This window comes from Pseudophryne corroboree (assembly GCF_028390025.1).
Source record: "Pseudophryne corroboree isolate aPseCor3 chromosome 3 unlocalized genomic scaffold, aPseCor3.hap2 SUPER_3_unloc_24, whole genome shotgun sequence".
Lineage (NCBI taxonomy): Eukaryota > Metazoa > Chordata > Amphibia > Anura > Myobatrachidae > Pseudophryne > Pseudophryne corroboree.
This window is the reverse complement of record NW_026967513.1, coordinates 798777-912594: the sequence shown is the minus strand read 5'-3', so window position 1 is coordinate 912594 and position 113818 is coordinate 798777. Positions and strand designations below refer to the sequence as shown.

The 113818-nt window shown below is 47.8% G+C and overlaps 2 protein-coding genes across 2 annotated transcripts; one reads left to right on the top strand and one right to left on the bottom strand.

The window, feature by feature from the left end:
- Positions 1–3378: 3378 nt before the first annotated feature.
- LOC134983775 (zinc finger protein 3-like) lies at positions 3379–27566 on the bottom strand. Its single transcript, XM_063949412.1, has 4 exons — positions 27469–27566; positions 27291–27388; positions 26380–27148; positions 3379–5891 (listed from the first exon to the last, which is right to left on the bottom strand). Exons 1-4 carry the CDS (start codon positions 27521–27523, stop codon positions 4873–4875), a joined length of 1941 nt encoding a protein of 646 aa, XP_063805482.1. The 5' UTR covers positions 27524–27566; the 3' UTR covers positions 3379–4872.
- An 18001-nt stretch (positions 27567–45567) lies between these two features.
- LOC134983776 (zinc finger protein OZF-like) lies at positions 45568–89418 on the top strand. Its single transcript, XM_063949413.1, has 6 exons — positions 45568–45709; positions 49406–49597; positions 51667–51745; positions 51864–51961; positions 58495–58831; positions 86507–89418. Exons 3-6 carry the CDS (start codon positions 51712–51714, stop codon positions 87655–87657), a joined length of 1620 nt encoding a protein of 539 aa, XP_063805483.1. The 5' UTR covers positions 45568–45709; positions 49406–49597; positions 51667–51711; the 3' UTR covers positions 87658–89418.
- The last annotated feature ends 24400 nt before the right edge of the window (positions 89419–113818 follow it).

Sequence of the window (113818 nt, the reverse complement as noted above, 5' to 3'; positions counted from 1 at the left end):
TCGATCCCTCTGGAGCTAATGGTGTCCAGTAGCCTAAGAAGCCCAAGCTAGCTGCAAGCAGGTAGGTTCGCTTTTTCTCCCCTTAGTCCCTCGTTGCAGTGAGCCTGTTGCCAGCAGGTCTCACTGTAAAATAAAAAACCTAAAATATACTTTCTTTCTAGGAGCTCAGGAGAGCCCCTAGTGTGCATCCAGCTCGGCCGGGCACAAAAATCTAACTGAGGTCTGGAGGAGGGTCATAGTGGGAGGAGCCAGTGCACACCAGGTAGTCTAAAAGCTTTCTTTTAGTTGTGCGTAGTCTCCTGCGGAGCCGCTATTCCCCATGGTCCTTACGGAGTTCCCAGCATCCACTAGGACGTCAGAGAAATGGAGGTTGGATGTGCAGCACTCCCTTCACGAAGGTCTGAACTTCTGGAAGGGATGACAATTCTTTCTGAAAGAAGATTGATAAGGCCGAAATTTGTACTTTAATGGAGCCTAACTTTAGGCCCGCATCCACACCTGCTTGCAAAAAATGGAGCAAATGCCTCAGCTGAAATTCTTCTGTAGGAGCCTTCTTGGATTCACACCAAGACACATATTTCTTCCAAATACGGTGGTAATGCTTTGCCGTTACTTATTTTCTAGCCTGAAGAAGTGTGGGAATGACTTCACTGGGAATACCCTTTCAAGCTAGGATTTGGCGTTCAACCGCCATGCCGTCAAACGCAGCCGTGGTAAGTCTTGATACACGCATGGTCCTTGTTGTATCAGGTCCTCCCATAGAGGAAGGGGCCAGGGATCTTCTATGAGCAACTTCTGAAGATCTGGATACCAGGCCCTTTTTGGCCAATCCGGAACAATGAGTATCACCTGAACCCTTGTTCTTCTTATAATCTTTATCCCCTTTGGAATGAGTGGAAGTGGAGGGAACACATAGACTGACGGAAACACCCACAGTGTCACTAGGGTGTCCACTGCTATTGCTTGAGGGTCCTTCGACCTGGAACAATATCTCTGAAGTTTCTTGTTGAGGCGGGACGCCATCATGTCTATTTGAGGAATTCCCCAACGACTTGTCATTTCTGCAAAGACCTCTTGATGAAGACCCCACTCTCCTGGATGGAGATCGTGTCTGCTGAGGAAGTCTGCTTCCCAGTTGTCCACTCCTGGAATGAAAACTGCTGACAGAGCGCTTGCAAGTCTTTCCGCCCAGCGAAGAACTTTTAGTGGCCTCTGCCATCACCGCTCTGCTCTTTGTTCTGCCCTGGCGGTTTATGTACGCCACTGCTGTTATGTTGTCTGACTGAATCAAGATGGGCAGGCCGCGTAGAAGATGTTCTGCTTGCAGAATGCTGTTGTATATGGCCCTTAATTCCAGAATGTTTATGTGCAGACAAGCTTTCTGGCTTGACCATTTTCTTTGAAAGTTTCTCCCCTGTGTGACTGCTCCCCAGCCTCGGAGGCTTGCATCTGTGGTCACCAGGATCCAATCCTGATTCCCGAACCTGCGTCCTTCCAGAAGGTGAGAACTGTGCAGCCACCACAGAAGAGAGATCCTAGAAGATAGGATTATTTTCCGGTGCATGTCCAGGTGAAACCCGGACCACTTGTCCAACAGGTCCCACTGAAACACCCTGGCATGGAACCTGCCAAAACGGAATGGCCTCATAGACCACCATCTTCCCCAGCAACCGAGTGCATTGAAGAATTGACACTCTTGCCGGTTTCAGAATCTAGACAATTCACAAAATGCAAATATGCGCACCCCGGGGTAGTACGGGATAAGTGTTTGAGTATTCGTTTTGTATGCAAAGCGTTAGATATTCAAATATTCAGATCCTTCCCTTTAGATCAGAACAGAGTTCCTCTTCGTTCCCTCAAAGAAACAAAAATGAGGGAATATATAGTGAAGTACAGTTTTATTATAGGTGTAAACAACATAAACAGGTAATATACAATTCCACCAACTTGTAGTGGGGCAAATATGCGTAGCAGAATATGTGGGGTCCCCAGCGATGGTTACCCTATAGCACTTGTGAGGTGGTAAACAGATACCTCCCGGGATCTCAGCACTGTTCCTCCTCTAGCCGTGGTAATCCTGGGTACTTCCACTCTTACTGGATCTGTCGCAGTCTGTCCCACAGCACCAACGCGTTTCTGCTCACAGGGAGCCTTTCCAAATATTACCCAGTCAGATATTGGTGGTGTTGACAGGGCCACCCACACACATTCGTTCTCTTGTGAGAAAAAACATTCAGTTACCGACATGTCGACACACATGTACTAAGCACCCACAGACATTCTAGCTCATGGGAGTAACGTACAGACGGACCCAGGATTGTTCAGCACATAAAACAAACAGCGTTAACAACTTACAGTCTGGACAATAATACTTTAATATATGACAGACCTGTAGCATTTTCATATGTACATATATATACATATATATATATATATATATGTAGACACAAGCACCTATATTCACTGTGCCCCACCCCCCTGTTTTCCCTGAACACCTCAGTAGGAAAGGAAGGAGCAGCATCTCCCTGAGGAGAAAAAATGGCGCTGAGCTGTGTGCTGGAGAAGTGAGGAAGAAGCCCCGCCCCCTCTTCCCGCATTTTTATAATATATTTAATTATATTTATTTATACTGGCGGGTGCATGTGTTTGGACATAAATGTCCTATATTGCCAGTTCTCTAGAGGTTAATGATGCCCAGGGCGCTCCCCCCCAGCGCCCTGCACCCGTAGTGCCTGTGTGTGGGAGCATGGCGCACTGCGCCGCGCGGTACCTCATGTAATGCTGTCTGAAGAGAAGTCTTCTTTTCTTCTGAATACTCACCTGTCTTCGGACTTCTGGCTCTGAAAGGTGGTAACGGCAGGCTGTGGGAGAGAGCATCCGAGCGTACCCGGCGTTCATCTCCCCTCAGGTGTGGAGGCATCCTGTCAGCAGCAGCAGAGCCCGGAAACTCAACTGAAGTGGGTCATACTTCTCTCCCCTCAGTCCCACGAAGCAGGGAGGTTGTTGCCAGCAGATCTCCCCAAAATAAAAGACCTAACATAAGTCTTTTACCAGAGAGCTCTGTAGAGCTCCCCCTTGTGTGACCAGTCTCCTCTGGGCACATTTCTAAACGGAGGTCTAGAGGAGGAGGGATATAGAGGGAGGAGCCAGGCCACGCCCCTTAAAAGTCTTAACGTGCCCATGTCTCCTGCGGATCCCGTCTATACCCCATGGTTCTTTTGGTGTCCCCAACATCCTCTAGGACGAAATAGAAACTTACAAGGTTTCTTTAAATCTCCTGGTGTCCACTCCGAGACTAGACATTATGGCGTAATTACTCAGACGGGAATATAAAACAGAATTAAAAAAATAAAAGCTTTAATGCAATTAGCTGCAAACAAAAGCTTTTATTATGAAATCATACAGGGGAGTATCCGCACCATATAGATGTAACATACAACAAACCACCGCAGATGGAACCCGGGTGACTCTAATGCACATGGTAATGTACAGGGTATATATGGATAGGATCTTGTATCCCAAAACACGTTCCAATGGCCGCCATATTGTCGTGCAGCAATACAGATTGTGCAAACTGGTATTAGACATTCACATTTATACAAAGCACAAGATACAAAATAAACAGCAGAAAAAAGACCTAAGCATTTGGGATGTATTATTTAGGAAGTAAATAGAGGTACATTAATGAAAAGCGTGAGTAACAGTCATCAGTCTGCTTGTGAAGGTCTCTAGAGTGGAGGCCTCTTGGACTGTGCAAGGCAGTGAGTTCCATGGTCAAAGCTAAACGTTCAACCCATAAATGAATGACAGGAGATTCTTGGTACTGCTGGTAACAGTCCATCTGTAGAAACAAGCAAGCAGGGCAGTAGGAGGCAGAAGCTGCTTCTAGTACCTTGGACCATGTAATGTTGGGCTGGGAAGGTCAGTTAGCCAATTATGAAATAGATTTGTCATCTTACAGGCAGCCGGTGAAGGGAGTAGAGAATGGGTGTTATGTGGCAGGAACGGGCTGGTTAGGTAACAGCTTGGCTGCTGCATTCTGTACTAGCTGCAAGCTCTGTCATTCTTTTGCTGGGTGACCCAGGTAGATGGCATTGCAGTAGTCTATGAACTTCTGAGGGAATCAAGTGCTTGATTCTGGCTATGGTCCACAGATGGAAGAATGAGGATTTGTATGTGGCGGATACCTGATGTCTATGTCAGCCACATACCAGGGCAACACAAAGATTCATCACATATTCAGTATTTTGCAATTCTGAACACCAAAGCATAAATCCAGATGGTTGGTAAAGCTGTAGTCTTGTCCTTTGTTGGTGAGCTTCTATTATGTTTCACAAAGACTGAGTCACAGCCAACTGGCATCATCCACCCCTGGCGCTCAGCTAGACAACCATTTAGGATTGGTATTAGGTTCTCATTACATGGAGCAAAAAGCAGGTCATCTGCATAGCAGTGGTAGACCAGGCCATGACGTCTGATTATATCACCCAGTGGTAGCATGTACTGTATATTGCATAAAGCATAGGACATAGGATTGACCCTTGAGGAACATTGCATGACAGTGATAATTATACTCCAGAAGATTTAAATGGTTCCGTACTTGGGTTATGTCTAATATGTTCAACAAGAGCGGATATATTTCTCTCACAGCATGAAAATGGCTTCTCACCTGTGAATTCGCTGATGTTTAACAAGAACTGATTTCTGTGCAAAACATTTCCCACACACAGAACAGGAATACGGCTTCTCACCTGTGTGACTTCTCTGATGTAGAACAAGAGCTGATTTCTGTGCAAAACATTTCCCACACTCAGAACAGGAATACAGCTTCTCACCTGTGTGACTTCTCTGATGTAGAACAAGGTGTGATTTCTATGTAAAACATTTCCTACACTCAGAACAGGAATACGGCTTCTCACCTGTGTGAGTTCTCTCATGTCTAACAAGAACTGATTTCTGTGTAAAACATTTCCCACACACAGAACAGTAATACGGCTTCTCACCTGTGTGACTTCTCTGATGTTTAACAAGATAAGATTTCTGTGCAAAACATTTCCTACACTCAGAACAGGAATACGGCTTCTCACCTGTGTGACTTCTCTGATGTGTAACAAGAGCTGATTTCTGTGCGAAACATTTCCCACACTCAGAACAGGAAAATGGAATCTCACCTGTGTGACTTCTCTGATGTCTAACAAGAATTGATTTCAATGAAAAACATTTCCTACACTCAGAACAGGAATATGGCTTCTCACCTGTGTGAGCATGCTGATGAAAAACAAAATGTGATTTGTATGCAAAACATTTCCCACACTTCCCACACTCAGAACAGGAATACGGCTTCTCACCTGTGTGACCTCTCTGATGTGTAACAAGATCTGATTTCCATGCAAAACATTTCCCACACTCAGAACAGGAATATGGCTTCTCACCTGTGTGAGTTCTCTCATGTCTAACAAGAGCTGATTTCTGTGTAAAACATTTCCCACACTCAGAACAGGAATATGGCTTCTCACCTGTGTGACATCTCTGATGTGTAACAAGATTTGATTTAGATGTAAAACATTTCCCACACTCAGAACATGGAAATGGCTTCTCACCTGCCTTAGCTGGCTGATGAGTAATAAGGTTTGTGTTCTGTGTAAAACATTTGGCATCTATAGAACAGGGAAACTCTGTATCTACTCTCAGAGCTGTAACAGATGCACCAATATCAGAGTGATCAGGAGAACATTTCCCAGGATCAGAGGTATCAGCTGATAGAGCTGGATGAATAATTGGTGTAATGGGGTTATCTCCTGGAGAATCCGGTATACTGTCATTATCTGTTATTTCAGAATCCAGGGATAACATTAGATGTCCTTCTGAGATATTCCTGCTTGTGTGTCCATCTGCTGGAAATAAAATACATTCTGGAAATATAAAATGAGTAGACAAGACCCAGGGTGTTACAGGATACAATATATAATTCTATAATTGATTTTTTTTACCTGTAATCATCGCTTTTATGTTTATTAAAAAACAAAAAAAGATAGGATGCTTAGACTGGAGCTTGATCAACACTGAACACTCATGTGAGATTACTAGAGGTGACACGGACGCTCATGTGGTATTATTAGAGGTGACATGGACGCTCATGTCGGATTACTAGAGGTGACACGGACGCTCATGTGGGATTACTAGAGGTGACACGGACGATCATGTGGGATTAATAGAATTGACATGGATGCTCATGTGGGATTACTAGAGGTGACACGGACGCTCATGTGGGATTACTAGAGGTGACATGGACGCCCATGTGGAATTACTAGAGGTGACATGGACGCTCATGTGGGATTACTAGAGGTGACATGGACGCTCATGTGGGATTACTAGAGGTGACATGGACGCTCATGTGGGATTAATAGAATTGACATGGATGCTCATGTGGGATTACTAGAGGTGACATGGACGCTCATGTGGGATTACTAGAGGTGACATGGACGCTCATGTGGGATTACTAGAGGTGACATGGACGCTCATGTGGGATTACTAGAGGTGACATGGACGCTCATGTGGGATTAATAGAATTGACATGGATGCTCATGTGGGATTACTAGAGGTGACACGGACGCTCATGTGGGATTACTAGAGGTGACATGGACGCTCATGTGGGATTACTAGAGGTGACATGGACGCTCATGTGGGATTACTAGAGGTGACATGAACGCTCATGTGGGATTAATAGAATTGACATGGATGCTCATGTGGGATTACTAGAGGTGACACGGACGCTCATGTGGGATTACTAGAGGTGACATGGACGCTCATGTGGGATTAATAGAAGTGACATGGATGATCATGTGGGATTACTAAAGGTGACATGGACGCTCATGTGGGATTACTAGAGGTGACATGGGCTTTGCAATAATGAAACATTAAAACACCAAAGAAGAGAAAGTGCTGTCCTGTTTGCGCACTAATAAATAATATATAACCTTTATTAAGTACAGTAAAGTATGTAAACTAAATCGTTGAAATATTAAACACAAAGTTAAGTGTATAAAGAGGTGAATAAAGTAGTAAAAAACCATTGGGTTTTAATTGGGTGTTAATTGATACAATGCTGGTAATCTGGGGGGGGGGGCTGCAGGCTTAAATTCATTGGTCAGTACGTGAACTAAATCTCCGCTGTTTATTATTGTTAGTTAATATAGTGAGTGCAGAGCCCCAGTGATTTTATTTAAACAATGTGGTCACATACTGTGTTGCACCCCAAATCTAGGAACGGTGAGTGCTGCGGATTAGTATATTATGTCTATCTCACTGGGGCTCTGCACTCACTATAATAACTAACAATAATAAACAGTGGAGGTGACATGGACGCTCATGTGGGATTACTAGAGGTGACATGGACGCTCATGTGGGATTACTAGAGGTGACACGGACGCTCATGTGGGATTACTAAAGGTGACATGGGCGCTTATGTGGGATTACTAGAGGTGACATGGACGCTCATGTGGGATTACTAGAGGTGACACGGACGCTCATGTGGGATTACTAGAGGTGACACGGACGCTCATGTGGGATTACTAAAGGTGACATGGACGCTCATGTGGGATTACTAGAGTTGCAATGGACGCTCATGTGGGATTACTAGAGGTGACATGGACGCTCATGTGGGATTACTAGAGGTGACACGGACGCTCATGTGGGATTACTAGAGGTGACACAGACGCTCATGTGGGATTACTAGAGGTGACATGGCCGCTCATGTGGGATTACTAGAGGTGACATGGCCGCTCATGTGGGATTACTAGAGGTGACACGGACGCTCATGTGGGATTACTAGAGGTGACACGGACGCTCATGTGGGATTACTAGAGGTGACAGGGACGCTCATGTGGGATTACTAGAGTTGCAATGGACGCTCATGTGGGATTACTAGAGGTGACATGGACGCTCATGTGGGATTACTAGAGGTGACACGGACGCTCATGTGGGATTACTAGAGGTGACACAGATGCTCATGTGGGATTACTAGAGGTGACATGGACGTTTATGTGGGATTACTAGAGGTGACATGGGCTTTGCAATAATGAAACATTAAAACACGAAAGAAGAGAAAGTGCTGTCCTGTTTGCGCACTAATAAATAATATATAACCTTTATTAAGTACAGTAAAGTATGTAAACTAAATCGTTGAAATATTAAACAGAAAGTTAAGTGTATAAAGAGGTGAATAAAGTAGTAAAAAACCATTGGGTTTTAATTGGGTGTTAATTGATACAATGCTGGTAATCTGGGGGGTCTGCAGGCTTAAATTCATTGGTCAGTACGTGAACTAAATCTCCGCTGTTTATTATTGTTAGTTAATATAGTGAGTGCAGAGCCCCAGTGATTTTATTTAAACAATGTGGTCACATACTGTGTTGCACCCCAAATCTAGGAACGGTGAGTGCTGCGGATTAGTATATTATGTCTATCTCACTGGGGCTCTGCACTCACTATAATAACTAACAATAATAAACAGTGGAGGTGACATGGACGCTCATGTGGGATTACTAGAGGTGACATGGACGCTCATGTGGGATTACTAGAGGTGACACGGATGCTCATGTGGGATTACTAGAGGTGACACGGACGCTCATATGGGATTACTAAAGGTGACATGGACGCTTATGTGGGATTACTAGAGGTGACATGGACGCTCATGTGGGATTACTAGAGGTGACATGGACGCTCATGTGGGATTACTAGAGGTGACACGGACGCTTATGTGGGATTACTAAAGGTGACATGGACGCTCATGTGGGATTACTAGAGTTGCAATGGACGCTCATGTGGGATTACTAGAGGTGACATGGACGCTCATGTGGGATTACTAGAGGTGACACGGACGCTCATGTGGGATTACTAGAGGTGACATGGACGTTTATGTGGGATTACTAGAGGTGACATGGCCGCTCATGTGGGATTACTAGAGGTGACACGGACGCTCATGTGGGATTACTAGAGGTGACACGGACGCTCATGTGGGATTACTAAAGGTGACATGGACGCTCATGTGGGATTACTAGAGTTGCAATGGACGCTCATGTGGGATTACTAGAGGTGACATGGACGCTCATGTGGTATTACTAGAGGTGACACGGACGCTCATGTGGGATTACTAGAGGTGACACAGACGCTCATGTGGGATTACTAGAGGTGACATGGACGTTTATGTGGGATTACTAGAGGTGACATGGGCTTTGCAATAATGAAACATTAAAACACCAAAGAAGAGAAAGTGCTGTCCTGTTTGCGCACTAATAATATATAACCTTTATTAAGTACAGTAAAGTATGTAAACTAAATCGTTGAAATATTAAACAGAAAGTTAAGTGTATAAAGAGGTGAATAAAGTAGTAAAAAACCATTAGGTTTTATTTGGGTGTTAATTGATACAATGCTGGTAATCTGGGGGGGCTGCAGTCTTAAATTCATTGGTCAGTACGTGAACTAAATCTCCGCTGTTTATTATTGTTAGTTAATATAGTGAGTGCAGAGCCCCAGTGATTTTATTTAAACAATGTGGTCACATACTGTGTTGCACCCCAAATCTAGGAACGGTGAGTGCTGTGGATTAGTATATTATATCCATCTCACTGGGGCTCTGAACTAACCATAATAACTAACAATAATAAACAGTGGAGGTGACATGGACGCTCATGTGGGATTACTAGTGACACGGATGCTCATGTGGGATTACTAGAGTTGACATGGACGCTCATGTGGGATTACTAGAGGTGACACGGACGCTCGTGTGGGATTACTAGAGTTGACAAGGACGCTCTTGTGGGATTACTAGACGTGACACGGACGCTCATGTGGGATTACTAGAGGTGACACGGACGCTCATGTGGGATTACTAGAGGTGACACGGACGCTCATGTGGGATTACTAGAGGTGACACGGACGCTCATGTGGGATTACTAGAGGTGACATGGACGCTCATGTGGGATTACTAGAGGTGACACGGACGCTCAAGTGGGATTACTAGAGGTGACACGGACACTCATGTGGGATTACTAGAGGTGACATGGACGCTCATGTGGGATTACTAGAGGTGACATGGACGCTCATGTGGGATTACTAGAGGTGACACGGACGCTCATGTGGGATTACTAGAGGTGACACGGACGCTCATGTGGGATTACTAAAGGTGACATGGACGCTCATGTGGGATTACTAGAGGTGACGCGGACACTCATGTGGGATTACTAGAGGTGACATGGACGCTCATGTGGGATTACTAGAGGTGACACGGACACTCATGTGGGATTACTAGAGGTGACACGGATGCTCATGTGGGATTACTAGAGGTGACACAGACGCTCATGTGGGATTACTAGAGGACACGGACGCTCATGTGGGATTACTAGAGGTGACATGGACGCTCATGTGGGATTACTAGAGGTGACACGGACGCTCATGTGGGATTACTAAAGGTGACATGGACGCTCATGTGGGATTACTAGAGGTGACACGGACGCTCATGTGGGATTACTAGAGGTGACACGGACGCTCATGTGGGATTACTAAAGGTGACATGGACGCTCATGTGGGATTACTAGAGGTGACACGGACGCTCATGTGGGATTACTAGAGGTGACACGGACGCTCATGTGGGATTACTAAAGGTGACATGGACGCTCATGTGGGATTACTAGAGGTGACATGGACGCTCATGTGGGATTACTAGAGGTGACACGGACGCTCATGTGGGATTACTAGAGGGACTTTCTTGTTTCTATGTGATAGAAAGGACTGCATTTGATAATGTGGTGCTCTCTTAGGCTGTGAGGGAATATAAGGCAAAAATTTTTGACTTTCCAGCTGTAGCTGTGGAGACTAGGTCCGAGAGACCTTCCCCGAACAATTCCTCACCCCTGTAAGGTAAAACCTCCATATGCCTTTTTGAGTCGGCATCACCTGCACATTGCCGAGTCCACAGGGCCCTTCTGGCAGAAATCGACATAGCGCTTATTCTAGAACCCAGTAGACTAATGTCTCTTTTAGCATCTCTCATATAAAGGACAGCGTCTTTAATATGCCCCAGGGTCAATAATACAGTATCCTTATCTAGGGTATCAATCTCCACAGATAAGGTATCCGTCCATGCTGCTACCGCACTACACACCCAGGCCGACGCGATTGCCGGTCTGAGTAAGGTACCTGAATGTGTATAAATGGACTTCAGGATACCCTCCTGCTTGCGATCCGCAGCATCTTTGAGGGTAGCCGTATCCTGGGACGGCAGGGCTACCCTCTTGGATAAGCGTGTTAAAGCTTTGTCCACCCTAGGGGAGGATTCCCAGCGTAACCTGTCCGTTGGCGGGAAAGGATACGCCATAAGAATCCGTTTGGAAATCTGCAGTTTTTTATCTGGAGATTCCCAAGCTTTTTCACATAACTCATTCAGTTCGTGTGAGGGGGGAAAGTTACCTCAGGCTTCTTTCCCTTATACATATACACCCTCGTGTCAGGGACAGGGGTTTCCTCTGTGATGTGCCAAACATCCTTTATTGCTATAATCATATATCAAAGGGATTTAGCCAATTTTGGCTGTAACTTTGCATCATCGTAATCGACACTGGAGTCAGAATCCGTGTCGGTATCTGTGTCAACAGTTTGGGATAGTGGGCGCTTATGAGACCCTGACGGTCCCTGCGACATAGGTTCAGCCACGGGTTGAGACCCTGACTGTCCCGAGGCTTCAGCCTTGTCAAACCTTTTATGCAAGGAACATTATCATTTAAAACCTTCCACATATCCATCCAATCAGGTGTCTGCGCCGTCTGCGGAGACACCACATTCATTTGCTCCCGCTCCTCTCCCACATAGCCTTCCTCATCAGACATGTCGACACAAGCGTACCGACACACCACACACACAGGGAATGTCCTTTCTGAAGACAGTTTCCCCACAAGGCCCTTTGGAGAGACAGAGAGAGAGTATGCCAGCACTCACCCCAGCGCTATATAACCCAGGAATAACACAGTAACTTAATGTCAACCCAGTAGCTGCTGTATGTATAGTTTTTGCGCCTAAATATGTGCCCCCCCTCTCTTTCCAACTCTCTTCTACCGTGTATCAGCAGGGGAGAGCCCGGGGAGCTTCCTCTCAGCGGTGCTGTGGAGAAAAAATGGCGCTGGTGAGTGCTGAGGGAGAAGCCCCGCCCCCTCGGCGGCGGGCTTCTGTCCCGCTTAAACTGTAATTTTGGCGGGGGCTCATACATATATACAGTGCCCAGCTGTATGTATGTGTACTTTTGCCAATATGAGGTCCCAAATGCTGCCCAGGGCGCCGCCCCTGCTCCCTGCACCCTTACAGTGACCGGAGTATGTGAGGAGTGTGGAGCAATGGCGCACAGCTGCAGTGCTGTGCGTTACCTCTAGTGAAGATCATGAAGTCTTCTGCCGCCTGTGAAGTCTTCTTGCTTCTCATACTCACCCGGCCTCTGTCTCCGGCTCTGCGAGGGGGACAGCAGCGCGGCTCTGGGACGGACGGCAAGGGTGAGATCCTGCGTACCGATCCCTCTGGAGCTAATGGTGTCCAGTAGCCTAAAAAGCAGGACCTAGCTTCAGAGAGTAGGGCTGCTTCTCTCCACGATGCAGGGAGTCTGTTGCCAGCAGAGCTCCTTGAAAATAAAAAACCTAACAAAATACTTTCTCTCAGCAAACTCAGGAGAGCTCACTGAAAAGCACCCAGCTCCTCTGGGCACAGTATCAAACTGAGGTCTGGAGGAGGGGCATAGAGGGAGGAGCCAGTGCACACCAGAACCTAAATTCTTTCTTAAAGTGCCCATGTCTCCTGCGGAGCCAGTCTATCCCCATGGTCCTTACGGAGTCCCCAGCATCCTCTAGGACGTTAGAGAAATTAGAAATCATCCCTTTAATGGAAGCCAACCACGGAGGTTCAGCCCCACTAGCTTGAGAGGGAGCACTATCTTGGGTGGAGGGTAGTGAGTCCTCAGGGGATGAGAGACATTCTGCAGTACAAGAGACACAGTCCCTGGACATGATTGTGAAAGGGACACCTACACACCTACTCACACACACACACATACACACGTGAAACACAGTATATGTAGGCAGGGTCCTCAGAAAGACACAGAAATCAGAGCCAGCCACACATCGCCCCTTTAGCAAAGTTAAACTGAGCTGGGTCACAATAACAAGCACTTTAGTAGAGTTTTATAAATTTACACCCCACCCTTTCACTAAGACCCTCTGGTACCGCTGAGGGGACCTGGAGTCATTGTGGAGGAGCAGCGCTTCTCTGTGAATGCTTCCTGTATGAGCTGCAGAGGGAAAATGGTGCTGGAGAGCTGTAGGATCCGCTCTGAGTGAAGCCCCGCCCCCTGTAATGGCGACAGCTTCCCAAATTTTTTATACTGGCCTGAGGAATTAAATGTCTAACCAAGTGATTAAAATCCCTGTTAGCACAGTGTGACCAGTGTGGACATTATAGGAGTCTCAGTGCGGCCCTTAAAGGGGGACCCGCCGCAGCGCGTGTCCTTCTGAGCCTCCCTGGAGCACAGCCTGCATGCAGAGCTGCGCTCCTACCCTTGTGCCGCCATTCCCACCGGTGACCCACTAACCCGGGACGCCGGCACTGTACTCACCACTCTTCTGTCTTCAGGCTGTTAGGGGGTGGCGGCGTGCTGCGAGAGGGTACGCTGCGCCGTGGTGTGGCTTGCGAATGGCTCCCTCAGGAGCTCAGTGTCCAGTTAGCTGAGAAACGGGACCATTAACTCTCTAGGAATTTGGGCCGTTCTCCCCCCTAAGTTCCACGAAGGGGTCAGTCTGCTGCCTAAACAGACCTGACTGAAAATAACAAACATTAAATAAAAAAATAGAAAACTCTTCAGGAGCTCTCCAAAGCGTGACCGGCTCCTCGGGCTCATTTTCTAAACTGAGTCTGGTAGGAGGGGCACAGAGGGAGGAGCCAGCCCACACTTAATTTCTTAAAGTACCCATGGCTCCTAGTGGACCTGTCTATACCCCATGGTACTAATGTGGACCAAAGTATACTCTAAGACGTAAGAGAAAAATTATTTCCCCAAGTCAGGTGTGTCAGGGTGGGTGCACTGTGGATCCTATGGACCTCGAAGAAAAAGAGTTCACCATGGTAAGTCTAACATAACTTGTTTTCTTCATCAGGGTCCGTAGTGATCCACAGTCATTACATTGGGGATGTCCTAAAGCAGTTTCCCCTAAGGGTGGGGAAGCTCCTGAGTAGACAGGAGAATCCGATGCCTTAAGGAAGCTTCCTGAGAGGTAAAGGTATCAAAAGGCATAAAACCCTCAGGAACGTGTTAATAGAAGACAACATAGCTGCCTTGCAGAGTTGTTCAGCAGTAGCACCTCAGAGTGCCACCCATGAGGGACCTGCTGAACGTATCTAATGAGCAGAGACCGGAACAGGAAGATCAGCTTGAATGTAAGCCTCTGCAATAGTCATGCAAAGCCAACTGGACTAGCTGGCCAACCTTGCTTATAGAATCCATACAGGACAAATATAGAATTCGTTTTCCTGATCACTCTGGTACTTTCCACATAAATCCTTAGTGCATGAACCACATCCAAGGCCTCACCAGCCAATAGCACTAAAAGGCTGGAACCACTATCTCTGTATTTAGATGAAACTTGGACACCAACTCAGGAAGGTGACCCACCTTGGTCCGGAGAACTGCCCTATCTTTATGGAAGATCAGAAACGAAGGACAGGAAAGCACTCCTAAATCAGACACCCTTCTCGTAGAGGCAATAGCCAGGAGATATAACACCTTTACAGACAACCACTTAAGGTCCACTGACTCTAAAGGCTCAAATGGGGAAGTCTTAAGAGGTTGCAGGACAAGGGATAAATCCCAGGGGCCACTGGATGTACAAAGGGAGGTGTCAGGTCCGGGTGTTTTTGTGAATCCGTTAACCTGGAACCAACCACAGGTGTAGGTGCTGGGGTATGAAGAAAACAGGGAGGACGAAGGAAGTTCCGTTTCATATATTTATTAAAGTAACAATTCAGTAAGGAGTTAAATGACTAGTTGTCAATCATAATTATACTGAAGTATTGCAGGAATGACGGAAATAATATGCAAGAGAAAACTCAGAAATAAATAAAAGAAATGTTCATGGAAACATATGCAAAAACAAGCTGAAGAATAAATGTTGAATTGTCCAAATATAAACAGGCTTTGATGCTGAACTGCAGATTGTGTTTAACTGGTTAATGCAGACATGGAGAATTAACTGTAAGAATTTGCAATGGAGTTTTAAGAGTTAACTGAGAGACTGTGAAGAATTATCCTTGTAATGACAACAAATAAAAAGTACTGAATTGGGTTACTTGCGGGTTCCGGAGATCACTGTGAAACTGTAGTAGATGGCAAGGTGATGAATGGGTTAAATGCAGAGTTGAACAAACGAACAGCTGAGGGAATTGGAATCCTCCAGACTTTGTATGATAGGTAGACAGACAAGGTAACCTCATGCAGGACACTGGGAATCCAAGTATTTCCAATAGGTGTGCAATTGACTGATAGCACAATGGAGAGCCGGTAGATCTTTGGCAGTGAAGGCTGCAAAACGGACCTCTGGGAACGGAGGCGATATCTGGACCACGGGAATCACACAGGAATGCACGGAGAGAGTTCAGAGCTAGAGCACAGCTTTGATACAACAAAGCACTGGCCCAGAGTGACATAATCCCAGCCTACTTAAAGGCAGCACAAGCACGGGATTGGCTTACACCTGCCCACAGGTGTTTTCACAAGTGCTCAGTATTAGCTATTTGGTCTCCAACATGGCCACCTCCTATACAGCAGACACACCGCAGTGCCTTAGGCCATTTGGTCCCCGCACTCACAGTTCCCAGACTCTGCATTACCTGTGCCATTGATCACGCCGTGTCCCCACACGGGCGCACAGCACCGCGAGCAACCGCACTGGCAACGGATGAACCCCAGAACCCGCAAAGGTGAGAGACCGATTCGTGACAGTACCCCCTCTTCTACGGGTGGTCTCCGAACACCTTTGAACCTTGTCAGGATTTTTGGAGAAGTATTTCTGTACCAGTCTTGGAGCATGAACATCTTCAGAGAAAACCCAGGATCTCTCCTCCGGGCCGTAACCCTTCCAGTCGACCAGAAACTGTAAACGTCCATATCGGGAACGTGAGTCCACAATCTCTTTAACTTCAAATTCCTCATTCTGCAAAGAGTGAACTTTAGGAGATTTGGACTGGGTAGTACGGAACTTATTGAGAATCAAAGGCTTCAGTAAAGATGTATGAAAGGCGTTAGGAATTCTCAAAGACGGTGGCAGCTTGACTTTGTATGACACAGGGTTGAGTACCTTTACAATGGGAAATGGACCAATAAACCTGGGAGCAAATTTCTTAGAAGGAACTTTGAACTTGAGATTGCGCGTAGAAATCCAAACTTGGTCTCCCACTTTGTAATTGGGTACAGCTTTACGTTTTCTATCTGCAAAAGATTTATAACGAGCGGAAGTTTTGACCAAGGACTTACGTACACAACTCCAGATGCTAGATAGACGCTGAAGCTCTTGATCTGCCGCTGGGACCTCTAGGGCTGGCAATGGATGAAACTCTGGCACACGAGGATGAAAGCCGAAGTTAATATAAAAGGGCGTAGATTCTGAAGATGAATGGAAGAGATTATTATGAGCAAATTCTGCCAATGGAAGGTAGTCAACCCAGTCATCCTGTGAGGACGATATATATAGCCGGAGAAATGTTTCAAGGTCTTGGTTGACTCTCTCAGTTTGTCCATCTGTCTGAGGATGATATGCAGAAGAAAAGTTCAACTTGACATTTAAAGATGAACAAAGCGACCTCCAAAACTTGGCCACAAACTGTGTTCCCCGATCAGAAACAATTTCTCGAGGAAGGCCATGCAACTTGAAGATTTCAGAGATGAACAATCTGGCTAGTAAAGGGGCTGATGGTAACCCAGTTAATGGAATGAAATGTGCCATTTTCGAAAATCGATCCACTATCACCCAAATGGTATTTCGCCCTTTTGATGGAGGTAGATCGGTCACGAAATCCATTGAGATATGAGTCCATGGTTGTTTGGGTATGGATAGTGGATGTAACAAACCTGGTGGAGAACTTCTTGGACTCTTATGTTGGGCACATTTAGGACATGCTGCTATAAACTCTTGGACATCGGCTTTGAGACGTGGCCACCAATAAGACTGTTGAATAAACTTGAGAGTCTTTAGAACCCCAGGATGACCCATGAAGGAAGAGGAGTGAGCCCAGGTAAGCAGCCGTTTTCGAAGACTTGTGGCGACAAAGGTCTTGCCAGGCGGAGGAACTGGAGAGGTTCGAGTCATTAAAAAGGACCTAGGATTCACAATGGCTTGATTCGTGGTAGCATCATTTAATTCAGAAGAAGCAAAGGACCGGGAAAGGGCATCTGCCTTTTTGTTCTGAGACCCTGGACGATAGGTGAGTTTGAAATCAAATCGTGAGAAGAAAAGCGCCCATCGAGCTTGTCGTGGATTCAAACACTGAGCTGACTGCAGATACAGAAGATTCTTATGATCAGTATAAACTGTAATGCGATGTTGAGCTCCTTCTAGAAGGTATCTCCACTCCTCAAATGCCAACTTGATGGCAAGTAACTCTTGCTCACCGATTGCATAATTACGTTCTGCCGGGAGGAACTTACGGGAGAAATATCCGCAGGGATGGACCTTTTTATCTTCAAAGACTTGTGACAACACAGCTCCTACTGCTTCTGTAGATGCATCCACCTCTAGTAGAAAGGGACGATTCAGATCAGGCTGTCGAAGAATGGGGGCTGACACAAAGGCTTGCTTTAAATCAGAGAAGGCTTTGATTGCTTCTGAAGACCAGTTCGTAGGATTTGCTCCCTTACGAGTTAGGGCTGTGATGGGAGCAGCTAACGTAGAATAATTCTTAATGAATCTCCTATAGAAATTAGCAAAGCCGAGAAATCGCTGAATCCCCTTGAGAGTTGTAGGAGTGGACCAATCTCGGATAGCTTGTACCTTACCGGGATCCATACATAGCTCTGATCCAGAAATGATGTAACCAAGGAACGGTATGGAAGATACTTCAAAAGTGCACTTCTCTAACTTACAATAAAGTTGATTTTTCCTCAGACGTGTCAGTACCTCTTTAACTTGGTGACGGTGAGACTTTATATCCCTAGAGAATATTAGGATATCATCCAGGTACACTACTAGACACTTGTAGAGAAGATCACGAAAAAGTTCATTCACATAGCTTTGAAAAACTGCAGGTGCATTACAAAGACCGAAAGGCATTACAAGGTATTCGTAATGCCCATCCCGGGTATTAAAAGCAGTCTTCCACTCGTCCCCTTCTCGGATGCGGATTAAATTGTAGGCCCCTCGGAGATCCAGTTTTGTAAACACAGTAGCTCCTTTTACCCGGTCAAATAATTCTGGAATTAAGGGTAATGGATACTTGTTTTTCACAGTGATCTCATTGAGTCCACGGTAATCTATGCATGGTCGTAACCCACCATCCTTCTTCTTAACGAAAAAGAATCCGGCTCCTGCAGGTGAAGAAGATGGTCTGATAAATCCTTTGGTTAGATTTTCTTGTATATAATCAGACATAGCTTGCGTCTCTGGGATGGATAGCGGATAAATTCGTCCCCTAGGAGGTGTTTTACCCGGAACCAGGACAATTGGGCAGTCCCATTCGTGATGAGGAGGTAGAGAGTCTGCTGCTTGTTTACTGAAAACATCCGCAAAGGATTGATACACCGGAGGTAGGTCGGGAAGGCTGATTGACCGGAGAGGTACAATTGAGGCTAAACAGTCCTTGGTACAAGATTTAACCCATGAAAGGACTTCCATGGTTTGCCAATTAAGTTGAGGGTTATGTTTCTGCAGCCAAGGTAAACCAAGTATCACATCTTGAGAGGCTTTGGGAATCACGTATAAGGAGAGGTATTCGGAATGGAGCACACCAACTTTCATCTTGAGACATACGGTTCGATGAGTAATTATACCATCTGGAATTCGACTTCCATCCACTGCTGTAACGGCAACTGCTACTTCCAGAGGCATGGTTTGAACTTTAGACCGCATGACAAAGGCTGAGGAGATGAAGTTCTCGGCTGCCCCAGAATCTAGGAGAGCTGAAACTTTCACTGTAGAACTTGGAACTTCTAATTGAATAGACAAGGTCGGCTCTTTCCCAGAACGTGATTCTAGAGTAACTCCTAGCTTAACCTCTCTTGAATAAGCTAGGAGCGAGAGTTTCCCGGTCGGAGTTTGCAGAATTTAACTAAGTGTTCAGAGGACCCACAGTACATGCAGAGGTTACCCTGTCGACGACGAAGTCGTTCCTCTTCTGTGAGGCGAGAGCGCCCAATCTGCATAGGTTCGTCTGTCGTTACCGGAGACTGTGATGAAGAATCTTGTCGAGGCCTAGGATGATAACGTGGACTGGATCGCTCTGCCCTGGATTTCTCTAAACATCGCTCCCTGTAGCGTAGGTCAAGTTTGTTACAGAGAGAAATCAATTCATCCAGTTTAGTTGGCACATCCCGGATAGTTAAATCGTCCTTGATTCTCTCAGAAAGTCCATTCCAAAACGCGGCGATCAGGGCCTCCTCATTCCAGTTTAACTCTGAAGACAACGTGCGAAACTGAACAATATATTGATTGACAGGACGTAAACCTTGACGTAGACGGAGAATCTCCAAAGATGCTGAGGTGGTCCTGCCGGGTTCGTCAAAGATTCTCCGGAAAGAAGATACAAACTCTTTGTAATTAGAGAGGATAGGATCACCTCTCTCCCATAATGGTGATGCCCACTCCAGAGCCTGACCGGAGAGGAGGGCAATAATATATGCGACCTTAGAACGAGCTGATGGGAAACTGGCGGACATCAGTTCGAACTGGATCTCGCATTGATTCAGGAATCCCCTGCAAAGTTTTGGAGTTCCGTCAAACTTACTCGGAGAGGGTAACTGCAAGCGGGACGTAGGCAGCATCACAGAGAAGCTGTAGTGGTAACTGGGACAACCGGAGTTGGAATCTGGACTTGAGACGTTTTAATTGCTGTATGAAGAGTCTCTAAACGGTCTGCCATAGTTTGCATAAACTGCACTATTTGTGTCTGTATAGACTCCTGGTTTTCCAGACGGGAAAGGATATTTGACGTAGCACCGCCTCCTGCGAATTGGTCACTTGACGGATCCATGTAGCCAGTGCTTACTGTCAGGTCCGGGTGTTTTTGTGAATCCGTTAACCTGGAACCAACCACAGGTGTAGGTGCTGGGGTATGAAGAAAACAGGGAGGACGAAGGAAGTTCCGTTTCATATATTTATTAAAGTAACAATTCAGTAAGGAGTTAAATGACTAGTTGTCAATCATAATTATACTGAAGTATTGCAGGAATGACGGAAATAATATGCAAGAGAAAACTCAGAAATAAATAAAAGAAATGTTCATGGAAACATATGCAAAAACAAGCTGAAGAATAAATGTTGAATTGTCCAAATATAAACAGGCTTTGATGCTGAACTGCAGATTGTGTTTAACTGGTTAATGCAGACATGGAGAATTAACTGTAAGAATTTGCAATGGAGTTTTAAGAGTTAACTGAGAGACTGTGAAGAATTATCCTTGTAATGACAACAAATAAAAAGTACTGAATTGGGTTACTTGCGGGTTCCGGAGATCACTGTGAAACTGTAGTAGATGGCAAGGTGATGAATGGGTTAAATGCAGAGTTGAACAAACGAACAGCTGAGGGAATTGGAATCCTCCAGACTTTGTATGATAGGTAGACAGACAAGGTAACCTCATGCAGGACACTGGGAATCCAAGTATTTCCAATAGGTGTGCAATTGACTGATAGCACAATGGAGAGCCGGTAGATCTTTGGCAGTGAAGGCTGCAAAACGGACCTCTGGGAACGGAGGCGATATCTGGACCACGGGAATCACACAGGAATGCACGGAGAGAGTTCAGAGCTAGAGCACAGCTTTGATACAACAAAGCACTGGCCCAGAGTGACATAATCCCAGCCTACTTAAAGGCAGCACAAGCACGGGATTGGCTTACACCTGCCCACAGGTGTTTTCACAAGTGCTCAGTATTAGCTATTTGGTCTCCAACATGGCCACCTCCTATACAGCAGACACACCGCAGTGCCTTAGGCCATTTGGTCCCCGCACTCACAGTTCCCAGACTCTGCATTACCTGTGCCATTGATCACGCCGTGTCCCCACACGGGCGCACAGCACCGTGAGCAACCGCACTGGCAACGGATGAACCCCAGAACCCGCAAAGGTGAGAGACCGATTCGTGACAGGAGGCTGGATATGGAGTATTCCTTAAAAAAAGGTACGCCCATCTTGTAGTGGAGCAATCTTTCATTGAAACCACACTGATAGTGCAGAAACTTGTACTTTCAGGAATGCTAGGCAAAGACCAAGGTCTAACCCTGCTTGTAGAAAGGCCAGAACCCTGGAGACCCTAAAAATGTAGGAGGGTCATAGTGCCTAGGCGCACACCACTGAAAATAAGCATGCCAAATCTGGTAATAGATGCGGGTTAAAGATGCAGATTGTCTATATCACTGCATCCGAGAGCCCCTTCGCTCTAAAAACTGATGACTCAAGAGCAAAGCCGTCAAAGACAGTGGAGCCAGGTTCCGATGCAGACAGGGACCCAGAGACAACACGTCTGCTCGCTGTGGCAGTAGGAATGGCATGTCTATGGATAGATTTTGCAGATCGGCGGACCAATGGTGCCTGGGCCATATGGGAGTAATCAGTATAATGGGGCCTCCTTCCCGTTTAAACTTGCGAAGAAATCTGGGTAACAGCAATACTGGAGAAACCAGGTATCCCTAAAGGAAGGTCCACCGTACTGTTAAAATGTCCACGAATGCTGCCTGCGGATCTTTGGCCCTGGATCTATAGATTGGGACCTTGTGATTGTGATGCGAGTCCATCAGGTCTACATCCGGCAGACCCAATCTGTTTACCAGGTTCTGGAACACTTCAGGGTGCAGAGCCCATTCGCCGCTGTGGACATCCTGCCGACTGAGGAAGTCTGCTCCCCAGTTGAGGATTCCTGGTAGAAACACAGCTGAGATGGCCGGAAGGTGAGTCTCAGGCCACTGGAGTGTGCATTCCACCTTTGCCATAGCCAGATGGCTGAGAGTGCCCCCTTGGTGGTTTAGATAGGCAACTGCAGTGACATTGTCGGACTGAATCTGAATAGGCCTGCCTTGGAGGAGATCCTGAGCCTGAAAGAAAGCACCTGTAGACTGCCCGAAGTTCCAGGACGTTGATTGGCAAGCAACTTTCGTCTGGAGCCCACCGACCTTGAAGATGTGAGGACCACCCAATCCAGAATCCAAAAAAGGATGTCCTTTGTCCAAGTGTGACATCTGTAGCCACCAGGTGAGAGACAGCTGTACCTCCAGAGATAGTACCATCTTCTCAGCCCTGATCCAATGATACTGCCTGTTCCACCTGGAAAGGATCATATGTTGTAAGGGCCTGGAGTGAAACAGGGCATACTCCACCATATTGAAGGTGGAGACCAAGGACCCCAGAACCTGCATGGCGGAATGTATGGACACCCGGAGATTGTGCAGTAAGTTGTGGACCATTGTCTGCAGTTTGGCAACTTTGTCCACTGGCAGGAAGAGCCTCTGTTCCCACAAATCCAGGAGAGCCTCTAGATGCAACATCTGTTGTGAAGGGACAAGGAAGGGCTTTTCCCAACTGATCAGCCACCCAAAGGTCTGTAGAAAGGAAATGGTTATTTGAACTTCCTGAGATTGTGCCAGGAGCAACAAGTCATCCAAATATGGGAGCACACTAATCCCTTGACGACGCAGCTGAGCACCAATCACCGCCATCACCTTGGTAAATACCCGTGGAGCCGTAGCCAGCCCAAAGGGTAGTGCCTGAAACTGGTAATACTGTTGCAGAACAGCAAAGCGGAGGAATCTCTGATGAGTAGGTGCTATATGAACATGTAGGTAGGCATCCTGAGTATCCAGGGATACCATAAAGTCCCCTGGCTCTGACGCCAGAGCAATAGGCTGTCTTGTTTAAATACAGAATCTGGGCACCCGCAAAAACTTGTTAAGAGATTTCAGATTGAGGTTAGGCCAATAGGTCCCATTGGGTCACTGAATCAGGAAAAGGGGGTAGTGAAAACCCTTCCTCTGTTGTTCTTGAGGAACAGGGATAATAACCCCTACGTTCAGTAAAAAATGAACAGCTCCTTGGAGCGCCATGGCTGCGCCTTGATCCAATGGAGGAGTCGTGCAAAAAAATTGCTGGGGTGGCGGTCTCACAAATGAGAGGGGATACCCGTGAGGCCACTTCTCGCATCCAGGCATCTATAGTTGACTGGAGCTATGAGACTGCAAATTGCAGAAGTCTGCCTGCCACCCTGGGGTCCAACAGGAGTAGGCCCGCCTCGTCAGGTGGAGGGCTTATCCCTCTGCTTGGGGGTCGGGCATCTGACCGTCCAGGTTTGCTTAGTCGACTTAACCGACTTGCTGGAGAAAACCTGTATGGAAAAGCCTGCCCTTTCACTTTGCCTTGAAAGACGTCCCAGCCTTCTGGTCAGATGCTGATGGCAAAAAAGCATATTTAGAAGCTGCCAGTGTAGCCACAATATTATCCAATTCTGCACACAGTGAGCTACCACTGAAGTAGTCGAGGCCCTGGAAGCCAACAGACTCGTATCTCAGGATGCCTCTTCTAAATATCGGGCTGATTGCTTGATGTTAGCAATAAGAGACAGCTGGTCTATGGAACCATCTAACTTCAGACTGTCCTCTAGTGCATCAGCCCAATTAATGTGGAGGAGTGCACCAGGCGTGCCACGTGAACATCCACACGAGGGGGAATTTCCCATTTAGCACACTCTCCTTGTGGTAAAGGGTAACGAGATGCTCTTAGGCACCAGGACCTTCTTACTAGGAGCATTCCAAGCTTCCTGAAGGATTTCAGCATGATACTCAGTGAGGGAACTCAGCCTTAACCACCTTCTGACGCTTAAAGATGATCCTCCTCACCCGACAGAGAGCCAGAGAGAAAGAGGTGTCCAACTCTTCCTCTGAGGACTCCAGAGTCTGGCCACTGTGTAGACTGTAAGGATAACAGAGAGCGCTATGTGCCAAACTTATCTGAGGACGGTCTGCCTGCAACAACTGCTGAGAGGTGGCTGACGTGTGGTCCGAGTAGGTCAATAAGTTCATCCATGGAGGATACCCCGGGGAATGCAATGCATGGGGCAATTGCTGCAGAAACCCCACACTAGGCAGCAAAGCAGGAGGCACCAATCGCTGCCCCCAGGGTGGTTCCTGCGCAGGACCTGGTTGGAGCAGCCGTTGTAGGTTTGGCACATAGCATTTATCACAAATGGTCCTGCACAAGGTCCTGTGGAGATAGTGCTGCCATACAGGCCTTACATGGAACCAGCACAGGTGCATTATCCTCTCTCTTATACTTTGGAAGACCAGAAGCAAAGCACACACAATGTCCAGCTCTAGCAACTGCAGATGTGACAGCCTCCACAAATCACACAGTCATTGTGAGGTACCACAGCCCGGAACACTTGCACTCACATGTAAGGGATAGATACAATGCAGTCACACAGCCCGGAACACCTGTACTCACATGTAAGGGATAGATACAATGCAGTCACACAGCCCGGAACACCTGCACTCACATGTAAGGGATAGATACAATGCAGTCACACAGCCCGGAACACCTGCACTCACATGTAAGGGACAGATACAATGCAGTCACACAGCCCGGGACACCTGCACTCACATGTAAGGGACAGATACAATGCAGTCACACAGCCCGGAACACCTGTACTCACATGTAAGGGACAGATACAATGCAGTCACACAGACCGGAACACCTGCACTCACATGTAAGGGATAGATACAATGCAGTCACACAGCCCGGAACACCTGTACTCACATGTAAGGGACAGATACAATGCAGTCACACAGACCGGAACACCTGCACTCACATGTAAGGGATAGATACAATGCAGTCACACAGCAGAGCTAGCACCAGTCACACACAATACAAGTACATAACAATTGCAGTGAGCACTGAAATTATCTCCTCACACCACATTGGTAGGTAGGACGTACCTGTATAACATGGCCACTTCTGGAGACAGAACCCAGCATTCCCAGAGCCTGGCATCACACTCATTCCCATTGGAATGTCACTCAGAGACTCTTATAAGGGAAGCATGTGGTGGAGGGGCAGCCGAGAGGGAAACCCAGCTGTGGAATCTGGCTCTGGGAGAGGACCTACCTCCCCTGGCTGACATCACCCACCAGGTACCCTGGCCTCCATTATCCTATATATATATTATATGCATGCCCTGGTGGTCTAGTGTAACCCGTAGCAGCAGCCAGGGATCACATCAGAGCCTGCAGAAGCATGGACGGCATGTATTGTGGGTCCCACGAGCCGGAGAATGCCTTACCTGTCCTCCGGCTGAAGTCCGGGGCCCTGGACGCTGTACTAGCGTGTCTATCAGGAAGTAACCACGCCGGAATCATCAGTCTCTTAGCCTCACTGATGTTGCGGCACCAGCGGGGGATTGTTGGAGCAGCAGCAGCGGCGCTCAAAGAGACTCCCAGCGCTGCTCATTCATTTCTCTCCGCTGTATGACCGGTGCTCCGGCTTCTGCCAGCACCAACACTAAAACTGTCCACAGCCCAGGGGCGGGGTACATGGGGGGGAGGTCAGGAGCATCCTGGGAAATAAAAGCTCAACTGTGTGATGCCCGGTCGACTCCTACCACCTACACCCCGATGTAAGGACTGTGGATCACTATGGACTCTAATGAAGAAAAAGCCTTTAACAGAAAACACTGATTCAAATGTTGCTGCCGACGGACGCAATATTAGCATTTCAGATCACCACCCCCGGGGGAGGCGAGCTGAAATGCGGAAAACTTTTCGTGGTCGCGCCCATGACCTTAGTTGGGTTAGATAGCTTTACAAAGCTAATCCAGACTGCTATGGGCACGATATGCCCAAAAATGGGGGACAATTGAATATTGCCCCGCAAACTCCTGTCACTGTAGACGTGAGATCGGGCATGATATTACAATTGAATATCACCCCTTGTGTTATAAACACCCAACTGAGAACAGGGCTGATGGTCCTAGACTACATCACTGGGCAGATACATTTCTATCATTAGTCTGTACTGACAGAGGAGGGTGAAGAATAAGAGATTGCTGTAGTGACTGAGCAATGAGAATATGTGACTTCTGTAATAAGTGTTTATTACTCACCTGTGCTGATATCTGTAGGGATCTCCTCCTCCTGACACTGCTGATCACCCCTCACATACGTCTCTTCTTCTCCCTCTATATCTTCTGCCTTTATATCAGTCACATACGTCTCTTCTTCTCCCTCTATATCTTCTGCCTTTATATCAGTCACATACGTCTCTTCTTCTCCCTCTATATCTTCTGCCTTTATATCAGTCACATACGTCTCTTCTTCTCCCTCTATATCTTCTGCCTTCATATCAGTCACATACGTCTCTTCTTCTCCCTCTATATCAGTCACATACGTCTCTTCTTCTCCCTCTATATCTTCTGCCTTCATATCAGTCACATACGTCTCTTCTTCTCCCTCTATATCTTCTGCCTTTAGATCAGTCACATACGTCTCTTCTTCTCCCTCTATATCTTCTGCCTTTATATCAGTCACATACGTCTCTTCTTCTCCCTCTATATCTTCTGCCTTTATATCAGTCACATACGTCTCTTCTTCTCCCTCTATATCTTCTGCCTTTATATCAATCACATACGTCTCTTCTTCTCCCTCTATATCTTCTGCCTTTATATCAGTCACATACGTTTCTTCTTCTCCCTCTATATCTTCTGCCTTTATATCAGTCACATACGTCTCTTCTTCCCCCTCTATATCTTCTGCCTTTATATCAGTCACATACGTCTCTTCTCCTCCCTCTATATCTTCTGCCTTTATATCAGTCACATACGTCTCTTCTTCTTCCTCTATATCTTCTGCCTTTATATCAGTCAGACAGTCATCCTAAATAGCCCACAAAACAATATACATTAATAATGTCTGATTTCAGATAGTGTAATATCAGTGTATAAAAAACACAGCTTCTCTACACATTATATAGTGACAGTCACTTTGGTATATGGGCGACACCCTAAATTCCACCTACCTGATCCTCCTGTGGGATCCTGTAATTCTCCTCTGTACAATCCTGGGAATACAGAGGACGGGGACATCTCTCTGGGGTATCTCTGTTACTGGGCCCATCTGTAGGAGACACACAGTGACTGAGTACAGTGTATATATGTGATTATCAGGTGATGTGTGTATATAGGGGGCCCCCATACCTGCTCTACCCTGTACAATATCCAGTGATGTGAGGGGCCAGTGATTCTCCATCATCACGTCCTTGTACAGACCCCTGTGTTCCTCTATATACTCCACCTCCTGCATGGAGATATAGACAGTGACATCATGACACCTTATAGGAACCTGACACACACAGTGATACAGTCATCACCCAGACACGTCCCCCTGTGTTACTGTATAATGTCCCATTCCCAGCAGTCACCTCTCCAGTCATCACCCAGACACGTCCCCTGGTGTTACTGTATAATGTCCCATTCCCAGCAGTCAGCTCTCCGGTCATCACCCAGACACATCCCCCGGTGTTACTGTATAATGCCCCATTCCCAGAAGTCAGCTCTCCAGTAATCACTCAGACACATCCCCAGTGTTACTGTATAATGACCCATTCCCAGCAGTCACCCAGACATGTCCCCTGGTGTTACTGTATAATGCCCCATTCCCAGCAGTCACCTCTCCAGTCATCACCAGACACGTCTCCCGGTGTTACTGTATAATGTCCCATTCCCAGCAGTCATCTCTCCGGTCATCACCCAGACACATCCCCTGGTGTTACTGTATAATGTCCCCTTCCCAGCAGTCACCTCGCCAGTGATCACCCAGACACATCCCCCGGTGTTATTGTATAATGTCCCATTCCCAGCAGTCACCTCGCCAGTATTCACCCAGACACATCCCCTGGTGTTACTGTATAATGTCCCAATCCCGGCATTTACTTCTATCACCCGGACACATCCCCCGCTGTTACTGTATAAAGCCCCATTCCCAGAAGTCAGCTCTCCAGTAATCACCCAGACACATCCCCGGTGTTACTGTATAATGTCCCATTCCCAGCAGTCACCTCTCCAGTCATCACCCAGACACATCCCCTGGTGTTACTGTATAATGTCAAGGGGTCAGCTTGCTGGGGGGAGCTTGCATGGAATTTAACAAGTGTGGAATTAAGAAGTGTGTTATCCGAACAGTTAAAAAAACAGTTGAACAAACATTGAGCACCATCAAGGAAATGTAACTTACTTAAATAACTTATTCCTACACCACTTAACCCAAAATTATCTCACAAACGACCACAGCATGTTCATCAAACTACTGTTTCTTATTTCAATTCATGGAATTCTCACCAAATGTAACACATTCTACACTCACCCTAAAACTCACCCTTCTGTGCACATTATAGCTTTTATTCTCCACCCCCCTCTTCTAACCACTCATGAGCTTTATATTTACTTCTCTGCAAGTACTTTGACAACCACAATTGGCCACCAGAATAAACACTCGCAAACATCCACCAATATTTATCTCACTCTTCTGCTTTTATTATCTGGTGCCATATCACCAAATCCAGGCCCCAGCCACCTGTCCCTCTCACACTCAGCTATCTCAAAACAACATAGAACTCCATCTAACCTCATAAATATCACGTGTCTCCCATCCCCCTCCAAGTCACTAAAATGGGGCTTATGGAATGCACGCTCTGTTTGTAACAAATTATCATCCATCCATGACCTCTTTATCTCTCACAACTTTAATGTGCTGACTATAACAGAAACATGGCTCACACAATCAGACACGGCCTCCCCTGCAGCACTGTCACACGGTAGCTTCCACTTCACACACACCCCAAGGCCTGGTAATAGTAAAGGTGGTGGGGTTGGAATCTTACTGTCCCAATTTTTCACATACACTGTTCTACCTCAGGTTCCTTCACTCGCATTCACATCATTTGAAGTTCACTCTATCAGGATTTTCACCCCCTTCTCTCTACGTGTTGCAGCTATCGTCATCCTGGGCAACCCAAACAACAATTTCTACAAGATTTTTCTGCCTGGCTCCCACACATCTTATCCTCTGACATCTCCACCATCATTATGGGTCGATATCAATATAGCTCTTGACAGTCCACAATCTGTTCATGCCTCCAAACTCCTCTCTCTAACCTCCTCTCTTGGCCTCACCCAATGGTCTGACTCCTCTACTCATTAGGAGGGCCACTGCCTTGATCTTGTGTTCACCAGGCTCTGCTCAGTTTCTGAATTCATTAAGACTCCTTTCCCTCTCTCTGATCACAACCTGATCACCTTCACAATCTCTTCTATTACTCTAAATTCTATGACACTAAAACCTAGCAAGCCTCCTCTAACCCACAGAAATACTAACAATATACATTTTCAACAACTTTCCACTTCACTGCAACAACTGGTCTCACCAATCTCTACATTTACCACACCTGACACTGCTGTATCCCACCTGCACAAGACCCTAGAGAGTGCCCTTGATGAAGTGGCTCCAGCTACCCATCACACTCCACGTAGGCTTAGATGCCAACCATGGCACTCTAAATCAACAAGACACCTACAAAAACTGTCACGTAAAGTAGAACGTCAGTGGCGTAAATCTCAGAATCCTCAGATATAAGACCACCTACCACTCCTATCATCAGGCCCTGGACACTGCCAAACAAACATATTTCCAATCTCTCATCTCTTCTCATGTCACCAACCCCAAGAGACTTTTTAATACAATTAAATCACTTATTTACCCTCCCTCACCTCCCCACTAGCTATCAGTGCACAAGAACTTGCCTCCTACTTCAAGGATAACATTGATAAAATCCGAGATGAAATGGTACGCTCTTCCTCAGCCAGTGACCTGCTCAATTCCCTACCTGAACCCTCTGGCACTTTCTCTTCATTTGAGCCCACAAGTGAAGATGAAGTATCAACATTCTTCTCTTGATCCTATACCCTCACAGGTCAGTAAAACTTTGTCTCCTGTGCTTATCCCAACCTTAACTAAAATATGTAATCTCTCTCTCTCTCTACTGGTATCTTTCCTTCTCTGTTTAAGCACGCAGTAATTACTCCCAGTCTAAAAAAACACAACTCTGACCCAAACACACTCTCTAACTACTGTCCATTTATCAGCTACCATGTCCCTCCAAGCTACTTGAGAGACTTGCCTACACTCGCCTTACACACTTTCTTAACTCCCACAATTTATTGGACCCACTTCAGTCAGGCTTTCATGCCCAACACTCCACAGAGATGGCACTGACCAAAGTAGTGAATGATCTGGTCACTGCTAGATCTAAAGACCATTACTCACTACTCATTCTTCTAGATCTCTCTGCTGCTTATGACACTGTTGACCACTCTCTTCTCAAATACTACAATCTCTAGGTCTTCAGGACACAGCCCTCTCCTGGTTCACATCCTACCTATCTAATCGCTCTTTCAGTATTCACTTCTCTGATTCTACCTCTTCTTCTCTACCTCTATCAGTTGGAGTACCGCAAGGCTCAGTCTTAAGTCCTCTGCTGTTCTCAATCTATACCTCATCTCATCGCTGGGTGATCATATCATACAACCCATTAAGAACCTAGCAATCTGGTGGACCATTATGCAACAGGTAGCATCTATCCTTGTGTATCAATGCCTATTTTCTCATAGATTGTAAGTTTGCGAGCAGGGCCTTCCTACCTCTATGTCTGTCTATTTTCACCCAGTTTTTGTTCTATTACTGCTGTTCCTTTTGTAAAGCGCAACAGATAATGCTGCGCTATATAAGAAACTGCTAATAAATAATAAATACAACACAGGCCGCTCCCCCTGTATACTATGACAGCACAGAAAGCTACCCCTGAATATTATGACAACACATGCCGCTCCACCTGTATACTATGACAGCACAGGAAGATACCCCTATATATTATTATGACAACACAGGCCGCTGCCCCTGTATATTATGACAACACAGGCCACGCCTTCTGTATAGAAAGAAAATACATTCTGCTCACCCTATATAATAATAGTCACAAGACACCACAGGTTCCTCCACTTGTATATTATGACAACACGGGCCGCTCCCCCTGTATACTATGACAGTACAGGATGCTACCCCTGTAATATGACAACACAGGCCACTCCTCCTGTATAGAAAGACTATACATGTCGCTCACCATATATAATAATAGTAACAAGACACCACAGGCCACTTCCCCTGTATAAAAGGGCAACACAGGCTGCTCCCCCTGTATAGTAGGATGTCATAGTCCACTACCCCTGTATAGGAAGATGCCCCAGGTCGCTCCCCCTGTACAGTAGGACAACACATGCCACTCCCCTGTATTTTATTACAGCTCCCATGAATATTAATACAACATATGCCGCTCCACCTGTATAGTACAATGACACAGGACACAACACCTGTAATGTCCCGTTTATAGAATTACAGTAACGGAGGGGTTTGCGCCACCTGTATCACAGTAACGGCGGGGTGTGCGCCCTCTGTATTACGGTAACGGTGGGGACTGTGCCACCTGTATTACGGTAAAGGCACCACCTGTATTACGGTAATGGTAGGGTCTGCGCTACCTCTACTACGGTGACGGCGGAGTCTGCGCCAGGGCCGTAACTACGTGTGTGCCAAGTGGCAACGGCCAGCGGCATGTAATGAGTCAAATTGACTCATTACATGCCGCCTCTGTGTGCGCCGTGCGCCGCGCTGGAGGGAGAAGAGACCAGCGCCGGGCAGCGTTCAAGGAGGAGGAGGGAGGGGGAGCAGGGAGCCGCAGCAGCGCTATATGATTGGTAGTAAGCGCCGCTGCAGCATCCCCCTCTCCTTCTGTATTGGCTGCCCGGCGCTGCTATGGATGCTGGGATGCGGTTCCCAGCATCCTCCTCCTTCTCATCTCACTGCCTGCACCGAAAGGGAGATGCCAGCACGAGGAGCCTGTCAGCGGGGAGAAGGTAAGTATATCCCTCTCTCTCTTTCTTTCTCTCTCTCTCTCTCAGGGGGACACCGTCTGCCGCAATGTGTAAAAAGGGGTCCTGGCTGCCGCAATGTGTAAAATGAGGTCCTGGCTGCCGTAATGTGTAAAAAGGGGGCCTGGCTGCTGCAATTTGTAAAAAGGGGGCCTGGCTGCCGCAATGTGTAAAAAGGGGGCCTGGCTGCTGCAATGTGTAAAATGGGGTCCTGGCTGCCGCAATGTGTAAAATGGGGTCCTGGCTGCCGCAATGTGTAAAAAGGGGGATTGGCTGCCGCAGTGTGTAAAAAGGGGGACTGGCTGCCGCAATGGTTAAAAAGGGGGACTGGCTGCCGCAATGTGTAAAATGAGGTCCTGGCTGCCGTAATGTGTAAAAAGGGGGCCTGGCTGCTGCAATTTGTAAAAAGGGGGCCTGGCTGCCGCAATGTGTAAAAAGGGGGCCTGGCTGCTGCAATGTGTAAAATGGGGTCCTGGCTGCCGCAATGTGTAAAATGGGGTCCTGGCTGCCGCAATGTGTAAAAAGGGGGATTGGCTGCCGCAGTGTGTAAAAAGGGGGACTGGCTGCCGCAATGGTTAAAAAGGGGGACTGGCTGCCGCAATGTATAAAAAGGGGGACTGGCTGCCGCAATGTATAAAAAGGGGGACTGGCTGCCGCAATGTATAAAAAGGGGTCCTGGCTGCTGCAATTTGTAAAAAGGGTGCCTGGCTGCCGCAATGTATGAAAAGGGGTCCTGGCTGCCGCAATGTATGAAAAGGGGTCCTGGCTGCCGCAATGTGTAAAATGGGGTCCTGGCTGCCGCAATGTGTAAAAAGAAGTCCTGGCTGCCGCAATGTGTAAAATGGAGTCCTGGCTGCCGCAATGTATAAAATGGGGTCCTGGCTGCCGCAATGTATAAAAAGGGGTCCTGGCTGCCGCAATGTGTAAAAATTGGGTCCTGGCTGCCGCAATGTGTAAAATGGGGTCCTGGCTGCCGCAATGTGTAAAAAGGGGGACTGTCTGCTGTAATGTGTAAAAAGGGGGACTGGCTGCCGCAATGGTTAAAAAGGGGTCCTGGCTGCCGCAATGTATAAAAAGGGGGCCTGGCTGCCGCAATGTATAAAAAGGGGGCCTGGCTGCCGCAATGTATAAAAAGAGGGCCTGGCTGCCGCAATGTGTAAAATGGGGTCCTGGCTGCCGCAATGTGTAAAATGGGGTCCTGGCTGCCGCAATGTGTAAAAAGGGGGACTGGCTGCCGCAATGTGTAAAATGGGGTCCTGGCTGCCGCAATGTGTAAAAAGGGGTCCTGGCTGCCGCAATGTGTAAAATGGAGTCCTGGCTGCCGCAATGTATAAAATGGGGGCCTGGCTGCCGCAATGTATAAAAAGGGGTCCTGGCTGCCGCAATGTGTAAAAAGGAATCCTGGCTGCCGCAATGTATAAAAAGGGGTCCTGGCTGCCGCAATGTGTAAAAATTGGGTCCTGGCTGCCGCAATGTGTAAAATGGGGTCCTGGCTGCCGCAATGTGTAAAAAGGGGGACTGTCTGCTGTAATGTGTAAAAAGGGGGACTGGCTGCCGCAATGGTTAAAAAGGGGTCCTGGCTGCCGCAATGTATAAAAAGGTGTCCTGGCTGCCGCAATGTGTAAAAAGGGGTCCTGGATGCTGCAATGTGTAAAAAGGGGGCATGGCTGCCGCAATGTGTAAAAAGGGGTCCTGGCTGCCGCAATGTGTAAAATGGGGTCCTGGCTGCCGCAATGTGTAAAATGAGGTCCTGGCTGCCGTAATGTGTAAAAAGGGGGCCTGGCTGCTGCAATTTGTAAAAAGGGGGCCTGGCTGCCGCAATGTGTAAAAAGGGGGCCTGGCTGCTGCAATGTGTAAAATGGGGTCCTGGCTGCCGCAATGTGTAAAATGGGGTCCTGGCTGCCGCAATGTGTAAAAAGGGGGATTGGCTGCCGCAGTGTGTAAAAAGGGGGACTGGCTGCCGCAATGGTTAAAAAGGGGGACTGGCTGCTGCAATGTATAAAAAGGGGGACTGGCTGCCGCAATGTATAAAAAGGGGGACTGGCTGCCGCAATGTATAAAAAGGGGTCCTGGCTGCTGCAATTTGTAAAAAGGGTGCCTGGCTGCCGCAATGTATGAAAAGGGGTCCTGGCTGCCGCAATGTATGAAAAGGGGTCCTGGCTGCCGCAATGTGTAAAATGGGGTCCTGGCTGCCGCAATGTGTAAAAAGAGGTCCTGGCTGCCGCAATGTGTAAAATGGAGTCCTGGCTGCCGCAATGTATAAAATGGGGTCCTGGCTGCCGCAATGTATAAAAAGGGGTCCTGGCTGCCGCAATGTGTAAAAATTGGGTCCTGGCTGCCGCAATGTGTAAAATGGGGTCCTGGCTGCCGCAATGTGTAAAAAGGGGGACTGTCTGCTGTAATGTGTAAAAAGGGGGACTGGCTGCCGCAATGGTTAAAAAGGGGTCCTGGCTGCCGCAATGTATAAAAAGGGGGCCTGGCTGCCGCAATGTATAAAAAGGGGGCCTGGCTGCCGCAATGTATAAAAAGAGGGCCTGGCTGCCGCAATGTGTAAAATGGGGTCCTGGCTGCCGCAATGTGTAAAATGGGGTCCTGGCTGCCGCAATGTGTAAAAAGGGGGACTGGCTGCCGCAATGTGTAAAATGGGGTCCTGGCTGCCGCAATGTGTAAAAAGGGGTCCTGGCTGCCGCAATGTGTAAAATGGAGTCCTGGCTGCCGCAATGTATAAAATGGGGGCCTGGCTGCCGCAATGTATAAAAAGGGGTCCTGGCTGCCGCAATGTGTAAAAAGGAGTCCTGGCTGCCGCAATGTATAAAAAGGGGTCCTGGCTGCCGCAATGTGTAAAAATTGGGTCCTGGCTGCCGCAATGTGTAAAATGGGGTCCTGGCTGCCGCAATGTGTAAAAAGGGGGACTGTCTGCTGTAATGTGTAAAAAGGGGGACTGGCTGCCGCAATGGTTAAAAAGGGGTCCTGGCTGCCGCAATGTATAAAAAGGTGTCCTGGCTGCCGCAATGTGTAAAAAGGGGTCCTGGATGCTGCAATGTGTAAAAAGGGGGCCTGGCTGCCGCAATGTGTAAAAAGGGGTCCTGGCTGCCGCAATGTGTAAAATGGGGTCCTGGCTGCCGCAATGTGTAAAATGAGGTCCTGACTGCCGTAATGTGTAAAAAGGGGGCCTGGCTGCTGCAATTTGTAAAAAGGGGGCCTGGCTGCCGCAATGTGTAAAAAGGGGGCCTGGCTGCTGCAATGTGTAAAATGGGGTCCTGGCTGCCGCAATGTGTAAAATGGGGTCCTGGCTGCCGCAATGTGTAAAAAGGGGGATTGGCTGCCGCAGTGTGTAAAAAGGGGGACTGGCTGCCGCAATGGTTAAAAAGGGGGACTGGCTGCCGCAATGTATAAAAAGGGGGACTGGCTGCCGCAATGTATAAAAAGGGGGACTGGCTGCCGCAATGTATAAAAAGGGGTCCTGGCTGCTGCAATTTGTAAAAAGGGTGCCTGGCTGCCGCAATGTATGAAAAGGGGTCCTGGCTGCCGCAATGTATGAAAAGGGGTCCTGGCTGCCGCAATGTGTAAAATGGGGGCCTGGCTGCCGCAATGTATAAAAAGGGGTCCTGGCTGCCGCAATGTGTAAAAAGGAGTCCTGGCTGCCGCAATGTATAAAAAGGGGTCCTGGCTGCCGCAATGTGTAAAAATTGGGTCCTGGCTGCCGCAATGTGTAAAATGGGGTCCTGGCTGCCGCAATGTGTAAAAAGGGGGACTGTCTGCTGTAATGTGTAAAAAGGGGGACTGGCTGCCGCAATGGTTAAAAAGGGGTCCTGGCTTCCGCAATGTATAAAAAGGGGGCCTGGCTGCCGCAATGTATAAAAAGGGGGCCTGGCTGCCGCAATGTATAAAAAGAGGGCCTGGCTGCCGCAATGTGTAAAATGGGGTCCTGGCTGCCGCAATGTGTAAAATGGGGTCCTGGCTGCCGCAATGTGTAAAAAGGGGGACTGGCTGCCGCAATGTGTAAAATGGGGTCCTGGCTGCCGCAATGTGTAAAAAGGGGTCCTGGCTGCCGCAATGTGTAAAATGGAGTCCTGGCTGCCGCAATGTATAAAATGGGGGCCTGGCTGCCGCAATGTATAAAAAGGGGTCCTGGCTGCCGCAATGTGTAAAAAGGAGTCCTGGCTGCCGCAATGTATAAAAAGGGGTCCTGGCTGCCGCAATGTGTAAAAATTGGGTCCTGGCTGCCGCAATGTGTAAAATGGGGTCCTGGCTGCCGCAATGTGTAAAAAGGGGGACTGTCTGCTGTAATGTGTAAAAAGGGGGACTGGCTGCCGCAATGGTTAAAAAGGGGTCCTGGCTGCCGCAATGTATAAAAAGGGGGCCTGGCTGCCGCAATGTATAAAAAGGGGGCCTGGCTGCCGCAATGTATAAAAAGAGGGCCTGGCTGCCGCAATGTGTAAAATGGAGTCCTGGCTGCCGCAATGTGTAAAATGGGGTCCTGGCTGCCGCAATGTGTAAAAAGGGGGACTGGCTGCCGCAATGTGTAAAATGGGGTCCTGGCTGCCGCAATGTGTAAAATGGGGTCCTGGCTGCCGCAATGTGTAAAATGGGGTCCTGGCTGCCGCAATGTGTAAAAAGGGGGATTGGCTGCCGCAGTGTGTAAAAAGGGGTACTGGCTGCCGCAATGTATAAAATGGGGTCCTGGCTGCCGCAATGTGTAAAAAGGGGTCCTGGCTGCCGCAATGTGTAAAAAGGGGGACTGGCTGCCGCAGTGTGTAAAAAGGGGGATTGGCTGCCGCAGTGTGTAAAAAGGGGGATTGGCTGCCGCAATGTGTAAAATGGGGTCCTGGCTGCCGCAATGTGTAAAATGGGGTCCTGGCTGCCGCAATGTGTAAAAAGGGGGCCTGGCTGCCGCAATGTATAAAAAGAGGTCCTGGCTGCGCAATGTGTAAAATGGAGTCCTGGCTGCCGCAATGTGTAAAAAGGGGTCCTGGCTGCCGCAATGTGTAAAAAGGGGTCCTGGCTGCCGCAATGTGTAAAAAGGGGGACTGGCTGCCGCAATGTGTAAAATGGAGTCCTGGCTGCCGCAATGTGTAAAAAGGGGGACTGGCTGCCGCAATGTATAAAATGGGGTCCTGGCTGCCGCAATGTGTAAAAAGGGGTCCTGGCTGCCGCAATGTGTAAAAAGGGGGCCTGGCTGCCGCAATGTATAAAAAGAGGGCCTGGCTGCCGCAATGTATAAAAAGGGGTCCTGGCTGCCGAAATGTGTAAAAAGGGGTCCTGGCTGCCGCAATGTGTAAAATGGGGTCCTGGCTGCCGCAATGTATAAAAAGGGGTCCTGGCTGCCGCAATGTGTAAAAAGGGGGCATGGCTGCCGCAATGTGTAAAAAGGGGGACTGTCTGCTGTAATGTATAAAAAGAGGTCCTGGCTGCCGCAATGTGTAAAATGGAGTCCTGGCTGCCGCGATGTGTAAAAGGGGGACTGGCTGCCGCAATGTGTAAAATGGGGTCCTGGCTGCCGCAATGTGTAAAAAGGGGTCCTGGCTGCCGCAATGTGTAAAAAGGGGGCATGGCTGCCGCAATGTGTAAAAAGGGGGACTGTCTGCTGTAATGTATAAAAAGAGGTCCTGGCTGCCGCAATGTGTAAAATGGAGTCCTGGCTGCCGCAATGTGTAAAAAGGGGGACTGGCTGCCGCAATGTGTAAAATGGAGTCCTGGCTGCCGCAATGTGTAAAAAGGGGGACTGGCTGCCGCAATGTATAAAATGGGGTCCTGGCTGCCGCAATGTGTAAAAAGGGGTCCTGGCTGCCGCAATGTATAAAATGGGGTCCTGGCTGCCGCAATGTGTAAAATGGGGTCCTGGCTGCCGCAATGTGCAAAAAGGGGTCCTGGCTGCCGCAATGTGTAAAAAGGGGGACTGGCTGCCGCAGTGTGTAAAAAGGGGGATTGGCTGCCGCAGTGTGTAAAAAGGGGGATTGGCTGCCGCAATGTGTAAAATGGGGTCCTGGCTGCCGCAATGTGTAAAATGGGGTCCTGGCTGCCGCAATGTGTAAAAAGGGGGCCTGGCTGCCGCAATGTGTAAAAAGAGGTCCTGGCTGCCGCAATGTGTAAAATGGAGTCCTGGCTGCCGCAATGTGTAAAAAGGGGTCCTGGCTGCCGCAATGTGTAAAATGGGGTCCTGGCTGCCGCAATGTGTAAAAAGGGGGACTGGCTGCCGCAATGTGTAAAATGGAGTCCTGGCTGCCGCAATGTGTAAAAAGGGGGACTGGCTGCCGCAATGTATAAAATGGGGTCCTGGCTGCCGCAATGTGTAAAAAGGGGGCCTGGCTGTCGCAATGTATAAAAAGGGGGCCTGGCTGCCGCAATGTATAAAAAGGGGTCCTGGCTGCCGCAATGTGTAAAAAGGAGTCCTGGCTGCCGCAATGTGTAAAAAGGGGTCCTGGCTGCCGCAATGTGTAAAATGGGGTCCTGGCTGCCGCAATGTGTAAAAAGGGGGACTGGCTGCCGCAATGTGTAAAATGGGGTCCTGGCTGCCGCAATGTATAAAAAGGGGTCCTGGCTGCCGCAATGTGTAAAATGGGGTCCTGGCTGCCGCAATGTGTAAAATGGGGTCCTGGCTGCCGCAATGTGTAAAAAGGGGTCCTGGCTGCCGCAATGGTTAAAAAGGGGTCCTGGCTGCCGCAATGTATAAAAAGGGGGCCTGGCTGCCGCAATGTATAAAAAGGGGGCCTGGCTGCCGCAATGTATAAAAAGAGGGCCTGGCTGCCGCAATGTGTAAAATGGGGTCCTGGCTGCCGCAATGTGTAAAATGGGGTCCTGGCTGCCACAATGTGTAAAAAGGGGGACTGGCTGCCGCAATGTGTAAAATGGGGTCCTGGCTGCCGCAATGTGTAAAAAGGGGTCCTGGCTGCAGCAATGTGTAAAATGGGGTCCTGGCTGCCGCAATGTGTAAAATGGGGTCCTGGCTGCCGCAATGTGTAAAATGGGGTCCTGGCTGCCGCAATGTGTAAAAAGGGGGACTGGCTGCCGCAATGTGTAAAATGGGGTCCTGGCTGCCGCAATGTGTAAAAAGGGGGACTGGCTGCCGCAATGTGTTAAAAGGGAGACTGGCTGCCGCAATGTGTAAAATGGGGTCCTGGCTGCCGCAATGTATAAAAAAAGGGGTCCTGGCTGCCGCAATGTGTAAAAAGGGGGACTGGCTGCCGCAATGTGTAAAATGGGGTCCTGGCTGCCGCAATGTGTAAAATGGGGTCCTGGCTGCCGCAATGTGTAAAAAGGGGGACTGGCTGCCGCAATGTGTAAAATGGGGTCCTGGCTGCCGCAATGTGTAAAAAGGGGGACTGGCTGCCGCAATGTGTTAAAAGGGAGACTGGCTGCCGCAATGTGTAAAATGGGGTCCTGGCTGCCGCAATGTGTAAAAAGGGGGACTGGCTGCCGCAATGTGTTAAAAGGGAGACTGGCTGCCGCAATGTGTAAAATGGGGTCCTGGCTGCCGCAATGTGTAAAAAGGGGGACTGGCTGCCGCAATGTGTTAAAAGGGAGACTGGCTGCCGCAATGTGTAAAATGGGGTCCTGGCTGCCGCAATGTGTAAAAAGGGGGACTGGCTGCCGCAATGTGTAAAAAGGGGGACTGGCTGCCGCAATGTGTAAAATGGGGTCCTGGCTGCCGCAATGTATAAAAAGGGGTCCTGGCTGCCGCAATGTGTAAAAATTGGGTCCTGGCTGCCGCAATGTGTAAAATGGGTTCCTGGCTGCCGCAATGTGTAAAAAGGGGTCCTGGCTGCCGCAATGTGTAAAAAGGGGGCATGGCTGCCGCAATGTGTAAAAAGGGGGACTGTCTGCTGTTATGTGTAAAAAGGGGGACTGGCTGCCGCAATGGTTAAAAAGGGGTCCTGGCTGCCGCAATGTATAAAAAGGGGGCCTGGCTGCCGCAATGTATAAAAAGGGGGCCTGGCTGCCGCAATGTATAAAAAGAGGGCCTGGCTGCCGCAATGTGTAAAATGGGGTCCTGGCTGCCGCAATGTGTAAAATGGGGTCCTGGCTGCCGCAATGTGTAAAAAGGGGGACTGGCTGCCGCAATGTGTAAAATGGGGTCCTGGCTGCCGCAATGTGTAAAAAGGGGTCCTGGCTGCCGCAATGTATAAAAAGGGGTCCTGGCTGCCGCAATGTGTAAAATGGGGTCCTGGCTGCCGCAATGTGTAAAATGGGGTCCTGGCTGCCGCAATGTGTAAAAAGGGGGATTGGCTGCCGCAGTGTGTAAAAAGGGGGACTGGCTGCCGCAATGTATAAAATGGGGTCCTGGCTGCCGCAATGTGTAAAAAGGGGTCCTGGCTGCCGCAATGTGTAAAAAGGGGGACTGGCTGCCGCAGTGTGTAAAAAGGGGGATTGGCTGCCGCAGTGTGTAAAAAGGGGGATTGGCTGCCGCAATGTGTAAAATGGGGTCCTGGCTGCCGCAATGTGTAAAATGGGGTCCTGGCTGCCGCAATGTGTAAAAAGGGGGCCTGGCTGCCGCAATGTATAAAAAGAGGTCCTGGCTGCGCAATGTGTAAAATGGAGTCCTGGCTGCCGCAATGTGTAAAAAGGGGTCCTGGCTGCCGCAATGTGTAAAAAGGGGTCCTGGCTGCCGCAATGTGTAAAAAGGGGGACTGGCTGCCGCAATGTGTAAAATGGAGTCCTGGCTGCCGCAATGTGTAAAAAGGGGGACTGGCTGCCGCAATGTATAAAATGGGGTCCTGGCTGCCGCAATGTGTAAAAAGGGGTCCTGGCTGCCGCAATGTGTAAAAAGGGGTCCTGGCTGCCGCAATGTATAAAAAGGGGGCCTGGCTGCCGCAATGTATAAAAAGGGGTCCTGGCTGCCGAAATGTGTAAAAAGGGGTCCTGGCTGCCGCAATGTGTAAAATGGGGTCCTGGCTGCCGCAATGTATAAAAAGGGGTCCTGGCTGCCGCAATGTGTAAAAAGGGGGCATGGCTGCCGCAATGTGTAAAAAGGGGGACTGTCTGCTGTAATGTATAAAAAGAGGTCCTGGCTGCCGCAATGTGTAAAATGGAGTCCTGGCTGCCGCAATGTGTAAAAAGGGGGACTGGCTGCCGCAATGTGTAAAATGGGGTCCTGGCTGCCGCAATGTGTAAAAAGGGGTCCTGGCTGCCGCAATGTGTAAAAAGGGGGCATGGCTGACGCAATGTGTAAAAAGGGGGCCTGGCTGCCGCAATGTATAAAAAGAGGGCCTGGCTGCCGCAATGTGTAAAATGGGGTCCTGGCTGCCGCAATGTGTAAAATGGGGTCCTGGCTGCCGCAATGTGTAAAAAGGGGGACTGGCTGCCGCAATGTGTAAAATGGGGTCCTGGCTGCCGCAATGTGTAAAAAGGGGTCCTGGCTGCCGCAATGTATAAAAAGGGGTCCTGGCTGCCGCAATGTGTAAAATGGGGGACTGGCTGCAGCAATGTGTAAAATGGGGTCCTGGCTGCCGCAATGTGTAAAATGGGGTCCTGGCTGCCGCAATGTGTAAAATGGGGTCCTGGCTGCCGCAATGTGTAAAAAGGGGGACTGGCTGCCGCAATGTGTAAAATGGGGTCCTGGCTGCCGCAATGTGTAAAAAGGGGGACTGGCTGCCGCAATGTGTTAAAAGGGAGACTGGCTGCCGCAATGTGTAAAATGGGGTCCTGGCTGCCGCAATGTATAAAAAAAGGGGTCCTGGCTGCCGCAATGTGTAAAAAGGGGGACTGGCTGCCGCAATGTGTAAAATGGGGTCCTGGCTGCCGCAATGTGTAAAATGGGGTCCTGGCTGCCGCAATGTGTAAAAAGGGGGACTGGCTGCCGCAATGTGTAAAATGGGGTCCTGGCTGCCGCAATGTGTAAAAAGGGGGACTGGCTGCCGCAATGTGTTAAAAGGGAGACTGGCTGCCGCAATGTGTAAAATGGGGTCCTGGCTGCCGCAATGTGTAAAAAGGGGGACTGGCTGCCGCAATGTGTTAAAAGGGAGACTGGCTGCCGCAATGTGTAAAATGGGGTCCTGGCTGCCGCAATGTGTAAAAAGGGGGACTGGCTGCCGCAATGTGTTAAAAGGGAGACTGGCTGCCGCAATGTGTAAAATGGGGTCCTGGCTGCCGCAATGTGTAAAAAGGGGGACTGGCTGCCGCAATGTGTAAAATGGGGTCCTGGCTGCCGCAATGTATAAAAAGGGGTCCTGGCTGCCGCAATGTGTAAAATGGGGGACTGGCTGCAGCAATGTGTAAAATGGGGTCCTGGCTGCCGCAATGTGTAAAATGGGGTCCTGGCTGCCGCAATGTGTAAAATGGGGTCCTGGCTGCCGCAATGTGTAAAAAGGGGGACTGGCTGCCGCAATGTGTAAAATGGGGTCCTGGCTGCCGCAATGTGTAAAATGGGGTCCTGGCTGCCGCAATGTGTAAAAAGGGGGCCTGGCTGCCGCAATGTGTAAAAAGAGGTCCTGGCTGCCGCAATGTGTAAAATGGAGTCCTGGCTGCCGCAATGTGTAAAAAGGGGTCCTGGCTGCCGCAATGTGTAAAATGGGGTCCTGGCTGCCGCAATGTGTAAAAAGGGGGACTGGCTGCCGCAATGTGTAAAATGGAGTCCTGGCTGCCGCAATGTGTAAAAAGGGGGACTGGCTGCCGCAATGTATAAAATGGGGTCCTGGCTGCCGCAATGTGTAAAAAGGGGGCCTGGCTGCCGCAATGTATAAAAAGGGGGCCTGGCTGCCGCAATGTATAAAAAGGGGGCCTGGCTGCCGCAATGTGTAAAAAGGGGTCCTGGCTGCCGCAATGTGTAAAAAGGGGTCCTGGCTGCCGCAATGTGTAAAATGGGGTCCTGGCTGCCGCAATGTGTAAAAAGGGGGACTGGCTGCCGCAATGTGTAAAATGGGGTCCTGGCTGCCGCAATGTATAAAAAGGGGTCCTGGCTGCCGCAATGTGTAAAATGGGGTCCTGGCTGCCGCAATGTGTAAAATGGGGTCCTGGCTGCCGCAATATGTAAAAAGGGGTCCTGGCTGCCGCAATGGTTAAAAAGGGGTCCTGGCTGCCGCAATGTATAAAAAGGGGGCCTGGCTGCCGCAATGTATAAAAAGGGGGCCTGGCTGCCGCAATGTATAAAAAGAGGGCCTGGCTGCCGCAATGTGTAAAATGGGGTCCTGGCTGCCGCAATGTGTAAAATGGGGTCCTGGCTGCCGCAATGTGTAAAAAGGGGGACTGGCTGCCGCAATGTGTAAAATGGGGTCCTGGCTGCCGCAATGTGTAAAAAGGGGTCCTGGCTGCCGCAATGTATAAAAAGGGGTCCTGGCTGCCGCAATGTGTAAAATGGGGGACTGGCTGCAGCAATGTGTAAAATGGGGTCCTGGCTGCCGCAATGTGTAAAATGGGGTCCTGGCTGCCGCAATGTGTAAAATGGGGTCCTGGCTGCCGCAATGTGTAAAAAGGGGGACTGGCTGCCGCAATGTGTAAAATGGGGTCCTGGCTGCCGCAATGTGTAAAAAGGGGGACTGGCTGCCGCAATGTGTTAAAAGGGAGACTGGCTGCCGCAATGTGTAAAATGGGGTCCTGGCTGCCGCAATGTATAAAAAAAGGGGTCCTGGCTGCCGCAATGTGTAAAAAGGGGGACTGGCTGCCGCAATGTGTAAAATGGGGTCCTGGCTGCCGCAATGTGTAAAATGGGGTCCTGGCTGCCGCAATGTGTAAAAAGGGGGACTGGCTGCCGCAATGTGTAAAATGGGGTCCTGGCTGCCGCAATGTGTAAAAAGGGGGACTGGCTGCCGCAATGTGTTAAAAGGGAGACTGGCTGCCGCAATGTGTAAAATGGGGTCCTGGCTGCCGCAATGTGTAAAAAGGGGGACTGGCTGCCGCAATGTGTTAAAAGGGAGACTGGCTGCCGCAATGTGTAAAATGGGGTCCTGGCTGCCGCAATGTGTAAAAAGGGGGACTGGCTGCCGCAATGTGTTAAAAGGGAGACTGGCTGCCGCAATGTGTAAAATGGGGTCCTGGCTGCCGCAATGTGTAAAAAGGGGGACTGGCTGCCGCAATGTGTAAAATGGGGTCCTGGCTGCCGCAATGTATAAAAAGGGGTCCTGGCTGCCGCAATGTGTAAAATGGGGGACTGGCTGCAGCAATGTGTAAAATGGGGTCCTGGCTGCCGCAATGTGTAAAATGGGGTCCTGGCTGCCGCAATGTGTAAAATGGGGTCCTGGCTGCCGCAATGTGTAAAAAGGGGGACTGGCTGCCGCAATGTGTAAAATGGGGTCCTGGCTGCCGCAATGTGTAAAAAGGGGGACTGGCTGCCGCAATGTGTTAAAAGGGAGACTGTCTGCTGTAATGTATAAAAGGGGCTCTACGTGGTGTAGTGGCGCTACTGTGCAGCGTAATTTGAATAATGTAGACTACTGTGCACCGTAGTATGAATTGCTATTATTTTGTGGTCACGCCCCTTCCCGTGAAGCCACGCCCCTATAAATTTTTCAAGCGCCTACGGCGCACACTGCCCCTGTCTTACATGGGGGGGGGGCGCCACTGTCATTTCTTGCACACAGCGCTAAAATGCCTAGTTACAGCACTGATCTGCGCCACCTGTATTACGGTAACGGCACTGGTCTGCGCCACCTGTATTACGGTAACGGTACTGGTCTGCGCCACCTGTATTACGGTAACGGCGGGGTCTGCGCCACCTGTATTACGGTAACGGCGGGGTCTGCGCCACCTGTATTACGGTAACGGCGGGGTCTGCGCCACCTGTATTACAGTAAAGGTGGGGTCTGCGCCACCTGTATTACGGTAACAGCGGGGTCTGCGCCACCTGTATTACGGTAACGCGAGGTCTGCGCCACCTGTATTACAGTAATAGGACACTAGAGTGTCAGCCACCTGTACAGGGATAATGCAGCACCAGAGGCTGCTCCAGCTGCACTATAACAAGGCACCAGAGGCTGCTCCCCCTGTAGTACAGAACCTGACACCAGAGCTGCTCAGCCTATAGAATAATAATAATAATAATAATATCATTACCTGCTGCCAGACACAGCAATGGCTGCTCTCTGCTCCTGCTGCCTTGTGGGAATGACAGAAGGAAGGCGGAGCTCAGACCAGGGGAAAATGGCCGCCGCTCCTGACGTCACTAAACGGCTAGGGAACCTATTGCTGCTGCCGGACTGGTCTACAAGAAAATGGCCGCCGGCCTCCTGCACTGAGGACATGTATTGTAATAGTCATAATAGAGGGCGGGCTGGGGCGGGGTGTTGGAGGGGAGGGGCCAGTAACTAGGAAGCGGCCTGTGCCAACCATTCCCTACTTCCTGCTTGTGCTTTCCACCTTACTTCCGGCCTGTGCTTTCCACCTTACTTCCGGTCCTCAGTGTCCGTAGAGATCAGGTTATGGCGTCTTACTATACAGGGGGAGCAGCCTGTGGTGTCCTAATATTATTATTATTATTATTATTACACAGGGGGAGCAGCCTGTGGTTTCCAGAAATTATTATATAGAGGTAGTAGCCTGTTGTGTCCTTTTATTATTATTATTATTATTATTATACATTGGGAGTGATGGTGATGTCCTACAATACAGGAGGAATGGTCTGAGGTGTCCTGCTTTTAAAGACATCTGTTATTATTTTTATACTGGGGAGCAGCCTTTAGTGTCGTTATTATTATTTCTCTAACGTCCTAGTGGATGCTGGGAACTCCGTAAGGACCATGGGGAATAGCGGCTCCGCAGGAGACTGGGCACAACTAAAGAAAGCTTTAGGTCACCTGGTGTGCACTGGCTCCTCCCACTATGACCCTCCTCCAAGCCTCAGTTAGAATTTTGTGCCCAGCCGAGCTGGATGCACACTAGGGGCTCTCCTGAGCTCCTAGAAAGAAAGTATATTTTAGGTTTTTTATTTTCAGTGAGACCTGCTGGCAACAGGCTCACTGCAACGAGGGACTAAGGGGAGAAGAAGTGAACTCACCTGCGTGCAGAGTGGATTGGGCTTCTTAGGCTACTGGACACCATTAGCTCCAGAGGGATCGAACACAGGCCCAGCCTCGGTCGTCCGGTCCCGGAGCCGCGCCGCCGTCCTCCTTGCAGAGCCAGAAGCAAGAAAAGAATCCTGGAAATCGGCGGCAGAAGACTTCGGTCTTCATTAAGGTAGCGCACAGCACTGCAGCTGTGCGCCATTGCTCCCTATGCACACCACACACCCCGGTCACTGATGGGTGCAGGGCGCTGGGGGGGGCGCCCTGGGCAGCAATTAGAGTACCTTAACAAGTGGCAAACACACATAATATAGCCTAAAAAGCTATATATGTGTAAAATACCCCTGCCACATTAATATTATAAAAGCGGGAGAAGTCCGCCGAAAAAGTGGCGGGGCTATCTCCCTCAGCACACTGGCACCATTTCCTCTCACAGCTCTGCTGGAAGGACGCTCCCCAGGCTCTCCCCTGCAGTTTCCAGGCTCAATAGGGTAAAAAAGAGGGGGGGCACTAAATTTAGGCGCAATATTATACATATAAGCAGCTATTGGGAAAAATCACTCAGTTATAGTGTATATCCCTGTGTTATATTGCGCTGTTGGTGTGTGCTGGCATACTCTCCCTCTGTCTCCCCAAAGGGCTTTTGTGGGGTCCTGTCCTCAGTCAGAGCATTCCCTGTGTGTGTGCGGTATGTTGGTACGGCTGTGTCGACATGTTTGATGAGGAGACTTATGTGGAGGCGGAGCAGATGCCGATAAATGTGATGTCACCCCCTGCGGGGTCGACACCTGAGTGGATGGATATGTGGAAGGAATTACGTGATAGTGTCAACTCCTTACATATAAGGTTTGACGACATGGGACAGCCGGCTTCTCAGCCCGTGCCTGCCCAGGCGTCTCAAAAGCCATCAGGAGCTCAAAAACGCCCGTTACCTCAGATGGCAGACACAGATGTCGACACAGATACTGATTCCAGTGTCGACGACGAAGAAACTAATGTACATTCCAATAGGGCCATCTGTTACATGATTACGGCAATGAAAGATGTGTTGCACATTTCTGACATTAACCCAGTTACCACAAAAAAGGGTATTACGTTTGGGGAGAAAAATCAACCAGTGGTTTTTCCCCCATCTGAGGAGTTAAATGAAGTATGTGAAGAAGCGTGGGCTTCCCCCCGATAATAAAAACTGGTAATTTCTAAAAAGTTACTAATGGCGTACCCTTTCCCGCCAGAGGACAGGATACGTTGGGAGACATCCCCTAGAGTGGATAAGGCACTCACACGCTTGTCAAAAAAGGTAGCACTACCGTCTCAGGATACGGCCGCCCTAACAGAGCCTGCGGATAGAAAGCAGGAGGCTATCCTGAAGTCTGTATATACACACTCAGGTACTATACTGGGACCGGCAATTTGCAAGATTCTACAAGTTTGATACCCTGGCTGAGGAGGACCTTGAGTTTGCTCATTCGGTGCTGCAGAGTCATCCGCACTCTCCCGCCCGTTTGGGAGCTTTGGTATAATCCCCATGGTCCTTACGGAGTTCCCAGCATCCACTAGGACGTCAGAGAAAATAAGAATTTACTCACTGGTAATTCTATTTCTCGTAGTCCGTAGTGGATGCTGGGCGCCCATTCCAAGTGCGGATTGTCTGCAATACTTGTATATAGTTATTTCCTAACTAAAGGGTTATTGTTGAGCCATCTGTTGAGAGGCTCAGTTGTTCTTCATACTGTTGACTGGGTATAGTATCACGAGTTGTACGGTGTGATTGGTGTGGCTGGTATGAGTCTTACCCGGGATTCAAAATCCTTTCCTTATTGTGTCAGCTCTTCCGGGCACAGTTTCCTAACTGAGGTCTGCAGGAGGGGCATAGGGGGAGGAGCCAGTGCACACCAGGTAGTCCTAAAGCTTTCTTTAGTTGTGCCCAGTCTCCTGCGGAGCCCGCTATTCCCCATGGTCCTTACGGAGTTCCCAGCATCCACTACGGACTACGAGAAATAGAATTACCGGTGAGTAAATTCTTATTTATTATTACTATTATTAATTTGATTACATGTACTGTATTTGCTGGCGTATAAGACTACTTTTTTGCCCTGCAAAACATGCCTCCAAGTGGGGGGGGTCGTCTTATACGCCGGGTCCACTTCATACGCCGGGTGCCATAGTGGCCTCCCGATGCACTGCGGCCGCGGCGGGTCATCAGCGTGGCTGCGGCGAGCATCAGCAGCGATACAGGGGTGCCAGCCTTTTCAGCATGACCGGCCCGTTCTGCTCGGCGGGAAGCAGCGGCGCTCCAACCCGCCCCTTGAACATGCGGTCATAATATACAGTATGTCACTTGGTATTAATAGACTGCTGCTTGTGACAGGGAGACAGGGAGGGCAAACAGGGAGCAGGGACCAATCCAATCAATCTTTGTATACAGCCAACAGCCAACCACAGTACTGCACCATTGTACAGTACAATACAGCATAGAAAAAGTCCAGCCGTCAAACGCCTATCAACCCTATCATGGCACCAGCAAAAAGAAAGAAATATGATGCAAGTTTTAAACTTCTTTGTTCTTTTACGTTTTATTTGGTGTGTGGAAGGTGTGCGGAAGAGGGGGTAGACTTATACGGCGAGTATATAACAAACTCTATATTTTGAGTGGAAATGTTGGGGGTCGTCTTATACGCCGGCAAATACGGTAATTGTGGGGATTGAAAATATTGCTCAAAATCTAGGATGTATAAAAGCAGAGACCATAATATCCCTGGTATGTGTAACAGATGATAATTGGAGCAGTATGAAGCAAATGTATATCAGACTCCTGGGAGTGTCACAGTGATGTCACTTATATCTATAGTAATAATACAGAGACATAACTGGGAAGGTGAAGGGATCTGTGAGCATCACAGTGACATCACTTATATCTCTACTAATAATACAGGGACATGACTGGGGAAGTGAGAGGATCTGGGTGCATCACAGTGACGTCATTTATATCTATAGTAATAATACAGGGACATGACTGGGGAGGTGAAGGTATCTGGGAGCGTCACAGTGACATCACTTATATCTATAGAAATAATACAGGGACATGACTGGGGAGGTGAGGGGATCTGGGAGCATCACAGTGACATCGCTTATATCTATAGTAATAATGCAGGGACATGACTGGGGAGCTGTAGGGATCTGGGAGTATTTGCAGCAATATTGATGTCTCCCCCATTTTACAGGGTAATACAGTAGTGTAGACGACCTTTGGTGAGTGTGAGACACCCAGCAGCCATCCTCGTGTGTCAGGTGGACTAAGCAGGACCCACAGCCCCATCACGGTGCCTCCACCTCACTCACTGATACTTGAGAGACACGGTGACCAGAAGATCCTGGAACTCGCCAACAAGATCATTCAGCTGCTGACAGGAGAGGTGACTGCTGGGAATGGGGTATTATACAGTAACACCAGGGTATGTGTCTGGGTGATGACTGGAGAGGTGGCTGCTGGGAATGGGACATTATACAGTAACACCAGCGGATGTGTCTGGGTGATGACTGGAGAGGTGACTGCTGGGAATGGGACATTATACAGTAACACCGGGGGACGTGTCTGGGTGATGACTGGAGAGGTGACTACTGGGAATGGGACATTATACAGTAACACCAGGGGATGTATCTGAGTGATGACTGGAGAGCTGACTGCTGGGAATGGGGCATTATACAGTAACACCGGGGGATGTGTCTGGGTGATGACTGGAGAGGTGACTGCTGGGAATGGGACATTATACAGTAACACCGGGGGATGTGTCTGGGTGATGACTGGAGAGCTGACTGCTGGGAATGGGGCATTATACAGTAACACCGGGGGATGTGTCTGGGTGATGACTGGAGAGGTGACTGCTGGGAATGGGACATTATACAGTAACACAGGGGGACGTGTCTGGGTAATGACTGGATAAGTGACTGCTGGGAATGGGACATTATACAGTAACACCAGGGGGACGTGTCTGGGTTATGAGAGAGAGGTGACTGCTGGGAATGGGACATTATACAGTAACACCAGGGAACGTGTCTGGGTGATGGCTGGGAATGGGGTATTATACATTAACACCAGGGGACGTGTCTGGGTTATATGAGAGAGGTCACTGCTGGGAATGGGACATTATACAGTAACACCAGGAGACGTGTCTGGGTGACTGCTGGGAATGGGACATTATACAGTAACACCAGGGGATGTGTCTGGGTAATGACTGGAGAGGTGACTGCTGGGAATGGGACATTATACAGTAACACCGGGGGATATGACTGGAGAGGTGACTGCTGGGAATGGGACATTATACAGTAACACCAGGGGATGTGTCTCGGTGATGACTGGAGAGGTGACTGCTGGGAATGGGACATTATACAGTAACATTGGGGAACTTGTCTGGGTGATGACTGGAGAGGTGACTGCTGGGAATGGGGCATTATACAGTAACATCAGGGGACGTGTCTGGGTGAAGACTGGAGAGGTGACTGCTGGGAATGGGACATAATACAGTAACACTAGGGGATGTGTCTGGGTGATGACTGGAGAGGTGACTGCTGGGAATGAGACATTATACAGTAACACCAGGGGATGTGTCTGGGTGATGACTGGAGAGGTGACTGCTGGGAATTGGGAATGGGGCATTATACAGTAACACCGGGGGATGTGTCTGGGTGATGACTGGAGAGGTGACTGCTGGGAATGGGACATAATACAGTAACACCGGGGGACGTGTCTGGGTGATGACTGGAGAGGTGACTGCTGGGAATGGGACATTATACAGTAACACCAGGGGATGTGTCTGGGTGATGACTGGAGAGGTGACTGCTGGGAATGGGGCATTATACAGTAACACCAGGGGACGTGTCTGGGTGATGACTGGAGAGGTGACTTCTGGGAATGGGGCATTATACAGTAACACCAGTGGATGTGTCTGGGTGATGACTGGAGAGCTGACTGCTGGGAATGGGACATTATACAGTAACACCAGTGGATGTGTCTGGGTGATGACTGGAGAGGTGACTGCTGGGAATGGGGCATTATAAAGTAACACCAGGGGATGTGTCTGGGTGATGACTGGAGAGGTGACTGCTGGGAATGGGACATTATACAGTAACACCAGGGGATGTGCCTGGGTGAGGACTGGAGAGGTGACTGCTGGGAATGGGGCATTATACAGTAACACCGGGGGATGTGTCTGGGTGATGACTGGAGAGGTGAATGCTGGGAATGGGACATTATACAGTAACACCGGGGGATGTGTCTGGGTGATGACTGGAGAGGTGACTGCTGGGAATGGGGTATTATACAGTAACACCAGGGGACGTGTCTGGGTGATGACTGGAGAGGTGACTGCTGGGAATGGGGCATTATACAGTAACACCAGGGGAAATGTCTGGGTGATGACTGTATCACTGTGTGTGTCAGGTTCCTATAAGGTGTCAGGATGTCACTGTCTATGTCTCCATGCAGGAGGAGGAGTATATAGAGGAACACAGCGGTCTGTACAAGGACGTGATGATGGAGAATCACTGGCCCCTCACATCACTGGGTAAGAGGAGACTGTCATGTATTGTATAGGGGAGAGCAGGTATGGGGGCCCCTCTATACACACATCATCTGATAATCACATATATACACTGTACTCAGTCACTGTGTGTCTCCTACAGATGGACCCAGTAACAGAGATACCCCAGAGAGATGTCCCCGTCTACTGTATTCCCAGGATTGTACAGAGGAGAATCACAGGATCCCACAAGAGGATCAGGTAGGTGGGATTTAGGGTGAGAGTAGAGCAGCGTGACTTATACACTGATATTATACTGTTTCACCTCAGTTTAATCACTATGTAAATGCCATTGTATTTTCTGCTGCGGGGTACACTGGGCTCCACAAGGATTAACATCGGGTGTAGAGTAGGATCTTGATCCGAGGCACCAACAGGCTCAGAGCTTTTGACTGTTCCCAAGATGCTCAGTGCCGCCTCCTCTATAGCCCTGCCTCCTCTATAGCCCCACCTCCTCTATAGCCCCGCCTCCGTGCACAGGAGCTCAGTCTGTAAGTTGGAGTCTTGCAGTAAGTAGGCACATAACAGGGGTGCTGCATTAGGCAGCCTATTGATGGCTTTATTGTAAAGGAAAAGACTGAAGAGTCTTCTGACAGAGTAACAGGGCTGCAGCCGGCAACGTCTCACAGACTTCCCTGACTGCAGCTCCATCGCCCCCAGCGGCGCTGTATACTCCCGCGCCCTGGTTGCCGGGTCACTGCAGCGGAGGCTCCGGTTCTTTCACAGCATCAGTCACACACACGCCACTGTCCTCCCGGATCGTGGGGCCGCAGGTACGGGGGAGGTAAGGGGTCTCTCTGGCCGCACTTTACCGCGATCCAGCACGGCTGTAGGAGGCGGGCTGCGCATGCGCTGGCGTGGACACTGTTATTGGGCAGCCACGCCACTAGCCACTAGGGACAATTACAGGGCACAGGTCTGGGTTTTTTATTATACATAACCCCGCTTTTCACTGCCCGCAGCGCCCGGTGGGGATGTCAGCAGGGGGAGCAGATCTGACCTGTGGCCCCTCCCCCAGCCCCAGGGCGCTATTTCTGCAAATGTTCCCGCCCTGGAGCTGCATCTCTCTCTCTCCCTCACTCCCGGGCAGCGGCCATTACAGACAGAGCTGAGCTGTTCCTGGGAATGCTGGGGCAAATCTTCCTCTGTGGAACCGCCTGACTGCCAGCTCTGTGCTTCCTACAGGACACTTAGTATTCTACCTGTCACTGGGACTGTGTTAGATAAGAAAGAGTGCATACAGTCAGGGTGGTGTGGTACAAACACCCTGTGATATACATCCAGTGCTTACTGTACATTGTTATATCTATTGTTATCACAAATAGCCATACTGAGTATTACTTTGTATTGCTAGTCCAGTGCAGTTTATGGTGTATAATTTCTGCATGGTATGTGTGTGACTATATATGTGTGTGTGCATGTAGCTGCTGCGTGGCTGCCTTATTGCAGAGTATTTCACTCAGTGGGCTATTCCTATATTGTTATATCTACTGTTATCACATATAGCCATACTGAGTATTACTTTGTATAGCTAGTCCAGTGCAGTTTATGGTGTATAATTTCTGCATGGTATGTGTGTGACTATATATGTGTGTGTGCATGTAGCTGCTGCGTGGCTGCCTTATTGCAGAGTATTTCACTCAGCGGGCTACTCCTATATTGTTATATCTACTGTTATCACATATAGCCGTACTGAGTATTACTTTGTATTGCTAGTCCAGTGCAGTTTATGGTGTATAATTTCTGCATGGTATGTGTGTGACTATATATGTGTGTGTGCATGTAGCTGCTGCGTGGCTGCCTTATTGCAGAGTATTTCACTCAGCGGGCTACTCCTATATTGTTATATCTACTGTTATCACATATAGCCATACTGAGTATTACTTTGTATAGCTAGTCCAGTGCAGTTTATGGTGTATAATTTCTGCATGGTATGTGTGTGACTATATATGTGTGTGTGCATGTAGCTGCTGCGTGGCTGCCTTATTGCAGAGTATTTCACTCAGCGTGCTATTCCTATATTGTTATATCTATTGTTATCACATATAGCTATACTGAGTATTACTTTGTATTGCTAGTCCAGTGCAGTTTATGGTGTATAATTTCTGCATGGTACGTGTGTGACTATATATGTGTGTGTGCATGTAGCTGCTGCGTGGCTGCCTTATTGCAGAGTATTTCACTCAGCGTGCTATTCCTATATTGTTATATCTACTGTTATCACATATAGCCGTACTGAGTATTACTTTGTATTGCTAGTCCAGTGCAGTTTATGGTATATAATTTCTGCATGGTACGTGTGTGACTATATATGTGTGTGTGCATGTAGCTGCTGCGTGGCTGCCTTATTACAGAGTATTTCTCTCAGCGGGCTATTCCTATATTGCTATACCTGAGTGACTAAGTATATCAGATTTCTTTCTGTATAATATAGGATTGTATCACAAGATATACTTGCTGTGTATTTTTCCTTGTGATTTATAGTCACCATATCGATTTATATCTCTTGAACTCCCGGTTTGTGCTGTCATTGTCACATCACCGTGTGTTCTTGCTGGGTATATTGCTGCTACACCTTGTACCAGGTTGCCCGATATTGTGCACGCTCTTATGTCTGCTACACGTGGCAACGACGCTGGTGCTTCTCCCACACTGTGTGGTAGTGAGGCCGCAGACGTAATGGAGGAAATGGTTGTTTCCTCTGCTCTACAAGTAACTACCGTCACCTCCCTGAAGGAACCGATGGATAGACATGTGGAGTGTTTTTTAAAAGCAATTTATACCCTAGCAGGGGCTGTGCATAGGCCAACCATTGCAGCAACTTGGGCTGCTGAAGCTGTTGAGGCGTGGGCTCAGGAGTTTGTGGCGGATCTGCCTTCCAATGCGTCTGAGCATGCTCGACAATGTCTCTTGTATATTACCACGGCTTCTCTGTACCTTAACCTCCTATGCCGGGGTGCTCGAGACCAAGGCTGCTACTACGTCTGTCTTGGCAAGACGTATCCTTTGGATGAGATTCTGGTCGGTGGATGTTGATTCCAAGAAAACCCTGGAGGTGCTTCCTTTCAAGGGAGACATTCTCTTCGGAGAAGACCTCAATAAGATTGTGGCTGATCTGGCTACTGCTAAAACTACTTGCCTACCTAGTACGGCTCCTTCCGTACAGAAGGCTAAAAGTACTTTCGCTCTGCCCTTTCGTCCTCCAGGAAAAGCAAAAGGTCAGGCATACCCAAAGCAAGCTCGTGCTTCCAGACCTGCCAAGCCCAGACCGAAGCGTGCCTGGGCCGCCCATCAGCCAGCTTCCAAAACTGACAAGCCTGCCACATGACGGGGCGTGCCTCCCACTGGGGGATCCCAAGGTGGGGGGCCTACTTTTAGGTTTTGCCCAGGAATGGTTGCAGACCACTTCGGATAACTGGGTAAGTGAAGTCGTCACTCGAAGGTTACGCCATACCTTTCTAGAATCGTCCCCCTCATCGATTTTGTTTGACAGATGTGCCTCTGGATCCGGCAAAAGCATACACCTGGCATTTGGTGGTGCACTCCCTCCTGTCCACCGGAGTGGTGGTACAGGTTCCTCTAGCTCAAAGAGGCAACGGGTACTATTCAATTCTGTTCCTAGTCCCGAAAACCGGACGAGTCCTCACGGCCCATTCTCAATCTGAAGTCCTTGAACAAGCATGTGCGGGTCTCCCAACTTTCGTATGGAAACTCTGCACTCTATTGTTCTGGCCTTGGAGCCTGGGGACTTTATGGTCTCCCTGAACATACAGGATGCCTTCCTGCATATTCCTATTGCGGTATCTCATCAGCAGTACCTGAGGTTTGCGGTGGGCAACCTACATTACCAATTTCGGGGCGTTACCCTTTGGTTTGACAATGGCTCCCCGAGTTTTCACCAAAGTTATGGCGGTCATGACTGCTTCACTCCGCTGTCAAGAGGTCAGGATCCTGCCGTATCTGGATGAATTGTTGATCCTGGCGAATTCCCCAGATCTTCTCCTGTGTCATCTCGATCTGACGGTCCAGTGCATGAAAGCCCACGGGTGGCTGATCAACTGGAAGAAATCCTCCCTGGTTCCTGCTCGGAGCATGGTACACCTGGGGGCGTTATTGGACACTCACAACCAGCAGTTGTTCCTGTCTAAGGAGAAAGTCCTGAAACTTCAGGACAGGATTCAATGCTTCCTATCTCGTCCGCAAGTGTTGATTCATTCGGCAATGCAAGTGCTAGGTCTCATGGTGTCGGCTTTCGACATGGTGGAGTATGCTCAATTCCATTCTCGCCCTCTGCAGAAGTTGATTCTGTCCAAGTGGGATGGCCTGCCTCACCGGATCAGGTTTCACATGATCTCCTTGTCTCCGGGGGTCCTCCTGTCACTGAGCTGGTGGCCCCAGGACCAACGGTTGTGCAGGGGCCGTCCCTTCTGGATATCCAACTGGGTCCTGCTGACGACGGATGCCAGTCTAAGAGGTTGGGGAGTAGTGTTGGAACAGCACTCTCTTCAGGGTCGGTGGACCAAGGAGGAGTCTCTACTCCCGATAAATATTCTGGAACTGCGGGCAGTGTTCAATGCGTTGACAATGGCCCAGCATCTCATACTGAACAGACCTGTTCAAGTAGAATCGGACAATCAGGGCGGCACTCGAAGCCGCATGGCATTGAGGGAAGTATCACAGATTCTTCAGTGGGTGGAACATCATCTGCCAGCCATATCGGCAGTGTTCATTCTGAGGGTCCTAAACTGGGAAGCGGACTTTCTCATTCATCAGGACGTACATGCCAGAGAGTGGAGCCTCCATCCAGAAGTGTTTCAACTCCTCGTGGACAAGTGGGGCCTTCCAGATGTGGACCTGATGGCATCTCGACACAATCACAAGGTTCCAGTCTTCGGAGCAAGGACAAGGGATCCTCAAGCTGCGTTCATGGACGTTCTGGCAATACCATGGAACTTTCAGCTACCTTATGTGTTCCCTCCGGTGTCTCTCCTGCCCAGAGTAATACGGAAGTTCAAGCAAGAAGGCGGAAACCTACTTCTGGTTGCGCTAGCGTGGCCCAGATGGCACTGGTTCTCCGATCTACTGGGACTCTCGTGGGATCGTCCCCTTCTTCTTCCACAACGTCCGGACCTCCTCGTTCGGGGCCCTTGTGTTTACCAGGATTTGGCCCGTCTGGCATTGACAGCGTAGCTCTTGAAGCTTCCGTCCTGAGTGCCAAGGGTTTTTCTGAGGTGGTCGTTCAAACTGTGTTGAAGGCCGTAAGCCGGCTTCTGCTCGGATCTACCATAGGGTCTGTAATGCTTACTTCACTTGGCGTGCGTCTCATAATCATGACATTTCGAAGTTTAGTACGGCCAAACTATTGGCCTTTCTACAACAGGGCCTGGACTTAGGCCTGCGTCTGGCCTCCCTCAAGGTTCACATCTCTGCCATCCCTCAAGGTTCACATCTCTGCTTTGTTCCTTTGGTTTCAGAGAAAGATAGCTACCCTACCTGATGTCCATACATTCACTCAGGGTTTGCTGCGGATTCAGCCTCCATATGTGCCACCTGTGGCCCCTTGGGACTTGTCGGTGGTTTTGGAGGCCTTGCAAGAGTCTCCGTTTGAGCCTCTTGCCTCTGCTGACCTTAAGTGGCTGTCCCTTAAGGTCCTCTTCTTGCTGGCGATTGTTTCAGATAGAAGGGTATCGGACTTGGGTGCCTTATCCTGTAAGTCTCCCTATTTCATTTTTCACCGTGAACGGCCGGTTCTTAGAATGCGACCAGGTTATTTGCCTATGGTGGTGTCTTCCTTCCACCTTAACCAGGAGATTGTGGTTCCGGCTTTTAATTCTCCTGAGTTGTCTTCCAAAGAGCGGTCTTTGGATGTGGTACGGGCTCTCCGTATCAATGTGAAGAGAACTGCCTCTTTTAGGAAATCTGATTCTCTTTTTGTGTTGTTTGGTTTTCACAAACGTGGCTGGCCTGTTTCCAAGCAGACTTTGGCCAGGTGGATTAGAATGGTGATTGCACATGGTTATGTACAGGCTGGTCATCCGGTTCCTGCTACCATTAAAGCCCATTCTACTTGGTCGGTAGGACCTTCTTGGGCGGCCCACCATGGTGCGACCCTTGAACAGTTGTGCAAGGCGGCAACGTAGTCCTCTGGGAACACGTTTATAAGGTTCTATGCCTTCGATTCTTCCGCCTCCCAGGATGCTTCCTTTGGACACCGGGTTGTTGTGCCCGCTACAGTGCTTCCCCTCCCATAAGGAACTGCTTTAGGACATCCCCGATGTTAATCCTTGTGGAGCCCAGTGTACCCCGCAGCAGAAAACGAGATTTATGGTAAGAACTTACTGTTGTTAAATCTGTTTCTGCGAGGTACACTGGGCTCCACAAGGCGTCCACCCTGACACACTTAGCTTCTTTGGGTTGGTATTGGCATAGCCGCTGACACCCTTTCCTGTGTTTAGTGTGTGGTGTACTTGGCTACGAGCGATTGTCGTCTCTGATACCTGCTACTGCATTGGGCTGGTTAACGAAACTGAGCTCCTGTGCACGGAGGCGGGGTTATAGAGGAGGTGGCGCAGTGCATCTTGGGAACAGTCAAAAGCTTTGAGCCTGTTGGTATCCCGGATCAAGATCCTAGTCTACACCCGATGTTATCCTTGTGGAGCCCAGTGTACCGCGCAGAAAGAGATTTAACAACGGTAAGTTCTTACCATAAATATCTTTATTTTTTGGTTATTTAGATAGAACGTCTGTCTGATATTAAGGCAGAAGATATAGAGGAAGAAGAAGAGACGTATGTGACTGATATAAAGGCAGAAGATACAGAGGGAGAAGAAGAGACGTATGTGACTGATATAAAGGCAGAAGATATAGAGGAAGAAGAAGAGACGTATGTGACTGATATAAAGACAGAAGATATAGAGGGAGAAGAAGAGACTTATGTGACTGATATAAAGGCAGAAGATATAGAGGGAGAAGAAGAGACGTATGTGACTGATATGAAGGGAGAAGAAGAGACGTATGTATGGGGTGATCAGCAGTGTAAGGAGGAGGAGATCCCTACAGATATCAGCACAGGTGAGTAATTAACACTTATTACAGAAGTCACATATTCTTTTTGCTCAGTCACTACAGCAATCTCTTATCCTACACCCTCCTCCGCCATCAGCCCTGTTCTCAGTTGGGTGTTTCTAACACAAGGCTATCCATGACAAATATCACATAGAGAGTTATTACACACTTATTATAATGTTATTAAAAGTAACAAGCAGAAGTTTATTATTAGTGATTATATATAAATGTGTATGTATGTATATAATATAATTAGTATTGTTTTTTGTGGAGTGCCTAATTTATATGCATTTTGTTAGATGATGCAGGTATGAAATATTTCCTGCTATACAGTAGACCTGAGCTCACCAAATACAATTCGTATAAGATTCAGAAATAAAAGGAAATTTGAATCTAGAACTTCAAGTAAAACAGAGTAAATGCTTATCACAAGTACATATCTGTATAATTATAAGACAAGCGTTTTGCACTTGTTGTCACCCTTGCATGGGCGGGCTTGTTCTTATCCACTCCAATTCACTCTAAATCCAAATTGCGTGTCTCCCAACGCGTTTCGTCAATAGTGACTTCTTCAGGGGAGTTTTCTGTTAAAGGCTTTATTCTCAAATATCAGTGTAGACTTGAAATAATTGTGTAACCTTCAGACGGTAATTGTGGACTTGTTCATGATGAACACATTCCTAATTACGTGTGAATAATAGTTCCTGCTCTGAGCAGTTCTGAGGTTATGACTTTAGGGAATGTAATGGTCAGATCCAATATTGCTCAATCTAAGGTCTCCCAGTAGCCTTACTACATACATAAATGTGTCTTGCACTCAGTATTTTAACTAACAATAATAAACAGTGGAGTTTTAGTTCATGTATTGCTCAGTGCATTTAAGCCTGCAGCCCCTGACAAGGGACCCCACTATACTGCAGGTCCTACTCTATGGCTCAAAATAATTACCATACAAACAGCTATCGCATTAGTGTTAAACTTTAGGTATGCTCTCAGCGGTGGAACAGTGGCCGAAAGGCTTGAATAGGTTTTCAGAGCACCAGTCTGACATGCCACCACATCTCACGTGGCCCTCCAATTCACCAGATATGGGCCTGTGGGACTGTTTGGCTGGGTCCGGCATTGTACTGTTGGTGCAGTTCCTGATGCGTTTGGAATGATTGGTGGTTGCTAGGCGCCCTAAATGCCTGTGGTCCCGATTTGTCATGATCTGCTTTCGCCCACTGTTCCGCCGCTGAGATTCTTGGTGTCCATACTTCTTCCACTGTAGATGGATACTACTCACTGTCTACAAGGGATCACCAACAAACAAATGCCGGTCTCGGCCAAAACCAATGGCTCCCTTTTGCCAGTCGCATCACGTGCACGACCCATGGTTCCATCTGAAAAAGAAACAATATCTCAACAAATTTGCATTGTATCAATACCTCAGACATTCACAATGATCATCCAGTAGTTGTAGTGTCACCATCTACACGCATGTGCACGTCAGTTTTTTGTTTGGTGCGGCAGGAGCCAGACCATGGTCAGAGGGCTGCTGTTTTTTAGCAGCCATAAGTTTTCTTATTTCTCATACGTCCTAGAGGATGCTGGGGTCACTTCAGAACCATGGGGTATAGACGGATCCGCAGGAGACATGGGCACTTTAAGACTTTTCCAGAGTGTGAACTGGCTCCTGCCTCTATGCCCCTCCTCCAGACCTCAGTTTAGAATCTGTGCCCAGGCAGACTGGATGCCCTCCAGGGGAGCTCTACTGAGTTTCTCGGGAATAGACTTAGGTTAGGTTTTTTATTTTCAGGGAGCACTGCTGGCAACAGTCCCCCTGCTTCGTGGGACCTAGGGGAGGAAGTAGGAACCAACTTCTGTGAGTTTCATGGCTCTGCTTCTAAGCTGACAGGACACCATTAGCTCCTGAGGGGTACTGAACGCTAGCTGCGGCTATGTGCTCACTCCCACAGCCTGCCGTCACCCCCCTTACAGCGCCAGAAGTCAGAAGACAGGTGAGTAAGAGGAAAAGACTCTTCAACATCGGGACGGCTAGAAAGGTACCGCGCAGCGGGCGGGAACGCTGTGCGCCATGCTTCCACACACACAGGTACTGCAGGGTGCAGGGCGTGGGGGGAGGGGGGGTGCCCTGGGCAGCATGAACCCTTATAGGACTGGCAGATTAGGGGCATAAGTTGCTGCGGCACAGTCCTAACCCCGCCAGTATAAACATGAGTCTAAATCTGAGTGAAAGCGCGCCATTACAGGGGCGGGGCTTCTTACTCAGACAGCCAGCACACTGCTCAGCGCCATTTTCACTCCCTCCAGGCTGCAGAGAAGACCGCTGGTCCTCCTCCACTGCTGAAACAAGTATCAGAGTGTAAAACGGGGGGGGGGGGGGGGGGCAGTGAAATTTGGTGCTATGTACATTGTGTAATTATAAAAGCGCTGCATGTCAGTGGGCATTTTGTGTTTCACAGACAATTTATTACTGGCGCTGAGTTGTGAGCTGGCAATTCCTTCTGTATCCTTCTGACAGATTTTACTGTGGGTCTGTCCCCTATAAGCCCCGGGGTGTCTGTGGTGTGGTTGTGCACGTGTGTGACATGTCTGAGGCAGGGAGCTCTTCCCCTGAGGAAGCCATTATGGGGACACAGAGTTGTAATGTGGTGGCGCTACCGGCACACCACGAGCATGAATGGGTGAAAGAATTACGTGATAGTGTGAGTCATATCAGTAAGAGATTGGATAAGTCTGAGTCTCATGCAGAAACTTGGAGAAAGTCTGTGGAAGATGTGATTTGTCAAAACTCTGTATTTTCATCCACAGGGGATCCCTCTGGGTCCCATAAGAGGTCATTTGCTCAGGTTATACAGACTGACACCGACACGGACGCTGATTCCTGTGTCGACACTGGTGATTCCAGGGCAATAGATCCAAAATTAGCTAAAAACATTCAGTACATGATTGTGGCTATAAAGGAGGTGTTAGAGGTTACGGAGATCCCTTCTTTACCTCAGCAGAAGGTTTACCTCTATAAAGAAAAGAAAACTAATGTAACGTTTCCTCCTTCTCATGAACTGAACACTCTCTTTGAGGGTGTCTGGGCAAACCCTGAAAAGAAATTTCAGATCCCCAAAAGAATTCAGGCTACTTATCCTTTCCCGGTAGAGGACAGGACAAAGTGGGAGTCACCCCCCGTTTTAGACAGGGCCCTGTCACGGTTAACAAAAAACGTGATTCTCCCTGCACCTGGGATGGCTGCTCTCAAGGAGCCGGCAGAACGCAAGTTGGAGACTACATTGAAGTCTATTTATGTGGCCAATGGGACACTACTCATGGCCTACCATTGCCTGTGTGTGGGTGAGTAGTGCTATTGAAAAGTGGTCAGATAACTTGTCTTCTGAAATTGACACAATAGATAGAGACAAGGTTCTCCTTACGTTGGGTCATATAAAAGACGCTGCAGCATACATGCGTGAAGCTATGAGAGATAGATGCTCTTGATCCCAAGAGCCCAATACCATGGCAGTATCGGCACGGAGGGCGTTGTGGATTCGCCAGTGGAATGCTGACGCAGATTCCGAAACAAATATGGAGTCTCTCCCGTATAAAGTATAGGCCTTGTTTGGTGATGGGCTAGATGCTTTAGTTTCTGCAGCTACTGCAGGTAAATCAACTTTTTTGCCTTATGCTCCTACGCCGGCAAAGAAACCTCATCACTTTCAGATGCAGTCCTTTCGGCCCAATAGATACAAAAAGGGTAAAAGTTCCCTTTTCTTGGCAGGTAGAGGAAGGGGACGAGGAAAAAGGTCCTCAGCGTCCCCAGGATCACAGGAGCAGAAGTCACCTGCTTCTGCCAAGTCTACAACATGACGCTGGGGCTCCCTTGCGGGAGTCCGCTCGAGTGGGGGCACGTCTGCAGCTTTTCAGTCAGTTCTGGGTTCATTCTGGCCTAGACCCGTGGGTCTTACAAATTGTGTCCCACGTGTACAAACTGGAGTTTCAAGGCATTCCCCCGCGCCGCTTTTTCAAATCGGCCTTACCAGTTTCTCTCCCCGACATGGAGGTGGTAACTGCAGCAATACAAAAATTGTGCCAGGATCAAGTCATTGTCCTGGTTCCCCGCTCACAACAGGGAGAAGGTTTTTATTCAAGCCTCTTCGTAGTTCTGAAGCCGGACGGCTCGGACAGACCAATCCTGAACCTAAAATCTCTGAATCTATACCTGAAAAGGTTCAAATTCAAGATAGAATCTCTGAGAGCAGTGATCTCCAGTCTGGAGGAAGGGGATTTCATGGTATCAGTGGACATAAGAGATGCCTACTTACATGTTCCCATTTATCCTCCGCATCAAGCTTATCTGAAATTCGCGGTACAGGATTGTCATTACCAATTTCAGACGTTGCCGTTTGGACTCTCCACGGCACCGAGGGTCTTCACCAAGGTGATGGCAGAGATGATGGTCCTCCTTCGTCAGAAAGGAGTCAATATAATTCCTTACCTGGACCATCTCCTAATAAAAGCGAGGTCCAGGGAACGGTTGGTGCAGAACATTGCACTCTCCCCGACAGTGCTTCAACAACACGGTTGGATCATAAACATTCCAAAATCACAATTGGAACCTACAACAAAGTTATCCTTTCTGGGATTGATTCTGGACACAGAAGTACAGAGGGTATTTCTTCCAGTGGAAAAGGCTCTGGAAATCCAGAAAATGGTCAAATTCTGAAACCGACAAGAGTGTCAATTCATCAATGTATTTGGTTGTTGGGAAAGATGGTAGCGGCCTTCGAGGCCTTGCAGTTTGGCTGATTCCATACCAGGGTATTCCAGTGGGATATGTTGGACAAGTGGTCCGGATCCCATCTACACATGCACCAGAGGATAATCCTGTCATCAAAAGCCAGAATTTCGCTCCTGTGGTGGCTACACAGTGCTCACCTACTGCAGGGTCGCAGGTTCGGGATTCAGGACTGGGTCCTGGTAACCACGGATGCAAGTCTGCAAGGCTGGGGGGCAGTCACACGGAGTAAGCTTCCAAGGAAGATGGTCAAGTCAGGAAACTTATCTTCACATAAACGTTCTGGAGTTGAGAGCCATTTACAACGGCCTTCTACAAGCAAAGCATCTTCTTCAAGATCTACCCATACAGATTCAGTCCGACAATGTAACAGCAGTGGCGTACATAAACAGTCAGGGCAGAATAAAAAGCAGAGCGGCGATGGCAGAGGTGACAAGAATCCTCCTCTGGGCGGAAAAACATGCAAGCGCTCTCTGCAATTTTCATTCCGGGAGTGAACAACTGGGAAGCAGACTTCCTCAGCAGACATGATCTCCATCCAGGAGAATGGGGCCTCCACCCACACGTCTTCACAGAGGTGGCAGATCTTTGTGAGTCCCTCAAGTAAACATGATGGCATCTCGTCTCATCAAGAGGCTTCAGAGATATTATTCCAGGTCGAGAGACCCTCAAGCAATAGCAGTGGATGCACTGGTGACACAGTGGGTGTTTCAGTCGGTGTATGTCTTCCCTCCACCTCCACTGATTCCAAAAGTCCTCAAGATTGTAAGAAGAACAAGGGTTCGGGCGATCCTCATTGTCCCAGACTTGCCAAGGAGGGCTTGGTATCCAGATCTTCAAGATTTACTCATAGAAGATCCTCGACCTCTTCCTCTTTGCGAGGACCTGCTGCAGCAGGGGTCGTGCGTGTATCAAGACTTATCGCGGCTACGTTTGACGGCATGGCTGTTGAACGCCAGATCCTAGCCCGAAAGGGTATTCCAGAAGAAGTCATTCCCACTTTCATTCGGGCCAGGAAAGGAGTAACATCTAAACATTACCACTGTATTTGGAGAAAATATGTATCTTGGTGTGAATCCAAGAAGGCTCCAACGGAAGAGTTTCACTTGGGACGTTTTTCTCCATTTTCTACAGGCGGGTGTGGATGCGTGTCTGAAATTGGGCTCCATTAAGGTCCACATTTCGGCCTTAACAATTTTCTTTCAGAAACAGTTGGCCTCCCTTCCAGAAGTTCAGATGTTCGTGAAAGGGGTTTTGCCCATCCAACTTCCATTTGCACCGTGGGATCTTAACATGGTGTTGCAGTTCCTTCAATCACATTGGTTTGAACCTCTACAGGAGATAGTTAAAATTTCTCACTTGGAAAGTGGTCATACTGTTGGCCTTAGCATCCGCAAGGCGGGTGCCTGAGTTAGCGGCCTTGTCTCACAAGAGCCCTTACTTGATCTTCCATGAAGATAGGGCGGAGTTAAGAACTCGGCAGCAATTTCTTCCGAAGGTGGTTTCCTCTTTCCATATAAACCATCCTATTGTGGTGCCAGTGGCTACTGACACCTTCTCTGCATCAAAGTCCCTAGATGTGGTCAGGGCTTTGAAAATTTATGTCGCAAGGACTGCTCAAATTCGGAAAACAGAGGCTCTGTTTGTCCTGTATGCTCCCAACAAGGTTGGTTATCCTGCTTCTAAGCAGACCATTGCGCGCTGGATCAGAGGTACGATTCATTCCACGGCAGGATTGCAGTTACCGAATTCGGTGAATGCCCATTCTACTAGAAAGGTGGGCTCTTCCTGGGCAGCTGCCCGGGGTGTCTCGGCGTTGCAACTTTGCCGAGCGGCTACTTGGTCGGGGGGCAAACACGGATGCCAAGTTTTACAGGTTTGAGACCTTGGCCGATGATGACCTCAAGTTTGGTCAATCAGTGTTGCAGGGTCATCCGCACTTTTGATAAAGCCTATTCTTTACCTGATAACATTCACTATATATTTGTACCAGATTCAGTACGCAATTGGCGTATGAAGAACCGTAATGGTACGCTTATAGCGTAGCAGACGCAGTGCCCACGAGAACACGAGCGGCGCAGACGCTCACAGAATGACACTCAACCTTGCTAGCAACACACTGAAAGGATATGCTTATACTGTAAAACCTTTGTACTGTAATACTGTAATGATATAATGCTTATTAACCTTGTTAATATAAAAGCTGCTTGAGCGATTGAGACGCTCAGAGTACCCTTAGCAATGTAATGATAAACACACAATACCTTGTAAGGTTCCAAAACCTTTATCTAGATGATTTTAGTATGTAAAAGGGGCAAACAGTTACAGCTTATAAACTACAAAACTAACATTAATACCTAAACAGAATAACTAGACATGAATATACAATAGTGGCACAATCGCAAATAATAACCGAGAGAAAGAGTAAATGGCTAACACAGAAGGAGAACAAGATGGTCACAGAGAAACTTACGTGGGAATGACTTCGCCGGCGCAACCTGGACCAGGGCTCCAGCCTTCAGTGTGAAAACATTGCAGAGTCTTGTGTGTCCAAGCCTATTGCAAGCTATATTTATTTACTAACTCAAGACATACTACAATAGATACTGTGTGCTCTCTTTCCATTGGTTAGGGGGTGGGACATGTACTGCACCTGGGATCATTGGTTAGTTCAAGAAGTGGGCGATTGCTAGGACTTGTTAGTATTCTTTTTTTTTTTTTAAACATTCAATTTTTATTGAAGGGTTTACACACAGAAATGGGGAACTGAAAAAAGAAATAGGGGTAAGGGAAACACAGGGGAAGTCCAGAATGGTTACCATATACAGGATATAAACAGTGCACAGTTGGATGAATATACAATTGACTACATTAAGCTTTCAAATACATGAGGAGGCGAAAGCATTTGAGAAAAGAGATGGAAGAAGAGAGAAAAAAAAGGACAATAAAGATTAAAGTGCATTACATTTAGAGAATACCCGATAGCACAACATTCTTGTAGAGGTCGATCTAGGATGGGTAAAGCACAGACACATCAATTGAAGAGCTATAAACAGTTAGCCTACCCTCTCTACTCCTATAGTCGGACCATCCTAACCATTTCAGGTGAATAGAGTTAGCCGAGGAAGAGTATTTAGCCTCCGCTGTTTCGAAAATGAAATGTTTATGAATTTTATTTTGAATAAACTCTAAGGTAGGAATATTCTCAGACTTCCATAATTGTGCTATAGCAGCTTTAGTGGCTATCAAGATATGTCCCAAGACGTAACGATCACCTACGGCTAGGCGATCAACGCATAAATGGAATAGCGCTAAAGCTGGGTCCATGGGGATGTTGAGCCCTAACACTGTACTAGCCATATGTAAAACCTCTCTCCATAGAGGCTGTACCTTTGGGCATGCCCAAAAGATATGAAAGATATCCCCCGTAGAGCCGCATTTCCTCCAACATGATTTGGATTGTGAAGGCCAGATCCTGTGTTGTCTTTCAGGGGTGAAGTAGGCCCTCTGTATAAGCTTGTAGAACATTTCAGAGTGGTTTACACATTTGGAGACTTTAAAACAAGAACTAAATATACTGTCCCAATCTGCATCAACAAAGGACCTGTTCAAATCTCTTTCCCATAAAGTCTGGGCTTTTAATTTTGTCTGTGGGCCATTGGTTAATTGAAATTGGTACCACCACGTAATCCCATATTTATGCAAGGACAATTTCAATCGGCTTATAATATAAGCCGGAAGAGAAGGTTTGTGTAGATGTGGGGGAGTAAATGAGTGTAACCAACTTCTCACCTGCAGGTATTTGAAGAAATCTTGAGTCCGAATCCCAAATCTCTCTTGCAGTTGAGAGAAGGACATCAAGACGTCGCCTACAAATAAATCGCCCACAGTATAGAGCCCCCTTCGAATCCACTCCTCTAGGGAGACGTTAGGAATCGATGACATAAGAGCAGATAACGACAGGCAGGGGGCAGGTAAATTAATCTCTTCCGAAAAGAGAGCACTAGTTTATGCCATGAATCAAGGGTCGTTTTAATAGACTTGCAGGATCCGGCCCTACTCCGAGCAGCAGACAGTGGTAACCAAAACAGATCAGGGAGAGAAACAGCATCTAAGCATGAAGCTTCCAGGATAACCCAGGGTTTCGGGCTCGAGGTGTCGAACCAGTCTCTCTAGACTGACTCATCAGACATGCAGCATGGTATTTTTCTATATCTGGGAAAGCTACCCCACCAGACAGTTTGGGCAGAATGAGAGGTTTTTTTGCAATTTTTGGTCTAGAGCCTCCCCACACATATCTGATCAGGACCTGATTAAATTTATTATAGAAGAGTCTGGGAAGGGGCCTAGGTATGGCGCGAAACAGGTACATTAATTTCGGCAACAGGACCATTTTGGCAGCAGCAATCCTGCCCAACCAAGACACCTCCTGTAGCATCCACTCCCCAGTCAGCTCCACAAATGCTTTTAACAACGGGGCATAATTACACTCAATCAAATTATCTTCTCTGGTTAAATTATTTCCTAGATATCTCAAAGAGTAGGACTTCCAGGCATATTTGTATGCGTCCTTCAACCTAGAGACCACAGTCGGGGTTATATTTAGTGGGAGGGCTTCAGTCTTATTTGTATTTAATTTATAAAAGGAAACATCCGAGTAAGTTTGTAGGACGTCATGAAGAACTGGCAAGGAAGCCTCGGGGTCCAAAAGACATAGCAGAATATCGTCCGCAAACAAGCTAATTTTGTGGGAGATGCCCCCTATAACCGGGCCTCTAATCGAGTCCCGGGATCTAATACAGGCAGCCAAGGGTTCTATCGCCAATGCAAAAATAAGAGGAGATAGCGGACAGCCCTGTCGCGTGCCATTATAAATATTGAAGGGCGAAGAAAGGCATCCGTTAACAAAGACCCGCGCACTGGGTGTGGAGTAGAGAGCCAGGATAGAGTCTAAGATCCTTCCAGAAAAGCCAAATTTGTCCAGGGTTAATCTCATAAAATCCCAGTTCAATCTATCGAACGCCTTTTCGGCGTCCAGAGACAAAACCAGGAGGGGATCTCCTCTACAGGCAGAGTGTTCAATGACATTAATCACCCTATGCCTATTATCTGGGGCCTGACGGTTTAATACGAAGCCCACTTGATCAGGGTTGATAAGGGAAGGGAGAAGGGCACTGATGCGGTTAGCAATTAATTTGGCATAGATTTTTAGATCCGTATTTAATAAAGCAATTGGTCTAAAATTTTGGACTGAGGTAGGGCTTTTTCCCGGTTTGGGAATGGTGATGATTTGAGCTTCCAGCATCTCTTTGGGGAAGTGGCCAGCCTCTGAGGCTTCATTAAACACTGTCAAGAGCACCGGGGCCAAGTTCTTCTTAAAGAATTTATAGAAACCGGAGGGGTAACCATCAGGTCCCGGTGCCCTATCTGCTGGAAGGGAGTCAATAGCCTTTTCAACTTCGACTAAAGTCCAAGGCGCACTGAGTGAGCTACATGACTCCGACGATAGCGAGGGGAGAGGAAAGTTACTCAGAAAATTCTGGATATCTATGCCTGTAGGTTGAAAAGTAGAAGGATCCCCCCCTAGGTTGCATAATTTAGAGTAATAGGATGAAAAAACATTAGCAATTTCGTCAGGATCGTATACTCTCTTACCCCTATCTGAGTGGACAATATGGATTTTTTCCTTCGCCCTCTTACCCCTCAGCTTCCTCGCCAGTAATCTACCAGCTCTGTTGCCATAAACATAAAATTTTTGGTTCAGTCTATGTAGGTTGCGTTGGACCTCCGCTAGATAGAAAACATTTACCGCCTCCCTTGCTTCTTTCAATGACTTAAGAAGGGCTTTATCGTGCGGCTGTGCCTTGTGAGAACTTTCTAGGGAAGCAACCGTGAGCTCAGCTTGTTCTAATTTCTTACGATAAGCCCTTTTAAGCTTAGCCGCAGTTTGAATCGCCGTCCCTCGTGTTACTGCTTTGAGGGCGCACCAGAATGTGAAAATAGATGTCTCCGAGGAGAGTTCTCAGAGAGATAATGATCCAAAGTGGTTTTGATCGCCTGCGTGGTCTCTGGCTGAAGAAGACTGAGTTTACCCAAGCGCCTGGGGGCCGGGGAAACCTTTCTACTATTTATGTCCCATTCGATGTATAGTGGGGAGTGATCTGACCAGGACATGGGGAGGATGGAGATTTTACGGATGGACTGTAGAGTCCACTTGTCTGCTAATGCTAGATCTATTCTAGAATAGAAGTCGTGCACCGGGGAGAAAAACGTGTAATCTCTGTCCATTGGGTGTTTAACGCGCCAGAGGTCTAAGAGATTATATTCCGCCAGTAGCTGGCTAAAGCCCTTTGCATTCCTATGGAGCTGACCGGAGAGCGAGGGCCGCTTGCTAGAGTTATCAACTAGAGGGTCCAGGGTCAAGTTAAAGTCCCCCATTAGGAGTAAAGCGCCCTTAGCCAATTGTTGCACCTTAGCGCAAAGTTTCCTGCAAAATGCTAGTTGCTTGTTGTTGGGAGCGTAGCAAGAAACTAATGTCACCTCTTTATTTTCAAGAGTGCCAACCAAAATTAGAATTCTCCCCTCCGGGTCGCAGTATTGCGAAGTGAGGGAAAACGTGCAGTGTTGAGATATCAAGATTGCCACCCCCGCCTTCTTTGCTGGCCCATTGGCTAGGTAGCAATGGGGAAATCTCCAATTAGTAAACCTAGGAGGGGCTGATTTAATAAAGTGAGTCTCCTGGACGGCTATGATTTGAGCTTTAAGTTTATGGAAATAATTAAGTGCTAATCTCCTCTTGTGTGGGAAATTAAGACCCTTTGCATTTATAGAAACAATGTTAACCATTTTGTAGAACTGTCGGGGATTGCATAACTATCGACAACCAACTGGCAAGTAAAAAGTGTATGTAACGTTTCCGGACAAATAAAGAGGGAAAGGGAGGGAAAGGACACAAAAGATGGAGGATAACAGAAAGAAGAAACATAACAATAACCCCTCTCGGGGGCACATTTGGACGCCTAACCATGGCGACTCAGAGTTAAACTGTGGGGGGTAGTGGTTAATCTGCCCGCACCCGAACCTAGATTAAACAAATTGTAGATCCTCGGCACTCAATCTCTGGTCCCCCCGACCGCCACCGGAATTAAAGGAGACTCGGGTAGAGTTCCCAGCCAACAGAGAAGTGCGGGCGGCAGACGGGGCAGCAGAGACAGGTAACTAACAGTAAATCGGCAGGGAGAAGGCATCACTGAAAAACATGCTAATAACACATAGCTATCCCATAGACACCCTCATCAAACAGTTGCCAAGGAACTGGTGCAACGTAGGAAATACGACACTTCAAACCAATCGGAAAACATGAAATCAATGCAAGTGTAGTAAATCAAACAATACTCAAAGTTCTGCCACCGAAGAGGCCCAGTCCCGCTGAAGGCCGCGCTCGGGAGAGGTGTGTGTAGAAGAGCTTGCAGAGTTCCATGATGCTAGGATCTTTTCCCCCTCCTCGACATTCGTTATGACGACAGTAGAACCTTCTCGGGATATAAGCAACTTAGTGGGATATCCCCATCTGTATAGAATGTTCTCTTTACGTAGCACTGATGTGATGGGGTAAAGAGAGCTAAAGTTGCGGGGGACAGGTCTCCGAATATCTGAAGTGAGCCCAAAGCCTCCGATGCAGTATCCGAGGGTCTAGCAGCTTTCAAGATCGCCTCCTTCACGTGGAAGTAGTGTACCCTCATGAGGACATCCCGGGGAACCCCGTCTGGAGCGTTCCTGGCTTTAGGGAGCCTATGGATACGATCAAGTAGAAAGTCCGCAGAACGGAACGAGGGAAGGAGTTTGCTGAAAAGGTCCGCTGCAAAATCTTTTAAAGCGCTATTAGCAACGGCTTCCGGGACACCACGTAGCTTTATGTTATTACGTCTCGCTGTGTCCTCAATATCTGAGAGTTTGTCCCTGAGTGCCGTGACCTCATTTTGTAGCAGATCATGAGATGAGATCAGGTCGTTGTGCGACGACACCACCTCACCCATTTTCGTTTCTAGGTGATCGGTGTGGCCACCTATCTCGTCGATAGATCTCTGACATTCCTTCATAGTCGCTCTGAATTCTGCCGCGACTTCATCCTTAAATTGGGTCAGGAGATGTTTCATAGCACCCACCGTAAGTGAGTCACCATCATTGATGGAGCGGGGGTGTGCTGTGGTCGGGGCAGACATGTCTCTAGATGGCGAGGGCACCGGGACAGCAGGTTTAGAGATACCACCCCGTGCATCCTTTGCTTTAGCAGCCTGGGGAGAAGGTTTAAAGAACGCCACCTGGGAGACAGTTTTAGCTGCCTTATATTTCTTGGGAGGCATGGCAGCACTGAGTGACAGAAGTAGAGGAACGAGAGGCACACGGCTTCTGGAGTATCAATCGAGGAGGTGTCCACGCAAAGGTCAAGTTGTCATATCATGTCATAGGAGCATTCGGGTGTAGGCAGAGTTATCTCAGAGCGATCACTTCATAATATCTTGGCTATTCAACCATAAGGACATCACAGCCGATCGTCCCGGGGGGTGACGGGATATCTGCGGTCCTATAAATTCTGCAAAGTAATATGTATTTTATATCCAGCACACTGTATGAGAAATGTGTGCTATTTCACCCAGCGGCCACTAGATGGTGCAATTGCAGAATTAAATATTAGAGCCTAGTAAAAGGCTATTTCTCCTCTCACAGGTGTATGCACTAATCCCTCCACAGGGGCCCCAGAGTGGGTGCAGGGGGAGAACAGTGCTAGAGGGCCACCAATCCTGGTGTAGCCCTAATCCAGGGACCCCCACAGATGCACAGGCACACAGCTACCTCAGGTAAGCTTCTATAGTTGAATCAAAGATGGCCGCCACTTCACCCTGGGCCTCGGACCCACTGCTTTCTCCTGCTGCCAGGGGTCTCCCCGGCCTGCTGCCCCAGGGGATATCCACCCAGGGGGTCAAGGGAAGGCTCCCAGATGGTCCGGCGCTCCTGTATGGGGTCCGCGCCGCCGTGGAGCTCGAATCGCGGGCGCCGGGAGTACGCGAGTCCCCGGCTTCCGGGGATGTATAGGCCGCAACCTGCCGCAGCAGTGAAAACTGATCCCCGGCTCTGCGGCTGTCACAGCAGGACTTAGGAGGCTTGCAGGGAGGGAAGGGGAGCCCCCGGGGAGGATGTATAGATGGTAGGACTGCAAGTTAGTGAAAATAGAGCACTGGAGAGAGGAGGCCAGCAGATGCACGTCTGCTCTCTTCTCCAGTCAAGCCACGCCCCCTCGACTTGTTAGTATTCTAAATTCCTCTTTGTCTGATTATATTGAGGAAAGCTATTGTTTTGGATCTTCCAAACAAACTCTGTCTCTGGGCTTTGTTCACCCCACTGTCCCCTCTTTCAGTTGAGACAATAGACAACTCAGCCCTCATTATTCTGGAGAGAAACCTGGTCCTATTCATAAACAAATGTGTAAGCCCTCTTCATAGAATCTCAAAGCTTAGTGTAAATAACGCTATTGTATTCAGTCTGTGGGAAAGAAATGACTGAATTCCATTCACCTACCCTGCACTTATGTGTAATTTATTCAGAATACAATTAATCTTATTTTCTACTTCTGTGCATAACTATGCGTAAGAACATGTGAATCCCTCCCAACTATCATAGGCACAACACCCCTTCAATACCCCACAGCTGGACACCAAACACTACCCTCCAACCTTTGTCTGAGCCCTCCCAGCATGCAAAGAGGAATCTCTCTGTCCAGGAAGTTTTAAACTTACCATACTTGCTGACATTATTAAGGGGAATATTATCTATAAAACACACTATATAGGTTAAATATGTTATGATCTAGTCGCCCGCTACATGCCCACAAACCCTACCGTAAATGCGCATACCACGCGCCAAAGCGCACGACCGTGGAAGCGCTGTTACGCAAACTGCGAATATGCGCACGCACGGGAGAGCGTGTGTACACGCAGCGGGCATGTGCAAGGGGTTAGTGCAAGGCATATGAATCACAATATTTTTCGACTTTGACACTTTCCCGCCCGTTCTGGAGCTTTGTTATAACCCCATGGTTCTGAAGTGACCCCAGCATCCTCTATGGACTAGGAGAAAAGGGTTTACCGGTAGGTATTAAAATCCTATTTTTATTTTAGTATTACTATTTTTTGATGAGTGAACTTTCTAAAAAGCATCTTATACTCACCTTAGAGTCGCTCCAACAACTCCCCGCTGGGTCGAGACAACGCTTACCCACGTGTACAGTGAGGCAGGCACAGGTTCTGGTGAACCTTCATGGGCTACTTTGCACAGACATTATCCAATGTAGCTGCACAGTTTATACCAGCTCCTATACCAGTGATAAGTTTCCTTATTAACCCTTACATACAACATTCATTCTGAGGTTTATACACCTAGGGAATTGTCAGCCTCTCAAAAAAGCAGGCTGAAAGGCTGGTGGTAAGTAAATCACATAGACATGATACAATATCTTCACAGTCTACACATGTTTTAGATGAGGATTCGTTGGAGGATGAGGAATCATTGCACTGCGGATGGTCTCAGCTCAGTGGACATACCTGAGCTAATTAGTGCTAAGTCATTCTTTCCTTAGAAGAGGCAGCAAAGCCTGTGTTAAAAACAAAAAAGGCAACTGTGTTTAAACATCCCAAAACAGCTGATGGAAATTTTTTGTTTACGCCCAGTAGGAAGTTAGAATTCCATGAAATGGAATTCCAGTTATCCTCGTCCAGCTGGGGACTGTTTATAAAAAAAAAAAAAGGGAGGTGGCTCCCAAAGTAGATTCGCAAGTCTTAGATTGGTGCAAAAATCTACATTACTTTTATTTTCAACATCAATAAATGATGTCACGGTGTGTGTGGCCTGACTGGAAAGGCAGCAGGAAGCAGGATAAAGGAGCTCCTGCTTATATAGGTCCTTTCTGCCTTTTACAGCTATCCTACTGGCTCTTTCGGGCCCTTTCTTGCCCCTCTGTGTGTTTTGTAGGTTGCGGAGCCGGGGAGCCATTCATTTGGCTTTTGCAGGTTGTGGCGTACTCCCGGATCCGAAGCCGCGGACTGAAGTTGTGCAGTGATCCCACCACGGACCAGACCTCAGTGAGGTAGCGCTGCTACTCACCAAGGGCTGTGCGCCCTGTCCACTCTTGTGCCTAGCCGTGCTGTTGGAGTCATGTGGAGAGGCTGACTGGGGATCAGCGGTGACCGCGGCTGGAGACACAGAGCGGAGCTGCTCTCCCAGCATCTGATGCGGTGCATACTACGGGGATTGGTGGCCTCAGCAGGGACGCGTCAGGTTAGTCAGCTCACCTGCCCGCAGCCTGCCTTCTCCTACTGTCCGGCCGTTGAAGCCATGAGTCGTGGCAGCGGGAAATACATGGAGCGCTTGCCTGTCATCACTCCAGCAGTGTCCCGGCATCTCCCCTCTCCTCGTAACCCATGGTGCTACGGGGGAAATCTGGTGGAGCTGTGAATTATAGAGGACATACAGGTGGGGTTCCTGTGCAGCCAGATACGCTACCCTGTGCCACTGCATCCTGGAACCTCTCCTCTTCTGCCTTATTACTGACCTGGTTCACCCACCATAGCCGGCCAGTTTCTTCTGATCTGGGCTTCCCTGCCAGAAGTGCCATCTTGAAAACTGGCAATATAGCCACATTCCCTCCTAAAACCAGCCGCTTCCCTGGGAGCTACAGACACTGACAGCCCATGATCAGTGCCCTTCACTACAGCCTCAGTGATTTCTGTCAGGGACTTCTGCCGCTGCAGCCCTACCTGGGCAGTAAGTGGTCGCCTGAACTGCTTTAATTATTATTATTGCCTGGCCTCCACTCCTGCTCTGTCGACTCCCTCTGGTGGCAGACTGTGCTGACTACATCCTCCATACTGTTTGACTGCTGCTTGGGTTTTTTTCCCTCCTGCTCCCCTCAATCCCCGTAAGATCCAATTAGCGCTCTTGGGGCTTCAGTATAGCTATGGCGTAACAGTCCATGTGTCCATGACAGTAGCAGGCTCCAGTTGCTGGCTCCTATAAATTCAAGGATGGCATCTTCATGCTAGTACCCATAAACAACGGACCTCACAATGTTTCTGTAACCGATGGCCACTGGGGGTCTATGCTCACTGATGCCTCCCTATTTCCACAGTTCAATACTTCTGCTATGTTGCTACTGGCCTCCTGACCTTGGTCTTTAATCTCCGTAATGTTATGCTGAAGAATTGGCAGAACTGGAAAATCATCTCATAAGAAAGCTAAACCTCGTCCTTAACAGGAAACCTCTCAAACTGACTTGAGGCCTTTTTCTTCTTCCTAATCAACTAACATTGAGCCTCAGTCCTGATCATTCAGAATCTTCTCCCATTCCGTCTTCTATGAGATACGGTCGTCTCCAGTATCTCATAGATTGGAGAGGATATGGTCCAGAGGAAATATCTTGGGTGGCTTCTCCATGATGGCTTAAACCCATTGTTTAAACTCGTTGTTTAAACCCATGGCAAGCCAGGTGGGCTCTCTTCTTCTCTCGGTTCTCCTTTAAACTATTAACCGCCCAGCAACCTTAAATTGAAGAGCAGATGCACTTTTTCGTTCTTTTCAAACGGTTGATTCACTCAACTCCTTTGAGAAACAATGTATTCTGATTCTGGCTTCATTTGCTTCAACTCGTACTGTTCCTCTACCTCCTCTGGGGAGAACTTTTGTAGCACCAAAATTTTGCAGGAAATTGCTTACTTGGGCTCATTCTTCATCTTTCATGGGTCATGCCGGTGGTCTCAAGACTCTCAAGTTCATCCAGCGATTCTACTGGTAGCCTCATCTTAAAACGGATGTCTTTGAATTTGTAGCAGCCTGTTCCAAGTGTGTTCAACAAAAAAGTCCACGAACATCTCCCTTGGGTCTTCTTCATCCACTTTCAACACCTCAAAAGCCTTGGACTCTCATCTTTATGGATTTCATAAACGATTTGCCAGTCTCCAGAAGGCACAACACCATTTGTGTCATTGTGGAATGATTTTCGAAGATGGCTCACTTCATACCCCTCACCGGTCTTCCCTCTGCTCCTCAGCTATCCATATTGTTTTTCTCATAGATTTTTCATTTGCATGGCCTTCCACAGGAAATAGTTTCTGATCGGGGTCCTCAATTGCTCGCCAAGTTCTGGAAAGCTCTCGGCTCTGTCCTAGGAATCAAGTTGAACTTCTCTTCAGCCTACCATCCCCAGACTGACGGACAGACTGAAAGAGTCGACCAAGATCTGGAAACTTTCTTACGGATGTTCATGTCCCCTGCTCAGGAAGACTGTATGGATTACCTCCCATTTTCTGAGTTTGCATACAATAACCTATATCATTCTTCTACCAATTCCACTCCTTTCTTCATTAACTATAGTTTTCATCCATGAGTTCCTTCCTTCTAATCTCTCCCACCTCTTGAGGTTCCTGCTGCTGAATCCGCTCTTCGTCAGTTCACTAAGATTTGGAGACAAATTCATAAGGCGCTACTTAAGACTTCCCAGAAATAAAAGACCTACGCTGATCGGAAACATAGGGCTGTTCCTAGTCTCAAAGTGGGAGATCGTGTTTAGATATCCACCAGAGACCTCAGACTCAAAGTTCCTACCAAAAAGTTTGCTCCAAGATTTATCGGTCCCTATCCTATTAAGAGTGTTGAATCCTGTTTCTTACAAGGTGAAACTGCCTCCCTATTTGAAAATTCCCAATGCCTTTCACATTTCTCTGCTAAAGCCCCTTGTACTAAATCATTTTTGGGCATCTTTCCCTTAACCTCCCAAGGTTCAAGCTGCTCAAAATGAGGAATTCGAGGTTCATAAGTTTCTTGACTTCCGCAAGAGGTACGGTCGTCTCCAGTATCTCATAGATTGGAGAGGATATGGTCCAGAGGAAATATCTTGGGTGGCTGCAGAGGATGTTCATGCTCCAAGACTAGGTTGTGCCTTTCATGCCAAGAATCCCACTAAGCAGCATGGGTGTTCGGAGACCACCCTAAAAAGGGGGGCATGGTCAGCATCCGGAGTTCTGGTCCCTGCATCCTTCCTCTTAGCTGGCTGGTGTCGCTGCAATGGATAGGACCTACAGCAGCAAGGTCTTCCGTGCGGCTGCTGGGTGTCTGGAGGCCGAGGTCCGGATCCTGGGGAGCGGAGCATAGCAGCCGGATGTGTCTGTTTCCAAGTGTCCTGTTACTGGAGTGCGGCGTCTGGGAGGCTGAGGCCAGATGTAGTGCCTGTGTGCTGGTACCACATGTGTCCTCTGTGCAGGGAGCCACCATGTTGGAGACCAATCCAAGTCAATAGGTATCCCAGTTCGTGTCCTGCCAATCCGGTACAGGCTTCCCACAAGCAGGAAGTGAACATTGTTCCATACTTGGAAAATCTCATAATGGCTATATTCAGAGTACAGTTGATGGAAAATATCAGCCTTCAAACACGACTACTCACGGATCACGGGTGGATTCTCAATCTGCAGAAATCCCACCTAGAACCTACGCAGAAGCTTCAGTTCCTTGTAATGATAGTGGACACGGTGTCTCAGAAGGTGTTCCTTCCTATGGACAAGGCAAAGATAATTCAGACGATGGTATGTTCCATTTTGAAGCTGAACAAAATCTTGGTACATCTTTGCATAAGCTTACTGGGAAAGATAATGGCCTCCTACGACGTGTTTTGGTAAGGAAGATTCCATGCATGACCATTCCAGCTGGATCTGCTGGACAAATGGTCTGGGTCACCTCTGCACATACGCCAGATGATATGCCTTTCACTAAACGCCAGGATTTCCCTCTTATGGTGGTTGCTGATCTCCCTCCTGGAGGGTCGACACTTCAGAATTCAGGATTGGATTCTGTTGACAACGGATGCAAGCCTCCATGGTTGGGGTGCAGTGACCCTAGGGGCTCGGTTCCAATGAAGGTGCTCTGATCAAGAGGTTTCCCTTCCGATAAAAGTTTTGGAACTCAGGGCGATTTACAATGCCCTTCTGCTGACCTTTTTTATATCCTTCAGTATCAGGCCATACAGGTATGGTTGGAAAATGCACCAACTGTGGCATACATAAACCAACAAGGAGGTCCAAACTGCAGAGCTGCAATGAGGGAGGTGTCACAGATACTCCTCTGGGTGGAGCGGAATACCAAGGCCATTTCCGCCATATTGATTCTGGGAGTAGACAGTTGGGGAGCAGACTTCCTCAGGAGACACGATCTGCACCTGGGGGAATGGGGCCTCTACCCACAAGTGTTTCAGCAGATATTTCATCGGTGGGGCTACCCGCAAATCGACTTGTTGATTTATCAGCTTACCAAGAAGCTTCTGCGTTACTGTTCTGGGACGAGGGATCCACAGGCCGCAGCAGTGGACGCTCTGGCGACACCATGGATTTACCGGTTGGTGTACTTGTTTCCTCCAGGTCCTGTAATTCCAAGAGTTCTCAAAGGACTTAAAGGGACAGGGTTCAGGCAATTCTGATTGCCCCAGACTGGCCCCGCAGGGCCTGGTATGTAGACATTCTAGCCTTATTACTTATTACCCCTGGCCTCTGACAATTGAGGATGATCGTCTTACACCAGGGACGTTCGTCTATCCAGACTTACCACGGCTACGTTTGATGCAATGGAAGTATATTGGGAGGATTTTTGCCAGGAAATAGATACCGGGCAAGGTTATCTCGACTATGCTCCAAGCCGGCCAGATGGTCGCATCAAAACATTACCATCGCATATGGAAGAAATGTGTCTCTTGGTGTGAGGGTCAACAGTATTCTGCTGTGGATTTTCATCTGGGACATTTCTTGCACTTCCTGCAGGCTGTTGTCGATGTGGGCCTACATTTAGGCTCCATAAAAGTTCAAATCTCAGCCTTGTCTTTTTTTCTTCCAGGGAAGTAGATTATAGTGGTACTATATAAATAGAAGGTAGTTTCACCTCCAGGCAAATGCTTCAATTTAGTGTAGTGACCCTGGTCCAGCTGTCAGGACACTTATTTATATTAAACCTTATTGAAGGCAAAGCATGCAATGGCCATGCACCAGGATGCAAACTGGCAGTCATCTCCCTCCCCAATATCACCACTGGGCTCCAGTGACTGTGGGCAGCCTGTTCTGTCCCCAGCAGTAGCGGGAGCTACGCACCTGTGTTACCTGGAGAGCAAGTACTCCCGTCTAAGCCAAAAGCACCTTCAAGTCAGGTATCCGGAGCATGCAGGAAAGTCTGGGCGCACATAGCCCCAGAATACACCCCATGGCTTCATAGGCGTCACTAGGCTGCGGCAGTGAACGGTGCCCAGAGTGAGCGGAGCGAGCGGCTTTAGGGCAGTAGGAGTGGGGGCTTAATAGATTGGGTCTTGGTCCCAGCGGCGGCTGAGAGCTATCAGGTAGGGTAGATAAGAAGCCACTTAGTGAGGAGCACGTCTGGATGGACCACGCCCCTCTTATTTTTTATTTTATATACTAACAGGGGTGACAGGTGTGGTACATCCCTGCAAAGGCAGATCCAATCTCTTTCTCATCAGACTCTGCTGTCTTCCCTGCACTCTCACTCAGATGTTCACTGCTGCCAGTAGCACACGTATGAGAAGCAGAAGTATGGCGGCAGCAGTATAGATTCTGATATGTAATTCTCTGTATCATACTTACTATACACACATCATCCTTATTACTATTGAGAGTATAGAGGTAATACACTGATGATGGGGATGTAAAAATAGGATTTTAATTACCTACCGGTATATCCTTTTCTCGTAGTCTGTTGGGGATTCTGGGGTCCATTTAGTACCATGGGGTCTAGACGGGTCCTTTGGGACCCACTGGCACTTTAAGAGTTTAATAGTGTAGGCTGGCCCCTCCCTGTATGCCCCTCCTACCAGACTCAGTCTAGAAACTGTGCCCGAGGAGACGGACATACTTCAAGAGAAGGAAATACACAGATAGTGGTGAGATTCACACCAGCTCACTCATAACAAAAAGCCGAACTAACCAACTTGGAACAATTCAGCAATGGCTGATCCAACAATACTGAACCAAGTAACAATGCAGTAATACGAAGCACAGGGCGGGAACCCAGCATCCTCTATGGACTATTAGAAAAGGATTTATCGGTAGGTAATTAAAATCCTATTTTCTCTTACGTCCTAGAGGATGCTGGGATCCATTTAGTACCATGGGGATGTACCAAAGCTCCCAGTACAGGAGTGAGAGTGATGAGGTTCCTACAGAACTGATTGCCCAGACTTGAGGTCCTCAGAGGCCAAAGTATAGAACTTGTAAAACCTAGCAAACATGTTCGACCGTGACCAAGTAGCTGCTCGGCAAAGCTGAATAGCCGAGACACCCTGGGCAGCTGACCAGGAAAAACCCACTTTACGGGTAGAGTGGGCCTGAACAGATTTTGGAATTGGCAATCCTGCCGTGGAATAAGCATCCTGGATAGTAAGCCTGATCCAGCGTGAAATTGTCTGCTTAGAAGCAGGACACCCAATCTTGTTGGGATCATAAAGTACAAATAGTGCGTACGACTTCCTGTGATGAGTAGTTCTCTTCACATAGATTTTCAAAGCCCGCACGACATCCATGGACTTTGAGGTAATTGAGGTGTCAGTAGCCACTGGCACCACAATAGGTTGGTTGATATGAAAAGCTGACACAACCTTAGGGAGAAATTGCTGACGCATTCTGAACTCGGCTCTATCCTCATGGAAAATCAAGTAGGGGCTCTTGTGCAAAAATGCCCCCAATTCTGACAGACGTCTGGCAGAAGCCAAGGCCAACAACGTGACCGCCTTCCAAGTAAGACATTTTACGTCCATCTCCTGTAAAGGTTTGAACCAATCCGATTGCAGGAACTGCAGCACCACATTAAGATTCCAAGGTGCCATAAGAGGCACAAAGGGTGGTTGGATGTGCAGAATTCCTTTCAAGAAAGTCTGAACCTCAGGGATAGCAGCCAATTGTTTCTGGAAGAAAATAGACAAGGCCGAAATCTGGAACTTGATGGAGCCCAAGCGTAGGCCAACATCCACACCCGCTTTCAGAAAGAGGAGAAAATGTCCCAGTTGAAACTCCACCGTAGGAAACTTCTTGGATTCACACCAAAACACATACTTTTTCCAAATCTGGTGGTAATGCGTAGACGTTACCCCCTTCCTAGCTTGGATCAGAGTAGGAATAACTTTATTCGGAATGCCCTACCGAGCTAAGATCTGGCATTCAACCTCCATGCCGTCAAACGTAGCCGCGATAAGTCGTGATAGGCGAACGGCCCCTGCAGTAGAAGGTTCTCGCGAAGAGGAAGAGGCCTCGGAAGATCCACGTGCCAAGCCTGCCTTGGCCAGTCCAGAGCAATGAGGATCGCCGAAACTGTTTATCTTTTTATTAGTTTGAGAATCCTTGGGATGAGTGGAAGTGGAGGGAACACATATACTGACTGGAACACCCATGGAGTCACCAGGGCGTCCACCGCCACTATCTGTGGGTCTCGTGACCTGGAAAAGTACCTCCGAAGAGCCTTGTTGAGGCGATAGGCCATCATTTCTATCTGAGGTACACCCCATCGGCGTTTTACTTCTGTGAATACCTCCGGGTGGAGGCCCCATTCTCCTGGAAGGAGATCGTGTCTACTGAGGAATGAAGATCGCCTACAGTGCCAGCGCGTGTCTTTCTGCCCAGAGGAGGATTCTTGTTACCTCTGACATTGCAGCCCTGCTCTACATTCCACCCTGCCTGTTTATGTAGGACACCGCTGTGACGTTGACTGACTGAACCTGCATGGCTCGATATTGCAGAAGATGAGCCACTTTTAGAAGGCCATTGTATATGGCTCTTAGTTCCAGAATGTTTATTGGAAGGACCGATTCCTGGCTTGACCACTTTCCTTGGAAGTTTTCCCCCTGGGTGACTGCTCCCCAACCTTTGAGGCTTGCATCTGTGGTTAGAAGAATCCAATTCTGAATCCCGAACCTGCGGCCCTCGAGCAGGTGAGAAGTTTGCAGCCACCAGAGTAGTGAAATTCTGGCATTCGGCGACAGGCATATCCGTTGGTGCATGTGAAGATGCGATCCCGACCACTTGTCCAGGAGATCCAGCTGGATGAAGCGTGCATGGAATCTTCCGTATTGTAGAGCCTCGTAGGAGGATACCATCTTCCCCAGAAGGCAAATGAACCGATGAACCGATACCCAGGGAGGTTTCAAGACATCCCGGACCATTGATTGGATCACAAAGCTTTCTCCACCGGTAGAAACACCCTCTGCACTTCCGTGTCGAGTATCATCCCTAGAAAGGGCAGTCTCCTTGTCGGTTCCAAATGTGACTTTGGAAGGTTCAGGATCCACCCATGATCCCAGAGTAGTTGAGTTGAGAGCGAAATATCCTGCAACAGCTTCTCCTTGGAAGATGCTTTTATTAGCAGATCATTCAGATATGGAATTATGTTCACTCCTTGTTTGCGTAGGAGGAGCATCATCTCCGCCATGACCTTGGTGAACATCCTTGGTGCTGTGGAGAGGCCAAATGGCAATGTCTGGAATGGATAGTGACAGTCCTGTAGTGCAAACCGTAGATAGGCCTGGTGAGGTGGCCAGATCGGAATGTGAAGGTACGCATCCTTGATATCCAGGGATACTAGGAATTCCCCCTCCTCCAGACCTTAGATTAACGCTCTCCGAGACTCCATCTTGAATTGGAAAACCCTCAAGTAGGGGTTCAACGCCTTCAGGTTCAATATAGGCCTTACCTAACCGTCCAGTTTTGGTACCACAAACAGGTTTGAGTAATAACCCTTGGTTTTTGGGTGAGGTGGAACTGGAACAATAACATTTGTGCGTACCAGTTTTTGAATGGCTTCTTGTAGAATAGCACTTTCTGTCAGTGAAGCTGGTAAGCCTGATTTGAAGAATCTGTGAGGTGGGAGTTGCTGAAACTCCAGTCTGTACCCCTGGGTAACAATATCTGTCACCCAGGGGTCTAGGCATGATGACGCCCAGACATGACTGAAATTTTTTAGTCTCACTACCACCTGCCTGATCTCCAGACTGAGAGGTCCACCATCATGCTGAATATTTGGAGGTAGCTGAACCTGGATTCTGTCCCTGGGAACCTGTTGGTGCAGGTTTTTTGGATCTTCCCCAACCTCCTCTAAAGAAGATGGGAGGGTTGGATTTTTTAAATTTTGCGGTCCGAAAGGACTGCAGTGTAGGTGTACGATAAGATTTTCTACCTGGGGCTGCTGCGGAGGGAAGAAATGTTGTCTTACCCGCAGTGGCAGTGGAAATCCACAAATCCAATGCGTCCCTAAATAGTGCCTGACCTGTGAATGGCAGGTTCTCCACACTTTTCTTAGATACTGCATCCGCAGTCCATTGACGTAGCCAGAGTCCTCTGCGTGCCGAGACAGCCATGGAAGTAGCAGGCCAATGTCCTTCATGGCCTCCACCATGAAACCTGCAGAATCCTGTATGTGATGTAAAAACAAGTCAATGTCACTCCTATCTATAGTATCTAAGTCCTCTAGTAAGTTGCCTGACCACTTTACTATGGCTTTAGAAATCCATGCACAAGCAATAGTGGGCCCTAAAGCCACACCTGTAGTACTGTATAGTGATTTAAACGTAGTCTTAATCTTGCGGTCAGCCGGCTCCTTTATGGCGGTTGAACCAGGGACAGGTAAAACCACCTTTTTAGACAGCCTAGGTACAGAAGCGTCTACTATAGGTGGGTTTTCCCACTTCTTCCTATTCTCTTCAGGGAAAGGCAAAGCAATGAGAATTCTTATAGGGATCTGGAATTTTTTCTCTGGGTTTTCCCAAGATTTTTCAAACAAGGAGTTTTAACTCCTTAGAATCAGGGACGGTAAGCGAGGACTTCTTATTTACTGTAAAATAAGATTCCTCTACTTGTTCCGGAACCTTCTCAGAAATATGCAAAACATCTCTAATGGCTTCAGTCATTAGCTGCACCCCTTTAGCAATGGATGCATCCCCCCCCCCCTGCATGTCCCCATCACCGTCCCCTGTAACAGAGTCGGTATCAGTGTCAGCTTGCATTATCTGGGCAAGTGTACGTTTTTTGGGGTATGTAGGGGGGGTTTTAGATGAAGTAGTGGGAGCTGAATACTTCAAACCCACTACAGATTGTCTCAAAAACTGTGTCTCTTTCTCAGTATGTGACATCCTTGTTAAAATCTGGGATATCATTCCCCTTAAAGAATCCACCCATGGGGGTTCAGATTCAGAAGGCTGAGACAGCACATTGCAGTCCTGAGTACATGGAATAGACTCCTCAGGAGAAGATACACACTCTGCAGCACAGGACACAGAGTCCTTAGACATGGTAATGTGGATATACACACAGGAAAATGTCAGACACAGTTTCCCCCAGAGTACCTTCAGAGAGTCACAGAGTATAAGGAGCCAGCCACACAGCGCCCCTGTAGGCAGTTATTATGATAAAAGCCCGGCGCTGACTAACTAACCTTAATAGGGAGGGCAGCGCTCCCTGTCAGTGTCCTAGTTCCTATGATCTGCAGGGGGAAAATGGCGCTGGTGAGTGCTGGATCCACTCTGAGAGGAAGCCCTGCCCCATGTAATGGCGCGTGGCTTCCTGCACTAATTGTTTATACTGGCCTGAGGATTTTAGCGCTAACAGGTATATTAGCCCCTGTTATCTGCATGACCAGTGTAGGGTTTATCCGCGCTGGCTCAGGACGCCCCTCAAAGCGCCTACATTGTGTGTTGCTGAGCCTTCCTGAAGCGCAGCCTGTCAGAGCTGCGCTTCCACCCTTGCGCCGGCAACCCGCTAACCGGGACGCTTGCGCTGTACTCACCACTTTCTTCTGGCTTTGTTAGAGGTTGGCGGCCATGCTGCGGGAGTGAGCAGTTGCCTCATGGACTTGCGATCAGCAACCTCAGGAGCTCAGTGCCCTGTCAGCGGAGTAGAGAACCATTATCTCTTCAGGAAGTTGGTTTCTATCCTTCCCCCCCCCTAAGTCCCACGAAGCAGGGAGTCTGTTGCCAGCAGCCTTCCTGTAACCTAACTAACTCTAGAAAATGAAAAACTAAGAAAACTCCTAGGAGCTCCCCTAGCTGTGACCGGCTCCTCCCGGCACATTTTCTAAACTAAGTCTGGTAGGAGGGGCATAGAAGGAGGGGCCAGCCCACACTATTAAACTCTTAAAGGGCCAGTGGCTCCCAAAGGACCCATCTATACCCCATGGTACTAAATGGACTCGAGTGTCCTCTAGGACCTAAGAGAAAGTTGATTATAATCTAGCAGATGATGATTAGAGGATATCATATGGTGTATTGCATGTAAAGTACCTTGTTCCACACCTACTCTGCTGTAGCAATATACCTTATATAACGGAGAGTAACACATGTACAGGCTTACCAGCGTATGAGCACACACATAAAGGAATACTACCTTACTAATGCTTCCAGGAGTAACATTAGGAGACATTTCTCTGATCCATCAGCTCATATGACTGGTATTATTGTTCATCTAGAATCTCCAATTCATACGATATGTTCCCCATCCATTGTTTTACATTGGTGCTGACATAGGACTTGGCGAGTGACTACATCTCCATTTATACTTCATGGTTAGTTACCAGTACAAGAGAGAGATATATGTAAGTCTTATTATAATATTACATTTGTTATTGGGAGTGTTCTCAGGAGGGTGGACACAATGATAGTTTGAGACACAATATAATAAAGCCTTCAGTAAAAGTTATGTTTTATTATACACACACATTTACAATTAAGTGTCCCAGAGAGTCGTCTTCTCCTATTGTTTACAAGATTAATATTGTTACAGAAAATGTCACATTTCCATAATGTATTTTATTTCCAGCAGATGGACACACAAGCAGGAATATCTCAGAAGGACATCTAATGTTATCCCCGGATTGTGACATAAAAGATAATGACAGTAGACAGGATTCTCCAGGAGCTAATCCCATTACCCCAATTATACATCCAGCTCTATCAGCTGATCCCTCTGATCCTGGGAAATGTTCTCCTGATCACTCTGATATTGGTGCATCTGTTACAGCTCTGACAGTAGATACAGTGTTTCCCTGTTCCATAGATGCCAAATGTTTTACACAGAACACAAAGCCTATTAACCCACACACAGGTAAGGCAGGTGAGAGGCCACTGATATGTTATGAGTGTGGGAAATGTTTTACATACAAATCACAACTTGTTATACATAACAGAAGTCACACAGGTGAGAAGCCTTTTCCATGTTCTGAGTGTGGGAAATGTTTTGTATGGAAATCAGATCTTGTTATGCATCAGAGAAGTCACACAGGTGAGAAGCCATTTTCTTGCTCTGAGTGTGGGAAATGTTTTACACAGAAATCACAACTTGTTACCCATCAGCGAAGTCACACAGGTGAGAAGCCATTTCCATGTTCTGAGTGTGGGAAATGTTTTGTAAGTAAATCACAACTTGTTACACATCTGCGCAGTCACACAGGTGAGAAGCCTTTTCCATGTTCTGAGTGTGGGAAATGTTTTACATGTATATCAGATCTTGTTATACATCGCAGAAGTCACACAGGTGAGAAGCCATTTTCTTGCTCTGAGTGTGGGAAATATTTTACACGGAAATCACAACTTGTTACCCATCAGCAAAGTCACACAGGTGAGAAGGCATTTCCATGTTCTGAGTGTGGGAAATGTTTTGCACTCAAATCACGTCTTGTTACACATCAGAGAAGTCACACAGGTGAGAAGCCATTTTCTTGCTCTGAGTGTAGGAAATGTTTTGCACACAAATCAGTTCTTGTTATACATCAGAGAAGTCACACAGGTGAGAAGCCATTTTCTTGCTCTGAGTGTGGGAAATGTTTTACACAGAAATCAAGTCTTGTTAATCATCACGGAAGTCACACAGGTGAGAAACGAATTTCTTGCTCTGAGTGTGGGAAATGTTTTACATACAAATCACAACTTGTTTCCCATCAGCTAAGTCACACAGGTGAGAAGGCATTTCCATGATCTGAGTGTGGGAAACGTTTTGCACACAAATCAGTTCTTGTTAGACATCAGCGAAGTCAGACAGGTGAGAAGCCATTTCTATACTCTGAGAAATAAATAATCAGAATCAGCTTTATTGGCCAGGTGCACTCGCGTACACTAGGAGTTGTTTGTGGTACAATGCATCGCCAAGCAGCAACATGAAAGGGGAATACATGGCATAAGAAGGGGGAAAAACATAGCATACATTACACACATTACACATATGAGTTCATACTGCACATTGCAACTGTACAATAGACTCAACATATTATACATGTAAGACTAAAGACGAAGGCTGCTTGGCAGAGCGGCACTGAGGCAGCCATCCGCAGCGCCAACTAGAACTCAAACAATGCATATAATACAGAAGATTTAAGTATTACACATCAAAAGATAAACCAGACAGACAAAAAAAAAAAAAAGACACAAAGAATAATGCAGGATTGGTGTAGGCATTTTGAGTAATAACTTCCATGGGCTGTGTATTCCACCCTCACAGGGTACCAGGTGCGGCAGCCATCTTCGGCGCACTGCGTAGGAGTACCCTGGGTGGAGTAGTCCATCCTTGAGGGGTAGGCCTGTAAGGTACTACTGATGTTCTCTGCCAGAGGGTTAGTGGGCATAGTCCTGGTGATTTCATTTTCGAGGTTTGATGAGTCCACATAATGGTCTGGATTTCTTTCTTGATGTTGTTGCTTAGAGATAGGAATGCTTTGAGTATTTTAACGCACAGCTGTGCATGGCTGAAGCTATAAATATATACACACAATAGACATCACTCAAATTGTACACAATAGACATCACTCAGGTGAGGAACCATTTTAATCTTCTGGAATATACTCATCATTGCCATGCTTGTTCTTCAAGGTTCTTATCCTATCTCCTATGCTTTTTGCAATATACATGTTACCACTGGGTGAAATAATCAGATGTCATACCATCGTCTACCACTGCTATGCAGATGACCTGTCTTTGCTCTAGGTACTGAGAGCCCAGTACCAATCCTAAATGGTTGTCTAGTTGAGCTCCAGGTGTGGGTTATGCCAGTTAGCTGTGATTCAGTCCTGGTGAAACAGGTCTTTAAGCTCACCAACAAAGAGCAGGGCTGCAGCTCAGCTTTACCTACCAACCAGGCTTACACTTGGGGGTTCAGAGTTACAAAATGCTGATCATGTGCGGAATCTTGGAGTCCTGGATGGTGGAGTGACACTTAGACATAAGGTATCTGCCACAATCAGATCCTCATCTGAGGAACATAGCCAGACTCCAGCACTTTATTCCCTCAGAAGATCTACCTACAGTCATACATGCACTTGTATCATCACACATAGACTACTGCAATGTCCTCTACCTGGGTCTCCCAGCAAAAGAATTGCAGTGCTTGTAGCTTGTACAGAATGCAGTAGCCAGGCTGTTACCTAACCAGCCCGTTCCTGCCACATAACACCCATTCTCTTCTCCCTTCACCGGCTGCCTGTAAGATGGTGACTCTATTACATAATCTTACTGACTCTCCCAATCCTACATGACCAGGATCCATGGTACCAGAAGCAGCTTCTGCCTCCTTACTTCCATATGAAGATGAAGGACTGTTACCATCAGTACCAAGAATTCTCAAGCAGTGCTGAGAGGTCAGGGGGAAGATAGGGTGGTGGCACTAGTGCTGTAGTAGGGGCTGCCAGAGGCAGTTTCTGTGAGAATCTTGTCCTCAAACAGCGCTAGGGTGTCAGAGGGGAGACAGGGTGGTGGCAGTAGTGGGGGGAGGCGGGGCGGGGGGAGATGTGGCAGTAGCGGGAAGAGATGGGGCAGTGGCAATAGTGGGGGAGACAGGGCGGATGGCTGCAGTGCAGTACCAGGGGCTGCTGGAGGCAGTACAGAGGTGTATGGGTCCTGCACAGAACCAGTTGATAATTAGACTTAATGATGATTATGCTTCCTTATTTCTAATTAATCCCTTGTATGTGTTACTGTTATTTGCTGTGTCAGCCTTTGTGTGTTCTGTGTAATAATCCTGAAAGTAGTGCTGCTACCGATCTCATATCATTTGTAGTAACTTGGAAAAGATGAGATATGAGGTGCACTCTGGAAGCTTATAGGGGATTAATCAGAGATGATCGCAGATGTGACATCACGCAGCCCCTGGAAAATGGTCCCGGCCCACCCACATTTACCCCTAGGGATGCGGCCGCAATGTGTGTGTCTGCGCGGCCGCTGCGCATGTGCATATTGCCACCACCAGCAAACTGCTGCAGGCCGCTATTGCGGCTGGATCTGAATGACCCCCATAGGGTTTTGGCTCTCCTGATATACATGTTTTACTTACCTGCAATGCTATAATGTAACTTGAATTGTTTCTGTGCTTTAAGGATATTTTATCCATGTTGTGCAGAGTAAAGTATTTTTTAAGTTTAAAATATAGAGAAAAATCTGTTTATTAAAGATATGAAATGTTTTTTTAAAAACAAAAGATTTCCGTTGAGTCTTTTTATGTGTCTGTGTATTATCTTATTTCCAGATAATTGTCGCTATGGTGACAGAAACAATTTCCTGTTAATGTGTCACTTGTATTGTTACTTTTGTGTCCAGCGAGTGGGCTCGGAAATGTTATCCTTTTCCTCACAACCCAAGTTGCTGGAGAAAATGAAGGAGGAGCTGTTGACGGGTCACGTTCCGCTTGAGCTGACAATTTTCTCACCAGCAGGTCTTTCCACCTCTGCAGACTTATGTCCGGAAAGAGAGATACAACGTAGGCTTTAAACCTAGGATTGAGCACAGTGGCCAAAATGTAGTGCTCTGATTTCTACAGATTGAGCACCCTTGAATCCTGGCAAAGCAAATGAAGGGCTCCATCCACAAGTATTTCCAGGGAAGACGTTAAGACCGAGGGACTATGCACAGGCCCAAGTGATTGTTTTATGATTTTTATTTATTTATTAACAGTTTCTTATATAGCGCAGCAAATTCCGTTGCGCTTTACAATTTGAAATAACAATAACAAACTGGGTGATAACAGTCATAGAGGTAGGAAGGCCTCCTTCTATGTATGAACCAACCAATAGAGGGAATAATCCGAAAGTGTTAATACCAAAGATTAGCTAATCAGGTTGGAGGTGCGCCATTAAGCAAATTGCAATGACTGGTTAGGGGGTTTAGAAAAACACGCTAGTGGGCTTATATCTAAAGAAGCCTTAATGTGTGTTTTTCTTTGTTTCATGAATAAATGAAAAATAACTTTGATTTTTATTTAAGATAGATTTTTCAATAGGCATGAAATAAGTACCAACCAAGTATATCATTGTAAAACCCTGTACCAGATCAGAATCCTCAATCACATGTGTTACCCATTCAGTACATATATAAATTGATAATTGACCACATCACAAAGATATGCACATGGAATAAAACAATATTGTTGGTAATAAAAGGTGTTCTCCTGTGACTGAGCATATCATGTGTAACCCTGTAACAGAGCACAGTTCTCTAAGGCATGCATATCCAATTCTACACATTTGTATCACTTCTGTGACAATATTGTTATTGAGAAGGGATATTCCCTGTAACAAGGTATACAATATGAAACCCTGTCACAGAGCAAGGTATACATTATATTATCCCAAGGTTAGTACATAGATAATATCCAGCTTTCTGCCTGTTTCATTCCAAAGCCCTGCTAAGTTGTCCCAACATGTATCTACACAATACTATTGCCAATCCCTGAGTGACGCCTGATATAAATATAAATCAGTCAGATAACGAGTAGTAACCAGTGACTAGTAATGACGTCTGTATGTAATGAGTCCACAAATCAGGAGAACCACCTTTCTGTATCTCCAGCACCCGCTACAGAAATATAACATCTGAAGAATGAATGAGGCTGGGGAGAGAGTAGCAGCCTGTAATAATGATAATATATGCTGTTATATAAACAGTGCTATAACCATTCTTCTGGTAGAGATCCTTCCTCTGATAGATATAAAGAAGCTCTGGTGTATATAGGCTGAATCCCCCTTCTACTTTTATCCCATGTGCCGTGGGGCAGTGACTGGGAACAATGAGCAGGGAAAGCACCAATGCCGGAGCAGAAGGAAAGATAAAGTGCAGCAGCTTCTGCTGTCCCCGGGATCAGTCGCTCCTGATAATGTCTATTTATCATAAAAGAATTAGGGAGTCTCCATTGCGATGATATTCAGCATATACAATTTATTATCAAAGAGGCCACGCCTATAATTCAGCGCAGAGGAGCGTGACCCAAGACAGACTTCATCAATGATACCTGTGTCTTCAGGACATTTAGGCTTACATATATATATATATATATATATATATATATATATAGTACATGATTATACAATAATTCATAACTGATTAATCAATGGGGTGTGTATCTAGATATCATGGGGAACATGGCTTGGCTGATGGTGAATAACCGGAAGTGCCAAAGATGGTCAGTTGAGTTAATTGCACTGGCCGATCTTCTTCTGAAGATGGCAGACTGGCTCCATAAGTCTTGGATCTCCCATTCACATCAGTTGGACTTCTCAATAGGCCTTGTCAGCAAAGAGGTCATTCTTGTTCATCATGGCATGTTGTTTGTCCAAAGCAAAGGTCCATCAGATATTCATTATCATGTCCTCTTTCTCCTGACATAAAAACCTCATAAAATGTCATTAAGTTCTGGTTATCTAAATACAAGGGTCTCTATTGATAGATACGAATTCTCTGTCAGGTGATAGAACACAAAGGTCGAGAAGAAAACATTACTGTCAGGAGAATTACCTCTATATGAGAATTGAGATGTTAATTACCGATGCTAAAATGCTATATGTATAAAAGCACAATTTCTGAGGCAATACAGATGTATATTTGATTTTTCTTCATCATTCCTGCCTTTTGTTTAATCTCTAAACACAACATATAATGAATCAAATATTCATCGTATTCAACTTAATTTTCCCCAAATGAGTGTAGTAGTGTGAGATATGAGATAGGAAAAGGAAAACCCGTTCTCTGGATGCAATCGCCGGCACAAGTCCATTGAGTATCGATGTGAAAAGTCTCAACTCTCCAGAAAACTTGGACAGATAAGGGAAATGAAAGAGGTAGCGACAGAATGTGTTCTTTTCTTCTTCAACCTGGCTATAAGTTGTGGTTCCTTCTCACTATGTGTGTGTATTTGGAGCATGAGCATGTAAGCACCTATTAAGAGTATATTTCTGATAATTTACCTATGTGTGATAATACTACTATATTGCTATGTGTGGTAATACTACTATATTACTATGTGTGATAATACTACTATATTGCTATGTGTGATAATACTACTATATTGCTATGTGTGATAATACTACTATATTGCTATGTGTGATAATACTACTATATTGCTATGTGTGATAATACTACTATATTACCTATGTGTGATAGTACTACTATATTGCTATGTGTGATAATACTACTATATTACCTATGTGTGATAGTACTACTATATTGCTATGTGTGATAATACTACTATATTACTATGTGTGATAATACTACTATATTGCTATGTGTGATAATACTACTGTATTGCTATGTGTGATAATACTACTATATTGCTATGTGTGATAATACTACTATATTGCTATGTGTGATAATACTACTATATTGCTATGTGTGATACTACTACTATATTGCTATGTGTGATAATACTACTATATTGCTATGTGTGATAATACTACTATATTACTATGTGTGATAATACTACTATATTGCTATGTGTGATAATACTACTATATTGCTATGTGTGATAATGCTACTATATTGCTATGTGTGATAATACTACTATATTACTATGTGTGATAATAATACTATATTACTATGTGTGATAATAATACTATATTACTATGTGTGATAATACTACTATATTGCTATGTGTGATAATACTACTATATTACTATGTGTGATACTACTACTATATTGCTATTTGTGATAATACTACTATATTGCTATGTGTGATAATACTACTATATTACTATGTGTGATAATACTACTATATTACTATGTGTGATAATACTACTATATTGCTATGTGTGATAATACTACTATATTGCTATGTGTGGGGTACTGCAGTGTAGGTAACGGGGTCATTACCATAAGCTTACTCCGTGGCTTCTTTTCGGGCCGTGGGAGTATTTTTTCACACGAGCATCCAAGGACAGGCAGGCATTTAATCAGGGCCGGCTCTAGGCATGTTCAAATAGAGCGGCCGCACAGGGCGCCACCCTTAATGGGCGCCGCGCGCTGGTGCCGCCATATTCGAACATGAAGCCGGCCCTGGTCACTGCAGGCGCTTGTGTGCGCTATACGCGCTGAGCGGCGTCGGTATCTAACGTCAGACGCCGGGCCAGCGCAGTGCACACAAGCGCCTTGGATGCTTCCTGGCCGCCCTCCCGCCCGCACCCGGCCCCACACCCGGACCCGGCCGCCCGCCCGCACCCGGACAGCAGTACTCACCCTCCAACGCCGCAGGTATTTGTGTGGGGGGGGGTGTGTGTGAATAATTTAAGGATGGCACTGTGGGGGCATTTATGGATGGCACTGTGGGGGCATTTATGGATGGCACTGTGGGGGCATTTATCTGTCACTGTGGGGGCATTTATCTGGCACTGGGGGCATTTGTCTGGCACTGTGGGGGCATTTATCTGGCACTGGGGCATTTATCTGGCACTGTGGGGGCATTTATCTGGCACTGTGGGGCGCACTGTGGGGACATTTATCTGGCACTGTGGGGCGCACTGTGGGGACATTTATCTGGCACTGTGGGGACATGTATCTGGCACTGTGGGGGCATTTATCTGGCACTGGGCATTTATCTGGCACTGTGGGGCATTTATCTGGCACTGGGGGCATTTATCTGGCACTGTGGGAACATTTATCTGGCACTGTGGGGGCATTTATCTGGCACTGTGGGGACATTTATCTGGCACTGGGGGCATTTATCTGGCACTGTGGGGACATTTTTCTGGCACTGGGGGCATTTATCTGGCACTGTGGGGACATTTATCTGGCACTGTGGGGACATTTATCTGGCACTGGGGGCATTTATCTTGCACTGTGGGGACATTTATTTGGCACTGTGGGGCCATTTATCTGGCACTGTGGGGGCATTTATCTGGCACTGTGGACATTTATCTGGCACTGTGGGGGCATTTATCTGGCACTGGGGGCATTTATCTGGCACTGTGGGGACATTTATCTTGCACTGTGGGGACATTTATTTGGCACTGTGGGGGCATTTATCTGGCACTGTGGTCATTTATCTGGCACTGTGGGGGGCATTTATCTGGCACTGTGGACATTTATCTGACACTGTGGGGGCATTTATCTGGCACTGTGGGGGCATTTATCTGGCACTGTGGGGACATTTATTTGGCACTGTGGGGGCATTTATCTGGCACTGTGGGGGCATTTATCTGGCACTGTGGTAATTTATCTGGCACTGTGGGGGCATTTATCTGGCACTGTGGACATTTATCTGGCACTGTGGGGGCATTTATCTGGCACTGTGGGGACATTTATCTGGCACTGTGGGGGCATTTATCTGGCACTGTGGTCATTTATCTGGCACTGTGGGGGCATTTATCTGGCACTGTGGGGGTATTTATCTAGCACTGTGGGGGCATTTATCTGGCACTGGGGGCATTTATCTGGCACTGTGGGGGCATTTATCTAGCACTGTGGGGGCATTTATCTAGCACTGTGGGGGCATTTATCTAGCACTGTGTGGCCATTTATGTATCTGGCATTGCTGGGGGGCATGTCATGTGTAGCTGGCACGGCTGGGGAGCATATCATGTAGTGTTCCCGCTAGGCGTCTGTGGCTAGGCAATGTGTCTAACGTGCTCTGCCTGGCGCAAAGTGTCTAACGTGTTCTGTCTGGTGCAAAGTGTCTAACGTGCCCTGCCTGGCGCAAAGTGTCTAACGTGCTCTGCCTGGCGCAAAGTGTCTAACGTGCTCTGCCTGGTGCAAAGTGTCTAACGTGCTCTGCCTGGCGCAAAGTGTCTAACGTGCTCTGCCTGGCGCAAAGTGTCTAACGTGCTCTGCCTGGCGCAAAGTGTCTAACGTGCTCTGCCTGGCGGAAAGTGTCTAACGTGCTCTGCCTGGCGCAAAGTGTCTAACGTGCTCTGCCTGGCGCAAAGTGTCTAACGTGCTCTGCCTGGCGCAAAGTGTCTAACGTGCTCTGCCTGGCGCAGTGTGTATTAGCTGCACTGCTGTGTGGTGTAATGCGAATTGCCACTATTATGTGGCCACGCACCTTCCCCACGAAGCAACGCCCCTACATTTTTGATGCGCGCCTTCGGCGTGCACTGTCCATGCTTTACCATGTAGGTAGATGAGCATCAAGCATTACAGTACGTACGTCATTTTGCCATCCTAAATTAAAAATGTGCCCTCCCTGCCCTAAAAAGTGAACACTATCGTGTAACTGGCACTGCTAGGGGGGCATATTGTGTGTATCTGGCACTGCTGGGGGGCATATCATGTCTATCTGACACTATACTGGAGACATTGTGTGTAAGGAACACTACTGTGGCTGTTATGTGTAAGGCTGCTAATTGTGTGCGTAGAGGGTGTGTGAAAATATATTTATAGTCTAATAATATGAAGTTATGAGGCTACACCCACTTTCCAATAGGCCACACCCACTTTTCATGGAGCGCGCGCCTTCTGCGCGCACATTGGGGGGGGGGGGCTTTTACATGTTTTTACTCAGTGAGCTAGTAGGCCTGGAGCCGGCCCTGCATTTCATTGTTACATAAATTGTAAAGATTATAAGAATTATTATAACAGTGTAATATTTGGTAAATCAATTTTTTTAATTCCGGCTCCCATCCATCTGAAGGGGTCCCAATCAGCCGATTGGGTCATATGTTCTTGTATATCCTGCAACAACTTAACCTTCTGTTCAATGGGATTATAATTATCTGCGATGATAAAACAACACATTCCTTTAAATTGTTCACAACCACTTCCTGCTTTAAGTAACAGGTAGTCAATGGCTACTCTATTTTGTAACATACCATCTCTTACTTCTCTGAGTTCTTCATTTATAAGAGCAATAGCCGTACTGGTGGCATTTATGGTTTTAGCCAATCCGCAGGCTATGCTATTTATCACCCTTGTGTTATACAGGCTAAATCCTGGGGCTCCTATGAGTGAAAAGGCTAATGCTGAGTATTGTGCCTCGCTAAGTAATGGTAAGTCTGATCGCCAATCAGGATCTAAAGACCTTTTTTCTTTACTGTGAGAGTCCAAAGTAGTTATGTTTGCGTGAGCTGCTACAAAAGTGAGTCTGCCTAAATAACAAATACCCATGTGATCTGCTGGGTAATAAGAATATGCAATATCCCCACATACTAATAAGAAAGCCCCTGGGCATGTATATATCAATTCTAGGGCTGCTTATTGTTACCAAGGAAGTACACTTTGGGGTAACCCCTAAAGACTCAAACTGTGGCTTACCAACAATATCCCAACAGTTCTTTTCAGATATACTAGGCTGGATCTCCAGCTTATAGCTAGTGGTGTGATACCGCCCAATTTTATCTTCCGGGTTGTTGGTCCCTAATGTTTCCATGTTAATGTCTATAAAGGTAATATTTTTCCTGGTAACAATTCTATCTTCTGCATTTCTTCTATTGTTATTGGAATACATATAAAGCAGGTCTTATAAGCTTCTCCCACATGTTTGGGTGGTACTACACAGAAAGCATTACTATGGGCGGCAGCTGGGGCCAGTTCTACAAAGGTGTTCCTCTCATATACTCCAGCTTTTCTCACTGGGCCCTCATAGGGGCTTTCATCTGTCTTTGTGTTTTTATTCTTATTTTCCCTTTCCACGGGGAGCCATTCCTGATCATGGAGTGCATGGTGTGTGTCTGAGTGTTGTGTCTGATTCCTCTCCTCACCTTCATAACACCAAACTATGCAATTATTCTGTGGGATCCTTAAACAGTGAGTACAGAGACATCTATACACATTTACCATTTTGTGGCATTCGGTCTGTTCTAGGGGGGCTCTGACTGTGCTTGCACCTCCAAAGAGCAATGGGTCATCGTGGCACCAATCTATACATCTTTGTTCAGGGTTCCGTCTGCAATATTTACAAATACATCTGGCTACTAGGGGTAGCTTTTGACATCTATTTGGGTATACCTCTTTAGCCTCTCTTTTCTTCCTCTCGTTTCTAGTGTCTAGGGGTGTGATGAGAGGTACATAACTAGGATAATGATGTATTACCTCCTCAAAGGTCATCAGAGACATACCCTCTGGGGAAGCCACCTTGTGCACTTTATCAGACTGACCCTTCCCTGGGCCCTCAGTCATCCTTGTTAATAAGTAGTAAGTCAATAATCCCATCCATATAATTATTCCCAGGCTTACAACCGATACTCCAATCTCGATGGCCCGTCTGGATGTTTTCTTCACCTAATTGGGGTTTAGCAACACTGACTATCCCACATCATTCTCAACATACAACTTACCAAACCAGGCCATGTTTATGTTATGCACACCAGTGCCAGCAGGAATGTACTGGTGTCTGAACGGAGAGGGATGCAAAACAAATGAACTCACAGACAGACTGGGGAATATGACATTACATACACAGAAGGTGATAGGGTAACAAAATAAACACAAAGTGAACAGAGAAGCCCAAAGGCTAAGAAACTGGGTGTCTCCCTAGTATTAGGAATGCTCAGATGGAAAGAAGCGAGATGTTGTGATTTAATACGTAGAGAACCCGAAATGCTGTTGCTAAAGGGTTACCAACGGGTGTGGCAGTAAACTCCTTGGTCAGAGATGGAATAATAGACAGTGCACCAAAAATGACAGCCGACCCCGAACCATCTTGGAGTCAAGAATCCTTTCAACAACAAACTCCCTCTGGCCACGTATCAGAAGAGGGGAAGGTCTTCCACTGGAAGAAGGATTACTAATCACCCGTTTTAAAAGGGAACAATGAAATGTTTTATTGATACCCAATGAACGGGGCAGATCTAACTGAAATGCCACCGGATTGATAACCCTGGTGATCTTATAAGGGCCAATGAACCGGGGGCCTAACTTATGAGATGGCTGTCTCAACTTCAAATTCTTGGTGGACAACCAGACAAAGTCTCCTAATTTGAAGCTGCAGGGTATTTTCTGCTTATCAAAAACCCTTTTGGTCACTAATGACACAGACACAAGGGCTTTCTTCACTTTCCTCCAAATACCCCTAAGGACCGAAACCACAGAGGAACCACCAGGCGTGGAGTCCAGGGGGTCAAAAGAATTGGCCTTAGGATGATGCCCATACACACAAAGGAAGGGAGAGATCCCTGTAGCAGAGTGAGCCGCGTTGTTATAGGCAAACTCCGCCATGGACAGATGAGCAACCCAGTCAGTGTGACACTTGGAGACATAACATCTGAGGAACTGCTCCAAGGACTGGTTCACCCTTTCAGTCTGCCCATTAGACTGCGGATGGTAGCCTGACGACAAGCTGACAGAAATCTGGAGATCGGAACAAAATGCCCTCCAGAATTTGGCCACAAACTGGGATCCGCGGTCAGAGACCACATCAAGTGGCAACCCGTGGAGGCGCACAACATGCAGCATAAATAATTCAGACAGGCGTCTGGCCGATGGCAGCCCAACCAGTGGAACGAAGTGCGCCATCTTCGAAAACCTGTCAACGACAACCCAGATGACTGTCATCCCCGAGGATTTGAGCATTCCACCACAAAATCCATTGAAATGTTGGTCCATGGCTTAGATGGAATAGAGAGTGGATGTAATGGGCCAACAGGAACCCCTCTAGGAGTTTTATTTCGGGCACAGATGTCACATGCCCGAACCCACTGATCCACATCCCTAGCCACCGAGGGCCACCACACCACCCTAGACAGCAACTCCCGAGTTCTGGCAATACCCGGGTGACCTGCCGACTTCTTGGCATGGAATTCCAGGAACACTCGCTGTCTTAACCTAGGAGGCACAAACAAAAGACCTACCGGAAGGTCTGGAGGAGGCTGCTCCTGTGCTCTAAGGACTAATGACAAGAGGTCCCGGGTAATGCCCACTTTAATACATGATGGGGACACAATGGCAATGGCTCCTCGGTGGTCTCCTGGATTGGAGCAAAACTCAGCGAGAGCGCATCAGCCTTGATGTTTTTTGACCCAGGGCGATATGTTATCAAAAAATTAAAGCGAGCAAAAAACAAAGCCCATTGTGCCTGCTTGGCATTGAGGCGCTTCGCTGACTCTAAATATGCCAAATTCTTATGGTCGGTGAGAATTGAGACCACAAACTTAGCCCCCTCAAGCCAGTGTCTCCACTCCTCGAGTGCATCCTTAATAGCCAACAATTCCCGGTTACCCACGTCATAATTCATCTCGGCAGGCGAAAATTTACGAGAAAAGTAAGCACAGGGATGAAGGCGATTATCAGACACCCCCATCTGAGAGAGCACTGCCCCAATACCCATCTCAGAGGCATCCACCTCCACCACAAAAGGACGCTCTGGATCTGGGTGTCGCAGCACCTTGGCCTAGACAAATGCCCTTTTGAGACGGGCAAAAGCCGCTTTGGCCTCACAAGACCAGTGAGCAACATCCGCCCCTTTCTTAGTGAGTGCCACCAAGGGCGCCACTATAGACGAAAATCCAGCGATAAATCATCTATAAAAATTCGCAAAGCCCAGGAAACGCTGAAGCGCCTTCAAACTAGTGGGCTGCACCCAATCCAGGACTGCCTGTACCTTGGAACCCTCCATTTGGAAACCTTCTGGGGAGATAATATATCCTAGAAATGCGATTTGCTGAACTTCAAATTCGCACTTCTCCAGCTTTGCCCCAAGCTGGTGGTCTCTGAGTTTCTGGAGGACTAAGCGTACATGCTTCCGATGTTCCTCCAGGGAATGGGAGAAGATTAGGATGTCATCTAAGTATACAACTAAGAATCTATCCAAATATTCCCTGAGCACATCGTTCATGAAGTCCTGGAAGACTGCCGGGGCATTACAGAGCCCAAAAGGCATCACCAAATATTCATAATGCCCTGAGTGGGTATTAAAGGCAGTCTTCCATTCATCCCCCTCTCTTATTCGGATTAGATTGTACGCACCGCGTAGGTCAATCTTAGAAAAAATGGTGGCAGTACGAAGCTGGTCAAACAAGACTGAAATGAGAGGCAGTGGGTATGAGTTTTTAATCGTGATACGGTTCAATTCCCTGAAGTCGATGCAGGGTCGCAACGAACCGTCCTTTTTACCCACGAAGAAGAACCCCGACCCAACTGGGGACTGTGAAGGTCTGATAAATCCCTTAGCCAAGTTCTCCTGAATGTACTCTGCCATAGCCTGAGTCTCAGGACGTGACAGGGGAGTACAACCTGCTCTTGGGAAGCTTAGCATTCGGCAATAAATCAATGGCACAGTCATAGGGGCGATGGGTAGGTAGTACCTCTGCAACTTTTTTGGAGAACACATCCGCAAAATCTGCATAACATCCTGGCAATCCTGGCAAAAAGCCTGACTGGAAGGCTCAAGCAACTCCTGAAACAATCAGTACCTCAACTAAGAATCTCCCCAGAGACCCAGTCAAATTAAGGATTGTGGGCCCTTAACCAGGGTAACCACAACACCAATGGGGCAAAAGTACAGACAGTCACATAAAAGGACAATTTTTCAGAGTGTGTGGCTCCAATAAACAAAGAAATCTGGCTAGTGCAAGAGGTAATTTTACCCTGGGATAATGGTTCCCCGTTTAACCCACAGATCTCAATTTCTGATGCCAAGGGTACTAAGGGAACAGAGTGTTCCAGGGCGAATTGGCGGTCCATAAAAACCCTGTCGGCCCCACTGTCCACAAAGGCCTCAGTCTTGACAGTTTGACCGAGGATCTTTAAGGTCACCGGAATGATAAAAGTCTTCTTGGGAAATTATGACTTCTGGCCTGACAGGATATTTCCCATCACCCTCAGGCCCTGAAGTTTTCTGGCTTTTCTGGGCATGATACTACCACGTGACCTTTATTCTCACAGTACAAACACAAACCCTGTCTCCTCCGCGTCTTCTCACGCGAGGAGAGGCGGGTAGCCCCAATCTGCATAGGCTCCTCGGAAAATTCCTCAGAGTCTGAGGTTCCCTTGGGAAAGAAGGAAACCTCTGTCTCCCTTTCAAGCCTACGCTCTCTCAGCCGTCTATCCACCCGGATGGATAACTGCATGAGCTGATCCAAGCTATCAGGCAAGGGATATTGTACCAGTTGGTCTTTTATCTGGTTAGAAAGACCTCTTCGGTACTGGTGTCTCAGGGCTGGGTCATTCCACTGGGTATCATGGGCCAACCTCAGAAACTCCGTACAATAAACCTCAACTGGCCGTCGCCCTTGCTTAAGGATCGAAATCTGAGCCTCGGCTGAGGTCGTCTTGTCAGGGTCATCATACAACATGCCCAGTGCCGTAAAAAAAGCATCAACACTTTTAAGCGACGGACAGTCAGGCTGCAACCCATATGCCCAGACCTGTGGGTCTCCTTGTAGCAAGGAAATCACTATGCCCACCCGCTGAATTTCCGACCCAGAAGACTGAGGCCTAAGCCGGAAATATAGCTTGCAGCTCTCCTTGAAACAAAAGAACTGCGAGCGATCTCCAGAAAAACGATCCGGGAGATTTACTTTCGGCTCCTTAACCCCTGAAGTTGCTGCTGCTGCGGGAGCTCCGCCAGCGGCCTGCGAGGTGTGCATTTTAATGGACAAATCATTAAATTGTCGAGTCAGGACCTGCACCTGATCGACCACCTGTTGCAAAGTATTTTGAGGGGTATGCTCCATATTCCCACAAAATTTCAACAGGAGTATTCGGCTGCTGAATATGTTATGCACACCAGTGCCAGCAGGAATGTACTGGTGTCTGAACGGAGAGGGATGCAAAACAAATGAACTCACAGACAGACTGGGGAATATGACATTACATACACAGAAGGTGATAGGGTAACAAAATAAACACAAAGTGAACAGAGAAGCCCAAAGGCTAAGAAACTGGGTGTCTCCCTAGTATTAGGAATGCTCAGATGGAAAGAAGCGAGATGTTGTGATTTAATACGTAGAGAACCCGAAATGCTGTTGCTAAGGGCAACAGCAAAACCCTAAAGGGTTACCAACGGGTGTGGCAGTAAACTCCTTGGTCAGAGATGGAATAATAGACACAAGGAGAGTCTCCACAATCCTAGTCCTCACTTGCAGTGCACCGGTTCAGCTTACTGCCACTAAACTGACACCTGGACACCTTGCACAGTGAGAAAGGATTTTGGCAGGCAAGTCTGAGAATACAGCCGCAAACTTGCTAGGTTTACAGAGTAGCAAAAGAACCCCAGCAGGTTAAACAACTGACTCCAGTCTTACTGCTAGGTCTGGATTGGCAGAGTGTAGTACCAAATCCCAAGGCCTATTTGCAGTAAGCAACAAGCAAATACAAAGTTACACAGTACTAGCTAACTTTCAGGAACTGACTAACCAACAAAGATTCAGCAGCATCTGCCTAACCTGAGAAGAGGGTTTATATAGCAGGTGCTGTCCACGCCCCACTCAGACCTCACAGACTGTGAGCACAAAAACCAGCACCGGATCCCCTGCCGTGCACAGAGCCTGTAACCACTGCACAGCAAAAGACCCGAACCGGAGTATCAGCTGCGCTCAGGTTACTCCGCTAGCACTTGCCTCCCGGTTGCCATGACGACGTGGCAGCACAGGGCAGGAGACCCTAACAGTTTATTATCTCTTAGTCTCTGGTTACTGGGGTTCCTCAAACAGAGCCTGCAAGTTCACTGGTTCTGCAGCTTCTTCCTCTGGAGGGTTTTTCTGGGACTCTGCTCTTCCTGTCCTCAGTCACTTTCTTGCAGTGCGATGCATGTATCCAAGCCGATTTCTCTGCAAACTTTACTGCCGTGGGTGTGGTCAACAGTACTTGGTAGGTTCCCTCCCACCTGTCCACAAATGAACCAGAGCATAAGAAATTTCTAACCATCACAAATTCTCCTGGTTTCACATCATGGCATTTCAAGTCACTTTGATTAGCACCTTTAGAGAGAATTAGTCCATTGTGTATTTGTTTGAATTGTTCATGCAAATCTAGGACATATTTTGTGGTTAGATCATGTAGTGCGGAGTGGCTTTCTTCTGGGCCTATCATCAGGTTGGGATGTTTTCCAAATAACACCTCATAAGGGGACAGACTGAGAGGTTTGGGAGTCACTCTAATGCTGTGCAATACGATGGGCAGTGCCTCTACCCAGTTTAGGCTTGTCTCTTCTATGACCTTGGAAAGTTTATTCTTTATGGTATAATTAGCTCTCTCCACGAGTCCAGCTGCCTGGGGTCCATAAGGACAATAGAGTTTGGACTCTACACTAGAAAGGGGCAAAATACGACCCGCGGGCCGGTGTGGCCCGCAAACAGATCCTGCCCGGCCCACTGCCTTCCAAAAGCAAGCAATGACAAGCGGCCCGACCAGCTGAGCTGCTCGTCATTGCTCTGCACTAAAGTACCTCCAAGCTGCCGATGGCGCCTCTCTCCCCTGCTGCTGCTGTGTTGTAGCAGCCTCCTCCTCCTGCCTCCAGAGTCCCCAGTGACAACGGCTGTGTTCATCTGAAAAGGCTGTGGGGCTATGTGCCGATGAGGGGGTGGGGCTACATGGGACCTCAGGGGCAGAGCTACATGGGACAAGAGCCAGACTGCTACAGATCCATCCTTCCTGCCACTGCCAGCCAGATCAGTAAGTTAATGGGAAAAGTGAGTGATAGAAAGGTGTGTGTGTGTGTGTGTGTGTGTGTGTGTGTGTGTGTGTGTGTGTGTGTGTGTGTGTGTGTGTGTGTGTGTGTGAGTGTGCATATATTTGTGTTTGCGGGCAATGGCGTCAGACTGTTTTTAGGTTTGGGGAGAGATCTTTAGCTCTTGCTGTACCAACCCCTCCCATGTTCTATCCCCATGTCATCCCCGTGTTCTGTCACTATGTCACACCCCCTGTGTTCTGTCACCGTGTCACCCCCACTGTGTTCTGTCACTGTCACACACCCCGTGTTCTGACTCCCCCCCCCGTTTTTTGTCACCGTGTCACCCCCACTGTGTTCTGTCACTGTTTCAGACACCCCATGTTCTGTCACTGTCACCCCCCCTCCACGTGTTCTGTCACCGTGTCACCCCCACCATGTTCTGTCACTGTCACACACCCCATGTTCTGTCACTGTCACCCCCCGTGTTCTGTCACCGTGTCACCCGCACTGTGTTCTGTCACTGTGTCACATACCCCGTGTTCTGTCAGTCACCCCCGTGTTCTGTCACCGTGTCACCCCCACTGTGTTCTGTCACTGTGTCACACACCCCGTGTTCTGTCACCCCCCTCCCCGTGTTCTGTCACCGTGTCACCCCATGTTCTGTCACTGTCACACACCCCATGTTCTGTCACCCTCCTCCCCGTGTTCTGTCACTGTGTCACACCTTTCCCCAGAGACCATAAGACACTGGATAATTTGCTTGCTGCACAATAATTATCCTAAATAAAATGTTACTGTGTAAAAGGGGGCTCTACCTGCTGTAATGTGAAAAAGGGGCTCTACCTGGTGTAATGTGTAAAAGGGGGCTCTACGGGGGGGCGTGGCTTGGCTGCTGAAGGAGACAGTTGTGCTCTGAGAGTGCTCCTGGGACCAACAACTATATATTACATATATATTCCTTTCCTGCCCTCTTCCAACTGCCCCAGTACTTGCCTTGCCCCTGCTGTCCCCCCTGCTGTCCCCCCCTGGGGTGCCGCGGAATCGGGGAGCAGTTTTCACTGCTCCTGCGGGTTGCGGCCTGCGGGGAACACAGAAGCCGGGACCTCAATTTCCCTCTCATTCCAGACGTGACACCGGGACCCACAGTTCGGGCTGCTGACTCCCCCCGGAGCTCCCTTATACACGCCGCCGCTGACCGCGGCCAGAAGAAACCTCCCTGCTGCTGGCTGCTCGCCTCTGCACGGCGTGGAGGACTCACCGCTCGGGACGGAGCTGACGGAGGCCTGGCGGCCATTACTATACCGGGTCAGTGTCCCCCATCCTCCCTCCCGCACAGAGCGATACGCCTGAGTGCTCCCCCGTCCCTGCCTTACCTCCGTGGCACGTCCTCTGCCTGACGAGCCCGACGGGGGACCCTCTGCCCCGCTGTGCGGCCTGGAACGGGGCCATGGGGATCGGCGCCGGGTGACGGCGGAGCACAGGAACTGGCGCGACCGCGAGAGTAGGTGCGCTGGACACAGCCGCCCGCTCAGCCTCCTGGTCCTGGCTGCTTGGGGAATATCTTACACTGCCACCAATGCTACGGGCCACTCCAGGGACACATTAGAAAACACAGTCCCGGAGGCCCCATAAGTGAAGCCGACGCCGCCATATTAGCTATGGGCTGCATGCCCACTCAGCCCCCTATACGTCCTGGGCTGCATCTATAATACCCTGCTGCAAACCAAAATAGTCAGGAGACTAATTATATGTGGGGACAACACCCCAGTCTTATGGGCCCCCCTGTATCTGCATATTAAAAACTGCCCAGCACTCTTACTAGCTGAGAAGCAGGCAGTCAGCCTCACCTCTCTATACTGCTGCTGGGATTGGAGCTCCCTCTTGTGGCGAATCTTGAAACTGCACCCCTTTCCCCAGATTCTCTTATACTACCTCACTTTTTTGGCAGAGAGGCTAGGAAAGCATCAAGATGGATGAACGATATGCCGACACTCTCCAACTACGATACTTAACCCTTCGCTCTATGGTACCTGGACTTTAAACTACAATGATCTGATCAAGCCACGCTGGGAGGGAACGCGCGTAATGACACCCGCACCTGTACGTGGATGCCCAGCTCGACGATAACCTCCTCCGATCACGCCTAGCATCGTGCCTCATGCCGGGCAGACGGTCTACCAAAAAAAGGTCATCTGCCTTAGCCAACTCATCCCGAACCAAGGCCTTTCAGACGCTATTTCGACCGCCGACACCTGTTCCTACTTCCACCACTCCTTCCTCGTCCTCCTTGCCCTCCAGAGCTATGGCAGACAAGACGGCTGGGGAGAAATCAGCTCTCCCTCTGCCGTCTTCTCCCGTGGTGGAATCCTCAGACTTATCTACGATTCTCTCCACATTGCGGTCCCTGCCCACCCGGCAGGACCTTCAATCCATGGAACAACAAATACAGGATTCTATCCAGACCCGTCTCTCATCCTTGCAGTCGGACATCACGCAAGTCGCAGATAGAGTAGCAACACTGGAAGATTGCGCTGAGAAGACGGATACAAAAATTTCAGACCTTCACGATCTTATCTCTCGGCAGTCGTCTTCTCTGGTAGCCATGGGTCGACGACTCGATGACGTAGATAACAGAGGTCGCCGGAATAACCTAAGAATACGAGGTTTGTCTGAGGACGTAGCACCCCAAAACCTTGAGTCTGCCCTAACCAAAATATTCAATGAACTTTTGGAGATGGACTCGGAATACCAGATAGTGTTTGACAGAGCACATCGGGCTTTACGTCCTAGAGGAGCGCCGACGGAACGACCCCGAGACGTTATCTGCAGACTCCACTACTTTCAAGAGAAAGAGGAGATCCTCAGAGCAGCTAGACGAGCACCGGACATTATTTTCCAGGGCCAGAGGATACAAATCTTCCCGGACATCTCGTGGTCTACCTTACAGCAGAGGCGTATACTTCGCCCCATCACAGATGAACTTAAAAGCCGTAATATCAAATTCCGCTGGGGTTTCCCAATATCTATCCAAGTGACCTATAAAGGTTCCCTTTATGTTCTGCAGGAGTATGATGGCGTCAAGGACTTCTGCTTAGCTCTAGATATCCCGGCCCCGACCCTCCCTAATTGGCTAGACCCGTCTGAACTTTCACTGGCTCCTCCACCCCAAAGGGAGCGATGGCAAAAAGTCCGTAATACTCGGAGGCGTCGGCGGAATGACACATCCGGAGAGCCCCCACCTGTGCCTGATGCTGCGAATACCACAGATGACATGAGATGACAGGACCGGACAAGAGTTCCGGCTAAGATCCATAAAGACGCGTGACTAGTAGATATGTTTATTGAATAGTGATATATTGTTTTCTCTTTTACGCTGTTCTTTCGATACAGGTTGAATAGTCTACTCTGACGGTTACTCAAACACGCGATTACCACTCATAGATGCCTACGTATTGATACCCCCTACCACATTATAATACCCTGGCTTATGTGTTTGTTTCCTGGTTTCTAGGTTACCATTTTTATACTGGACTACCGATTCCTATTTCGTTGTCTTGCCCCCATAGACCTACTGCCCTACTGGGTTCTTACAATTTACCGATCTAGTCTTTCCCTTACTAGAACTATTATATCCACTGATTAGCATTGAACAGTACTGTTTATATCACAATGCTACCTATGATGGTGTGTCCCGGTTCCCCCCAGACCCCCCCCTTGCTCTGCTATACATTCGTAGATCATGGGCCTTTTCTGGTTTCCCATGACTAATGATGCAGAGTATTGCTGTTGCATTGACAGCAGCAGTTGTCTTTATCTCTTTAAGTCTCTGTTACCCCCCTCCCTCCCTCCCTCTTGTGTTTTCCTACCCCCCTCCCCTTATTTAGATAAGGTGTTCTGGGCGGCTGCTCTTTTCGTAAGACTACATGGGTATCACAGCGAACCAGCAATGCTGGTACCCACGACCATCAGACCAATATGGCTACCTTAAAGCTGGTATCGTTTAATGTGAAAGGCCTCAATATCCCTGAGAAGAGGTCCCGGCTCCTACACTCTCTACACACCGACAAAGCGGACGTGGTGTTCCTTCAGGAGACGCACTTTAAAAAAGGAGCCTCTCCGAAGCTACACTCTCGTCATTTCCCGCAGGGATATTATAATGATTTCTCTGGGGCTAAGGCCAAGGGAGTTGCAATCCTGTTTGCCAAACATATTAGATTACAGGATGTGTTAGAAATCCCTATTGGAGATGGGAGGGGCCTGATGGTGAAGGCTACCATTGCTGAACAAATTTTTACATTTGTTAACCTTTATCTTCCTAATCAGGGTCAGATTCGCTTTATGAGGGAGGCCTTGGAGTTGATAGAACAATCTTTGACAGGGGTATTAGTGATAGGAGGCGATCTTAATTGGGCATTGGAGCCTCTTCTAGATACTTCAACTGGAGCACTTAGATCCTCTAAGACTGATGTTAGACGCTTCAAGTCAATTTTGCATGATTTTCAGTTAATGGACACCTGGCGCCTGCTCCACCCCAAAGATAGAGACTACACGTTTTATTCCCACCCACATAATTCCTATACCCGTATTGACTATATCTTTATTGACCATAACTCCCTCGATTTTCTAGTAGATGCCACAATTGGTCAAATAGTCGGATCTGACCATGCCCCAATAACTGTTACCCTGTCCTGGCGCTGTCCCCCCCCACGTCAATGGCGCTGGCGCTTCAACGAGCATTTCCTTAGAGACCCAGACTGCCGAGCCCAACTGGACAGTGCCATTGAGGACTATATAGCTCTTAACATGACTAATGAAGTCTCCCCAGTGACGCTGTGGGAAGCCCATAAATGTGTGATTAGGGGCAAGTGTATCCAACTGGGCTCCCTCCTTAAAAAACAAAAAAACGAATGTCGAGAAGCCCTACTTACTAAAATTAAACGGCTGGAATCCATTCATAAATCCACGCTAACTTCAGACGTGTTAGCAGAATTGCAAGACGCTCGATCTTCTCTTAATGGCTTGCTAGACGAAGGCACTCGTAGGGCATTTCGCTGCTGTCGACACAAGTTCCACAGATGGGGTAATAAACCTGGGAAACTTCTTGCCCGCGCCCTTCGTGCCCAAAGATCCCTGACTTATATCAGAGAGATTAAGGACTCCTCTGGTGTCCCCCATGCTTCTGACGACAAGATGGCTGGGATTTTCCATACGTACTATACGAAACTCTATAATCTGACCTCTCAGCGCTCCCAGTGTGAGCAGTCGGTACATGGGAAGGCAATAGAGGATTATCTAGAAGAGATTAAATTCCCGTCCCTCTCCCCTGCTATAATTGAGGCCCTTGACATCCCTTTTACATCCGACGAATTGCTGTCCGCTCTGAAATCCTCCCCGTCTGGAAAGAGCCCAGGTCCTGACGGCTTTCCCATATCCTATTACAAAGCATTCCAAGATAAACTTCTCCCCCTCCTGCTCCGGGCATGTAACGCGGTCTCTCCACAGATCCCCTTCTCAAACCAGTCCCTGGAGGCCCATGTCACGGTCATCCCTAAAGACGGAAAAGATCCTTCATTACCATCTAATTACAGGCCAATCTCCCTCCTTAACGTTGACCTTAAATTATATGCTAAGCTCTTGGCGAATCGCCTGTGTCAGCTGCTTCCAACAGTAGTGCACCCGGATCAGGTTGGTTTCGTACGTGGTAGAGAAGCGAGGGACAACACCATACGAGTGATTGACTTGATTGCCCATGCGAACACCGCTAAGGTCCCCATGATGCTTCTCTCCATAGACGCTGAGAAAGCCTTTGACCGCATTGACTGGGTCTTTATGGAGGTCGCGCTGCGTCGGTTGGGCCTGGGAGAGGTGTTCCTGCAAAAAATATTGGCGCTATATCGAACACCCTCAGCACAAGTGCGGGTAAACGGAATACTATCTGACCCGATAGTCATCTCTAATGGGACTAGACAGGGATGCCCGCTGTCACCATTGATATATGTTATCTGTATGGAAGCTCTGGCAAGAGCAATTAGACAAAATCCGGATATCACTGGCCTGAGGGTGGGCGGAAACGAACATAAACTTGCATTATTTGCGGACGACCTTTTAGCGATAGTTACAAACCCTGCTGTTTCCCTGTCTGGACTTATGAAGGAATTTACACGCTTTGGAGCATTATCCAATTTCAAGATTAATTATGCTAAATCAACGGCTCTTAGTATCTCTCTCGCCACAGACTTAGTCTCGTCTCTAAAAACATCATTCCCATTTGCCTGGCACCCCTCACATATTAAATACCTAGGTATTCTGATCCCCTCCTCCCTCTCGACCACTGTCACTCTGAACCATATTCCTTTATTGCAAAAACTGCGTAAGGAAATGTCACAGTGGCTCCAACAGAAGTTCTCCTGGCTAGGCCGTATGAACATTGTAAAAATGAATATCTTACCACGACTACTTTATCTTTTCCAAACTATTCCCTTAAAGCTCCCCCATCAGTTTTTGGCAAATGCGCACAAAGCAATCAGCCACTTTGTTTGGAACGGCAGAAAACCCAGGTTTAAACACTGCTACCTATTCTTAAGGAAATCTCAAGGGGGCCAGCAGCTGCCCATGATTACGGCATACTATCAGGCTACAATTTTGAATAGGGTCCTGGATTGGTCACGGCCTGATGCCGGCTCTAAGCGGTGGGTTGACTTGGAGAAACGCTCTTCAGGTTTGCATTTACAGGCAGTACCCTGGCTTGGATCCATTGGCCGCTCTTCGCACCTGACGGTTGGGCCCACCTTGGCTCTATGCAGAACACTGAGATTCAAAATGGGTCTTTCCTCATCAACTTCTCTGCTTCTCCCACTCCTTGACAACCCACTGTTTGGACCAGGCATGGGTGGGGGTGTGCCCACTAGGTGGAACAGGGCAGGTTTGACTAGAATAACACATTTGCTCTCTGGAGGGAAGATTAAAGCTTTCAATGACATTAGAGAGGGAACTGATATTCCTGCGACTGACTTCTGGTTCTATCTCCAAACTCGCCATTTTATTTTATCTCATAGGACAGCTACTACACTGACTGGTAGTCTTACCCCTTTTGAAGCAATGTGCACCCAATCCTCTGAACCCTCACATGTTATATCAGGTATCTATAAGATATTACTGCATGGTCGCTACACCGGTAACCCGGCTTTCTGCGCGAAATGGGATGCAGATCTCATACCTAGAGGTATACACATCAACTGGCAGAAGCACTGTGAAGCTATGTCCCGTTGTTCTACTAGCTTAGAAGTTATTGAAACACAGTATAAACTTCTTACCAGGTGGTATCGCTGCCCTTCCCTTCTTCATAAGTTTTATCCCTCAGTATCCCCCTTGTGCTGGAGGTGTGGGAAAGAATGTGGCTCCCTTCTTCATATATGGTGGGACTGTCCCCTGATCACCACCTTTTGGAACCAAATAATTCAAATATCCTCCAAGATCCTGGGGTTTCAGGCGCCTACTGGAATCGACTTCTGGTTGCTCTCCCACACTACAATCCCACTGGCAAAATATAAACATTCCCTTCTCAAACATCTCAATAACGCAGCGAGAGCTGTAGTGCCAGTCCATTGGAAGTCCCGGGCCCCCCCTCAAATATGGGAATGGTTTCAGCGGATAGAATTCTATAGATCGATGGAGGATATTTTTCACTCTGTCCTTGACTCACGTGCCGATTATGTTGCCACGTGGTTCTCTTGGATAGAGTTTAAGTCTACCTCTACCTACAAAGACCAGATCCCACTAGACTCAACATGATGCCGTTTATCTGTGTATCACACCTCGCTACGTGGAACCCGCGCTAATATTTAATAAAGACTGATTAGCTTGCCCATTTCCCCCCCTGTTTCTATTCCCATTCCCCCCTCTAACCCCTGTCTTGTTTAGTGTGTAGATGTTGGATGTTTTATATTTTACAGTTACTTTAACCCATGTATTTCTACACTGTACGACTTGTTGTACTCTTGAAAATGTCCTAATTTTTTCTGTAAAACCAAAATAAAGAATATATAAAAAAAAAAGGGGGCTCTACCTGCTGTAATGTGTAAAAGGGGGCTCTACCTGGTGTAATGTGTGTAAAAGGGGCTCTACCTGCTGTAATGTGTAAAAGGGGGCTCTGCCTTCCATACTGTGTAAAAGGGGCTCTACCTTCCATACTGTGTAAAAGGGGTTCTACCTTCCATATTGTGTAAAAGGGGCTCTACCTGGTGAATTGTGTAAAAGGGGGCTCTACCTTCCATACTGTGTAAAAGGGGTTCTACCTTCCATATTGTGTAAAAGGGGCTCTACCTGGTGAATTGTGTAAAAGGGGGCTCTACCTTCCATACTGTGTAAAAGGGGGCTCTATCTTCCATACTGTGTAAAAGGGAACTCTACCTGCCGTAATGTGTGTAAAAGGCGCTCTACCTGCTGTAATGTGTAAAAGGGAGCTCTACCTGCCGTAATGTGTGTAAAAGGGGCTCTACCTGCTGCAATGTGTGTAAAAGGGGCTCTACCTGCTGTAATGTGTGTAAAAGGGGCTCTACCTGCTGTAATGTGTGTAAAAGGGGCTCTACCTGCTGTAATGTGTAAAAGGGGCTCTACCTGCTGTAATGTGTAAAAGGGGGCTCTACCTGGTGTAATGTGTAAAAGGGGGCTCTACCTTTTATACTGTGTAAAAGGGGGCTCTACCTTCCATACTGTGTAAAAGGGGGCTCTACCTTCCATACTGTGTAAAAGGGAGCTCTACCTGGTGTAATGTGTAAAAGGGGGCTCTACCTTCCATACTGTGTAAAAGGGAGCTCTACCTGCCGTAATGTGTGTAAAAGGGGGCTCTACCTGGTGTAATGTGTAAAAGGGGCTCTATCTTCCATACTGTGTAAAAGGGAGCTCTACCTGCCGTAATGTGTGTAAAAGGGGCTCTACCTGCTGTAATGTGTGTAAAAGGGGCTCTACCTGGTGTAATGTGTGTAAGCAGTGCAATTTGAATAATGGAGACTATTGTGCAGCCTATTATGAATCTGTATTATTTTTTGCCCACACCCCTTCCACATGAAGGCAAGTGGGGGGAGCTGCTATTTTGTATGTGGCCCTCGGATACTGACAGGAAATGTCAAGTGGCCCCTCAGTTGAAATAATTGCCCACCCCTGGTCTATACCTATGATCCTACACATCTCTTGGAAGACCTTACCCGTGAAGTGTGTTCCTTGATCTGACTCAATGATCTCTGGGATACCATAGCTAGATACAGACTCCTGTACTAGTTTCTTTGCTGTAAAATGTGCTGTGCAGGCTACCGCCGGGTAGGCCTCAGGCCAACCACTGAATATGTCGAC

Bases quoted from the DNA above. Each gene is read 5' to 3' on its own strand.
- LOC134983775 (XM_063949412.1), bottom strand. From the start codon at position 27,523: ATGATGGAGAATCACTGGCCCCTCACATCACTGGATATTGTACAGGGT. The intron at 27,389-27,468 runs GTATGGGGGCCC...TGTCTCCTACAG, and splicing joins TATTGTACAGGGTAGAGCAG to ATGGGCCCAGTAACAGAGAT. The intron at 27,149-27,290 runs GTAGGTGGAATT...TGGGCTATTTAG, and splicing joins GGATCCCACAGGAGGATCAG to GATGACTGTCTGACTGATAT.
- LOC134983776 (XM_063949413.1), top strand. From the start codon at position 51,712: ATGATGGAGAATCACTGGCCCCTCACATCACTGG. The intron at 51,746-51,863 runs GTAAGAGGAGAC...TGTCTCCTACAG, and splicing joins CTGGCCCCTCACATCACTGG to ATGGACCCAGTAACAGAGAT. The intron at 51,962-58,494 runs GTAGGTGGGATT...TTGGTTATTTAG, and splicing joins GGATCCCACAAGAGGATCAG to ATAGAACGTCTGTCTGATAT.